This window comes from Megalops cyprinoides, chromosome 3, assembly GCF_013368585.1.
Source record: "Megalops cyprinoides isolate fMegCyp1 chromosome 3, fMegCyp1.pri, whole genome shotgun sequence".
NCBI lineage: Eukaryota > Metazoa > Chordata > Actinopteri > Elopiformes > Megalopidae > Megalops > Megalops cyprinoides.
Genome location: NC_050585.1, coordinates 39846518 through 39990696, shown reverse-complemented (window position 1 = coordinate 39990696; position 144179 = coordinate 39846518). Strand labels below are relative to the sequence as shown.

General features: G+C 43.4%; 5 protein-coding genes and 2 long non-coding RNA genes across 10 annotated transcripts in view; 3 read left to right on the top strand and 4 right to left on the bottom strand.

The window, feature by feature from the left end:
- Positions 1–27843: 27843 nt before the first annotated feature.
- LOC118774526 (sodium-dependent phosphate transport protein 2A-like) lies at positions 27844–38939 on the bottom strand. Its single transcript, XM_036523873.1, has 11 exons — positions 38885–38939; positions 38139–38273; positions 37306–37449; positions 35218–35329; positions 34641–34836; positions 33818–33913; positions 33568–33688; positions 32716–32883; positions 31174–31290; positions 29650–29774; positions 27844–28395 (listed from the first exon to the last, which is right to left on the bottom strand). Exons 1-11 carry the CDS (start codon positions 38937–38939, stop codon positions 27844–27846), a joined length of 1821 nt encoding a protein of 606 aa, XP_036379766.1.
- Positions 38940–47460: 8521 nt separating this feature from the next.
- Positions 47461–53443, bottom strand: LOC118773970. The gene is made up of 5 exons (XR_005004796.1): positions 53202–53443; positions 49157–49268; positions 48684–48761; positions 48307–48363; positions 47461–47722 (listed from the first exon to the last, which is right to left on the bottom strand). It is a non-coding gene; the product is annotated as an uncharacterized LOC118773970 (long non-coding RNA).
- A 671-nt stretch (positions 53444–54114) lies between these two features.
- Positions 54115–74423, bottom strand: LOC118775075 (regulator of G-protein signaling 14-like). 3 transcript variants are annotated; one of them, XM_036524784.1, is made up of 15 exons: positions 74317–74423; positions 69070–69091; positions 66758–66924; positions 65481–65573; positions 64893–65036; positions 63952–64131; positions 62901–63015; positions 61949–62049; positions 61077–61286; positions 60305–60381; positions 59466–59592; positions 58395–58476; positions 57089–57141; positions 56877–56928; positions 54115–54827 (listed from the first exon to the last, which is right to left on the bottom strand). In XM_036524784.1, exons 1-15 carry the CDS (start codon positions 74359–74361, stop codon positions 54472–54474), a joined length of 1824 nt encoding a protein of 607 aa, XP_036380677.1. In that variant the 5' UTR covers positions 74362–74423; the 3' UTR covers positions 54115–54471. The 3 variants fall into 3 exon arrangements, with proteins under 3 accessions (XP_036380677.1, XP_036380678.1, XP_036380679.1); XM_036524785.1 differs by having other exon boundaries at positions 61949–62046; XM_036524786.1 differs by lacking the exon at positions 69070–69091 and having other exon boundaries at positions 74317–74369.
- An 11088-nt stretch (positions 74424–85511) lies between these two features.
- LOC118775476 (ADP-ribosylation factor-like protein 3) lies at positions 85512–93999 on the top strand. The gene is made up of 6 exons (XM_036525417.1): positions 85512–85567; positions 86811–86954; positions 90513–90629; positions 90747–90797; positions 91206–91391; positions 93932–93999. Exons 1-6 carry the CDS (start codon positions 85550–85552, stop codon positions 93983–93985), a joined length of 570 nt encoding a protein of 189 aa, XP_036381310.1. The 5' UTR covers positions 85512–85549; the 3' UTR covers positions 93986–93999.
- Positions 94000–96289: 2290 nt separating this feature from the next.
- Positions 96290–105781, top strand: LOC118775560 (myozenin-2-like). Of its 2 annotated transcripts, none has more exons than XM_036525540.1 (6): positions 96290–96366; positions 98260–98356; positions 100510–100673; positions 101339–101495; positions 102992–103175; positions 105173–105781. In XM_036525540.1, exons 2-6 carry the CDS (start codon positions 98278–98280, stop codon positions 105354–105356), a joined length of 768 nt encoding a protein of 255 aa, XP_036381433.1. In that variant the 5' UTR covers positions 96290–96366; positions 98260–98277; the 3' UTR covers positions 105357–105781. The 2 variants fall into 2 exon arrangements, with proteins under 2 accessions (XP_036381433.1, XP_036381432.1); XM_036525539.1 differs by having other exon boundaries at positions 98257–98356.
- Positions 105782–106738: 957 nt separating this feature from the next.
- Positions 106739–118930, bottom strand: LOC118774862 (pre-mRNA-splicing factor RBM22-like). The gene is made up of 11 exons (XM_036524415.1): positions 118859–118930; positions 116663–116716; positions 116000–116029; positions 113628–113760; positions 112862–112962; positions 111360–111532; positions 108819–109019; positions 108239–108403; positions 107829–107917; positions 107567–107698; positions 106739–107361 (listed from the first exon to the last, which is right to left on the bottom strand). Exons 1-11 carry the CDS (start codon positions 118910–118912, stop codon positions 107213–107215), a joined length of 1281 nt encoding a protein of 426 aa, XP_036380308.1. The 5' UTR covers positions 118913–118930; the 3' UTR covers positions 106739–107212.
- A 7983-nt stretch (positions 118931–126913) lies between these two features.
- The window catches only part of LOC118774028, a 50253-nt gene continuing 32987 nt past the window's right edge, over positions 126914–144179 (top strand). Inside the window, exon 1 of the long non-coding RNA XR_005004801.1 lies at positions 126914–127060. This is a non-coding gene — a long non-coding RNA (uncharacterized LOC118774028). The remainder of the gene's footprint in view (positions 127061–144179) is intronic.

Genomic DNA, 144179 nt, shown 5'->3' with positions numbered 1-144179 from the left:
AATAGAAGTGACACTTCTATTTATTTGTGAGTCAAAGTTAGAGACAAACATTGATTTTATTAATGGAGTGAGAATCTTTCAAAATAACATGACTCAGTCTTGTCACTGTAAATCACACAGGTCTCACCTGCTGCAATCATCTCCTGAAGGATGAAGGAACTAGAGGATGAATCATTCACAGAAATATTAATTACCCATGAAAGCTGATTGAAAGAAGATTGAATGTATGGAAGTGCTAATTATCCCCCTGAAAGCTTAATTACCCTGTAGAATCTGGAGAGCCAATGGGGATTGTCCTCATCGACTAATCACAGCAGCCTCAGAGACAATCTGTGGGCAGAATGGGACAATGCCACATGATATTTGTGCTGAAAAAAACGTGCATACAAATAAAGGAACAATATCAATAAAATACAGCAACACATTAATATTAAATTGTGCTTTTAAATTTTGTCTCTTGTTGCCGCCTTTACCCCGACGCTCATTGTGCCGTTTGAAGTTGTTGAAGTTTGCCGTTCGAAAGTATATCATACTAGTTGCCCTTTAGGCTGTAATTGTAAAAATCTGATAGTACTGCGTCCTCAAACAGACCTTGCTCTCAGCTGAGAACTGTCTCATTGTGGAACTGTACACATCCTGTCCCCGTACTGTCGCTGTACCTACTGTATGCACTTTTGTAAGTCGCTTTGGATAAAAGCGTCTGCTAAATAAATAAATGTAAATGTAAATATAAATAATTTTAAAAATATGGCACAAATATGTTGCTGCATCATGTAAAAACACCTGAAATAGTTACAGTTTCTGATTCTTCCTTTATCTTTCACAAAGGTTGTAAATGTCATCCATAAGTTAATGTGTTTGTGCCACAAACAGCACCGTCTCTAAAGCCTCAGACTCACAGCAGGATGACACCCGCAGATCAGGACGGATGACTCTTCTAACCTTAATAATATTCCCACTCAGGCTCCGGTTTAAATTGATCTAATTAGCAATGATGTGAATTCCCATTTCCTTCCTATCAGTGCAGCCCCAGGGGTTCGTCCTGTGGATATTACATTGAATGGAGGCTGTTCATTTTGATCTGCTATCACCTGGGGCTGTCTTATCGTTTGGTGCCCGCTTTGGTTCTGAGGGAAATTAAAAATTCCCCACGCAGTCGAACCTGAAAAAGAACAAACTAGAATTAACACCGGAAATAATGATGAATGCTGAGAATTACTGGCACATAGTAACCCTTTTGATCTCAAGATACAGTTGGTTTGGAAGCCAACAGAGCTTAACATACAAGCAAGGTCCCTGGTGTACAGCTTCAGTACTGCAAAACACATTCTGTCTGAAGCGAATTGTCTGAGTATGGGTTAAGACATTGCCTTAATGATACTTTCTAGGTTAGGATGATGTGTAATCTTACCATCTGTAAATGTTAGGTGGACATCTACACAGAAAGAATGCCCTTGTTTCATCCACCCACATAAGTGACACAAGTTATGAAAAATGCAAACCTTATTTCTGTTGGTATATATCCCACTAAACCTCTATGGGTTTAATGTCAGAAAACATCCTTCCTGAAATTCTGATTGACTGGGAGGCATAACCTCGGGAGCCTGGATTTTTTTCTGTCTGTGTGTAAATATCGAATGAGCTGGGTTTTAGTTTCCATAACAACTTACCTTGTTATATTCACAGCACTTTTCATCATCAGATGTGTGAGAAACCCCTGTTGACTTATGGATTATGAAAACTCTGCACCAGGATCCTCTTTGATGCCATATGGAGGTGCAAACTTTGAGGTAATTATGTCTAATATATAGCATGTTATTCCACTTCAGGAGGTATTGTTGATTTTCCATATCATTTTTTTCATATCTTTAAAAAGTAATTTTATGAGGGAAGGAATATCACATGTATGGTAAAGTAGATTTAGAAAGTAGAAGTAGAATTAACAGTATCTGATGATTTTTCAAAATTCAATCAAATGGGTTTCAAAATTTTGTTATGCTTTTAGTAACATTAATTTTGTCACTGAGTTTTTATACAAATTCACTAGTAGCAGCTATCAGCTTGTGCAGAACACCACGGATCTTAAAACCTTGGCCCAACAGAACAAGCAAAAACAAATCAAATGGCAAAAGCAAACTTTATAGCCACTCAGCTCATCTGTGGGCTAATGATACTCTCTATATTAGGATCATCTGTCAGCTTATCATCTGCAGTTGTTAGAAGATATCTACACAGAAAGAATGGCCTTGTTTCATACACTCACATAAGTGACACAGTTTATAAAAAATGCAAGCCATATTTCTGTTTATATATATCTCACTTAACCTCTATGGGTTTGATGTAATAAACATGATTTCTGAAATTCTATACCCTAGATGTTCAGTTTTTTTGAGTTGTCAGTAGAGCAGATATGACTGAAGTGTTGAAAAAAAGGACACCAACAGCAACAAAAACAAAACAAATTTCTCTTAAAATGAAGTCATACCTCAGTGAAGATGACACTCATTCCCTCTTCATGAATTATTCAGTGTCATCTGATGACTCATGAACCCCAATAAAACCCAGAAAACACCCAATGCACACACACGCAAACATACACACACACACATGCACACACACACGCACGCATGCATGCACGCATGTACGTACGCACGCACACACATACGCACGCACACCCACTGTATTTTTATGATTTAGGTTTTTTGTGATATGCCTATGCTATGGTCAAAATTTTGACCCCAAATTGCTCTATTAAAACTTAATTTTCAAACAAAAAAAAAGAACATTCAACGTGATTGAACACATGATTGATTTGTGGAGTCCCTGAATATGTTACAGTCCCTCAACATGATGTATATGATTTATCCATAATGTATCTTCCTATAAAGTATATAAACCGGCACAACTTAATGAATATACTTATAGGAGAAAACCAGCAATAGTGCCAGCAATCACAGTTTGAGTGCTTTGTTATTTCCAAAAGAAATTTAAAAAGTCTTACAACAGAGGTTGGCCAATTTTGCTGTGTTATTGCAGAAATAGCATGGTATTTTTCCAGTGGCACCATAACTGTAATGAGCTGTAATTGGTTTATGCCTGTGTGATGAGCAACAGCTGTATGATGACTGATGTCTCCTTTCAGGGCTGATGAGAAATGCACTGCATTCATACCAAGATTGAAAGCAACACCACCCTGTATCTTTTCAATGGGGAACTAATACTGCACCATGCAGACACCAGGAACAACACGAGGAACTAATAATACACCATCCAGACATCAAGCAATTAACACGACACCATCCAGAAAACAGGGACAACACAGGGAACTAATACCATGCTATCCAGCAATCAGGAACATCACAAGGAAGTAATACTACACCATCTAAAATCAGGAACAACACAGGAAACGCATACCATAGCATCCAGATATCAGGAGCTACACAGGAAACTAATACTATACCATCCAAAAACCAGCAACTAGACAAGATACTAATACTGCACCATCCGGAAACCAGGAGCTGCACAGAGAACTAATACTAGAAACCAACCAGAAATCAGGAATAATGCAGGGTGCAATTCTAAAACAGCTATTCTAAAACAGCAGTTTTTTTGCCTTTTCCACTTGTTGTAAAGAGAGATTCTGAGCTTTCAAAAACAGCTCATCATTCCGCCTTCTCCTGTTTTCTCTCCCTTATCCTGTTACATCTGTCCCAGCTCTGTTTAGTCTTTGGCCACCTGAGTTGGACATTCACAAGTCTTCTGTTTATGCATGTCTTTTTGCCTTTTTGGTCTGTTCAGCCTCCAGACCAAAAAGGCAAAACGGGCAAAAAAAAGCCTTTGATGTACAAAAGGGAAGAGGAGTTGGGGTTTCTTCAGCCTATTTAAGGTTGGGATATCATGAGCTTTGGCACGCTCTCCCTAGTTATTTGATATGTAAACCATTTAAGTCCAGTAAAAGCTCATCTTGCCCTCAATACTGCATCAGATTCGCTTGTGATACACAGCCTGAACTTGTCCCCTGGGTTTCAAGCCTTACTTGGTACCTGTGCTGTCCCCATGTCACTGAATGATTAATGACATGGTGACTAATGTCTGATGAAACAAATACGTACAGTGTGCAAAATTAATTTCTCAGCATCAAGGAGCGTCCCTGGATTTTCAGACAGCTGTGAGTACATTAGCAAGTCTGTTCTGATTTTGAATAAGGTCCTTGTTTTAGGGAAGGGAAACATACACCTGACATTTCCTGAAATCAAAAACCTTAGCCTGATGAAGGCATGCGTTATGGCAAAATTTAGACCAAAATAAAAGCAAAAGGACAATGGAATATGACACTTTCTTTTATTACTTTGGCACCTGCAGTAATGCTAGCTACACTGACCTTTCATGTAATTATAGGTTATGTGTCAATGTGAAACTGCATAGCAGTAACATGTCCATTTCTTGTCATTACATAGTACTTATTTAGTACTAATTACAATGTAATAACAAGTGTATATTAAAATATTCACAGTTTGGGCAAGCAAGTATCATATATCATCAGGGTTGGGGAATAAAGGAATACATGTAATGGCATTACGTACTTAAAATACAAAATATGAATAACTGTATTCCATTTAAATTGATGGTAATCAAATTACAGTTACGTTTTAAAAATATTTAGATTACGGAAGGGATTACATTGGATATTTTTCATTTAATTTCATTTATTTTTTTCATTTAATGTTTATTCAGTTGGAAAATCTATCCAATGATAGGCGACTCCGGGGTGTATCTCCCATACGCCCCTCACAAAAAAAAAAAGAAGAAAAAAGTGCACACCCTGCCTGACTCACAAGACAGTAGAATGTAGAGTGAGACAGAAAGCAACCAGCACAACGCGCGTATGTCATGGAAAGACTGGGACCATTTTACTTTCAAATTTGCCAAAGGTCGCATCATAATAGTACAATGCAAGCTGTGTTTGCCAGCAACCAAACTGCTATCCGCTTCAAAAGAGTCGACTTCTAACCTGAAGAAGCATCTCGAAGTAAGTTCTCTTTTTCATTATTTAAGATAATATTGATCGCTAACTAGCTATCTTACATAGTTTGACTGCACTGGATTAGCTATTCAGCTAGCTAGTAGGCTAGTAGGTATAGTATTAAAGCTAACTAGCTAATGAGTAGATACAGTGACAAAAAAAGTGAAATTTCACATGTTCAAAGCTGCAATTACTCCAACAATTTTACGCTATGCATATTATACATTAAATTGTTAAGCTACTCCTTTCTCACTCACAGTGTATTTAGGGTGGCTCGCGCCTTTTCTAACTTATGGTTTCGTGTAAGTTTTTGAATTAACAATTACAATTCTGACGAAACTGCGATGAAATGCCCATAGACTTAATATGGGGGTGCCAAAATGTTAGCCATAACAATGCTAAGTGAACATTCTAAAAATAACCATTCAGAACCTTAGTTGGATAAACATTCTTTAAAAAACCGTTAAGAACGTTCTTCGGATTCCATCTTGTAATCCAAAGTATTTAGACTACGTTACTTACCTTCAGTAATCTAATACGTTACAAATTAAATTTTAGGGCAAGTTTCTGTAATCTGTAGTGGAATACATATTAAAAGTAACCCTCCCAACCCTGTATATCATTTATCATTAGCAGTATCAGTTATCATTTAGTATCATTTTCATCTGTGAGACTCTTACACTTGTGGGGGCCATTACTGTAGCTCTTAATAACCATACATCTTCCTGTTCTAATTCTCTCACTGAGCACAACGACAGTGAAACCCCATGTGAGTTGGGGGTTTCTGAGCTCCATCATCTCTATTAGAATTGCCATTCTTCCCATGTGGAGCAGTCAGGATGCAGAGGGGGCAAGGGGAGAGGATGGACCCATTGCTTCCTCTCAAACTGGCTACCCTCGGGTCCCTTTCCCCATGATTCTCTCTGACACCGGGACCCTACCCATCCAGTGGTTACACAGGGAGAGATCGTAACACTAGCCTCTGTGCTATTTGTGGCCTTTCTGTGATGTTATAATCAAATCCATTTCAATCACTTCTTTCATTGGACAGCAAATGTGCTTCAGGACTCAAACATAGTGGTTAACACAGAACACAGAATAGTGCACACACAGAACATTCAGCTGCTGTGTCTCAGCACGTAATGTGTAGAGTCGGGTTTGACTGGAATGCCAACATATCCGCGAGCTAGCACGAGAAGAGCTGCCACACACCAGACAGAATCGGGAAGGTACCGGAAAAACAAGCATCGCTTTCATTTAAGGGGTTTGCCTGGGAAAAATAAGAGGGGAAGCCAAGGGCTCAGGTCCAGGCCTTATTTGGTGGGCCATAACTATAAGCATGGGGAAAAGTCCTCTACAGGCTGACATTACCTTTTATGGAAATATTTCACCTTCTCTGAGCCATTACCTTGTTAAAAAAGCCCAGACTTAACTCCAAAGTACACTATATACAAGCTGTTATCATGTGCACGTTATAGCCCTGAGATGGAGCAATGATTCCTTTTTTTTTGCTTGTTTTTACAATGGAGAAAAGCTGGTGTCTCACATTTGACCTGACAAAGCTCTGTTTTTCCAAGTAAACGTGAGTCCCGTGTTAGAGTTGGATGCTCAGCACAGTAAAATTGGTGAACTCTGACCTCTGACCTTTATTCTGCTGCACATGCATTATGCAGTGTTTCTCAGATGGCTAATGTCCTCCCTTTCCCTCGGAACCCTGGTGTCCTGGCTCTGGGAAATGTGTGGGACTGGGAACAGAAAGCTCAACCAGTCACTCTCTCTCTCACAAAACAGCCTAGCCCTCTGAGAACCAGTGTCTGGCACCGTCGGTTGCAGCTCTTCGCTGTGAGCGGGTTGGGTTACACTGAAACAAATTTAGCTACATGTCATGCAACATCAAAAATTATTAAAACATATTCCATATATTTTTTTGTAAATAAATATTTCCATTTCTATTTTCTTCGAAAGTGCATGTGGTTTGGGGGGGTTAGAGGCTGTGGTATGTTTTTTTTTCCCATGTGAACCATTAGCAGGTTATTTCAGCAGTTGTTGAGATGACATTTACAAAGAAAATAAATCAATCACACATGATATATGCCAAATTCATATCATCAGCGCACATGACATTTATAGAGTGAGATGGTTTTAAGCAGGTCATTGATATAAACAGGTAACAGCTGAGGGCTGGTTATTGACCCTTGGGGGATGCCAATCTCTATCTGAAGGGAACTTGATTAGACAACATTCATCACCTTTCCCTGGGCTAATACTTGATCAACAACTCTACAATAGGAAGTCTTGCCAGGAAGTGCTAGGCTCACCATCCCGCCTGTGTCAGTGTTCTTCAACCAATATTTTGCGGCTACACCAAGGGCACATATTGGGCAGCAGTGTGGTTTAAGGGTAAAGAGCTAGGCTATGCAAAGGTTCAGTTTGTAAGTGGCCACTGCTGTTGTACCCATGAACAAGGTGCTTAACCCGAATTGCCCCATGCAGTAAATACGCAGCTGTGTAAATGGATAATGTAAAAATTCTCAGGGATCTTACAAGAATACCTGCTATGTTAGTGTAATGCATGACTGGAACTCCAGCAAAAGACTATTGTACGGGAGATATACATAACTGGTTATGGACAGAGTGATCCATTACTGTTACAGTTACCTACAAAAATGAATCTGGCCTATAATTGTTTGCTTCTTGCCTCTTGCCATTTCTACATTAGTTTTGCCACATTCACATTAACATCAGTGTTAGCAGAAAGGTTTATTATGTCTGCAGACACTTCCAGTCTCACACACTGAGCATCAGGCTTGTGCACAGAGACCGCACTCTGCTAAACACTCAGACCTCATAATCTCAATTCAAAATCAAACTGATCCAAAGAGACAACAGCTCAATACAGACACCAAGTGCTGTTCTTCCCACCCTCAAACCACATATCTCACCCTCTGCAACACCTCCAGGACCTTTGCATCTGAGTGGTTCTTCACAGGATGGCCAAGTGGTTCTAAGGTGCTGCAATCAGATGGCAGTCTCCTCTGGATGTGTGGGTTTGAATCCCACTCCTGACATTGCTTTCAAGCTTTCTCTTTGTAGACCTCCTGCCATTGTGTTTGGGTGGCAATGTGGCGTGGTGGTAACGAGCAGGGCTCGTAACCAAAAGGTTCCCTGTTCAATTGCCCACTGGGGCACTGCTGTTGCACCCTCAGGCAAAGTACTTAACCCACAATTGCCTTAGTAAATATCTAGCTGTATAAATGGATAACTTGTAAGAATTGTACACTATGTAAGTCACTCTGGATGAGAGCGTCTGCTAAATGACAGTACTGTAATGTAATGTAATGCGTTCTCATAGAATTCAGATCCATACTGTTCATTGCAAAGCAGCGACAGCATGGGATCTTCAATTAAACACAGGGATGATTGTACATAATTACACACACTTAATGCCACACCCCTACACCACTGAAACACCAACAACAGAACCCAACTACACGAAATATAAATTCCTCCCTAAAATGTCTCCACATAATTTATTGCTATATTGATTTATTGACACACATCGTAGGGTAGCAGTGAGTAAAGGTAAGGATTATATTTGTAAATCTGTTGCCTCCTGATATTTTTCGCTCTCTGCATTGATTAATGTGTGTAAACAGGGCACGTTTGGGCCTGACAGAGCGTAATGGATATCGCTGTGATCCTTTCGATTAATCTTGCGCTGCTCAAACCATGAAGTTCAGAGCATCTGGTGGCATTAAAAAATAATGAACGCAAGAAATGAAGTCATTTTTTAGTCTGAAGCAGGATATTTTTTTAATCAATGTCTCAGTTTGAAAGTTCACTGGTAGCCTGGTAGGGCGGCAGTGTAGAATAGTGGTAAGGAGCAGCGCTCATAACTGAAAGGTTGCTGGTTTGTTTCCTCAGTGTGGCACTGCCACTGTACGCTTGGACAGGGTACTTAACCCACAATTGCCTAAGTAAATATCCAGCTGAATAAATGGATAAAAACTGTAACCTGGGCAAGTTGCTAAATGACAATAATGTAATGTTATTTTTGGCATTTTGTCATATTTTGGAGAGATGAAACAGATTCCTAAATAGGTTGTAAGAGGCTCTGTTTGCATGCTGTACACCTTTTTGCAAACTTTCCTAAATGTGCATGTAAGAGGAGGAGGTGGAGATACTTCTAGCTTTATGAATATTGTATCATTAGCAATTTGGGGGATGCCAAAATAACGGAGCTGAATAACTGGGTTTTGATTAGACAGAGCACTCTAAGTGTACAGTGCTCTGCATGCTGATCGGAGCAGTTATCATCTCCCTTTATGTCTGCGATTTGGTTTGGGATTTTTCCTTAAAGATCGCTGACCACACCCTTGCAAAGCTGCTTTGGGACCATATTTCCATATCTTCAGCGGAATGAACCCTGCTGTGCCGCTCATAAAATTTGCATGTGTAAAGACAAGGCAGTCAGATATTTAGAGTCTCCTTTCAAAAACATCTTCAGTTGGGTGTGTGTTGGGGGATGGGGCGGGGGGGAGCATTCATTAAAGATTCAGTACATTTTGTCTCTCACACTCAGAGTTAGGTGGAGTTTGCAGTCACGACACATAACCATTACATCAAAGAACAGGTTGTAGCAGACGATTTGTTCTGTGTAAGAGGATAGTAATTTACCTGGTCCATCTGGACCGTTGCTCCTGTGTGTTTGAAGTAGCCTCTTCACTTGGAAGGACTATGCCGACACTAGGCAATGTGTTCCCTGTAGAGATAAAAACACAGAGGTTTGTCAGGACAAGGGGTAGGAAAGGACTACAAACAGGAAGACATGGGGAAGTAACACAGCACAGAAGCATAGTCCTGTTAGCAGGGGGAAAGAGATGTGTTCCCAAATAGCTCAGTGGCTAAAGCTCTCACTCTGAGTCCAAACTGGACTTTATGGCCCGGGTTCGATCTCAGCCATGGCTGCCAATGACCGGGAGCCCACAATGGCAGAACAAATTGTCTTTGATTCATTTGGGACTGGAGTGGGTAGGTTGGCCAGGTACCCTTTGACTCATAATGCACCAGGATGATGACATCAAAGGAGTAGAGTCTATCCGGCAATGAGCACCCACTCAACTGTGTGACTTGTAGTGTGAAAAATAGCCCTTGTGGCGGGCAAATGTATTGGAGGATTTTATTAGTCTTGCCTCAGCACTTTTGCATGAGTGCAGAAGTAGTTTGGTGAGATAAGCCTAGTAGACAACTAGTGATTCCAAAATAGGGTTGCATAGAGGGAAAAAAAAGCCAAAAAAGAGACGTGGGAAAGAGATGAGAGGTGGGATGAATTATTGTAATCAAACTCACATAAATCTAAACAATCAACACCTGACCCATGTGTGCAACTCATGAGCTGTGAAATTAGGTGTAACACGTGTGTACTCATAAGAAACTTCTACCCTTTGATCAATTGATAGACAGCACTGAAAACCGGATCCTCATTATGCTAAATATTTCCCTTAGAATTGTCCAGACTGTTTGTAAAAATAAAAGCTCTACTTTTGGGACCTGCTGGAGTATAAACTGAATTACATCAATGAGGCACAAGGGAGAGGGGACTGGAACCCAGAGATTTGAAGTTTGATTCCCAGGTCTGAGACCCTTCGGATTGCTCATGGAAGAGGTACTTAACCTGAAATCCATCAGCAGATTCCCAGGGGCTATGAAGTATACACATATGTCCAAATGTAGCTTTGTCAATCACCTCAGATCAGGGTATGTATGAAGGAAATAAGCATGTGTTATAATAACGTGCCAAGCCCTTAGTAAGTCATTGCTGTTCCCAGACACATTTTTCTTTACTTTTTTGTATAAAGTAGGTTATATCACATTTCTGCTGCATGATCAATGATCAGAGAGCAAATGCATGCTTATGGTTTATTACAATACATTGCGATTGGTTAGTACCTTCTTTATCTGGAGTGCCTTACATATAGTATATTTTTAAATGCTGTCTTTTTTATGCTGGATATTTATTTGGGGTAATTACCTTGTCCTAGAGCAGAACAGCATTACGCTACCTGGGAACTGAAAAGAAACCTTTATGAGTTACAAGTTATGAGTTACAGGTTGCGAGTCCTATTCTTTTGTGGACCATGACACCATAATGCTGGTTCGGGGAAGGAAGCCAGCTACTCATATTTTCAAGTCATATTTTTACTTTACAGATGATTGTCTTCATAACTGGCTATCACCTTGAACACAAAGCCAGCATATTTCCTAATGAACTGCATTTCCCTCCACAAGGAATGTGTCGAGTCATTACTGAGCTATGTTCTGAGCAATATGAAAGAATTCAACAAGAAAACAAGAGAAACAGTACAACTTTTGGTTTCCCTCATGGTAAGAAAAGCAGGTCGTTCAAAGTCAGTCATGCATATCAGGTCGTGATGTTTTAGGTGACGAGCAGCACAAACACATGACAAAAAAATTACATTTTGTTCTACATTAAAAGACATGTGCCATTCATGTTGATATCAGGCTACATTACACTCTAGGGGCCTTCAGCAAATTATTGCGTTCAATTGCTGATTTTAAGAGTCATCTGTTTGTGTTCACTTCGCATGAGGACTGCAGTTGTGTATTGATGTAACTGGAAAATCAAGGGTACAAACTGAAATTGTGAATTCTTTTTCATTCGTTTTTACTCTAATGCTGGTTTTTAGTCTTTGTATTTCTCCTTGGGTCATGCCATTTGGATGTTGACTTGTCTATGCATGTGTAAAGGTTTGCTGTGAGCTTAAACCCACGGTGCTCGCGACCCAAATGGGATGGCAGGACAGGTGATGTCACCTTCAGTAGCAGACATTCTTGCGCACTCACTCACATCTGAGCCTTTTACAGAGCTGACTCTCATTAAACTACGTCGCTTAGAGTGTCATTGCCTCTCCAACATTACTGTCATGCAGCTGAAAATCTTAATTATGGCAAAAGATTGATGTAAAGTTCAGATTGATCTACAGTCTCTCTCTTTTGATTATGCGATTTAATTGGGCCCATCCTCTTTGTTATAATTACAGTGATTTAATGTGCACTACACATTATGCTTCCATGTTACATGCAATCAGGAAATGACAAGCAAATTATTTATAGATGGCCAATGCTTTTTTAACTCTGGACACAGTTGTGCAAAATGAAGAAAGATTAGGCTGAAGATGGTAAGCAGTTCAATGGTGAGGTTTTAACCTCTGATAATGTTTGAGGTTACAATACTAGAGGCCCACAAGGCTCACTGGAGAGAAACAGGTCCACATGATTGAGCTGGCTTGGTCACGGGTGGTTTTCCAATGTAAATATTCTTCATCCAACAAATCTGAAATCAGAGAACAATATTATTTGAAGCTCATGCATTAAAGCATGCTAGTATGGCCTGGGTTAAATAATCAGGCTCAGGTTTGATTCCAGGTTCCTCTGAGCAAGGTGCTGATTTGCTTTATTGAAAAAGTCCAGCTGTATAAATGCATGCAATTTATACATCTGCAAAGCACATATGCAATACAGTGGGATGTACCAGAATGCTCATATAAATGAATGCAGAGGTGCATGGCCATAATTGAGAATATGTAGGCCTAAGTGGAGTACATATTGTACATATAGTGGATACATTAAAAACCACAGCAGAGGAATGTAGAAAAAAAAGATTCAAAGTTTAAAAATTCAGATTCAGACTACATCTATACTTTTCAGATTCATACTAAAGATTTGATTCAGACTCAGGATAATCAGCCATCTGAAGGTAGGTTTAAAGCCTTTAATGTTTCAAAATTGCACGCCTCCACCTCTTTAGTTTTGAGGAGACAGGAACAGTGGGCGTCCAGCTGCACTAGGCCTGATCCCGGTGCTGTTCACAAAATGACAAGGCCTCTTCTCACTTTTACACACCAACTGTGTGAGAACACACACTCAAGCACTGTCATGGATGCCGGGTAGAATGCCTACCTTAACTCGCAGTGTTTTTACGGCAGTGAAAGAGCAGAGAATTGCATAACCCCCGCCACATGTTTTATTGAAGACAATAATTGAATTGAGTTGTCTGTGTGGGAGTTGCTTTTTAGCAGGGCTGTTCATGTTTCTCTGAGATGTGACAAATGATAACATCATTTTTCATCTCTCACCAGACATATACTGGTGGAGGGTTTGGCCTTATCAGGTCTGCAAAGGGTTCTGCAGAGCAGAGAGTCCTTACATGCATTTAAAAGTTTTTGAGTAAATATTTACTTAATTTGATTCAATCCAGGATGCTCAGCCGCTGTTTGATAGCCAATCCTACTGCAGCAGGCTGCGTATTGATTCTGCTGTTACCACTGTATCACTTTTTTTCCTTCTTTGATTGCTATTCTTTTAGAACCACTATGTCTGTGCTTTTTTAGTTCGTTTAATACGTTCCATGAAAATTCCTTTGTCAAGCGCACCACATGACATGAAATTTCATTGATTGATTGATTGATTGACTAACTATTTATCATCTACTTGGCAGATGTGACATTCTGTGACATTTAAATAATTAATGAGTCACTCTGACATCACAGATGTGAATGTAAAACCTTATAGACTAAAATTCACAAATGCAATATTCATTTGATTTAAAATTTTTTTAAATATAATTTGGGACACATTAATACCAGAAGTTAATTCATAGCAGCCATGCTTATTGAAGATGAGGGCCTCTGGGTGTTTGTTGATGTTTTTTCTCCATATTTGTGTTGCCTCTGTCTGGTAAATTGACTATTTCATTCCTGTTCATTCCCTTGCCCACTCACGTTTTATGTGTACACTTGAAGCGCATTGCCGTGTCTCTGTCCCAAAGGTTGGAGTTAAACATGCGTCTGAGGGAAGAAAAGGGTGGGGTGCCTGCTTTTATCACAGTGTAAGCAGAGGATCTATTTGCAGGAGTAATTAGCTTAGTTCCTACAGAAGGCGGAATTAATTAGACTACATGCCATGCAAGACAGCTAATCTCCACATTTTTTTTTCTTTCTCGTGAAGACTGGTTGTTGATGGCATTTAGATTACATTTTTAAACTCTGCATTCTTTCAAAAACCACTGAAATGATTAACACTGTAAGCTAAATATCAATGTTCATCAGCCTACTGTGGCGTTTGTTTTTTTTATGTTTTTTTGTTTGTTCTTTTTTATGCTGAAATGAAGCATTGCTGCTGAAGATTGCACATACCAAGAGTGCCCCCTGGTCACATATATTAACTGCAGTGCATTTTGGGAAATGCCTCAGTGTAAATCATTGTAGCTAATTTCACCCAAGTGGTGGTGGTGTGGGGTGGTATGGTGGGCTTGTAGGTCCCACTGCTTCGACACTGTTCTCCTTCTGCCTGCAATGCATCCAGTTCGATGAAGGTCTTTAGAGCACTTAAGAGGTTTAACAAAGAATGCCTCCATTGTCCTGTCTATCGTCTCAATATAAATCCCACATCTGCCTTACGAAGAAAACTCCTGCCCACGCAAATATTCCATCTCCCTGTCAAACAAACATTTATGAACATCCAATCCTAGCTTACACAATACATGTTGTCCGTTTATACAGTTGGGTATCTTACCAAAAAGATTTAGGCTAAGTCTTTTGTTCCAAGGAACAAAAGCTATGTCACAGTTGGATTTGAACTGGCAAGCCTCCTAAATCATAATGCCACACAGCCCCGAGACAATGCAGAAATGCTGAGGCATGAATGAACTGGATTAAATCCAAAACAGCACACCTAGGAAATGGAACGCAGCAGCATAATCCTTGGAAATATGTAAATATGTTTCACCTGGGTGAATATGAACACCTGTTATCTTGGCAATGAGTCTGGTAATAGATACAACAGGAAATAATGAAAGTATATGGTCAGAAGATCTGTTTGTATGAATGTCAAATTCTCACATGCTGTCTCAAAGTAACCTCTGATCCCAAGTCTTTATTTTTGATACAATATGGTATTTCATGAATTTTTCCATTCACAAGGACATCTCCCAACGCATCTCCTGCAAATGCTGGAGGAGTCTCCTTTGGCTATTTGCAGTTTCCTTTAGCCCCACTCTCAGCTTGGCCAAGTAACTCACAGATAAGACAGTAATCGCAGCTCTGTTCAAATTCTGTGCACATAGAAGCAGGCCTGGGCAATTCTAGTCCTCCAGGCCCTGGCCTCTGTTGTTTCAGAAACACCTTCTACTGATTAAGACACATGGGGGAAACCGTAAAGATTCCGGTGACCAGACAAAATGAGATCATCATTATATCCGGTTGGGTGTAAGAATCTCAGCAGCACCTAAGGTCACTCTGCAGGTGACTAACTTTGACTAATGTGGTTTTTCATCAGGGGAAAACAAACACCATCACAACCCCAGCCGATGCCGATGGCTTAGGCGGCACAGTTGTAATTATTCAGCGAATAGCTCCAGTCAGCAATCCTTAAGCTGTGTTTTGTTTTTGTTTTTCCTTTTCTGAGACTGTGAAACGATTCTCTAATCAGCCAGGCCGAGGTGGAATTCGTGCTGTGATCTTGATTTGTGATTGGCAGAGGGGCCGCATGGTTCCCCCAAGGGAAGATGAATAATGTAATAAAGCAGAGCCTTCAGTATTGTGATTGCGTTGCATGAACACAGCATAGTATTACATCTTAACTTTAAGAGCAATGTAAAAAAAATAAAAATAAAAAATGATTTTGCTGAACATATTAGTCATACTTTTGTTTATGCAAATATTACCAGTTTAAAAAAGACTTGAGTTATGGAACTGCTCCGAACATATATTACATGATGTTTTCATTATAGTATATGTGAAACTGCAGGCCTAGGCACTGCATGTACTTTTCCCCTCTTTGCTCTTTGGTGTTACTGTTTCACACCTCCAGTCTCCCACACTGAGTAAAAGGTTGCATGCATAAAAGCTGTGCTTTCTATTAGGAACAGCAAGGCTATACAATCCTAGCTGTGCGGATGGCAGAACCATGGAAAAACCTCAGAATAGTGCTTCTGGTTATTGTTGTTTAGTTTTCAGAATCAAGACAGGAACAGTAACATACAACGAAAATCATACCCTCAAGAAAAAGATTTTTTTCAGAATAAGTTCTCCATAATGACAGTAAATCACACCATCAAAAGTGTAATTTCAACACAATCAAAAAGATTTATGGAATAATATTCAATGTCCATATGCATTTGCTCATGAAACCAAACCAATGCATTTTCTCAGTCTCTTAAAAAGGCATGGCCTATACAGATCGTAGCATTTTTAAAGAAAAACAGCTATAAAGAAGTGGAGTTAAAGCTTGTTTGGAGCAAAGCCAAAGTTTTTTTTTTTTAACTTGTTTTTTTTCGTAGGCCTTTTTACACCAGAAATAGACCCCTCAAGTATAATGTGTCTTTTATTTCAAATGCTCATTTTTATCAGTACTTCATTTTACAAAGTTTGTTTAGCAGACAATAATTATGGAATTGAGTAGTAACAGCTGCAAATTGCTCATGCCCTGATTCTGATGCTGTTACCTAACAATTACTTATAATTATATCAGAGTTATCCAGCAATAATAAAAAACTAATTGTGAACAATTGCTAATGACACTCGATGGAAACCAATTATGATGAATTTTTTTTAATCATCTTGTAAAATGCATGTGCACAGATCACGTGAAACTAGGCCTTCTTTGGTACTGCTAGTTGAACTTTCACTGCTGTGTTATCACATATGTCTACCATTCTGCACAATTCCTATCCATTTTTTTTACCTTTTCAGGTACAGGAAATCTACCCAGAAGAATATGACTATTTAAGGAAATCTGTTGAGCAGTGTGTAATTGCCTTGTGACATGACTGGGAACCTTTACAAATACATAGAAAAATCAAAGCATATACAGTTCATACATAGGGGAAAAGATGGCTTGGCCAGGCAGATTGGATGACACAGAGTTTGGATTGTGTGTGTGCAGACATTTGTTTGACAGAGTTGTTTTGGCTACCAGGTCAAGAGGATTCCATTCCATTCCTGCATCATATTACCATAGTTCTCTTTGAAGCACAACTGGAGTGGGAAAGATATTAGAGTGACCTACTTCTGTGATATGAGCACTACACTGTACATAAATAACTGCTGAATTAATCATAAAAATAACAACTCAAACACGGAGAGCAATAATTCATTGGAAGGCACCCAATTTTGCACTATGTTTGCTCTAGGGACAGCAGAATTCTGCTTTCAGTCTAGCTGCAGCTTCCATTTAGGAAAAAAGATTGAGTTAGTCAGACAATGAACAAATAACTGAGTCAGTCAGTCAGTCAGTCAGTAAGTCAATCGGTCAGTCAGAGAGTGAGTGAGTCAGACATTCAGTTCAAGAGTCAATGAGTGGGTGAATCAGTCAGTAAAGTTCTGCTTTGAGGCACAGTTCCTTTACCATAGCATAAAATAAAAACCAACAAGATACACTTAGAATTTGATAAAATAATAAAAGTGCAAAGGGAACATTTTTATTGAAGAAAAACATTTTTGGCAGCCCGTGCCATGTCCGATGCTTCGATTTAAGCTCTTTGCTAGTCTGATCCTGACGGCGACCCTGGCGGGAGTTCAGCAGAATTTGGGTAGAAGGTAGGGCTCTGATCTGACAGGCTTTTCAGTTCTGACATTTCACTACGTTCATTTAGCAGACAGTCTTACTCAGGGCAACTTCTAGCACAATAAGATTTACCAGAAGTGCCCCTTACCTGCACAGCTGAAAGGAGGTTCTTCACACGTTTGTTTGTTGCATAAGTGTTCACGTACTCTGCTGTTTGCTCCATACGTGTGTGTTCTAGTTCCAGCAGCCTCTGTATACATGCAGACAGAGAGCTGAATATGCAGTGATGTCAGGGGGGGCGGGGGGTAGGGGGGGTAGGGGGGCAGTATTGCTTATTACTGCTGAGTCGTGCTTTTATTAGTTACTTTGCTTTTCACGATAACATCTGTCAGTACAATAACAGACATTAAAAACCAGTTTGAAATTTGGTAGAAATGATAGAACTTAGTGAAACATAAACTTCACATTCACAATAGGAAGTATTTTTTTCCATGCAGGGGTATAGTATATAATATTAGGATTTGTAGTGAATTCATAGTGATGTTTAAGACCATGGTTCTCTCAGTCCTAGATACACTCTAGACTGTAGATAAAGTGACAGCCTAGAGGGACTGAATGTTTTCATCATTTTGGAGTTGTTATTTGTCAGATGCCTAAACAAAGACTGAAAAAACCTAGAAAAAAAGCACAGCGTTCTCAGCTTGCTTCTGCTCCACTGCCCTGCTGATCCAGGCTCAGCAGTAAAGCTAGCAGCATCTGACTCCCTCCCAGAATCCCTGAGTGGCACCAAAGCCTTGCTGATCCAGGCTCAGCAGCCAAGCTGACGGCGTCTGATTCCATCTTTGGAACCCTGCAATTGACCAAAGCCTCACTGATCCAGGGTCAGTACCCTAGCAGCGGCATCCAGCCCTGCTCCTTGAACCCTTCATGGGATTTTGTTACCGGACTGATCCTGGGTCGGCGGTAAACCAGCAGAAGTCTGGTACAGAATACAGACGAGCGAGCCAGGGTCCACAGTCTCAGTGCTTCTGCGCATCTATCATCAGACATCAGCTGAAGAGGGAGCTTGGGAGAAGAGTCTGTGCTGTTCTTTATTCATGTGTTCCGGCCGTGCGTCTGTCTACCTTCTCATTCCTTATTTATCTCCTCTTCGTAGTGCTCTCGGTGGACTGGGCTGGGAGACAGCCTGATAAAGTATTTCTCGATAAACTCAGCGTGTGACAGAGTGCTTATTTTTTGGACCTAGGAAAACTTTTTTTCTTTCTTTTCTTTTTCATTGTTGTTGTTGGAGAGGGATGTGCTTATCGGTAATTTACTGTGCTGTTGATTTATTACAGGGAGATGATGATGTGGTTTGACTGCGTTGATCAGCGTTTAGATAAAGCAACGAGCAATGTGTTCACGAGTGCTTTCAGTATATTCATAATCAGAGTGCTAACCAGACAGAGCAGGAGACATGGGAAAAACCAGGGATGGATGAAACTGGATGGAAGCTGATGCCATCGTAAGTCGTACAGTTAGGAAAGACTTTTCACCTTGTTGCCAGATGAGATAAAAATGATCGGTGAATATTTCATACCTTGTCAGTAGATGGTGCGTACGTGTATATGCTGTTTGTCATTTTTACACGTATTATTGTTATCACAGGCTGAGAAGTTGCCTGCTCTCTGTACAGCTCTGTTCAGGGTGGTTTGGCTGGCTTGAGAGGCCAGACCTGTGTGTATTCCAGCATGAGTGTGATTATGAGAACAGAGAACAGCACAGCAATGCAAACCTGCAGTTACAGTCATATTCACACAGACAGCAGGAAGTCTCTCAAAGAGCTCGATGTATGTATGAAAAGGCAGCTGTAGTTATATCTCATCACAAGGTCACAAAGATTGTTTTTCTTCCACCCGTCTTTGTTTCTCACTGATTTGATTTCATGGTGACTCTGGTCTGTAGTATATTCCAGGCATGAAGCATTTCCTTCAGTAAGCCTGCAGTTTAGCTTGCAGTATTTTACTTTATTTGTTTTTAAAAGGATTAGGGAGCAGGGGGCAAAAAGATGTGTTGGCTCAGGACATGGAATTGTGAGATACTGTGTTCAAAATGTGACAGTCATGGCATTCTGGAACTTAACTGCTTCACTGGCAATATAACTGCCTCAATAGCATAGCTGGCTCCCCAGCAAGTGCTTCACCAGCAGCATAATGCCTTCACTAGCAACCCAGCTAATTCATAGGTCAATGAACCCACAGCAGTGAGTGTCGATTCTCCATGTAATTACTGAAGCCTTTCTGCAGAATGTATGAAGAAACATGGTGCTGGCGTGCAGGAAAACACTGCAATATTGGACTTGGCCAATAGTGAGCGTGAACTCTTCTGACTCCAGACACCTGCCTGTACATCATGATTTTTTCCTGGGGGTTTTCCCGTGTTTCATTAAGATGCTATAAATATACTCATCGCAGTTTACTTGCCTCCATTCCTACAGGTGTTACTCCCGCCTTGTGTACCCGTTCTAAACCCCATAGCAGGGGCCCCTTTCCACTCGTCTAATTTGATTGGCAGACACTCTTTCACACTACATCTTGCATAGCTAATGCTCACAGGCACTTTCTATAGACAGAATTCAAGAAACACAGCACAGAAAAAGAAACAGAAATCACTAATGTGTTCCTGGTCATTGTGCTCCTTTGCTTCTGTAGCTGTATTGCTGGCTATTCCATCCCTAAGATCTTGCTGGGCTTTTTGATCTTGCTATGAATGCCTTGTAGGTAAGAACATAGACCAAATACTGTAAAATAATAATTATAATGATTTACCGAAACTGAGAAATATTAAAGTGATTCACTTTTAATAGCTCATCTTAGTTTTATTTCTCTGCATTTTTGATGATAGGTTTCACTTGATTTCACACTTTTTCTTTTGAAATCAATGGTGCACATTGAAATCCAGCTTAATAAGGAGGTGGATTATTGACTTAACGTGTAAGTGATGGCAACATTAATGTCAATTTGAGTCCCTGTAGTGATATAACTGACATCGTTATAATCCTGGCCTCCTACAGATAATTCCCTGACTGAAGGCCTCAGAGAGGCCAATATAGGTTCCTTGTAACTTGTTTCATTCAAGTTCTATTTTAATTAGGAGTCCTGTACTCATGAAATTCTGCTCTATGACAATGTTTCACACATTTATAGTGTGACATATACCACTCCACAGAAAGAGATGAGGATCCATGTGGAAAAGCATTCACTTACATCTTATTATCAATCAGATCAACTCCAAAGTCATACATATTATGTCAGGGCTCCGCCCCCTTAGCTGTGGTGTTTTTGTTTTTCCCGGTCCATGTGCTTTTTGTTTTCCCGGTGTTCCAGCCCCGCCCCGCTCCCCGCCTGGTCTCCGCCCGCCTGATTGCCCCATTACCTTCACCATGTCATATTTGTGTCCCACCATTTAATTTATTCTCTTCTCAGTAGTCAAGCAGACCCAGTTACTCTATCAGGACTGCTTTCAGGTTCATAATGAACACATGATGTGGAAGTGTTGGTAGCAGTGTTCTGTTAGTATGCAGAAAATGTTTACTTTTTTCAGCAATAGGAACATCATAAATAGCATCACACTATCTGCGCTTTCATGAATAAGCATTAATGAGGGAACAAAGACAGGCAGAAGCTGATGTTTCAGAGGGAGACAAGGCAGAAACTATCTGAATGGTAATGGACATGTCTGTATTTAAAATTTACATTAGTTTCTAATACTTTACATTAAGTGCACTATAAAAGTGTAGTTACACTGTAACTAATTTGGTAACAATACAACTGTACAATATCAATTGCAACTGCGCACAATCACACTTCAATTCCCATTCATCGAGTTCTACAAATTAGTTACAAACTGTAAACAATTATGTAATAAAAGTACATGTAATTGTAGTTACAGTGTAATTACATTGGTGTAATGCAACTTAATGTAAATTGCAACCATTTGTCTTGGCTATTTTGATAAACACATTTCTTTTAGGCTCAATACAGCAATGACACTAATAGCAAGATAGCTTTAATACTCTGATGTTAGTCCTCATGAATTTCACTGAACATAGCACCTGGCACCAGCTTATTCCACTCTAGAATACAATATCTGTATGATATGATGAAACTCATGTTGCTAGCTAGCTAGCAAGCAAACTAATGAGAACATGCATTATTTATGAAAGACTGAAAAATAAACTAGTTGCCAGGTAATTAGCATCCTATCTGTGCTGGGAGATGCCTGGATTGTTGTTGGTGGCCAGCTATTCATTGATTTCTTGGTTCAGAGAAAAGCACTCCTGTTTGCTCAGTGTGTTGCTTTGAGAGGGTAAAATGCAAACATCCAATTCCAAAATGTGAATCACTGATTTTATTTGGTGGAGGTGTGATGAGTTAGATAAACAATAAAAATAAAATGCTGTCTAAGCAAGTTATACAGTGTAAATTAAGAAGACAGCCATACCAGTGTTTGCTGAACACAAGATCACATTGTCATCACAATCATGTACAGGTTCTACACAATTTACAAACGTCCTTTAAAAATGTCAGGCCAAGTGTAACTGAACTTCAGATTATATGAAGTATGTGGATTGAAACCTACTGCATTTTTATGATTTGGAGAAATTCACATTTTAAGAGCTATTTGTTGTGCTAGAATGGCATCCCAATCGATGCACCAGTTTAGACTTGATTAATTGTCTTCAATAAAGGTAACAAAGTACTCATGATGTTTAACTTTTTTTGGGAAAAGGACTTCACTTTTAGCTACTACTCATGTAGTATTCTACGGCTGACACTGAGTCATTGCTCTAAAATCAGCTCCATTACACAGATTAACAAGCATAATTCCAGGACAGTGTGGGATTGTAAATCCAGGACAGTGTCTCAGCGTGTGTAATGTGAGAGTGTAAAGATAAGACAGTGTGTTAGATTGTAAAGGCAGGTCAGTGTGTGAGGATGTAAAGGAATGACAGTGTGTGACAATATAGAGAGTGTAGACAATGTAGAGAGTGTGTGAGAGTGTAAAGGCAGGACAGTGTGCTAGAGTGTTAAGCGTGAGGCTGTAAAAACAGGACCCAAATGAGACAGCTTCTGTCCTGCAAGCGAGGATTTTAGGTGGGTGGGTGGGGCTGTTCAAGTGAAAGTACAAATGTCTCCAAATGTCTATTTGGCCCTTGAAATCAGTGTGATCTGATACTCTGCATAATCCTGTTAATCCCACCCTCAGGATATAATCCTCCTGTTGTGCATTTTCACGTCCTCCGAAGGCTCATCCTCATTCTGGGAGGATTGGTACACTCTTTGTGGACATTTATAAATATTTCATTGCTGCCAGGTGGAGTGGGAAAGATGTAATAGATTCTTATTTAAAACTGTCATGCATTTAGATATTCCCAAATATCTGAACAGCCAGAATTCAAAAGGATGCTTCTGAACGTCGTGAGTGCCTTAGTTCTGCCTGACTGCATTTCGATAGCGAAGTAATTTGAACTGAATCAGTTCAACTGAGGGGGTTATCAATGAAGGAATGGCAAACTCTGTCTTGAGACAAAGAGTAAGAGGAGAGTTCAGAGCACAGAATAACCAATAAGGTATTAAAGTTTCGAATGCTAAGTGAGTTAGTTGGAATGATATTAGGAAAGATAAATAAATTCTGATTTGCTTGCAAATGCTAACACTGTACAGCCAGATGTAGTTAACAGCCAATTCTAATTTTAAAGAAACTAGAAGTATTCATCCAAGCACTGAGCTAGCTGCTAAATTATAGCTATGAAACTTGTAAACATCATCAGCACAGTGAATTCTAAGATGTGGAAGGATAACTAACAGCTGCGTGTTATTGTTAATGTTATTAACACTGGGGCTGCTGCAGCCTAATGACCAAGTAAAAGCATGTCATGGAAACAAGTAGTGTGACATCACTCAGTCAAGGCTAGCTAGAGGCATTGTTCACTATATGTATTTCATTCATTTTTGGGTCTGGCAAGGTCACGTGATTGAATCTGGGAGATAATAAGACAGAAATTAATCTATGAAGTTCATGAGTCTATGAGTCAGTTTTATTATTTTTGGACAATACAACAGTGTCTATCAGTGTGTGCCATCTGGACAAACAGACAGACAAGCACACATGTACACACACACATACACACACACACACACACACACACACAGAGAGAGAAAGAGAGAGAGAGAGAGAGAGAGAGAGAGATGGTTAAATATTGAAAAAAAAGAAGTTTCAAGGCATTTCATTTTAATTTTTGCATCGAAAATAATGGGAAACACTGTGTGTGGCCAAGCAAATATTTTCCATGGAATTGTTCCGTGAGGATAAAAGCTGGGAAATTGGTAACTGTTAAGATCACTTGCCCACAGGAAATGGGCTTTTAATAAATGACTGAAAATGCCACTGCTAGCTGATTGCTGTTTGGATGCATTCAATTCGCGTTGGCTTTTCAAATCTCCTCCAGTAATTAAGCAGACATTTATATGCATAACATGCGTTTGTTCTCAGAGACAGAGAACGATGATTATCAGCTGAGTGGTTATCAGTGCTGCTCATCGTGATTTCAGCAAGGGGAATCACAGCTAATGAAATGCATAGTGAGATATACTCTGTCCTTTAGACTGACAGAAAAGTTTTAGGACTCATCTTAACTGGGTTACATTTATGGATTCTCCCTCCACAAATATTGCTGCAGATGCATTTTGACACACATTTTGAATAAATAACAGAATAGAATAAACTAGAGCAGAATAAAACAAAAATGATAAAATGTGTAATGTATCATGCATGCATGCTGAAAATTAAATGGCAGTTTTTTTAATTGTTGTGCAATCATGTTTCTGGATGTTGCCTGTTGGACTGCTATAGGCATTTCAAGGTCAATTGTACAGTAGTATAGCCACTCCTCAGTGAATAGCACAGAGTATGTATTCGCATAGCAGATTTTTCCATCGTTATGATGTCACAGGCATTGGATGCATGTGTCAAGAGTGAGGAGCTTATCTGCAAGGGCACACAGACAGATAACAGTGTGCACCTGTGCTCTGTTTGGGTAAGCCTGAGAGAGGGGGAGGGCGTGAAGTGGATGAGATAGTGGTTAGTGGGCAGGTTGACTCGGTAGATGTGAGCTTGTGATGCCAAGGGAGCAGTAGGTTTTTATTGCTTTGTGGTGGGTTGAGAGTGTGTTGTTTAGTGTGTTGTGCTGGGGGCAGTAAAAAACTGAAGTGTGGTGAGGAATGCGGCCGGCGATCCTAAGGCTGGCAACCAGGAGCAGTGTTTCCCCTATGCACCAGGTGAGTTAGACCAGCAGGGGGAGCTGAGAGCTACAGGATGGCATCCCCACATGGTTGAATGGAGTTGAATGGAAACTCTACTCGGCAGTGATACCATACCCTCTTCTTTCTGTGTGTGTGTGTGTGTGCATGCTGGTGTGGGGGTTATTAGTTTGGGTGAGGAGAGGTGTGCAGTGAGGTGGGATGGTGGGTCACCATAGCGATGGGGGAGCTATGTTGGGTGGAGCTGTTATCCCATTTGGAGTGAAACGCCAAGCCTGCAGCATGGAGCCAAGTGCAGCAGGGACTGCACCAGTATCCCTATATGCGTGTGTGGGATGTTCTCAAGCGGGTGCCTCTGGACCTGGGAGGGATCCAGGGAGTATTTGGGAGCTGATCTGAGGGCTACAATTTTATATGGACTAAGACAGAGATGGGTGTGGGGTAACCCACAGTTTGGGAAAAGCCATTCGAAATTAGTGCAGACACACATTTCTAGCTGCTTAGAGCTCTGTACTCCAGCAAGCTCAGGGGGAATGAGCCTCTAAATTTGCCTCCTCCCACTAACCCATTTTTGTGACAGGCTACCCATGAATCTATGTTCATTTCATTGCTTATTTATGCATCTCTGTATTGATCACTTAAATATTCCCTGTAATAACCAAATGAAATTATGTTTGGTTAGGATGTCTGAACATTTGCAAGGGAACACCCCCCCCCCCCCCCCCAAATTACAATACCGCAGCCTATGACAGTCTAGACATGCCGTCATGCCTTGTTTGTGTCAAACAGTGGGTTGTATTGATTCCCTACATACATGTCTCATCCCCTAAATCTTGCAGATTCATTAGGTCCAAGGCAGTGTTAATTAAACCCTCTGAGACGTCTGGAGTGTCTAAGGATGCTCACAGAATCAAAAGGCCATGAAGGATCAAACAGCAACTTTTGTGATAACTCAACAAGCCGAAGATCAAAGATTCATGAATCTGCTCACAGTACAGCTCTCTCTCTCTCTCTCTCTCTCTCTCTCTCTCTCTCTCTCTCTCTCTCTCTCTCTCTCTCTCTTATCTTTGGCTGTGGAACAATACAGCCATCGGGATATGGTACACTTGCATTAGCATAAGTAGACAAACCTGGCTCTGTTTCTTTGTTCTGCCCAAACCCATGATCACTTAATTGCAGCGATGGGTGGGCTTCATCAGACTTTGTGGCCATGTACTGCAGGAGGCTGATATTCTGTCATTCATCAGTTATTTCAGGAAAATGAGAACAAAATGCAGAATTGTGGCAGCATATTATGAGTCAGAATTACCTGACATTTCAATTTTAGAGGGCAATGATTGGCTTGAAATAGATGATAGTAATCTTTGAATATTTTTGCCCCAGGCTGCAATTTTTTTTTTTTTTTTCAAAACTTTTTCAAATTTTTACTTCAAAGTAAAAAAAAATCTTCTTGGGCTGGAGAATGGAATCCACGTATGCAAGAAAACTACTTTTTATTTTTATTATACTAATTGTGTCAAAGGTGTCGGAGCTGGTTCACTAACATGTAAAACAACCACTGAAATCATTGGCCTTGTCAATTTTTGTGACTCATGACTCATCCTGCCCTAGGCAATGTTGCCATCACTTAGCATAAATGTGACGTGGCAGTGGGGCATTGTGGTAAAGAGCAGGATGGATGACCACGAAGATGCCAGTTTGATTCCCTGGTGGGGCACTGCTGTTGTATCCTTGGGCAAGGTACTTAGCCTGAATTGCTTTAGTGGATATCCAGCTGTATAAATGGATGACATGGGAGCATGTACATTTTTCTTGATGAGAGTGTCTGTTAAGCAAATGTAATAAAATGCAATGCACAGGGCTTTAAGTCCTAGATTCTTCTTCTCTGCCAAACCTACACGACAATCTTCTTACAAGTACACTGCATGTACTAACACTGCTATACCACGCACCAGCTAAAAAAAAGGACCCATTTCATGCTGAATTTGCCTTTTTTTCATTGGAGGGGGGGTTCACTCTAACTGAAATGATCCCACATTGGTTCACATTTGTCACATATTCCCATGAATGAATGAAGCCTTCTACAGACCAGAGGGCACTCTGCATTAAAGGGACTGAAACAGCTGTTTACCTGTGAGAGGGACCATGTGGCATTGTCTCACTTAAAATGAAATGAATAGATCAGAGGAATGTGTTTGTTTATGGCAAAGTGTACATTGACATGATTCGTGATTGATGTGATTCAGTCATCTGTCTCATTAGTCAAGAAGATTGACAGGCAGACAGGCCTGATATGCAATGCATTCATCTACTATTCTCCAGATATTTTAAATCCACTCTTCTGTACAGAGAGGACTGTATAAATAAACTCGTAGTTGCTGTGTGTGTGTGTGTGTGTGTGTGTGTGTGTGTGTGTGTGTGTGTGTGTGTGTGTGTGTGTGTGTGTGCGCGCATGTGTGTGTGCGTGTATGTGTGTGTGTGTGTGTGTGTGTGTGTGTGCGTGGTCATGATACTGTGCATTATCTTGCATGATGCAGTGCTTCTGTTAGAATTGGGTCTGATAAGGTCTCCCTTGAACGTCTGCATTTATCTTTCTGCCTATGCTCAAGTCTCAATAAAAATTGAAAAAGTGCTGTCACATAACATCATGATTTTTTTAAAAAATATTGTATATATTTCATATATTTTATTGCCTTACCATTTGAGTAGAAAGAACAGCCATTTGATGATACCTCTAACAGCAACTTTGTTCACTTAGCCTATGCAATGAATAAGGCAAAATAGTGCATAGAATTGTTTCAGCAGAGACGAACCAGTGAACAAACCTCTGTTCTTCTCTTTCATACAAACAGTAGTGCCCACACAAAATGGCAAGAGTCTAGCTAGGAAAGAAACCCATGTCCTCATAGTGGGACAGCGGCATGACCCAGCCCCTTACAGACGGGTGCTCTGCTCCTGTGGGACTGCAGTGGGGGTCTCATCCAGGTAAGCGAGGGTGGGGTTATCGTAGGCCATCCCGGCCTTGCTCTGGGGGATGGATGGCCCTGTTGTGAATTGGGACAGGGCAGGCGGAGAAGAGCAGGGGTTGCCTCGGCGGGCGTGGCACCCGAGCATGGCCCGGGTAATGACAGCGTCCAGCGGCTCGAGTGAGCGCATGCAGAGGGGCAGGAAGTCCCAGCTGCGCAGGGGCCGGGGCAGGAGCCGCGGGCTGCGCGACTGAAGCACGTTGACGAAGCAGACAAAGAGCAGGCCAGAGGCCAGGGGCGCAGCCACACCCGTCGCCACCCGCCAGCCCGCCAGTGAGAGCCCGAGCACGAGCGAGGGCAGCAGCAGGAAGCAGGTGATCAGGTAGAGCACGGCAAACCAGCGGTACCTGCAGGTGCGCTCGCCTAGGGCCTTCGCCATGGTGACTGGGAGCCGTGTGACAGGCACCGGGTACCACAGCAGGATCCCCAAAATGTTGAAGAAAAAGTGGCACAGTGCCACCTAGAGGCAGAAACAGAGAGCGAGCGAGAGAGTTGAATAAACATAATCACTCTGAAAATGCATTGTGCCTCTTGGTGAGCAACCTAAAAGGAGATAAACTCATCCAGTGTAAATGTAGTTTAAGGAGAAGGTATTGGATCTCAAAGGATGCTGCTTTGATTCCCAGGTGGGGTAACCGCTGTTGTACCCTTGAGCAAGGTACTTAACCCAAAGTGCTGCAATAAAATCAGACTGTATAATCGGATCTCTGATGGTCAAAAACGGATCTTATCTCTGCATGTCACTCTGGGTGAGGGTGTCTGCCAAGCGAATGAACAGGGTAACCAGCTGAAGAGGCATTGCTCCAATCCAGGTTCATTACCAGACAAACCAAGACAAAAAAGATAGAAAAAGATTTCAGCTTCAGGATCACTCTTACTGATACAGTACATCTACAATCTGGAATTGCTTTTTGTACTTTTATATTAGTAGCCTCTGTTGATTTGTCAGGTTCTGTTGGCTTCTGTTGCCTCAGTTAGGTTCTGCTCAAGTTTTCTTCCTTTTAGCTAGTTTTTCCTTGCCACTGTTGCCATAGGCTTGCGGCTGCCATTTCAATTGTACTGTTTACGTTTCCCCAGTGTACAATCAGATGAATCAGTCCTGCAGATGCTGGTTGCCGTCGGCAATGAAAGACGCCATCATAAGGCTTTAAATGAGTGGCAGAACAGAACACAACTTGTATTTACAGTACTGTTCAACATACTTCTTACCCTCAACAATTTATGAGACTACTTCTTCCCACTCAACAAAAAAAAAAAACATTAATTCTTCTTAAGATTTGTACACTCAGGTCAGGTTTTTATGTTCAGTGGTCAGCTGATCTATCGCCTTTGTGAGTATTATTTCCCAGATGTCATTACGATTTACATTTAGATTGCTTTGTGATTTTAATTTTGCTGAAACACTGTGTAAACAACATTTCGTATTTATACAGTTCCAATACTTTCCAATACTTACGAAAGCGATTTTGGCTACGCAACTTTTCACAACAGTATCATAGCATTGGCCCCCTGAGATTTGAACCTGCAATCCTCTACGCTGAGATCAGGTTTGAGAGGGAGAGTTTGAAAGGGCCAGGACCTTACTGAGGACTGATGTGTAGAGAGAGGGCCCGGTCTCTGTGATGTCATTAGCTGTGGCTGAAAACAGGAGGGCAGACGCGTGCACCTGGGGTATGGTAAAGCACCGTTTGGGTGTCGTGACTGGCTGAGGTACCTGAAAGGAAGCGGCCAACTTTTCCCCGGGGCTGGCCAGGGCAGCGAGGATGGCAGTGGTAGTGGTGCCAATGTTGGAACCCAGGGTCAGGGGGTAGGCCCTCTCAATGCTGATTACACCAATACCTGTAAGCGCCAGGAGAACAGCAGTCCCAGACAGGAAGTTTGAGGTCACTTTTGGATTAACTTGCTGTAGTGGCCAATAGGGGTGTAAATCTTAACCGTGGTGCGATACAATATTGATACCTAAGCAAAAATACAGTATCTTGTAATTTATCTTAGAATTCACTTCAATGCTATGTGATATGAATCGATACAATACATTTTAATACAATATGATTCAGCATAAACTTATAGAATTATTATATGCTTTTAAGCATTAGTTCATATATGTCGTGGATCAGTTCATCAACATAGCTATATCCTTTCTTTTGTGTCAATGGATCAATATGAATCCATGTATCGTTATACCACTAGTGGCCAACATCATTGTATCACTCACTGCAGAAGTGATTTCATAAATTAGCAGCAGTGGCTAATTGGTTGTGAAATACAAAGCAAACAAACAGACCTCATTAAACCTATAATGGTCCTGAACCTGTTCTTTGTGAGGAACCAGCTTACTAAGCAGTTGTTTTGAACATTGTTTTACATTACCACAGACGCATGCAGTACCCCGAAGAGCTGATGATACTTCAATTGAATTTTTGGCAAGAACAGATAAGAAAAGGCAGAACAGAGCAGCTTCACTCTGGGTCATGATAAAGAGTATGATTGTGAGAGTTAAGGGCCCAGCCTCACAGAAATTAGATCCTTAGCTGTTTCCTAAACATCTCATTCAGATTCAGGATAACACTGTGCCCTGTTAGGTCCCATTAGCAAGTTGAATGAAGTTGCTTCTCTAGTTCAGTTTCCACAGAGAACTTTGGACCAATGGTCCAATGGACTTTTGCTTAATTATTGTTAAGATGGGGTCACAAAGGGTGTCGCTAATGTAGTCCTTACAGGGTGGGTGAATGGAGGAAGATGAATTTGAAAATCAGATTAGTGATTTCACAGGTCCCCCTGTGTCTCTGGACTGGTTTCAATGCAGGGAAGCTATCCTGCATGTCCTCAGTTTAAATGAAGACTCCTCTCCTACCAGCTATTTGTTCAGTTTGCCCAGACACGTCAGCTTTGAATTAAGGGACATTGGAAAGTTTCCTGGGCTCTCTGATCACTGAGTCTTGATAATGGAAGTGTGGCTTCACTTGAGGTTTCCCTCTACAACAATCTATTTCATGAGTTAAACAGTACCCAACAGATCGTTAAGAAAAAAAAGTTAAAACACAACCATGTTTATCTCTCACAGATTTTTGATTGAAACTAGGCAGTTCCACCACACATGGCCTGTTCTCTTTTTGGTGACCGCTCAGACAGTTCACGTTGCAGTTCATCGCTGGCTTTTCTCAATGGCCACTATCAGCCATAAAACCACACAAATGTTGTCTGACAGTGACCGCACAATCACTTCTGGGTGACTCACCTATCAGAGGGGTGATAGCAGAGGTGAAGACCGAGCTGCTCTGGACCACGAAAGTCATACCGGCGCCAACGAGTATAGCCAAGTATCCTGTAAGCCATCCAAAAGGGTACGGGAAGTCTGGGGGTGATTCACGTTGTGAGTGTTACACAGAGCTCTGTCAGCAGCACTTAGAGTCGCTCCATAAGAAGACAAACATTGTGGGAAAAAAAAATCATCTTTCATCTTCCCTTGGACACACGGAGCGTGAATAACTCACTTTTGTAAGCTTGGTTTAGTAGTAGTCTTGCTATTGTGCAGCCAGCTAAACAACTGCCCTGTGGTTACTTTTTTTCAAAAATTAAGTCAGTCAGTTTTTTCTCTGAAATAATAAAATTAATCTCAACGTCCAGTTAGATTTACAAGCTCGCTGATCATTTTTAAAGTTAACTTATTTTTCAGATAATAGCCTTGTGTGCTCATTAAGCCTGTGCTGATACAGCACAGTAAAACCCCAGAGCAAAAAGGCCAAGTAGAATAGAGACACCATTCAAAATCAAAATCACCCTCTGTTCACTAACAGATCCATTTCTCCTGTAAGGTCACAGCAAGGAGTCATAATTGAGAATTGATAGATTAATCATACTTAATGTGTTCCAATAGAAGGGCTCACAGATTTGCTTCAACCAGCAGATTTTAGACATTTTAGCAGACTAATTGCATATATAATAAATGTATATACATAATGTAAAGGATTGTAAAGAAAGAAGATCATATCCTCCTTTTTGTTACTGTTGATATTATTACTAGTTATACTTTACAATATTAGAACTATTAATTTTAATTGGTTTATTTATTTATCAGTTGCTTTCTTGGAGGGCCTTTTTACCAACCAGTCATGGTAAGATAATCTCTGTAAATGTCATGAGAGTCCAGATAGTTGCAAACTGCAAATGTAATTGTATGCAATAATTTGGTGTTGTTTGTACAGTGTGTGCAGCTGCTGGAAGCCTCATGTTCCCATTGGGGCTGAGCCAGTTGTTCATGTTCTTCTGTGTTTTTGGACATGTTACTTTCAGGGCCTCTTTTTGATGTTAGTGTATTTATTCAAAAATGGATATGAATAAATATTCTATTATTAATTTTACTGCCATTAATTACTAATTTACTACTTTCTTATCATATGGTTACTAAGTAAAATAAAAAATATGGCACAGTTAAATAATAGCGAGCAATGTGTTTATTAACTGTTATCTAATAATATAATCCATTAAAGTCCTTAAAGAAAGTGTGACCTTCTGTTCTATTCCATACAGAGCAATGCTGAGAGAGCATTCATCAGCAGTATGGGTGATGGGGTTGCCCTGTGCTGTCATTCACTGACACCTTTGAACCAATCAAAACACTCATCCAAAGGAACTCGCTTACCATTTGTTAAAATCAGTGAGTCACTGTTAACACATGTAGCTGCCCCCATTCCACCCTCCTGTCATTGATACGGTGGTGCTGTTAAACTCTGAGCCCTTGCCAGTGTACATTGAGCCGTCCCCACCAATCAGCAATCACCTGTGTTGATGATCCTCTGAATGACCTTTGCCACCTGGCCCCTAAGGAGGGAGTTCAGCAGCTTCACCAGGAGCACCAGGCAGGTGCACAGCGTCACCAGGGAGGCGGCCAGCAGGAGGAGACCAATTGCTAGGTCTGACATCGAGGAGTCCACAAACAGATGGTTGCCTGAGGAGGTTAGAGACAGGGGCTTGGAACCAGCAGGTTGTAGGTTCAAGTCCCATGTGTGCATTCTGGGTAGAAAATATGCACTTCCCTTTTAAGCAAGGTGTTGAGAAGAGAAAATGTACACGCTTGGAAGGAGTAGCATTTGAATGCTACTCCTTACAATCAAATACTGGGTACAGACATTGTATCAGGTAACTATTCTCAAGTTCGATCCACAGCTGCACATTGAATTTTCAGCCGCACAAAAGGATGATTAGATGAGAGCTATGGAAGTTACCCTGGGTCAGGGTGTCTAAAAATATAAGTGCATGTTAAAACCAAATCTTTATGCCTTGATTTACATGCTTCCTAAGACCTGTGCAGGCTTTGAACATACCTCAGACAGAGGCATGAGAGTAGAGTAGTGATTTAGGGAACTGACTTCTACGACAGGTGGCTATAAGCTCCCAAATGGAGCTCATTCCCACCAGAAATTACATTTTTATAAGTGTGTAATACACAGGATTCAGGTTATGAGAGTTGCCCTTGATGGGTGTGTCTGCTAGGCACATAAATGGTATTGTAATCATCTCGCACATCTAAAAGGGTTATATTTTTCCGAGCAGCATATTTATCTTATTCCTCTCGGTTTCTCTAGCAATCACATTTCAAATTATTGAGATCGCAGATGCGAATTCGACCTACATTTTTCAATATTGACTTGCAAAGTGAGGTTCTGCGTGGTCCAGACAGCATCACCCTGCTGCCAGCAGGGGTAACCAGAGGTGCAGTTCTGAGGCCCGTCAACAGACACGTTCACTGAAGACTGTGGTGAAGGAGAGGAGAGGAGAGAAAAGGAGGGGAACTCTGTGTCAGTGTCCAGACCACACCAGCAACAGAAACACACATGTGCGAGTAGTCACGCACGCACGCACGCACCCACAGTCCACTTTACCGTGAGGAAATCGGTCCTGCACCACACCTTCACCAGGCTCCGGTTGCGCATGCTCTCGTCTCCCGTGGCAATCCCGGTGATGACAGATTTGTCCAGCTGGGAGAGAGATAGGACAATCAATCAATATCAATTTTGATAGGGCGGCTATAGAGGGGTCATGCATGACAGGTTCTTTGTGGTTTAATTTCACAGCAATAGACGCACAGTCATTTGTGCATGGAAATTTTTACAAAAAATATGGCATGTGCTGTAGACCACCGTGTGCATCATGATAGTTCCACATGAGTGACCACTCCTCAGCTGTTGCATAATTCATGAATCATCTTTGTTTTGTGCTCCAAAAAATGCCAACCAATACATGAGTAGCAGAAGAGGGAGAGCAGCAGACCTCTAGCTTGAGTGGAGTTGTAGAGGAGGCATAGGAGTCAAACAGCTGAAGAATTGGAGTGGCAGTGACATAGACCGTAGGGGGAGTAACAGCACTCATGTATCAAAGGGGGAGTAACAGTACTCATATATTTGAAGGGGAGTAACAGGACTCATGTAGCTGAAGGAGAGTACCAGCACTAATGTAGCTGAAGGGAAGTAACAGTATTCATGCAGCTGAAGGGGAGTAAGAGTACTCATGTAGCTGAGGGAAAGTAACAACACTAATGTATCTGAGAAGGGGAGTAACAGTACTGATGTAGCTGAGGGAGAGTAACAGAACTAAGTGGAGTCACAAGACTCATGCACATGAAGAGTGCTGACAGCTTCAGAGGAGGTCTTGTCTGGGTGTAATGTGACGATACGATGGGTGAGGAGCTCAGTAATGATCACTTGCCTGGATAATTAGGCTGGTGAGGGGCTCAGTGATGATCTTCAGCAGCTCAGGGGCGTCTTCCCCGCTCCGGATGTGGAAGCTCGTGACCACAGCCTGGGCCAGGCAGCCCAGCAGACCCGTGGCCACCTCCAGGGGCAGCAGCACGAGCACCGACAGCCAGTTGAAGCAGTCGTGCACCGTGGCTCCAGCGAAGGCCCTGCAGGATGTGGCACATCCAGTCCAGGAAGCTGTCAGCACGCAGCACCTCAGACAGCTGGAGCTTCTGCTTCACTGTACTCTTCAATCCTCGGTGATGATGTGAGTTTAAGCCTGGCTGTGCTCCATCTCCCCAAATTGCATAATTCATGTTATGCAGAGACACTCAGGGAAGCTTACTCAGCTTGCGTTGTTTTACATAAGATCCATTTATGCACATGAAGCAAGTTCAGGTTAAGTGCCTGGTTCAAAAGTGCAATAGCAGCCCCCCCCCCCCCCCCCCCCCCCCCCCACCACCACCACTTGTGGTTTCAACATGTAATCTCCTGCTTACTGTTACCATGTCATAGCCTTGAATCCTGACCCCTGACGGCACTCTTACCTTCTGAACTCATCCCTGTCTCCCGCTTGCATCAGGGCCACGATGGTGTTGGTGACAGAGGTGCCGATGTTGGAGCCCATGATGATGGGAATGGCAGAACTCACATCCAGCACTACAGGGGGAATCAGGCTGTTAGCGTCGTGCTAAGATGCAGCCTAACAGGGCTCCCAAAACAAAGCTCCCACCGCTGTGCCCAATCAGCACAGTAAAGCTGAATCAGTTTTGGGGCAGGCCAGTTTTAGGGGCAGACCATGAGTGCTGATGCATCTCTTTCCTTGGGGGATGTGAATTGCTTCATAACACATTAGAAATGCAAGCAAGCTGGCCAATCATATAGCAGGGAATAGGCCATGTGGTGACAGCAGGGATGGCATAGAAAACATATAAGGGTAGACTGTAATGTGTCTACCCTTTTATCCTGATTAGGGTGACTATTCATTGGTGTGGACGGCCTTTAACCCAGATAACCTTTACCCTTTCTCTCTGAATACCAAATTTAAGGCACCTGTTCTGTTTTTTTTTTTTCATTTGGCTTTTCATGACAACATTTTTCTTTAGTTGCAGCAAAAATCGCGGCATAGTTTAGCAGTGTATTTTTTCATTTTAAAAGTGACTCTCAATGACATCATCCAGGCTTAAGGAGATTGTGCCTTGAGGTCAAAGTGAATCTCAGCCACATTCTTAGATGGTGTATATCTACACACACACACACACACACACACACACACACATATATATATATATATATATATATATATATATATATATATATATATATATGAGAGAGAAGAGAGAGAGAGAGAGAGAGAGAGAGAGCGAGAGAGAGAGAGAGCTGAAGAGAGCAAATATGCTTTTATACCACTAACACAAACCATGAATCAGTGTTAGCAAAGCGATTTAATTTCTTATTCTTTTTACACAACACCAGTCTTTTTACTTCCAAGAATGCTTTTTTCACAGGTGAGAGGTGGTCCAGATGACACCCAGGGACCACAAAAAATGTGGACAAAGGAGGGGAAACGGCAATTGGCTCTAATTGGGCCCTCAGCTGCTTGGCAATTAGCCACTGGAAATGAGATGTCATTATCGTGGTATGCATAAAGGCCGAAAATAATGAGACCCTGGTACAGAGTCAGGCGCTTGCAGTTTGTATAATACTGCGGAGGCAAGAGAGATACAAATAGACCCACAATGGTTCTAAACCTGGTTTTCATCATTAGCAGATTGCCAATTAAAGTAAGCTTCACCTCTCAGCAGCCAATTCCTGTCTGTGTAAGCGCATCTAATGTGGTAGCATCACCTCGGCGCATGGTACATTAACCATTACACATATAAAATCATTTTTATTTCAAGTTATGTCTATAAAATTGATACATTTGTTTGTAAAATTGTTGTTTGTTTTTTGCTCATAAAAAATGGTTCCAGGAAAAGTGCTCTGAGGTTGAGCTTACAAATTAGATGCAGTCATGTGAAAAGGGGCCGGTTAAATTGGCACGCTTGTTAATGCTGCAAAACAATGAAAAACAGGTTCAGGATGGTTAGCAAATAAAGGGAACATGTCAGCCCACCCTGTTTGCAGCTCAGTGATCTAACAGAACAGAGCCTGAAAATGCACAACAAAGCAGCTGGTTGACTAAGATGAAAGCATATTGCAAAATATATATATATATATTACTCTGAAAGTCTTAGGAGCTCGAGTGAATCTCGAGAATCTAGGGGACTGAGGCTTCATGAGCCCCAGAATTGGTGGAATTACCATGCACTGCCAATCACTGACTATGTACCAATCAAAAGCAGCCTCCACAACCAAACTCTATAAATGGTTCAAATCAGAGTCATTGCTAGCAGATGTTAGCTCCATCCACAGTGTAGTGACGCTTCTCCCGTCACTATATTACACCCCCTACCCTCCACGTCACTGCAGATCATGGAATAATGTTTTCTGTGACGTCTTTTTTTTAACTCAAATGCAATGCCATCCATATATTCCTTTCTTGTGCAGGACCACCTTTCCTCTGTTCTTCTCTGAAAGCCTCACTCCCACCTACCCATCCCCAAGCATGCACAAGTAGACACATTCACACTCACACCCTGAAGACACCAGGCTGACCACAATAGAGGTGGAGGTGCTGGAGCTCTGGACCAGAACTGTCACCAGGATTCCCACCACCAGGCCTGCCACCGGGTTGGATAGGATGGCATTGTCCTTGAAGATGTCTCCAGCCACCTTACCTGCCAACAGGTAAACCACAGCATGTGAACATAACTAGAGCTAATCTAATACGGTAGGGACTTTCAGAAGTAGATTAGACCTTGAATGTAGCAAATTTTTTGTCTTGAGTTTATAACACTAGACCACATTTGACCTGGTGCAGCTGTTACTGTCTAAGATTAAGACCAGCCTGTTCATACAGTTCAGTATGTAGTGACGCTAGTGGTCTAAATTCAAGGTATAAACCTTTACCAAGGTTGTTGCAGTTGAACATTTATGATTTAATAAGTAACTCTGCTGTAATACAGTTATATAAACCAACTCAGTTTTCCCTTTCAGCAATTTATTGACAGGATTGAACGTTATGGAAGTTAATTTTATACAACAGCTTTTTACAACACAATTCTGAGTGCAGCAAACTACTCAGTGGGAAAATGCCTTTTTTTCAATTCAAAGAAAAGGATGGATTATGTAGCTCATGTTGCAACAGAATGAAACAATGTTAACTGACTGCAAATGGTTAAGCCATTTGGCCTCGAAACCATTGAAAGGACAATATTTGGTGGGCAGTTACAGGAACTGTAAATTACAGGAAAGTCAGCTGAAGGGATCAATGATGTACATTCCATGTTACAGTGTGGTTAGAGGTAACAGACGGGGAAGCGTGTCCTCATAATGGGCCAGTAGGAGATAGCGGTGGAAAAGCTACCTCCAGCCAATTGGAAGGCAGAACTCAAGATGTCCAGGGAGCAGACGAACATGTAGAGGAAGAGGAGGAGCAGTGGCATCTTGGAAACATTGATGAAGAGCAATATCACCCTGCTCCTGTTCCACCTCGAGGGCTCTGAAGAGATTGTACACAACACCCAAAGTAACACTTTAACACACTGCAGGTGGTGTTCAATCTATCCACCATAGCATTCATTTTTGCTTAACTTTGAATAACACATTTAAGAGTGCATTGCTTTCTTTCCAACATTTACACATCATGAAAAGTTCAGCAGTCAATAAAATAAATGACAACTATTTAGTGCAGTTTTTACATAGGTGTTATTCATGATTAAATGTGTTACTCTAAGTTAAGGACATAGCGCCATGGATGGATATAGGCTGGGTTCTCCTCAGAACACCAGCACATGCCCCTCACAGTGATCTACATGCTAAAACAAAGATATAGAACACTTCACAGCAGAACAACCACTGGGTAAATAATCTGGAAGAGCTGAGGGGTTTAATTACAGCGTAATTACACAAACCACAGACCTCTCTTCTATGTTAGTTACTTAAGTATGTGGCTTGGTTATATGACAAGGCATTCCTAAAGCAATTATGACATTGTTATACCAGTACACGTTCATCTTAATATAAAGGGCTTACTGCTGTGGGTGTGAACTAATAGCCTTTCTAAATCCATAATGCCCTAATTTCACTACCCTCATACATACCCTCACCTACCTGGCACCTTGGGTTCTCTCTGTGCCTCCCAGTGTTTCTTGGAGTGGACTTCCATCTTGTACCCTTCACAGCTGCTGATGAGATCCAGGGTGGATACAGAACCAAGACTTCCACCATCCCCTGTCCTGGGTCCTGGGAGCCAGAAGGGAGTGGGACTGTGGGAACCTGCACCTGAAAGCACAGGTGAAGTTGCAGGTAAATCCAAGCAGACCAAACAGGTCTAAGTGAACCTGGTGATATAACTAGGTTACACTGTAGGGCAGCTGTGCTGATGCTGTGCTTGATTGTGCCAGGATTCACTGGTTTTTATGTAATATGGATTGTCTGACAATAGAGTGCATAATGAATGGGATAAACAGTCCACATGACTCAAAGATCTGTGAATATGCACAGAATCTGTGCAGTCTGAATGCCCCAAGATAATGCCAATGTCTTCCTCCTGAAATGCAGCAAACACACCTCAGAGTGCAAATGCACCCAAATCCGGCCCCAGAGGTAGGCAAGTTTCACTGTCAGCTGCTACTTATTTTGAAGACGCTTCGGGCCAAAATAGAGTTCCTCAAAGATGACGGCTCAAGCCTGTTAACTCTCTGGAAAGCCCTGGATTATTGCAGAATCAATCCAAAGTAAGTCTTTTGCCCAAGGAAGACGCCTACAGAAAAGTCCCTTGATGGGGATTTGAACCACAAAGTAATGAAAGAAGAACTCTCCTATCCTTCCCAACCACATGCTACAGCATTTCAACAGGAACACTTCAACTAATACTTCTAGTTCCGATGGTTTTTTGTTTTATAATCTAAGAGTATGAATACCATTAACCATGCCCAGATTATGAATACCATACCACATCCATGCCCAGAGCCCCATACTCTGTATTGCAAGAGCAGATGCAACAGTGGTGGTTTGGTTAACATTACCCCTTGTCATTGGTTCTCCTCCAGTAATGCCAATTTCTGACTAGACAGGAGGATGTGACCTCTTCTGAATGATGCACTGCTGAAAAACAAAGGAATTCCACTGAGGCATGTTCACTTGGCATTCTTTAGAGCGCTAAATTCACTTAATTCTGCATCTTAGAATTCAACTAATGCCAGATTTTTCATGAAACACGTTCTTTTTTCTTCTTAAGCTTCAGATTTTATTCACCTTCAGACTGAGAGCACGATCTGAAGGAGGCGCCATAATATCTGTTCAAAAGCCATGACCTGGAGCAATTTCACCATTCACCAAGTGATCGTTCTGCTCCTGTCATGCCTCAAACTGAGAAATTTTGCCTGCAATGCTACACAGAGACGGCTCTTTCAAGTATCAAGTATTGGCATGGAGGGACCTCTGGAGGAAGAGAGCCTGATCATTTGTCACAGAGCACACAGCTTTGCAGTCAGCAATTAGGAAGGGCTGGTGCCAGACTTGTTTCTTTTCTTTTCCTTTGTAAGGGTCATTTGCTTTTGAAAAGCCGATCAATCCACTTTCCCCTCCTTTCCTGCTCATCACCCGCAAATGCTCAAAGAGCGCTTCACATGGCAAACTCTCGCTTCCTGCATTTCAGCCAGCAGGAGAGCACCAGCAGAATCAATGCTTTTCTTTTAACCTGCTTCCTCAGTTTAAATTACCGCACAGCGGTGGAATCTACTCCAAATAAACCTCTCAATAGATCGTAACACTCAGCCTCAAAACCCCATGTGGAATGAGGAAATTACCCTCGTATGCCATCAAAGGGGAAAGTTGTAGTGAATCATTGGTAGCATTACAGATTCCATTGCATCGATCAAACCAGCGCTCAGAACTCAGAGAAAGGGTGATTATTCCCAAAAAAAAAAGGAGTTGTTTCACCACGTTTTACCTGACACTGGCACGCTGTCACCTTGGAACCATATTTCCCAGCTCAAGTGTCACTTCTGCAGGGATGTTGAGGCTACTTTTATACCTGCTAGAGACTCTTCACTCTTTAACTAACCCAATTCACTAACCCATAACTGACATTCCAGCCTGTTAATCTGTAATAAATGGAACCTGAGATTCTCATAAACTGAGATTCTCTAAGAGGGAAAGTATTCAGAGGATGTCCACTGACTCATCAAACATGCATTTCCAATGAGATAAAGGTAGATATGTTGTAGTATAGGTATGCAATAGTTTGAATATATTGTAATTTACCTGATATCTCTGTCAAAAGAGTCACTGCAAACCTGCTGTCAGTTGATTTTGGGCTGGGTAGAGAATGGAAAACGTGACCCCTAGTGGTGACATTTTGTGTTAGTAGTTTATCTCATCCTCTTACTCTGAACCCAGCGTCTGAGGTGGCCTGGGTACAATGCTATTTATTCCAAAAAATTCCCTTGATTCAAATGAACGGACTAGTCATTATATACATGTACATCTGCGCCTTCCTCAACATGCAGTATATCATGGCAGTAGTTGTGATGTATCACTTCAGAACCTGAGTAGGGGCTGGACATATTTACTAATTCATTTCAGAGGTTTGTCCAAAAAAAAACAAGGCAAACATCCTCTACCCCCAACTTACAACATGCCCTAGCCCCCAACCCTTATGGGAAACACACACCCCCTGACCCCCCCTCAGTCTCAGTATTTTCAGCCTTTACCTCTGCCAGTGGTTCCATGCATGTGTACTGCACGCATCCATTCAGCTGACTCAAAGCAGGTCTAGAACACAGCAACAAGGCCTCACTGTGGCATTGGAACCATCCCCAAGTCCCCAAAACTGCTGTGCTTAGTTTTTCTGTTGATGTTTCATCTGTTATTTTGCTTATCAGAGTTGTGGTACAAGCTGAAATATCGTTTACTGGTTAGCAGATACCCTCCAGGTTAAGCACCGTCCTTGAGGGCACAACAGGAGTGACCCAACTGGGATTTTAACATGCAGTTTGGGGTATGCAGGGGAGTGCAGTTTGACATATGCATCCATGTGGAGAATGGCAAAATACCTAGGAGGTCAACTGACATTCATTTTCCTGTAAATTATCTCCATGCAGTCATCCATGACTATCTCACAGCTCCATATGTCAGGGCTCCGCCCCCCTAGCTGTGGTGTTTTTGTTTTTTTCCCTGTCCATGTGCTTTTTGTTTTTCCTTGTGTTCCAACCCCGCCCCGCTCCCCGCCTGGTCCCCGCCCTCCTGATTGCCCCATTACCTTCACCTGCCTGCCTGCCCACCTGCATCCCATCTCCTCATCAGCCCAGCCCTATTTCTACCCTGCTTGTTCCTGTCTTGTTTGCCAGTTCGTCTCAGCGTTTTCGTACCTGTTTCGTTCCTGCAGTTTTTTGGATTTCTGTATTCTCCGTGCCTGACTCTGCCTGCCCTTCGTCTTCGTTTTCTGCCTGCCGTTTTGTCCCTTTGCCTGATCGTTTGCCTGCCCGGTTCCTGATCCTGCCTGCTTCTGTTATTGAGCCTGTTTTTGTCCACGGACTGCCTTCCGGTTTTCGACCCTGCCTGCTTTTGGTTTCGCTACTTTCCTGCCGTCATTAATAAACCCGCCTGCAACCTGAAGCTCTCTTGGTCTGCGACTGAGTCCCTGCCTGAGTCCTTACACCATAAGCAAATTCCCATATGTGTCACACACGTGCATACATACACATGTGCATGTGCACACAAACACACACACACCCACACAAGCATGTGCCTTATGATTTAGCTACACCAGACCTCATTGTGTTTATTCCCATCATATGCTTTCATTTTAAAAGTTTCTTGTAAAACAGCAATTTCCTTGTGGCAAACATTGCTACTTTAGTTAATAGATAGGTCCATGAATTCATTTTAATGCAGACATGTTCATTCAACCCTTTGTTTTCTTGTACAGTTTCTAGGTTTAATTAAATCCTGGCATTAACTAATTTCTGGACAGTAATGTAATTAGTGCCCAACATGTTCACTTGTCTGGCTAACACTGTTGCTTGGGGGAGGGGTTTATAACATGGTATTGCAGTGATTTATTCTTTAAATTAAATGTTGTGAGCCACAGTAAGGAAATGCAGTGATGTGTAAACTTGCCAGTGTGCTGTATAAATCTCAACATTCCCCCGCCCCCACCCACAAAGTTTGAGAGGAGACTCTTTGAAGGTTTAACTTATTTGACCCCAGCAAGTTACATACATTTGCGGTAAGTTAATTTCAATTTCAATGCATGCACCAAAGCTTATTCTTTTTTCTTTCTCTCAAAAGCCAACTGGCTGCATCAGAGTGCCTCTTAAATTAGACTGTGGCTGCACTGACAGTGCTTCGGGGCACCCACACACTTCGGGGCACCCCCACACAGAGTCTCTTGAATGCTCATAAGGCATGCTGTGTTTGCATGCTGTGGGGATATCCTGATTGGTAGAGTTGGGTGGCTGGGGTAAATTGCCTGTATATTGTTTGATTGGTTTTGTTCAGACTGTCAGCTGATTGCTGTCTGGGTATAGGGTTTCTCTGGCATGTATTTCTGCAGGATAAGGTCTAGGCTCATGTAATTGGGCCAAGTGTTTGTGACATTTATGTGTGTCTGTCTCCTGAATCCTTTGCAGTCCTATCATACTTTTCAAGATGCCACAAGCAGGTCACAAGGGATGACCTGTTTTTGTCCTATTCAAGCAGCAGGGGCAGAACACAAACTATGTTCTAATTACAAAAAAAAAAATTAACAGCTTAATGAACCATGTCTCCCACTCAGCCTATCGACTGTTGCCGTCGGTACCCCAAGCCAACAAGGAATATCATTTTTAAAATGTAAATGTTTCATTCATTACATTACTGCCATTTAGCAGGCTCTCTTGCACATAGGTTACTGTTTTTACAGCTGAATATTCACAGAGGCAATTGTCGGTTAAGCGTACAGCAGCGAATCAAACCAGCAACCTTGCTACATTGCTGCTTTCAAATGTCATAAATTAGGTAAGAGTGAAATTCTAAGGTCTCGGCATGGGAGTCGAACGCATGATCCCAATGCCTGAGAGCTGGGGTAAGTCAATTTTCATCTGAATAAGAGCGTAGAGCCCTACAACTAAGGCCTACAATCACAAGTTTACAGGTTAAAATCCTGCTCCTTAGCAATATGCTACACTGCCACCCAGCACAGTGTTCAATCTTGAAAGGAGCCGCAGGAGACACGGACGAGCCGCATGCTGATAGCTGCCTCTTTCACACCCACGCTGGCCCTCGGTCTCGCAGCTCTGTGTTCACGAATGTGAAAGGAGCCACGTGACAGTGAGAGCGTATTCTCAATCAGACGTGCCGCACAGCTGCCCAGTCACCCTGTATTTACAAACATGTTCGTCCCCGGGCATGGGTCCAAACAAAACTGAGAAGAACATTCTGGAACCCATCCCAGACTTCCCTTTAAGCCTCGATGTGAGCTCCTGATTCCTCCCAGCTGTGCCGCGGCACCTGCCAGCTGCCGTCTGAGATGGAGAGCAAATCAAGAGCGGGCCCTCAAATCCCTGCGCCTGAGCGATAAGGAGCGCTACAGACATCTGGCCGACTGGAAGGACGCACTTAATCTCTAGCTGCTGTGGAAATGATTTACTTACTGTAGGAACAGATTTTTACAATCCCCTACTGTAACAACATTAGGGTTCCTTATCAAATAAGCCACTCAGATGCCAGCCCATGTGTTTGTATCATTTTTGTCTGTTGTCTATTGTGGTCTGTTACGGTATGATGTACAGTGGGTTTGACTGATGCCTGTGATTGCACTTGCGGAGTGCTGACAGGAGAGGGCACTGTGCTCCTGCTGGCAGCTCAGACATACAGTATGACCTCAGAGTCTTATACAGACCAAGCATCCAGCCTGTTTACAGCCACTAATAAAACAAACAGTCATATTGCATGCTGTTTCGTGCCATCTACAACTGTTGCAGATCCCTCACTGTGGGTTTTTTACAGAGAGAAATGAAATTAAACATTGCGACTAATGTAGGGGGCCAAAGGTAGTTAAAAATGTAATTGAGTCATAATCCTGGAGAACTACATTTGTACATCTACACTGAATTACAAAATTTATTATATTTAAGTTATACCCCTTTAAAAAATAACAATTTAATGAACAATATGCCTTGTCAGTCTACAGATTCCTACAGTCTACAGGTACCCCAGTTGGCCAAAAATAACATGTAAGAAAGGTAAAACACTCATATTTTATTGCTCCAGACGTTTCCTCTTTCGTACTCAGTTTGGAACTGCGCATTGATTTTCAGTAGATTCGCCTCTGTACCCCCCCCCCCCCCCCCAAAGCAACCCCCAGCCCCCCAAGCTCTCACACAGCAGCTCTGAAGTGAGATGAATGCAGTCCTCCAACACGCCCAAATGCAGCCTCCGGCTATTTTTCACACTACAAGTCCCACAGTGCTCAAGCATGCGGGGGTACTGAGGCAGGGCTAATGCAATTCTCCAGTACACTCAAATGCAGCCAGAGGCTATTTTTCCACACTGTGTCCCACACAAAGCGCACCACGGCGAGGCGAATGGCATTTGAAAGACTGAACTCAGCTCCACAGACATCTCGCAGGCACCCCTCCAGCCACTAGAGGGCGTCACATTGGCAGGGTGAGCAGACCTTGGGTGATGAAACCCACTCTATCCTATCACAACAAAGCCAATTGTGCTTTGCTACCTCGGACTCCTGCTGGTCATTGTTGGCAGGTCTGAGCTACAGAAAGGCTTATAGTTTTAACCATTAGAAATGCTTTTGAAGCTGTGATTAAAGCTTTAAAGAGCAGACACGTTAAATTTAAAGACTTGCCTCCCTGTTTTTAGCTCTAATTGAATGTCAATAGATATGATTATGAAGTCCTAACAATCTGAATTGCAACGATGTCTTATACATATGTTTCAACATACCTACAATGTACATATGGTTACCACTGCTAGACAGGGAGGATAAAAGCCACTATAATGCAACATTGGTCATGTATTGCTCTAAGGTACTGACTGACAATAACCAAAATAATGTGATGCTACTCATGTATTCCTGTTTGGCAGGGAGAGTATGTTAGTATTGTTATTGTCACTGTCATTGTGCCGATAGGATTATGTTGGTTATTGTCTGCGGGGCTGGATTGCATCTGAACGTCCTTCAGAAGGTTGTGAAGCTCTGCCGAGGGCATTGGACTGTAGCTCAGCAGTCCGATCACATCTCTGGTTGTGCCCTGTGGATGGTGAGGACTGTGGGTTCAAATCCACCGCAGACCTGCCCCCAGGCCATTAGCATGCTGCCCCATGCTTACCTGTTGAGTTCTGTTGCTCTTACCTCATCCTCTGCAGTGTGTTAGGTGTTCTTCCAGTGCCTTTGCATTCACTCTCATCTGTGTCGATCTCATGCTATTGTGACTCTCTGACTGTTTTGTGCAAACGCATGCATTTCCGCGTGAGGTAAGGTTGCTGCTGTCGATAAGGTTCCAGGTGTCAATGGGACTTCAGTCTGTTTTACTTTTTCAATGACAAAATTTCCCTTTTGATTTTGTCAATTGTCCTTCCAATGAAAGCCTGTGAGACAGCTGCAGTAAAATTTTATTTGACTTTGGTTACATTTTTTTTTAACGCAATCAATTTTGTTTATTCATGAGTCCAAAAGAAGAGTCATGTAAAATCCAATGTTTGTATCAGAAAGAAACTGTGCACAATACAGTTTCAGAATGTTTCCCTGAAACAGAACTAATGGCCAAGGTACCACTCCACAGTAATACAGTATTTCTTCCTATCCGTCATGTTGATGATCAGAATCGCTGGGCTGTTGGGACCAGTGAAACATTAACTGAGAACACAAAAAAGTCATGGCATACATATTCTGTACTGCACATTACTGGTACCGAGGAATGAAACTGCTTCTAGTAGCTGTATGATAACAGTGGTGATGTGGAGGGCAGTTTGCTGCACATTTAATCACTACTTTGTTCCTGAGGACAAAGGATAACCAGACTCTGTAAAAAAAAAAAAACCTTCATTGAGAAGCAGAGCAATGGTGACAGTCAAAAAATATCTTCCCTTCTAGATTGGGGTATTTGCATTCAGCTGGTTTGTACCTCTGGCTTTATATTATGATGACAGTGTGTCAGAAGTGTGTGTGTGTGTGTGTGTGTGTGTGTGTGTGTTGCCATGGTGTGGGCAGTGTTCTTGACTATGTATCACTTGGTTGATTGCAGGCTTGGTTCATTGAAATGGACTGGGGAGTTCTAGCCTATTGGTGAAGTTTTTGGCTTGAGTAGAATCCAATGTTCTGTCACATTTGACTCGTTCTTTGGGTATTAGTATGCCAACATCAGCACAATCCCACTTTCAGGCACATTAAAACAGAAGGGTCCAATTCCATTAGCATCCATTAGTATCCACTGCAAATGTATGTTTCTGTAATTAGCTTGGTGTAATTCATATGATCCACTCCTCTTTTATCTCTCTCTCTCTCTCTCTCTCTCTCTCTCTCTCTCTCTCTCTCTCTCACTCACTCACTCACTCACTTGTGTGCATGTTCAATTCCCTGCTGGGGCACTTTTGTTGTACCCTTGGGCAAGGTACTTAACCCACAATTGCCTTGTAAATATCCAGCTGTATAAATGGATAGCACTGTAAAAAAAAGCGTCTGGGTAAGAGCGTCTGTTAAATGATATAATATAATGTACTGGGTGGAACACAGTTTTGCTGGGGTGAAGTTTAGCTAATGTCACAGATAGGCAATATGTTCTTTTCTCCAACATAAAAGCAACAGCACAAATGGCTCCAACCACAATAAAATCCAGCGAGGAACCCTTAGATGATGGTCAGTGAGTCAGCTCGTCTTCCTCACAGCTTCCATCATTTCAGCTCCTCTGAGGGTGAGGATGCAGTCTCCAAAGCCTCTGAGGTTTCCTGTGAATCAGACACATCCAAACTTCAGAGGGAAGCTTGTGGCAGCGTTCATAACATACACATTTATGTTTGCTTAAGTGATACCTTTATTACATAAAATTACATTACATTCATTTAGCAGATGCTCTTATCCAGAGCAACTTCCAGCGCAAAAGAACAGTGAGTCTGAGCATTACACTATTCAAGACCTACCATAAGTTAACTTGCATTTACCTGACTAGAAAAGGGAAGCAAAGTATACTACCATAAGGTATACTACAATACCAAAGGTATACTACTTTCATCCAGGGTTTACATTCATACATATCCATTTACTCAACTCCATATTTTACTGAAAGGTCTCCGGGCGAGATTCATGCTGAAACACTCCACAGCAGTGCCCTCTGACCCACCAGCCCTCTGAACACCATCCCAGTACCTGCTGCCCTGCTTGCTGTTCTTGAACTGCATGCAGCTAATGTGTGTTGAGACAGGATGTGAGAGAGGCTGAGAGATGCTTGTGCTTGCGATCCCTCCAGCCCCTGATTCACTCCTCATTAAGAAAACAGGAGCTGTGTGTGCCAAGTGGAAATGCGGCCATGTACCTTCAGCTTCTCCAGGTCCGACCTCCCTGGCAAAGACTTCTGAGGCGTGTGAAAGGCCTGAAACATGAGAGCTGTTACTTGAGTCATTAATCAGTGTCTGTTTTTGCTGACAGACTGATGTACTTGGAATTAAATGAGTGAAAAGGACCCCTGATACTGGATAGGTGTCACCCTTATGCTATACCAAAGTCTAACACTGGGTGGAGGCAGATAATTAATGAGCATATGAGTGGGATTAATATGTGAGTTATCATGGTGAAACAAATTGGAACTTAAATGCAAAGAGCAAAATTTGAAATGTACTGGTCATCATAGAGACTGCTGATATGCTGCTTCACTGATTGTAATGTTGCTTCCCTTGACACATGGTCAGTTACCTTTTTGGCTTGCTGGATCTCCCCAGTCGACTTTGACCGGTTCTTCACCACCTGTTTCTGAGGAGAGATGGAAGAGCACTGAGGACAAAGGACACAAGAAGAGGTCAGTTTAAGGTTCAACACTTTGACATCACTGTCACATGGTACAGTCAGCAACCATATCACCCTGTGGCCTTCTCTTAGCTAGGTGGTTCTGGGTCTGGTGGGGCCTTTGGAGGTGGAGATGTTAAAACGAGGCCCTGTCTGACTGGTTATTAAGAATCCCATTGTATTCATCAAAAATGTAACATTGCTAACCCCAGGTCCTGGGATAATTCTCAGTCTGGCCACTTAATCATCCCTCCACAGGCTGGTTAAGCAATTTCTTCCATTTCCACCATTCTCCAGGCTGTCTCTATGAGGGAAGAAAGCCTGACCTCTTACAGTAAATAAAAAAGACATGCTGCTTTCACGGCATCAGCTGCCATACTTACCTTATCCATCTCTGGATCCATATCTACAGTGCAATCTGCAGTTCTAGTCCTCTCCGACAGACAGCAAGGCAGTAAGTCACCTCTCAAAGTATCACTGTTAATCTAAATTTCTCTGTGGAAACAGAGATAATCAATACATTAGCTCCCAAGGGCCTTTTCACATGGCCTAAACTACATCTGTAAGGATGATGATTATATTGACAATAATGATGATGCTTATTACTAATATCATTTTTACATTTACATTTACATTTATTCATTTAGCAGACGCTTTAGCTATAGCGACTTACATAGGTTACAGTTCTTTACAATGTCATCCATTTATACAGCTGGATATATGGAATTTTTATGCAGTTACTTAATTATTTTGCTTAATTAATTTAGCATGTGCTGAAAACCAGAGAGACTTACATGACCATTACGGCAAGACTAATATAATTGTAAGAGCCCATTGTAAGAGCTGCAAATCATGTTATTACTCTGTACAGTTACTCTCTCTGTCCCATACTTTAGTGAACAGTAATTCTCCGCTGTAACCAAAAACCATCTTACACTATGAGTTTAGAGATTGCTACAGTGTTTATCCAATTCATGTCAATGGGAAAAGGGGAGAAAAGGGAAAAAGTTTCATTTGGTAATGAAGTAATGGGTCTTCAGTGATGGTGAGATTAAAATGAATGCCCAGTGGTGCCTAGTTAAATGCACAGCAAAATCCTTTAAAAGCAGATCAGAAGATGGAGATTCAAAACGAGGAACAAAATTTCCCAAGACAAATAGAAATTAAATAAAAAAAAACAACAAAGCCTTTTCTGTAGTTGTTTTATTTTTATTTCTGCCAGCTGACAGCAATTACAAGACAAACGAAGCCAGACACAGTCAGAGAGCCCATGAGAGCCGCAGGACTTAGATGTCTGCTTTCCTGTCATTTGTATACTGCATGTCAATGAGGCAGAATGAGTTTAAATAGATGCATTCTTTCCTTTGGGATATTTTATGCAAATCTTCCATCGATTTGGCTTTTCAGTGTTAAATGGTTGTATAGTTAATGTGGGCACAGACTTTATGCGAGACTAATTCCTGAGGAGGCAATAATATTCTCCTGTATTCTATTCTTAAAGGCTACATCTCTGAGGCAGATAGAGTGGTTGCTGGAGGTGACTGAGATAATGCATTTTGTATGATTTTGAAAAGATGGCTTCATAGAACCAGGTTGCATGGAAACAGCTCAGATGTGCTGTCAAGGTGAGTGCTCACCGAAGCAGGAGCACAGCTGCTGAACAAATTAACACATTCCAGCACTGCTGAAGACAAGGGTCCTGTGATGACTCACACCACCTCAGTGTCTCTTATGGCACACAGGAGATTAGGGTGTGTGTGTGTGTGTGTGTGTGTGTGTGTGTTTCAATAAAAATATAAAAAAACTCACACAATGATAATGACAGGTTAGCCTCTCAAAAAGGTGAATTATCACAGATAAGAGGTACAGGGGAGAAGACTCCATTGCTTTCTGTTTAAAATGGCTAAGCACTTGCTTTCACTTTGTGTGACAATGGATACTTTGGGCAAAACTCATGTCCCACACTCCCATCATGCAGTGCATGACATGGCAGGGATGCTGCCCATCCATCCTCAGAGAAGTCGGTGCTGAGACAATGTTGCTATGGCAACTGCCAGACACGGGGCACCAGAGAGCTGAAGGAAGTTGACAGCTGCCTGGTTCCCACTACCGGGGGAACACATCTTAAGGGTCCCTGCCATGGCAACACAAGACAAGGGGTGACTCAACTCTCCAATTTGCAGCTCGACCGCAACTGAGGTGTCACAGCTTCCGACGTCCACAGGTAACTCAGGTGAAAATGACCGGGCGGAGAAAAGAGCCAGTGGAGCTGCCTCAAGACTTATGAATCTCTTCAGGTGTTTAAGGGTGAGATGAAAATACCACAGGAAGCCACCAGTTCCAGTGGGGGCCATCAGTTCAGAGGTCTGCATGCTCCTCAATGCCAGTGTTCTGACTCAGTGATTTATTTTATCTCTGAAATCGATTTCCTCACAAAGTACTTCAGCCTCTAAAATTAAATCACTTTTTTATGGTCTCATAAAAAAAAAAAAAAAAAAAAATTCATTAGTTGTGAAGGGATGTACTTCCAATCAATTCTTCCCCACGACACAGTGAACAGCAAGAGCTGGACATTCTTTTTAAACTTAGACACACTTCTCATGGATCACACAGCACCAAATTACATCCCCTGCATACACAGGACAAGAAACTCCGGAGACTGAAACCAGCTAAAACACTATATAATATAATATAATGTAACATAATACAATATAGCTGTGCATGAAATCATGTAAAGTGAGGCAGATCCTTTAGCTCATTCCACATTAGAAACACCCCTAATGCTGGTTCAAGGATGTAATTAACTCACTGTGTCAGAAGGATGTGCTGGTAACTGCTGTAAGTATATTCACTGCACTGAAGTACCATGAAAGGCTCAAATGGCCGTTACAAATGGTGTGTATATGGTAGTATATCTGGAAAATATAAAATTTTCTGCATTAAAGTTGGCTATAGAGTCAACCCTGTGTATATCTAAATACAAACTGCAGGATTTGTGTATTTCAAATCGTGTGAGACCTTTTGTGGTGGGTTGTTGCTCAGGTGTCCAGGAGAGGAGGCCCTAGCCATGATGAAGCAGAATCAAACACTTCAGTACACAGTATTACACTGAAGTCAAAGGAAGTGTTTACAGGTGACCCTTGCCATTTGTGCTGGACGTGTTCCTGAGTTCCCTGCAAACTGGAAAACCTGCAGATACTGAATTGTGTTGGAAACAAACCTGCATGCAAATAGGTTACAGGCACAAAAACACATTTATTGGGCATTTAATGAGCATGTTTAACATGTGAAAGTAAGAGTGCAGGTGTTGGTATGGCAATTCATAGCAAAAACATAAAAAAACGCCAATTGCAAATTCCATCCATGATGTCCAAGTATTATCAATAGGGTTTCAGCATGGGTGGTTTAGCCTCACTGCCATTTCAATATGTAGCGTACTGGCTCTGATTGGATGAGAACACAGGTTATGTCTGTAGAATGGATCCAACTGTGTCAGCGTCAGAAATTTGAAATGGGCGTGTCACTGAGTTATGTTTGATCACATGTATTGTGATATGCATTCCCATTGGATGCCTACAATGTCAACCAATCAGCTCTTCCAAATGGCCCTGCTGCATCTATAGAAGAAATAAGGCTTTATTGAAAAAAGCACTGACATTTTTCAACAATGAAACCGCTGTGTCCACTGTCTTCACTGAGCTGCTGAATTCTCTGCTAACAATGAGTAACCTTCAGCACAGCCAGCAATTACCAGTGAAAACTGGACTGTTAGTGCCCAGGGAAACATTTCAATCACAGGCTGTCGTCATATGTAACACAAAAGAACAAATAAATGAATGTATGAATTTATTATTTAATGCATTGATTGATGAATGAATGGATGAATGATTTTAAGTCAATAGATGAATCATTTCATCTTTTTCAACCCAAGTCACACATGTAAATGTCACACAGACTAACAGAAGCTGACTAATGGCCAGGAGATTCATAATTGCAAATATACTCAGGAGTATAAGGAGTGCCCCCTCTCTCACGTGCATTCCATTGTAAGATAATCTATTTGAGTTCTCACAGCTCTGAATATGAAGCGCTTTACACCATCACTCACACTACATAATTCAAGACAGAGTAAGCATATCAAAAGCAACATATTGCTGTGTCTAAGAGAGGCACCTGTGCATTGATTCTGTTCTACACTCACAGAAAGTTAATCTAGAGGAACACATTGATCCAAATGCTCAAATACACTGACAGCAGTATACCTAAACACAGAGAGAGATCTTCAACATACACAATATAGTAGTCACACACCTTCACAATAATAATAATAATAACAATAATAATAATAATAATAATCATCATCATCATCATCACCATCAACAGCATGATTGTGATCATCACTGCAAAACGAGCTATGCACAGTCTTACCTGGCTGCTCTGCTGGGTCTGCGAGCTTGCTCACGTGTGTCTCTGTGCGTGTGTGTGAATGTGCGTGTAAGAGAGAGAAAGATGCAAGGTAACGCTCGGTACGTTCTGTTAGCCGGTGGATGAAGAATCTTGCTGCTTTAGCAAGGCTGGTGAGTGGGTAAAGGTGTGTGAGAATCCTGATGCAGCCAAAGGCAGGGAGATCTCATTTCTGAATTCTCTCGCTCTCTCACTCTCTCTTGCTCTCTCTCGCTCTCTCTCTCTCTCTCTCTCTCTCTCTCTCTCTCTCTCTCTCTCTCTTTCTTTGTGGCTCACAGGTCCCTCTGATTCTGCCAGCCGGCCATTTCTCTGTGTCATGAGTCCACTCTTCACTTCCCATTCAAATTTTTGCAAAGCACCCCCCCACCACCACCCAGAGGGTATCATTCCATCCAGTCATAGCCCTCCTATATTCATTAAGTGTTGTGAGTGTATGTGTGTGTGTGTGTGTGTGTGTGTGTGTGTGTATGTATGTGTGTGTATGTTTACTTGTAGAATTAAACTAAGGTTTTGGACATGTTCCAGAATGTGCTTCTCAGCGTTTTGGGCCTGTTGCCAAAGAGGAACATGTTTGTAAACACAATGTGACCGGACACACTATGCAGTACATGAGACCAGGGGACTCTCATTCTCTTACATTGTGAGTGTGTGTATGTGTGTGTGTGTGTGTGTGTGTGTGTGTGCACTTGTAAGTCCTTTTGTGTGACCATGAGGGTTCATGCAAGTAATTTTTATATGCTGCACTCACAATATGTCACTTTCCCTCTGGCTTTATTGATAACAGCAGAAGAGCAGAAAAGGAACTAGAAAAGAACAGCCTTCCAAAACCAAGAATAATAATTTCAATCAGTGATCTTCATGTCAACATCACATATGTATTTTACATAATAAAAGCAAAATATAAATGCAAATTACATTTCTGTGTAACACTATGCGTGTGTGAAGAACATATACTGCGTACATGTTAGGTCATACTGAAGCACACAGATGTAGTGGCAGATACAAATCAGTTCTAAATAAATACAACAAAACAGGAATTAAGAATATTGCTTGTGTGCATAAGTCCAGTTTTACAGTCCTTAAGGTTTGCACTCATGTGATACACAGATTTGCTGGCGCTGAAGCAGGGAGCACACACGTTCAACTATACATGCACAGCACACACAGACACACAGACACACACACACACACACACACACACACAGATGGATTTGAGAGGGACACTTTCACGCCATCACACCACTGTCTCTCGAGAGTCTGTGCAAAAGAAGGAGCCATCAGCCCAGGGCAAAGAGTCGGAGCTCTCTGCTTCTGACTCCGCCCCGCTGGGCGTGGCCAATGCCCCTGACGCCTTGAGCCCTGTCTCCAAGGGAGACTCCGGGGTCGGTTTGGGGGCCGCGGTGGTTATGGGGGCGGGGCTAGGGTCCTGGTCCCTCCCTGTATCTGCCTGCCTCTCCCTCTTCTCCTCCTGCTTGCCCTCCCCTTCTGGCAGCTGCAGGAATTGAGGGAGCACCAAGTGCTCCTTCCTCAGTAACCCCCGCTGGTCATCCACACTGCACCACTGCGCCCGAGTGAGTAGGGACACGAACCCTGTCACAAAGAGAGAGAGGGAGAATCAGAGATAGAGAAGGAAAATCAGAGAGAGACAGGGAGACAAAGAAAAGAAAGGGAAAGAGAAAGAGGGTGAAAGATGCAGAGATATATATGAAGATAAAGAAAAGCGAGAGAGAGATACAGAGAGATTTGGGGAGATGAAGGAGAGAGGGAAAAGGGAGAGACGGAGAGAGAGAGATGCAGAGAGGTACAGGGTGATAAAAAAAACAGAGGGAAAAGGGAGAAAGAGAGATGCACAGATGTACAGGGACATACAAAATAGAGAGAGGGAAATGAAAATGGAGAGAGAGTGAAGGAGAGAGAGAAATATGGAGATAAGTCAGATGACTTAAGATAAGATAAGAGAGATAAGTCAGAGAAAGTAAGATGACCTTTTCAGCACATCTCACATTCAAACAGAGGAACTTCAAGCACTGACTGCCTATAAAGTATATACAGTTCAGCATTCTGTGATTGCCATGGTGATGTTTCTTTTCCACTATTCAGGGCACCAGTGTGGTTCAGTGGTGAAAGGAAAAGTAAGCCTTTTCCATTAGCCATGTTGACCTGTGGGTGGATACCCTGAACACATGGGCCTACAAAAGACACTGCCTTTTTCTTTCATTATTCTGAAGGACAGCTAGCTTTGCAAGGACATCACGCATCTACTCCTCATCCACCATTCTCATATGAAGGTAGCCAATGCAACACCTAACTAGTTAGCTAAAAAAACAGCATGTGATCACTTTCGAGTTGCTAGCTGGCATAGATGGAAAAAGTATCATTAGCTACCTTGATAGGTGAGAAACCTTTTGGCTTAGCTGACACTCTTATGTTTCATATTAGCAGTTCAGAATAAGTACCTTGCTAAAGAGTAAAACACTGATATCTCATACAAGATTTGAACCTGCAATCTCCTGGTTATTAGGCCAGATGCCTAATCATCAACACACATTGTGTCCGCTGTCAAAACAACCAACAGGTGGCAAGATATCTTTATTTAGACTGACAGTCAAAATACACATGTAGGACAATTGTTTTCAGCACTAGAACACTAACATGCTTTCTTTTAATTGGGTGAACACACACAAATGTTATTTGATACTCTTTGGCATGTGTTGTATTTAAAAATGAAGGAGCAAGCTAGGTTGCTAGCCTGATTTTATAATCCCAAACCAGCGTGACACCATCTGTCAGCCAAGAGAGCCAAAAGCATGATTTCACACAAACAAAATAAAGTCCAATCTCTCATCAATGTTCATGTTAGAAAAAGTTTTAAAAAAAAGGCCAAAATGCCAGTTGGTTGGTTACTAATGAAACACAAACATGCCTATTTCTGCTCAGCTATTTCTGGCTTTTCAGGCCCATAAATCAGTGCTTAAATCAGAAGATATTCAGCAGCTTTGGCTTAAAAGGCAAACTGGCAACCTGGATAGAACCCGTACAGTTGCTGATACAGTTCCCCATTACCTTGGAAAGGCAGACATTATGCCTCCAACAGAAAAAACGTGAGGATTACCTGTGCTGTTGTTCTGTCCAGTGAGTCTCTCACTTAGTTAAAGGCTATTGAAAACATACATCTAAATGCTTGTGTGATTTCATCTGGTGACAGACTAACAGCCTGCAGGTTTGACTCATTGCTATTTCTTTGTCTCTGAGCTCCTCTTGTACCACAGCCATGTGCTCAGTTTCAGTACCCAGGTGACCGCACTCGATGCTCAGCACTTTGAGCCCAACAGCGATCTTGTCTGCTGTTCCAGCAATTCATCCATTAGGGGAATATAACCTTGCGCTGAGCGCATTACAGAAAATGAAAGCATAAGGTGTCTGAGAAGAGATGTAATCGATAAACCAGTGCTAAATGAGCATAAGATGTTCCGTGTTTTTAGCACACACATCTATTCCTGACATAATAACAGCCTCATAGGGCGTGTATTCTTGGGTATGTAATCAGATCAATTCACAGCTCGTTATATTTGTGGGAATTGTAATTACAGGAAGCAGTATAAACAGAGAGGTCCCGGGATCGATTAGAATGTGACCTACCATCCATGTCATTGGTCTTCCGGTTTCTGGTACTGGTTGGTCCAGATTGCCCCTGCCAGGAAATATTTAAAACACAGGGAATCCAGGTTGAAAAAAAAGGCAGAGCCCTTCTCCAATAACACCTCTCGGAAAAGGGAATGGCACAGGCATGTCATGTTTAAATTGCCATGTAGCCGTGTATTTTGCTGTTCTCAGAACAGTGACTCACTCACCTGGTTGGAGGGAGTTTGGGCAGTGATCTGGGGCTTGCTGCTCTGTTCTTTGCCTGGAGGGAAATCCAGCATGGAAAAGGTTCAATAGAAAACCTTTCAAAGCAGGATGCATGGAAACTGTCTCATTAAAGACACACATCATTCACATTCCTGAGGTGCACAACAAGTATAGAGCAAAACATCCAAAAAAAGACCTTTACTTGCAGAAGAGTCAATACAGACTGAAACATTCTCCTTTTTATAAATCGCTATTTCTATAGTATGCAAGTGTGTGTGGGTGTTTTTCCAGATTTTCTTACAACGATCAGAACGATACAGATCAGAAGCTTATTGCTGTGAATACACCCATTATTCTTTCAGGTTTCCAAGGTGTCAAAGATTTCCAAGTCATGGTTTTGAATATTTGCCGCAGGCAGGAGATATTTAGCTTACACGTTTATTGCATTATCTTATAATTAAATATATGAATCTATTGAATATATTGTTTGCTGCACCATCATGTTGTTTTTGTCCCAAAATCTGGTTATTTGCGTCAGGAACCAATCTCCCTTTTCACTGAAGTCTTTATTATCAGTACAGTGCATTATTCTCAGATTTCTCTGAAGTGTAAAGATATCTACAACATGCCTCTCTTGAAAGGCTAGGGTGTCTTAATGTGCAGTTTTTGCTTTTTGAAAGCAGAAATGCAACAGTACGCAGCGCGTGATGACCAAGTGTCACACCATTGGACTTGGAAGAATTGAGCCCAAAAGCCAGTGCTGAGAGTGCAGCAGTGTATTGTCTGATCTGATGTGAAGGGTACTTGGTCACACCAGAGCAATCATGGTCAGTGATGGGGTGTGCTCTGACAGTGCTCGCAGTAACACAAACTAAAGGAGGCGTTTGTACTGGGAGACTCCCAGACTCTGTGCCTTCCTGATTGCAGCCAGGCAATACATATGAGCAAACAGGAATGCACTTTATCAGTGTCTGAGACAAATTTACTGGTGAGTGTGTGAATGAGTGAATTAGTCAGTCAGTCAGTCAGTGATGGAGTGAGGGAAAGAGTGAATCAGTGATTAAGCCGGTGATTGAGTGAGGGAATGAGTGAGTGAGTCAGATGGTGAATGAATGAATGAGTGAGCAAGTTGCTTCCTCAAATTGCAGTCAAAATTTAAAGAAAAAAAAAACAGAAAAAGAGGTATGACATTATTCAGACATTCAGGCAGGGACAGGACTTCCCTGTTGTTATTGGTCTGGTACAGAGTGAGACTTCTAACACACTGGATTGTACATGAAAGACAGACATCTTCCATTGCACACTTGCCTTTTACTCGGTCCAGGACCAGCTTCTTGTTGGCCAGGGAAAAAACCATCATGTTCATGTTTAACGTCTCCTTGCAGCCACTCTAAAAATGTGAAAAGAAGAACCACCATAAAAGCCCCTCAGTGGTTAGAGCAGTTATCTGCGGTTATGGGCATTCAGTTGGTAAAAACATGTGAGTAATATTTCAGCTTCCTGTCTGTAGAACAGATAAAGCCCATCCTGCAAGTGTATTTTCCACATCCATTTTCATTCTCAAATGCTATTTCTTTTTTCTGTTTGCCATGTCTTGGCGGCCTCTTGAACAAGAGCAATTTTGAGTTTCTATTATTCAGGAGGGGGACGGTAATTTCTGTGTCTCACCAGGGAAGCTATAAAACACCTCCTGGAAATGGTTTCCTTTCTATTTCTGGATATATGAGGTATTTAAGAGTGGGAAGACTGCTAGACACAGGGGCTGACATTCATCACTAACAATCAGACTCTCAGCTGCTGTGGGGAGCAGAGCTGATAGAGTCTTGTGGGTAACCAGAAGGTTACAAGTTCAAGTCTTCAGCGGGGCTCTTGTGCTGTTGTTCCGTAGAGCACCTGGATCTCCTCACCAATGTCCAGCTGTTTATAAAGATACCATATAGGATGTAAGCTGCAGTAGAACCCCCAAGACAGAGGTGTTTGGTAAGCCCGTAAATATTTGTAATAAAAATGTGTAAATTTGTCTGTACACTGTACATCATAGTTTATTGTGCCAAGATGTTGCAGTGGTTTCAGTTTAGCAGAAAGTGGTAATTTTCCCGATGATTATTCTGCAGTCAGAGCTGCCCAGAGAAACCAGCTCCCTGTGTCAGCTGCAGCGTGTGACAATATGAAGACTGTCTCTTTAGTGGGGACAGAAGTGTTGATTTCCAAAGGTCATAGGTTTGAAACTTATGCAGGACTCTGTTGTTGTGCTCTGAAACAAACCTAAATAAGGTCCAGCCTAGATCACTCCAGTACAAACCACACAACAGGCTAACATGAGCAAACTTTATCTTTTATATTTTATTTTATAAATAAAGAACAGCGTGGACCACTCACCTCTGTGATCACAGTGTCCTGTGGTTTTAGGCAGTATTTTTGTAGTAGGGTGGACAGCGCCTCCTGCAGGGTCTTGCTGGACTTTACCATAATTCCCACTGTCTTCCCTGTGAAGGCTATCTCTACCCTGAAACACACACCACCATCGTCAGTCACCTCTACTGTGCACTAAAGTCTACAATCTCCTGCCTATTTCCACCTGTAAAGACACTGCAGGAGAGAGGCCTGCCCGCATGAAGAAACACCTGCCCCAAGGTTCATGCATTAGGAACTTCCCACTCTGTGAACTGCTGTGCCTGTGAGCTCTGGTGGCAGTGTGGTGTAGCAGCAACGAGTGGAGCTTGTAACAAAAAGGTTGCCGGTTCGATACCCCACTGGGGCATTGCCATCCGACCCTTCAATAAGGATTTTAACCCAAAATTGTCTCAGTAAATATCCAACTGTAACCTTTGTAAGTTACTCTGGATAAGAGCATCTACTAAATGACAATAATGTAATGTAATGGTACTGGTTACACTTTACAAAATGGCCATTGCACATCATTTAGTTATGGAGGTCAGCTGTACCCCTGCCTTGCACTAACGTGGCTCCAGTACGTGGGTCACCATTGTGCCGTTAATACAAAGTCCCTCCACACATGACGACGATGTGGTTATATCAGTGTCACATTTTTAGGCTGAACTCCGCCTCCTCCGAGTGACAGTGTCACTCCGAGTGACATGCACCCGCAGTGCTGGGTCGCAGGACCCACAGTGAGGGTGACGGATTGACGTGAGACGGGAACAGTGACGGAGGCTCACAGAAACAGAGGGCAGGTACGGCGTGGCCCGGAGACTCACGTGAAGGTGACACGCAGCTCCAGAAAGATCTGCTGCTCTTTCAGCACGCTGCTGTCCTGATCCAGGCTGAGGGGTTGCTGTGGGGGGGGGGGGGGGGGGGGGGAGCGAGAGACGTCGTCAGAGTGAGAGAGTGAAGGAATGAAAATTTACAGGGGAACGATGAGGGGATGAGGGAAGAAAGGGGAAGAGATGGAGCTGGGGAGAGACAAGAAGCACGGTCGGAATGAAAGAGTGAAGAATGAAAGAGCACAGAGATGAGACGAGATGAGATCAGTGCTGTAGAGACACGCAAGAGAGGAAGTGAAAGAGAAAGAGTGCAGAATGAGGAAGGAACGGTCAGAGGAATGAGGGGGTGGTGGTGGGGTGGAGGGGGGGGGGGGGTGAGAAGGCTGCTAATGTCACCCCTCCCCCACCCCCCCAACCCCGTCATCTCATAGAATCAGGCCAGACGAGACACCTCCCCACATTTAAGCAATGGAAAGATGAAGAAAAATTACAAATTGTTCTGGGAGAAGGAATCCCTGCACCTTTAGCAGTACGGTACCTATCAGAGTTCCACAGCCTGTGAGATAGTGGGCGGGAAGCATCTGCACAGTAACTATAAATGTAAATAAATATATGTATGTGTGTCTCTGTTTGCTTGTATGTGTGTGTGTGTGTGTGTGTGTATTTTTTGGTTAATTGTCATTTTGTTTGCATATTTATGTCAAAATTTCTTTGGCAATACTGTACATCTGTGTGATGATGCCAATAAAGCTTGAATTTGACCCACCTTCTCCTTGCCTTGCAGGTAGATGATGACGTCGCGCAGAGCGAACCTCCTCTTCTCGCAGAGTCCCATCAGCATGTCCCGGATGGTGAGGCCGGGGCGCGTGGGAGCCAGTGAGGCCGTCCCATCCGGCAAGAACACGCAGCAGTACTTATCCACCCGTCCCACTGCCGAACGCCCCTGCTCTGCATCCCGCTGGCCCGAGCGCCCATTCTAGAAGCACACAGAGAGAGGAGAGAGAGAGAGAGGGGAGAGAGAGAGAGAGAGAGAGAGAGAGAGAGGCAGAGAGGGAGGGGGAGAAAGAGAGGGAGAGAGAGGCAGAGAGGGAGGGGGGAGAGAAGGGGAGAGAGAGAGGCAGAGAGAGGAGAGAGGCAGAAATAGAAAGAGAGTCAGGAGAGGAGGGAGAGAGAGAGAGATGGAGAGATGGAGAGAGGGAGGGGGAAAGAGAGGCGGGAGAGGGGGGAGAGACAGACAGAGAGGAAAAAAGAAAGAGAGAGAGACATAGTTGCCATTATTCTTGCCAATGTCATTAATATTAGTGTCAGTGTTTTGAATGTCACTGTTAAGGAACCACAGAGAAGGGTAACAGATCCAGTCCAATCATAAAATGTATGATAAGGTGGTAAGTAGACAGATATAAGGCTTTTATGATGGAGGATCAGAGTCCAACCAATGACGTAACTCAATAAAGAGCATCTACTTCATGTTTTATTCAGTAGCCTGCTGCTTAGCCTGCTACCTTAGGGATTGCACTTTAGAAACTCTCCTTTATCAAAATAGCATCCTGCCACCTCAAGGGGGTGCTGAGTCTGGAGAGTGGGCACCGTCCTGTCCCAATGGCTCCCTCACCCATGCCCAAACCCGGAAGGACGCACCTCAGATTTGTTGTAGGCAGCAGCTATCTCCACGACACCCATCGTCTTGACAGTGCAGTCGGACTGCGAGCGTAAGACAGCGCGGTGGTCAGACAGCTCTGCTGCAGGGAGAGAACACACACAAAACCGGTGAGAGGGGAGTATGGCTAACAGTACGCACTTCTGCTTATTCTAGGATTTAAACACATATTGTACCGTTTTGACTTACTACACTCGATCAGTTAATCAGCTTTTATTTGGGACAGCAGTGTGGCGTAGCGGTAAGGCGCTCGCAACCCCGAAAGGTTGCTGGTTCGATTCCCGGGGCACTGCTGTTGTACCCTTAGGCAAAGTACTTAACCTACAATTGCCGCAGTAATTATCCAGATGTATGAATGGATAACGTGTAAAAATTGTAAAATCTATAAATTGCTCTGGATATGAGTGTCTGCTAAATGACAATAATGTACTGTAATAATGTAATTTGGTATAAAGGCCTTTACAGTAAGATTGCCATAGAGTCTGTCAGAGTGCACCATTTGCAGGGGGAATTAAAAAATAAATAAATAAAACAACTGAGACTGAATGTGATAAAGAGGGAAGTGATACCCTGACCACTTGCAAAAGGAGATCAAGATAAGCTCCAGGAAAATATGAGAAACAACATGCTACACTACATGTGGCTGAGTCATTAATGAGTCAGTAAATGGTAGTCAGCATGCCATAGACTCCTAACCTACAAGCACCAAGCTCTCTTCCCATGGGCTTTCATTGGTTAACAGCAGAATTTTTAATGATGCATGTCATAACATGCAGTCCAGAGTACTGTAGCATAGTCTTCAGGTGAAGTGAAGGTTTTATGTACATGATTCAGCTAAGCAAGGAGTTAAAGACAAAGCTTGCAGCAAACTCCAGCAAACAGAAGGGTCCCCTGATGAGTAAGTGTGACACTGGTGCTGTGGCCCAGCCTCACCTCCCCATGATCCTCTCTGTTCACGCCGTTTGTCACGTGACCCCTTGCTCTCCTTCAGTGCTGCGGCATCCTCCATCTCTAAGGCCTGAGATTTCCCTGCCCTGGCCTTCTTCTTCTGCTGAAACACACGCACACACATGCATATAACTTACTTTCAGAGCGGTGTGGTACACACACATACACACACTAGCACAGACGCACACACACCCTCACATAGACACAGACACAGACACAGAAACACTCACACACACACACACACACACACACACCTTACATTCAGAGCTGTGTGGTGCACACACACACACGCATGTGCGCATGCATACAGATCTTTCAATCATTGCACTTGTCAGGGCTCCGCCCTCCTAGCTGTGGTGTTTTTGTTTTTCCCTGTCCATGTGCTTTTGTTTTTCCTTGTGTTCCAGCCCCGCCCCGCTCCCCGCCTGGTCCCCGCCCACCTGATTGCCCCATTACCTTCACCTGCCTGCCTGCTCACCTGCATCCCATCTCCTCATCAGCCCAGCCCTATTTCTACCCTGCTTGTTCCTGTCTTGTTTGCCAGTTCGTCTCAGCGTTTTCGTACCTGTTTCGTTCCCGCAGTTTTTTGGATTTCTGTATTCTCCGTGCCTGACTCTGCCTGCCCTTCGTCTTCGTTTCCTGCCTGCCGTTTTGTCCCTTTGCCTGATTGTTTGCCTGCCCGGTTCCTGATCCTGCCTGCTTCTGTTACTGACCCTGTTTTTGTCCACGGACTGCCTTCCGGTTTTCGACCCTGCCTGCTTTTGGTTTCGCTACTTTCCTGCCGTCATTAATAAACCCACCTGCAACCTGAAGCTCTCTTGGTCTGCGACTGAGTCCCTGCCTGAGTCCTTACAGCACTATTGCACACACAGACGCACATACACACAGGTACACACACATGCCATGCTTGCAGAAACCATCTGCCACATTATTCAGTCCGGCATCTAACTGTACTGCAGTTTCAAAGAGCGCACCAGCAGGAGCAATCTCATGGGCTCATCTTTAAACTCAGATCTTAATGTCAATAAAGCTCCACCTTCTTTACATCAGCAACAGCAGGGCAGCCGGGGACCGTGGCCTTCCCCATGGCTGGGCTCCTGGAGCCGGCCCCAAGCTCGGAGAGCGGGCGGCCCTCCACATCGGCAAGCATGCAGTTCTGAAAGAGCTGCGAGCGGATGAAACGCGTGTAGCTGTCGAACTTCATCAGCTTGAAGATCTGCGGGAGGAAGTCAGGACAGCCATTCACACCAACACCAAGTATCACTTCGCGCAGATACACTATCACAGACATGGAGGGGTTTAGCTGGTTTCTACATGGTACTGTATTTTTAGTAAATCATATTCCGATAAAGAAGTGAGAGTGCTCATCTTTCATATCTGTCCGTCTCTGTCCATCTCCTGCTTGACTCCCTGCAACATGTCTGTTTATCATACATATCAGTCCAGGCACACACTTGTGATGTCAGCACCTTGTTTGGCACTGACGCTTGCTCATGTGTGGTTACTTGGCATCCTGTTTCTGAAACTTTTCATGCCACTTCATCAGATTCACTGTATAAATTGCTCTGATTAAGCCCGTCTCCTGGATGACAATAATGTAAACTAGAGTCTGTCTGTCTTTTGTTTTGTCTGCACATGATGGAGTACCAGTGGAAGGGTAATCTGTTTCCTACCCTTTGCAGGCCCTGTAGAACACTGTCCTTCATCTCTTTTACTGTCTAACTGCCTGCATGCCTGTCTGTCTGTCTGCGCTGCAGTACCTGCTGTCTGCCTGCCTGTCTCTCTCCCTTCCTGTTTGTTTGTGCTGTGATACCTGCTGTCCACTTGTCTGTCTGTGCTGTAGTACATTCTGTTTGTCCATCTGTATATACTGTATGCCTGTCTACCTCTCTGCCCGTCTGTCTGTCTGTCTGTCTATCTGTCTGTCTGTCTCTGCTGTGCTACCTGCTGTTTGTCTGTCTGTCTGCACTGCTGTACCTGCTGTTGTGCCCTCTGGAACATGTCCGGTGTGGGGGACTGTAGGTCGCTCTCGTTCACGCGGGCAGTGTCGTCGATGTTGATGGCATGGCTGGCGCTGTGTGAGAGGTAGCTGTCGTAGATGGAGCGGGCTTCTTGGATCAGCTTTAGGGAGAGAGACGGGTCATTCCACAACAGCCACCAGTGAAATTAGGCAAGAGCTTTATGAATCAATGAGATGCACAAGCCGTCTGAACACTGATCAATGCACTCAAATTACATTACATTGAATTACATTACATTACACTACATTCATTTAGCAGATGTTCTTATCCAGAGCTACTTCCAGCATAAAAGATCAGAAGAGAAGTGTATCCATTCAAGCTGAATGAGCAACAGTGTCAGACCAGTCTTACAACACTCCCAAACCAGTAAGTATGAGCATAACACTGTTCAAGCCCTACCACAAGTTAACTTGTGCAACCTGATTTGACAAGGGAAGCCATTGTATATCATCATCAACATCATTGTCATCATTTACAGTATCATAGTTATCTTCATTAACATCATCAACACTGTCAGCAACATCATCATCGTTGAGAGGCACACCTCCTCTTTCTGATTGGCCTTTATCTGCCGAAACTTCTCACAGGCCTGCCAGAAAAAGATGTTCTCCGCGCTGACCTCTGACTTCAGGAAAGCCTGTAGGATGAGAAATCTAGACAATCACCAGGGTTGACCACCATGAACCTCACCCTCAACAGAGGAACAGCTTCCAAAATTAATCCACACCCTCCATTGCAAATGCAATGTGGAAAAGCTATTTCCCAGCTCATCATCTGTCTGTCTGTCTATCTATCTATCTATCTACCTATCTATCTATCAAATGAAAGAGACAGAAGAGTGGTGGTTATTGCATAGATCCCTGAACCAGTCATATTATAACTTATTATACAACAATAGGTTGATAGATATCAGATTAAGATGAGGGAGGATCAGAGAAATTAAATCTCCACCTGTCTAATTTCAGATGCTCTGAAGGCCTTTAGGTGGCAGCTGTGAGCAGTGGGTGCAGTCAGGAAAGAGTTAATAAGTTCAGTCACCCACAGCCTGACAGATCGTAACTGCTTTCCCACCAAGATCAATGACTGCTATTTCCTCCAGCTCCTCACAGGAATATCTGCAGCACCCAGGAAATCCGTCGCAATCTGCGTGACTCGCATGTCACCAGCCTGCCTCTTGCATTCACTAAGAGCTCATTTAACGAGCCATTCAGAAAGGAGCGTTGCACTTTGTAAACATGGTAAACACATTAATAAGCACCAAAAAGGCCAAAGCTTCAGAAGTGTTTAGCTATAAAAGGATAAAGTAAAAGATGAATGTATTTTTCTGGCTAAAGTCATTTTTGTCTCATGTTTCATGTTCGCCTTAACAGTCCAATAGCTCAATGGAAGGTGTAGGTTTCAGGTTTCACATTCAATTCTCTAGTGGGGAATGTTGAAAACTTTAGAGTACATAATTATTCTTGTTATAATCATAATCACCATCATCATCATTGTAATCTTTGTCATCATCATCATCATGATCATCATCATCATCGTTGCCATTGTTATCAAAATAACATTGAACAAGGCACTTAAGATGAGTCAAATATCAAGCTGCATAAATGGATAACATATAATATTTCCAAAGTAAATAGAGTATTTCATGAAAATCACAGCAGACACATTTAAAACAAGCAATGCACATAAACAGACCATCAAAATGCTTTAAGTAGCATAGTTTAATGTTAAAAATGTTTGTTAGAAGTAATTGTATCAGTGTTTTCCCTCCCTGGCCTCATTGCCGGCCCATCATGCAGGGTCAGAGGTCAGAGGTCAGCTCACCGTGAAGTAGTGCACGCCGGTGGGGTCCTGCAGCAGCCTTTCGAAGCTGACCGCCCAGCTGGCCACCCTGCCGACATTGCAGCGCGCGGCCGGAGAGCTTGGCGGGCCATGCTCACTGTCCAGACTGCGGCAGCTACCGTGGCCATCCAGATCCATCATGTTCAGCTCTGAGGAACAGAGAAACACATGCTCAGACAAGTTCACACACTCATACATGCTCAGACACTCAGACACACTCAGACACACTCACACACTCATATACACTCAGATGCTTACACACACTCAGACACACTCACACACTCAGGAACACTCACACACTCTCACACACACTCACACACGCTCAGACACACTCACGCATGCTTAGACACACTGATACCCTCACATGCATTCAGACATGCTCAGACACACTCGTATACGCGCAGACACACTGGCGCCTGCAGCTGTACGGTTGTACGCACAGTGCATACCAAGAGATTCCTGATTTGTGAGAACTCCACGAGAGATAGGGAAGTGTGTATGTGCATATTTGTCATGCCAATAAAACAATAACTTAAATTTGAAATTTAAAATTGAGAGAGAGAGAGAGAGAGAGAGAGAGAGAGAGAGAGAGAGGGGGGGGGTTGGCAGAGACATTAAAAACCACTCGTTGAAATATGAATGGCATTGGCCGTAACGCTCAATGTGGCGGTTGCATTGAGGGAAGTCCCGCTTTTACACCAAACGGCCAATCGCTTTGTTGGCGAAAAATGAACTCCCACAGCCCACAGCACACTCTACACAATTATAGCTACGCAGCACACAAACGGGGCAAATCTACACTATTGTGCATTATTGTGCCAGCTTTTCCGCCTACTATTACATGTAAAAGACAATGGAATTGTGTCTTACAGAATTTAAGTATTGACCATTTTTGGATTGTATGATCGTAATAGCATGAGAATTTATTAATATTTGGCAATTATCGTGCTTTTTGCAATTTCTAACAAAGCAGAAATTAGCTTGCTTAACTAGGTGTATCAATTAGCTAGCTAGCTTGCAAGCTAAAGTTAGCTTGCTAGTCAACTGCAGCTAGCTCTCGGCACACTGAGGAAAGTAGCTATAAAACAAACAACTGTGATACACCAACTTTATTAGTACCGGGCATGACATGGTGACCACCTCTGAGTGTTTACTGATATTCACAGATCATGTGCAAGTCCACTTCATATTTCTCCTCCGGCTAACCGCTCTTCAGTTAGGCTATGTGATCAATGTCTGGTCTGTGATGAAGTGCTCAAGCAATTTGATGCAACCGGTATAAGGAGGGTAAACTTCAATAGGTAGGCCACATTTAATCAGTAATCAGTCAGTGGCATTTCTCTCTCTCAGCTCTCTCTCGGTGTGTGTGCATCCGTGCTTGCGGGTACGCCCGCGTGCGTGTTCAGGTTTCTGTGCGTACCCTAAGATGAAATCTTGCAGGCACCCCTGCGCAGACACACTTGGACACACTCACACACATTCAGACACGCTGTTCCACTATACACAATTTCTGCAGATGACATGTTTTATACACGCAGATCTAAGACCAGGCTGTCGCGATTGTGCTATCCCAGAATGCCTCGGGGACTTCAGACTTCAGAGAACTACAGCAGAGAGGAAGTTGTCACTATAAGGGGGAAGCTAACTCTCCTTCAGCCAATGGTAGGCAAGGAATATTGTCTGCACATAGGAAGAACAGAACACCATACTTCTCAGTAAAGTTCGGGTTTACCTAGTTGTGTAAACTACCGGTGGCAGTTTTTTTATCATTCATACAAAACAATAAAAAGAGCTACAGCCATACGCTGTTTTTTTATTTTTTATTTCAACTGACAGAGCAAGCATGAGACAATCCCACATTTTATTTACTGTTCTGGTGTGCTGAGAACTCTATCAAGAGGAAGTCGCCCTGATAACATCTGTGCGTTAACGCTCAGGACGACCAGCAGCGGGTTAACCACATCCTAAAATGTTTTGGGTCGACACGCATCTTAAAACAGCGCTAACGTGCAAAGGTGAGAATCAGTGTGACACAAATCTATAGGGGAGGAGGTCTCCCCAAAACTCAGCACCATTTTCACTTTCATCCTCTTTTCAGCTTTCCCGCTCGGCTCCGAGAGGGCGGGGTTCTCACCCACAGTGCCGAAAAACCTGAAGGGCGCTGTGGTGGCGTGCCTCAGAACCTGCACAAAGAACGAATGCCTGTTCCTCCACCACCCCCAAAGCCTGGCACCCCAAAACCCTAGCAGAGCACAACAGAACACCATAGCAGAGCGGAGAAATGGCAGCCTTACCCCCATCCGAGACTGCCAGGGTCTGTCAGAACAAAGAGAAAGAAGAGAAATTCAGTGATCAATGAAATAAGGATGACATCACTGACTGGCCATGCCTGTCTATTGGAACAACACAGGTGTTCTGCTTGTTAAAGCTGGTAATGAAGGGACTATGAGTACAGGGAGCAGAGGTCAGAGGTCAGGGGTCAGTGTCCAGAACTCTAGGCTTTTATGTCCTCAGTGACTAGGAGAGCATACTTCCCCAGTGTAAAAATGGTAAAACTGAAACGTTACCGAAAGCATACTTCATACATTTTGCTAATTGTCTTATTTTATGCAAATTAGAACGCCATTGGGTTGTCTGGATAGTGAGTGAACAGGAGAATGGGTATAAAAATAGTGGAAAACAGTCAATTTACAAAATAGAGGCAAAATCAAGGAAATTATATAAAAATGTTTATATCTATATATATATATATATATATATATACATATATTCTGTCTTTCACACAACATCCACTGAAGCCCTGAAACATATATGCTTATATATGTTTTTACATTTTCAGGGCTTCAGCGGATGTTGTCTTGCGAAAGATTTCTCAAGCAGGAAAACGTTTACATGTTCCTGCTTCATTGCACCGCTGTGCAGTTTCTGTTTTTGAAGCGTGCGTTTAACCTACTTTCACTTTGCTGAGCTTCGTGGAGCATTCGGCGTTCGGCAAGTGTCAAGTGCCTTAAACACAGATGGCTCCTCTCTGTCCCACTTAGCAGGAGCCTCAATCAAACACGTTCCACTGTGCAAGATTAATGCAGACCTCCAGTCAGACAGGCTTAATCCACTCAAAGCTGTCTTCAATAACAGCATACCCATCCTTTCTATTTAATCCTACTCTCCCTGATTAATAAAAGAGCAAGACTTAAGTCCCACAACAGCCATTTTATTTGATTACTAATTGAATGAAACAAAATGCCTAAATATACCACACATCTTTGTATAGAAACAGTAGGAAATAAATAAAATCAAATGATGTGTGTGTGATGAACATGAATACTTAAACACAGCATAATCCCTGCAGGGTTACGGTTAGGGCTGACTTCCATCAGTCTTAAAAGTGAAATTAACTCATCTTCCAGGAGGGATTAACAAAAATCACCCTGAATTTTAAGGAAAATAGGAGATGGGCAAAAAGGCTGATGGCTGACTGCCTCAAGAAATCCTGTGTTGAGGATATTAACCCTAGTCTGCATGCCCAGAGTATCCAGGTGATCTTTAGACATGATCTAGTCCATCTCTCTGATAAAAAGGGGAGCCTTCTTTATTGATAATAATTATAGTAATTACTATTATTGATACATAATAACAACACAATAATCATAATTGAAGTGTGATTGACATTACCGATATAGGCCTCAGTAATAATAATGAGAAGACATAATATTATTTCTTGACATGCTTTAATTATCTTAGACACTGCATGTTAAGCAATAAGACTTCTTTTAAGCAAACATACCTGTAGGTAGCTCTGTCTTTTTTTCCTTTAATATGATTGCCCTTTTCCTTTACCAGTGACAGATGGAGTGTCCTTAAATTAGAATTGTGACTTTCCAAAACAGAAGTCTAGACAGGCAAACACCTCCAACTTCTGGGTTCTGTCATGCCGGGAATGGTGCCCAGAAATCTGTCAGCAATATCTGAGTCACAAACCAACAGGAACCCCTCCCCACCGCCCACACACACAAACACACACAAACACACAAACACACACACACACACACATACACACAAACACACCTCAGACCCATGTATCCCTATCTCACCAACAGGAAGCTGCTTTCATGACCAGAATAACAGAGGAAAGAAAGCTCATTTTTTAGAATGCGAGAGAAAATGCTTCCTCGCTTTATTATTAAATTATGTTTCCATACACCACATGTCCATGTTATCTCAAGAAGACAAATGTCATTCAAGGCTGTCATATAGTGTGCTGGGAAGGAATACAAAAGATTGTAGGTTTAAGTTCCGAGGTGGTGCATTGCCGTTGTAGTCTTGAGAAAAATACATGACCTGCATAAATTGAGTATCTAGGTGGGGACTATATACTGAACAACCTAACACTGTGACCTTGGTAGCAAGGTCAACAAGGTCAACCAGGATCTGGGTACCATGATGACCGGCATGAACCCTTGCCTTATAGAACGAGCCTAAAAAAGAAAATGTAATTGCCCAAATTAAACAGCTATGAAGGAAGACTGGTTGTGTTAACAGTACTGACTCACTTCCTGCCTCATTAGTCAAGGCACTGTTTGACCGAACTTCAGCAATTCTCAAACTTTGTGACAAGAACACAGCCGTAGCACTACACAGAAATAACAACAATTTAGCAATCCTGTGGGACTGACATAGTAAGCAGGCAACTGTCCAGTTCACCCATTCCACAGCTTCCTCCATGACCACAACACCAATGCGCCTTGCTAATGACCATGGATAAGTCAGTGTCAGCCAATCACAAGACAGACCATAGAGATATAGCACCAATGGATCATGAGACTGACCATACAGATGCAGCACCAAGGAATCACAACACTGACCACAGATTCATACACTGTCAACACATTACAAGCCATCACCTAGAGACACACACAGTGGGAATATTCTGACAGTATGCTGTTTTTGCTCAGAGTGTGGATGCTAGGGCTAATGTTTAACATGGCCACATAGGAGGCTAGCCCATTTGCTAGCCCTCTCCCATGGAGCTGGATTAGCAAACAAAGCAAGCAGAAAACACTCACTGGGGAGAAAGTAGTCTGTTGCCATTTGCTAACCAATATGTAACTGCAACAATTATGAAGGAAACAGATAAAGTGTTGGGTTGCTATTCTTCGTCAATTCATCAATAAGGATAAAAAGCATTTATCTCTGCACAATTACTAGCTTTCAATTCCTCAGATTTTGCATTGCAGGTTATAACATGAACCAACCTAAGCACACAGAGTAGAGCTTGAACAACACACCCAGTTCATCTGTTTCTCAGGGCTGTGACTGCCTCGTTTTTCAGCAAAACAAGCGGCTCACCTCGGGCAATCAGCTCGCTTGCAGAATTCACACGACACCAACCAACGAGTTTACATGCAGGGAGCGTGCTCTGAGGCGGAAGCTGCATCAGAAATGTCGAGGGCCTCGTGTCGTCTTTTTTTTTTAAACCCCAAAGCAAACAAAATTCTCACCTCAGTTCACACAGCAAGGTGTTAAATCCAAAGGCAAGCATGCTGACGCAGGCTGCGGACGGACCCCGCGTGAATGGCCCGACCGCAGAGACGTGCTCTATCAATGAAGCCTGAGATCATCAATGTGGGCCGGGCAGACAGTTCCATTTGTGCAAACCGAAACTCCTGAGAGGCGACTGCAGAGATGTACACGACAAGACCATAAAGAGGAACCTCAAAGACAGCATCACAGCGCCCATTACGGTGACATGAGGACCCACGTGCCCCACTCTGGAATAGTCTTCTTTCTTCTTAGAAATAGAGGAATAAACAAATATCCTGAATTAACAAATGGTTCCTGTTTTTATAATTTAATATTTGGTACATGCCCCCTCAGAGCAGAGTGGGCCACCAGCAAGGGGAATCACGGGAACAGGAAGAAGATGGCGGATGTTGTTCTAACTTCTAGCTCCGCTTCGTCTTTTCCAAGCACCCCCCCCCCCCCCCCCCACCAAAGGGCGTGCAACTCATGTCGTATCTCACAGGTTCCTTCATTGCCCTCTGACCTTTCTGAACCCTTCCTGCTTTCAATCCTTTTATTTCGGGTCTGAGGGACTCTCAAGGTTAAGGGAGAAGTTGACTGTCAAAACTACACCGGAAAAAATGACTCTGGCACAACTCTGTGGCTTTGAATAAGCGTGATAAAGATCGCAACCGTCCATTTCAAGAACGCACCCTTCTCAGTCTTTCACTGCAACTTCTGCTGAGGTTGATTCTTCATGATGGCTGCCCCGTCTGCAACTTCAGACAGCTGTGTCCTGCTCAGTAACTAACATGGTGTGGGTCTCTCCCACTGCAGCCAATGCATGCCTTTCCACAGTAACTTTCTCATACTTGCCACAATGAAGCAGCTTTGAATTTCAATATTACAGTAATTAGGTTCTATATTATTTATAAAGATTTACTAAATGTTAGATTTTTACATTTTTAGTTTTTTTTTTTTTTACAAGGTACTGCATACTGTATGCTGTATATCTTAAAATTACTCATTTGTCTTTACAGGTACCCACCTGCAGTTGTTTGATTTTGCTGAAATCATATGACTGCTTAAGTCTGTGTGAGTGACCCCTGCTCTGAGGACAGACTGTCATGGCTGACCGGCTCATGTTGGACCCAAGCACATTTTCCCCTTTTTTAAACTATGTGAGAAAAAATGTTTCTATGTGGAGGATTGGCTATGTTTGCTCTTTGCAGCATGTGACATGCAGTCCTTGGATAGTGTTTTTTTTTCATTTGGTTCCATGCACCTGCAGGAAGTAACACTGTCAAAACTGATAGACTGAGAGACACAAACATCCTCTGATCATCCCTCGATCACACCCACTTTCAGTTGAATTATTCACTTTACATTGCACTAATAACCAAAAATGATCGAACGATCTCTTAAATCAAGCTAATTCACATCTCTGATTTTGTCTACAAATAACTGTAATTACCATAACGTTGATTGATGGTTGCTGCCCCTGTTGTCCCTCTGATTGTATGTATTTGCTAGTGAGCCAGAGTAGTGAATCTGATACCACTGGCGGTGGTTACAGAGCAACCTAGGTGTTCACCGCAGTGGAAGTGATGCTGAAGTCTGAATCATTTGAAATTTATGTAACTAGTTGAGCTCCAAGACAGCAGTTAACACATTCTATAAATTACACATTATAAAATATTCTAAATGCTCATTATGCATTTCTGTAGTGTTACATTGTAGATGAGTCAAATGAATGAATTATAATGAATTGGTTAAATGTTACTCATAAATGTCACATGATCTAAATAGATTTGCTTACAATATGTTTATCTTTCAGTGCCCTCAAAGTAGTATTAAACTGTAATTAATTGTAAGAGTACGGTGTAAGTTGTATTACAGACATCATTATGACAGAACTGCTTTTGGGTAAATGGCAGGATGAGCAAGCTTGGTGTCTTAACCTCCTGTAATCACCTGTTTTTCCTTCTGTGGAGAATGGTACTAATTAGATGATAAGCAGTACAGTCCCACCCAAAACTCACCCTGTTGCTGTTCGGAACTCCAAGGGTTTGAATTTTCCTGGACATGTTAACACCATCGGTAAAATCCCGAATTCCAAACAGCCCGAGGACTGCGCATTTAAGTGTTGCTAAAGAATGACGCACTGCACCATACTACAACTTGTGTTCGCTGGCACTTCCTGTCTGAGAAGGAAGTCTCGCCATAGCAACATACCACAAGAGGAACTTGTGTGGGGAGTACAGTGTAACCCACCCTTTTCTTCTTTTTTTTTTGCTTTCGCAAACAGATATCATTTCCCAGATTGTTTTGCCCATGTATAATTACTGGAAGGTGTTACATGTACAAGAACTTTTATTTATTTTGACACAGTGTGCTCCAAAATAACTACTGTAGTACCACAGTCCTACTATTGTGAGTAGCTGATTAACTTAACATTTGGACATCTACTTTAATAACAACCACCAGCTACATGTAAGATAAAGATGATGAAATAGTGTTAATTTCTTTATTCAGTGTCAGACTATGTGTGACCAGCATGTCCTGTTTTTTCCCTTGGTCTTGATTCAAAGGACATTACATTATTGTCATTTTGCTGACACTCTTTTCCAGAGCAGCTTACATAGGTTACAATTTTTACATATTATCCATTTATACAGCTGAATACTTACTGAGGCAAGTTTGGGGTGAGTACCTTGCCCAAGGGTACAACAGCAGTGCCCCAGTGGGAAGTTGAATCAAACCTACTGGTTTCAAGCCCTGCTCATTACCACTGCGTCACACGGCCACTGATGTTCAAAGGAATAGAAGAAAATATGGTTTGTTGCAGAGGTGAATCAGCTTCTGTGAGGCACTCACTGCTGTGGAGCAGAATGTGCTTTCTGTGGTGTAAACTTTTCTCACCTCAACTCACTCAAGTGATATTAATTTAGAGCAAGAAGGCACCAGATCAACGTTAAGACATTAAAGCTGCACACACGTCGCAATGATGTACATTACAATGTGAAAACATGTACACCATGATCCATCCATGCATAAATAGTTTAAGTAATGTACACTTATGCAACGTAAACAAAGGTGTGATGCACAGGTATAATGCAGTGAGAGAACTTAGACATTTTCTGTCATTTTTGTGACATTACTTTGCAAAATATCTTTAATCATTACAGAATAAAGAAGGTGCTGATGGAATCCATATATCTGCTTTATCTAAGAATGAAAGTGCAATGTTGGCACTGCTGATGTGGCAGGATGTTCAACGGTGATGCATATGACTTCATGAGTAAAGAGGAGTACAGATGAAGGCAATGTAGCTCAGACACAGCTACATTGGGCCGTGTTTAATACTGTTATCACTTTTGAAATAATTACATTATTGTCATTTTGCAGATGCTTTTATCCAGAGTGACTTACAGGTTACAGTCATATCCATTTATACAGCTGGATGTTTAGTGAGGCAATTCTGAGACCGAGACATGCTCACCTTTGAGCGACTCAGGTGGCGGGTCCCGGACTTCCTGCGGAGAGATCTACGAGGGCTGAAGTGCGTCAGGCCCCTGGTGAACTCCTGGAAGGTCGCCATCCTCTGTCCAACAGGCAAGGGATGGTCAGGACAGGTTAGGCATGATACTTCAATTACAATGGTGACCACCTCACTGGACAAAATAAACATTGTTACTGTGCGAGGTGATGATCTGTTATTAATTGTCTCCATTGTGACAGTTAGTTTGCAAAAATATAATCTGTTTGAAATTAAAAAAACATTCATCCGAGTGGCACAAACATGAAAACTCACCCAGTCATTCAGTAACACAATCTAATGGCAGTTCATTTAGATCCAGTATAACTTTATGATAGGTTCTGCATTTCAACAGAAAATTCCCTGACCTACTGTTCACTCCAGTTTGGACAAATATATAACAGTGTTAATACAGCCAATCACAGCATTAATATAGCCAATCACATGATGTTAAGTTGTTTTTACAAAACAAACATACTCTTTGAAATGTGCCACCTATGGTCTGTCTTCATTTAAATCACAACCCCCAGACAGAGCAACTTTATATTACCCAATTTTACATTGTTAAAAATAATCAGCATTTTGGCTTGTGCTCTACAGCTATATGAAAGACAATGAAATTCTACATGTTTCAGCTGCTATGGAAGAAAACCACAGTGAGTACGGTGTTTCTGTGGAGACAAAATGCTCCCATATGAACGTTGTGTTCATGTGATTGTAAAGTAATGCAATTCCATTACTTTGTTTGCTCAGCAGATGCTGTCACCAGGAGAAACTTACACATCATTCATTTAGCTCGATATTTACAAAAGCAATTAAGCACTTTGCTCAAGGGTAAACCCAAAACAGTGGCCTTAGGGGTACAACCCCTGCTTCCTACTACCACATGACATGCCTGCCTAATTCAGGGATAGCTGTTTTCGCTCTGTGGCCATTAAAGCATCTTGTCTCTTTACACACGCTTCAAGCAAGCTCTTCTGTTTCAGAAGCGTTGTGCTGTTGGTCAACTTTACCTCTGTTGTTCTCTCAGCTACCAGAGAGGGCAGTGTTGGCAGGAATGGAGTTCAGGGCTGCACAAATTGTTACAGAGCATGGTTTCTCAATGCTTTTGTCTGCAGGTTTTTGTTTCCACTTCTCTCCCTAATAAACCTCGCTTGAGATTATTATAGATTGGTTATGCATGGATTTTACATTTATTGACAGTGGTTGGCTTTATATCCTTTGGGAAAGAAATTACTTGTCTGAGGTGTTTGGTATCTGTACACTTAGAGAGCAACCTTCTAGAGTGCAGGGTATGGTCTAACCCCAGCTGATTCTTGACTTGAAGATTCTTACGCACCTCATAACAGAACAAATATCAACAAGGTACTTATGACACATTTCCTGCCTGAGGACACTAATTTTACTTTAACTCCTCTGGTGACGGGCAAAGATGAAGTCTGTTGCTCTGTAAATGACATCAGCATTTGTTACTGTACAGAAACTGTCTCATGACTCACACTATTTACATGGGAGCGGGCTGCGCCAGTAAACCCCCTCTTTAGTTGCCCTCTTTTGCTACACATCACTTTGGGCACTGCTGCTGTCGCAAGCCAACCTCTGAGCTCCAAGCAAAGTCAAACACATTTCAAAAATTAGGGCGCAAGACTGTTTTTTGATTCTTGTGGCAAACATGTGCAAGTGGACAACAAAGCTTAAGCAGTGACTTTTCAGTGTAGTAATGCTCCTCGCATGAGCAAAAAAGACAGCAGCATTCTTTAGCTCACACTGTCTGGAGAGTGTTGTGCCCTTAATTTCTTAAACTATTTATACATCATATCTCAAAGTCAGTAACCTTCAGTCTACATGTCTACATGCCTGCTCAGAGGCATCAAGTGCTCTCAGCTTCTCTGAAAACAGGTATCCCCAACATCTGTCCACTCAAGGCCACCATCTGTGCAAGGGTTTCTGTAAACAACCTCAGCCCACCAGCCAACAGGAGCCAGATGAGAATAAGCAGGCAAATCAAAACGTATTTTCAACGGATGGAATACCTTTTCTCTGAATCCTCCTGTCCTTTTGAGAGGGGGCGCACGGGGCTGTGAGGAGAGCCGGATGTCCAAGGCGGAGGCGAGGCTTGGGACGAACGGGCGCTGCATTTTTCAGAGAGTGGAGATGGAATACAGAGAGGGGAATGTGAGTGCGGGGGACCCGACGGACGCAGCGATGTTCCCATCTCTGAGCAAACACCGCCATCCCCCATAAAACCAGGTCCTCCTGGAGAGGAAGGTATGGGGAGGGCAAACACCGAGCCATCTAGGAGGCGGGGACAGGAGACCTCAACAAATGAGACAAGAATGCTTTTTTTTTTTCATTTTGAGGATTGCCAGTGTCCTACTGAACAGGATAGAGAGCTGGGCCCTCTCTCTTGTCCCAGCTCTCGCACCTTCAGCTTGCCTGAGAGTCGAGCTGTATGATGGGTAATTACGGTCAAAGGAGCTGGTTTAGAGGTCTAATAAAGGATCTATGAAGGAATTTTGACTCAAAGACGACTTTGATGAACATTGTTAATTCACTGAGCAGTTTATCATTTATTTAATGGACACCCTCATTTATCAGTCAGAAGTTTTTGCACACGACACACTGGTGCAGACTGAAATATGATGCTACTGAGCTATTCCAGCTTCACTATAAACTGCTTATTACACTGGGGCCAATACGCTTTCTTTCTTTTCTATTCTGCTATTCTTCCATACAAGAGGTACCCTACTGCCTGTAATTTGTTCATTTCAACACCTACCTTTCTCTGGATCCACAGAAGCCAGCTAAACCCCTGATTAGCACAATGGAACCTGCTGTTCTTTTTATCTGTTCCAGCTGTTAATGACTGAAAATACTATGAATTTTCCGCTTCTTTCCTTTTCAATGTGTCTTTTGTGTCCTCTCAGAAATAAATGCAAAAAAAAACAATATATGCACCTATATATATCACCATGTACTGTTATATAAATGTCAGCTGTTCCACTGGGTCTTTCTGTCCACAGAACTGAACACATCTCATTGCTTAAAATGCAATCAGACAAGCCACCTACTTCACGTTACATCTGCTGTAACTGGTGTTGCTTCCATGCAATTTCCTGCAGTGTGGTACTCCATGGCAATTCCTTTAGGAGTGCTATATAAAACACAGTTTGATTGAAAAAATGACCCAGGGTTGCTCAAAGAGCATTTGAAAAGTCAAGTGCAGAATTAAAAAAAATGAAATAGCCAGGTGGAATGCAATCAGCAGCAAAGCGCATAATTACACAAAAGGCAACAGAGATCTGCCCATGCAATTTTGTGTTCAAAACCCTCACATCAGTTGTGCAGTTGTCATTTATACACACGGCAGCAGTATTTTCTCTGAACTTCACAACCCCTCAGAACAAGCTGACCTTGATAAATCAGCCCCTGTACATCTAATTATGAATGCATTTTATTTTCTCTGCATGTCCAGCAGTCTTGCAGGGTTTGTGAGGCATTCTCTCTGAAAGACTGGGTGTTAGTAAGTGTGGTGCTCATTCTGAGGGAGTCATTGTGTGATTCAGCCTGCTCATAAGTGTGGCTGTGAAAATGCAGGACACTAACACAGGACAGATGAAGCGAGGAGTGCCACTCCTGACTGAGGGAGTTTGTGTGGAGTCTGTGTGTGTGTGTGTGTGTGTGTGTGTGTGTGTGTGTGTGTGCGTGTGTGTGCGTGTGTTTGTGTGTGTGTGTGTGTGCGTGTGCGTGTTTGTGTGTGTGTATACTTGGAGTGTCCATGTGTGTGTATGCATGTCGCTACAGTATGACTCAGAGATAATCACTCAAGTGATTGCAACAGAATAATGGCTCAATCAAGCTAAAACGATCTGATAAAAGATTTCCACGGCAAAAAGAGTCCATTCTAAACATGTTGCTCCATTGTTTCTCTACCCAACCTTTGGTAGCAACATTTACATCCTGTGAGAGAGGGCTTGAAAAATGAAGGTCTTTCTTTGTTTAACAGAAACATCATGCAAAGCAACTGCCATAGCAAGCATTTTATGGGTGACCCTTGAAACTACAGCTGAAGCTAAAGCAACCTGACATTATGGAATGAATTATCATGTGAAAGAATCAGAGGATGCCACGACAATTAAACACAGATGGTCCAGATATGTATCCCGTATATAGCAGGACATGGTTCAGAAGAAACCATTGAAAGACTAGATTTCAGACCAAAAATATCACCACCACTTTATTGCATGGCCATGTAACATACACAAGTATGTAAAACAGTCTTTTACAACACAGACAAGGACAGATGAGTGACATTGCACCACACTCATCTGCTCCACAGTGGGGAACACTAAACACATATCCAGCCTGCCCCAGACACAACAGGAAGACTAATGAGGAGGGAACAACCAATCATGACGTAGACAGGACAAAATACAGGAGTACAAAACAGAACACTTATCCACCGCTGTAATACATATGGGCTTAAATCTGCAGAGTCACTGAGGCTGCCTTACTGCTAGGACCGCAGGGCATTCTGTCAACAGGAAATGCCTCATCGACGCAGGAGCAAGGTGAGAGGGCAGCTAACCGAACACACACTGATACGTGACTATGCATTGCAAGACCTTTTTCAGATTTATGCAGATTATTTGCAATGTTAAAAAAGGAGATCTGAGCTGGCTTAAGGACCTTAAAATTCTTTTTTTGTTGTTGTTTTGCTTCTGTTTCTTGTTGCAGAAGTAGAGAAATCATTTTCTTGTCACTAAGAAAAACATCTCCCTTTCTGCAGAAGCTGACAGTAGGCAGCGCCCCCTCTGTAACATGCAATATGCAAAGCTATGTGATGTGGGTTAGTTTCACATTCTGCTACCCCTCAGTTTTTCATGAGTTTGCAAAGAGCAGATGTGCTTTGAGTTCAGTAAGCAGTCTGAGTTTATTGAAACCCCCAGTTTTACCACCTACATAGAAACAGAGACTCACCCCTACTTTCCTCATTTCACTGGAACACCCGTCAACATAAATTGCAGCAAGGTTTCTGGGGGAAACCCGTTCACTCTCTAAGTTCCTTGTTAATGATGAAATTTCGTCTTCCATATAAAAACAGAGTCAGTGCAGAGGTAGTGTATGACCTTTTGGGTACATGGCATTTCCTCTGTGGCAAGAGTTTCCAAACAGATAAAAAACACCTAAGAGACACAGTATTGGCAATGCTTTAAAATGAAACTGGCAATGCAGTAATGATGTTGATGCAAAAGAAGAAGATGATGAGATGATGACAATGATAAAGAAGAAGATGATGAAGATTATTATTATTATTATTATTATTATTATTATTATTATTATTATTATTATTGTAATAAATGGCTGACCCAAATCCTAAACCCATGTAAGTATCACTTTAATGACCTGCCCTGTGCCGCTCAGCCTCCTGTTTCATCCAGTGGGAATTTTCCAAAAATCCTCTGACGTCCCGAGTATGTTAACAGCTCTCAAGCAGCAAGTCCAGTTCGGCGTGCGTAGGCAGGGATTCCAGCTGGAACCGGTTCCACTCTGGATCGCGAGCCCTCCCACCACAAGCTCTGACACCTGTTTGCCCTGATGTCATCACCGCGCACAACGGGGCCGAACGACAGCATTTATGACGGCTGTAACGGGCTGTGCAGATGCATTAGTGGCGTTAGTGGGCCATACTAGCAGCGCAGCTATTTGTTTTCCTACAATTTAGCCAAATGGAATAGCAGATATATATGAAGAGGAGAGCTGCTTAGGCAGTGAAAGCCCCCTGTCCACAGACAGACAGATCATCCCTTTTTCAGAACAGCTAATAAACGCAAAATTCAATTTCTCTTTTTTTTTTGCATCAGCAGGGCTTGATGGAAAGCCTCGACAAAGGCCTGTTCGAGGAAATAAGCACCGACATCATGGGTGTCATTTATGAAGGCCCTAAGCTGTCGGAAATGTGGACAGCTGTAAAATCAGCATGATTTGCTCTCCTAACGTCCTCTACGTCAGAGTCCTGCTGGAAGCTGGGCTTTCAAATGGCGTTCTGTCACAGACAGGGCTGGAATGCTAAAGCAGTGCGTTCGCCGGGAAGCGGTCCACGGGGAGGGGGGTATTGTCGCGCCCCTCTCAGCCCACCCTCCCAAGGCGGACAGGGTTTGGGGTGTATGTGAGAGAGGGCTGTGCAGAAGAACCTCAGAGATGCCTGTCTGATTTGATATTCAGGTCGCTTCTCTAGTAAGCATGTGGCTGCGTTGGGTACTGTCAAAAGCAGCCAGACTGAAATGGATTTTTATTTGTGCAATTTTTGTCATTTAGAAACCAAAAAGAAGAGGGCTGCGGTTGCTCTCCCAGCTCAGACTGGCGGGGGGGGGGGGGGGGGGGGGGGTGGAAACAGCAGACTCATTATTCTTTACTCAGACAATATTATTCACTTTCAGAGAAGATGGCTTTCACTTATCAGACACCCTCTTCCAGAGAAACTCACAGAGCTCACAATTTTTAAATCTTCTTCTTCATTTATACAGTTGGATATTGGTTTTGAACATGTATGTTGTATGTCCAATCTGAACAAAAATTTATTTCATACGGTAACTGCTTACAGAGGTTTAGCAGGTGCTTTTTATCAAGAGAAACTTACGTACACTTGTAGTTTGATACATTGGCACCTTGTGAGAAGCAGTCTCCACTCATCTCAGAACCTCAGGCCTGTGATATCAGGAGTTAAGTGGGAGGAGCCTTAAAAGCAGCCAGTGTCAGCTCAATGTATTTGTTCCACCCATGCACTACACCAGCTGAATTTAATTAGCACAACTCTTCAGCCAGGTAGAGGAGCTAATTAGTGTAATTTCTAATTACTAATAACTAATTAGTTACTTTCTGAAGCCGGGTGTCCAGCTCTGCCCAGAAGGTTGTGGGTTTCATTCCCGGCATGGCCACTGTGTTCTTGAGTGAGACTGCATAAATTGCGAGAGAGAAAAGGATGTCTACCAAACTAAATAATCGTGCCTCTTCTCATAGGCTGTGTGTAGGTGGAGTGTGCTCTGTCATTCCATGCCATTCAAGCTGCATTTACATTGAAGTTTTGTGGGTATGACTGACTCTTATATCATTCTAGAGGTCTACTGCAGCTTGCTGTGTCTCTACGTGTCCATTGTTAAGTGCAAAAGACCAGCGTTTGCTAGTGCTATCAGAGCTATCCGGGCTTGAGGGATAATGAATGCACATTTTCACGATAGTCCCATGGAAGCTGGCCTGTAAAGAAAGGAAACATGAGATCTGATGGGCAGTAAATGATCATCCTACAGCTTATCCAACGTAGAGGCAGAAATCTCCTACGTCTCCGCACTGGCAAAGAGAAGCTTTTATAAGTATTTATCTTTTTGTTGTCCAAATGAAATCATCCCAATTTGTCACACCACAGTCTCAGCATAAACCCGCCCACTTCTTCTCCAGCTTATGGCCACATTCAGAAACCGGTCTAAAACGGAGCCAAAAGAGGCCAGTCTCATCCCAGGAACGTAAGTAATCTGGTGTCTGTACCTTGTACGCAGTAGTGTGACATGGTGTTGAGGAGCAGGGCTCATAACCCCCAGAGCTTGCCATTTCAGCTCCCAGGCAGGGCACTGCTGTTGTGGCCTTGTGTAGAGTACTTCCCCACCCCAGCTGCTTTAGTAAATATCCACCTGTTAAATATAAAAATATGAAAGCCATGTCAGCCACTCTGAATAAAGGCGTGTGCAAAGCAAATAACAAAAATGTAAGCCCCATAAATCTCCAGTCTTTTTGGTGAGGCTAAGTCCATACCTTCCCCAATACACGGTGAGAGGTTGCACACTGCTACCACCATGTGGTCATATATGTTCATATGTTCACTTATACATTTCTCAGTGGCTTTTACAGTTTTTCCCAGTTGATCTGGTACATTTCTGCAAACTGTCCATGCCCTCAAATCAGTGATTCCTGTGTGTATATAGGTGAATACATAATCTCCTCAATGTGTGATGTGCATCTATAGTTTTGATGCAGATATTGTATTTTTAATAAGCTCTTTATCAGAAATGTTAACAATATTCCATTTTGCAGTGGAATTTCACTTGCTTCGCAAAGTAGGAATTCTGCTCAGATGATTGTGTTAACTGTTTTAAGAACATGAACCTTAGTTTGCAAGAATGTGCTAAATCAATTGAGAAATAACTGTAATAAGGTCATTAAGTGACAAGGAAAAAATACTTTTGACATAATCCCCCCACCCTGGAAATAATCAATAAACCTTCCAAGAAAATTACTGCTGCTGTTTAGCAAGCCGTGCATGCTCCGCATTGTGGTTCTAGGATATCACAGCTGCTTTACTGATGTACTGGATATGTGACAGGTAAGAAAATAAACCCATTCACTGTGAGAAGGAAAATGAGCTGTGTTCATATCCAGTGATGGAAGAGAGAGAGAGACACTGCTTCATGATGCAGGTGATAAGCAGAGACAATGTGGATTTGATGTGAGGGAGGATGTCAGTGTGCAGATTCACTCACCTCAGAAAACTGTTTGTTCACCGTGCAGTATCATATGGGCTGAGCAGGGGGCAGCACAGGGGGCAGAGAGAGTCAGTGCAGGTTTGGGAGAAGTTTCACTTTATCCTCATTTCAGAGTACAGTTTGGAAAGCTGGGTAATGAAATATGAGCGTAAAGTCTCCCATCTCTTTCTCCAGCAGATATCTTCCAGGTGAGAAGCGTTCTCGAGCCACTAACAAATGTTCAGCTGTGGTCAGGTAAGAGGAATGTGTAGTTACAGGGATAACTTTCTGCGGTCAGAGTGCAGATGAGAGAGGTGTCCAAGTACATGTGACAGGCAGGGGAGATGGATGTACAGATGTACCTCTCTGCATAGGTAAGAGGTTTGAAATGAGATGCATAGATATGCAAGAAATGTGACGACAGCAACGTGGTGTCCTGGTAAGACACTGTACTTGTAACCCAAAGGTGGCTGGTTTGAATCCTAAGTGGGTCACTGTTGTTGAGCCATAATGCAAGGTACTCACCCTCAATAAATATCCAGTTATGTGTCGAACTTTAAGCTATATTAGTTTCTCTGGATAAGGCCATAAAGGCTGAATTTTCATTCAGATTGAATATACAGCAGACATGTTCAAAATAGAAGCAACCACATGACAATACTTTACACCTTTAATACAGAAGTTTTAAAATCGTTTTTAAATTTTTGCTCAGTATACATGTAAGCGCTCCAAGCAACTGTGGCATAAACCCACTGAGGAGATGGAGAGGATGAGGGTGAAAAGGAAGGAGAGGTGACAAGAAAAGGAAAAAGAAAGAAAGAAAGAAGGAGCTCCTCTCGCATGGCCGTTCAGCAGAGTGTCAGCTGGCCCCGGGTGTTTCCCCTGTAGCAGGTGGCATGAGGATTATCCAGGTAAGACTTTAATAAGGAGGGGGGAGGAGGGGGTGGGGGGGAGCAGGGCCAGAGGACGGCTAATTGTGGCCTCCTAATCCTGACCCAACCTGCCCCACCCCCATCTCCAGGGAGGCCAGAGAGGAGATGACTCCTCCTTGTTCGGTGTATGGTGCAGGGAGGGGAGGGGGGTAGGTGAGGGTGCTGGGGAGAAGGAGAGAGAGGTGTCTCTGTGCTGGGGTCCGGCTAGCCCAAGGAACACACTCACCTGCAGGGCTCACCAGAGAATGTAGCTACATCTCTCTTCCTGGTCCCTGTAAGAAAGCAGTTCGCGATGGGAGAAGTCCAAAAGGTAGGTGCTGAGGTGTTTTCCACATTCTTCAGGAGCAGGAGGTGTCAGGGAGATGAAGCAAAAGGGTTTTAGATGGACCTAATCCATCCCAAAGCCAGTAGTTTTAAGGAATAGCCTCGAAGGTTTTGTATTTTAAACCTTCTCTGTTTTGAGACGGTCTCTGTTTTGGGATAGTACAGATACAGAGAAGTAAATGGCTGTCAAAGCTATTTCTGAAATTCAATCCTTCATTCAATAGTTTACCAGCCTTTTTTAACAATCACACTGAGGGCCTCACTGAGGATCGGATCAACATGGTGATAACAACCTCTCCTTAGAGAGAAAATAAAACACCTCTTTCTTTTGCATTTTCCAGTTAAAGAATGTGTGAATGTGTGGTTACAGTATTTTGAAACCTGCTGTTTTCGTTTGTGGCTTTTATCTACCTCATAGTCCTCATGTAATAGTTTCTCAGGCTTCACTCCTATTAATCTCATTACTTTCATAAGTTACCACTTACATGAATGGCCTTAACTAAATTCTGTGAATGTGTAAACCTTAGTAGACGAAGAGTTGCTTAGGTGGGACTATTATTACAACTTATATTAAAATGGCTGTGTTCCATCTTTATAAACATTTACTGCATTTAAATTACGGATTTAAATTAAAACAAATAGGCTCCAGGAAAGTTACAGCAACTCTTGGAATTGGCTGGAAGGAAGTTGTGTTTCTATTTCCTGTCATCCATCTCTGACTTCATGAAGTAGCCAAGCCTCTCAAATATTAATGAGAATTTTGATATAATTTCTATCACAGTAGATTACTAAAAGCTTGTTGTGCATTTGTATGAGACAGAGAGAAAATGTGTATTTACGGCTGCACGATAAGTGTGAATTATAGCCATTTGCATATATAATTCACGCATTATTTATAATGATAGTGTATGTTGTACCACAGACAAATAAAAACACATTTGACAATGGCAACAGCCATTATGTTTTCTGATATATACAGCATATTTTCACACATACTGAAATAGAGTTCTTACACTCTGCATTTCGTGTTTTAATATATGGTAAAATAACATTGTAAAAATTTGTAAAAATACTAATTAAAAAGTACTACGCATAAGGAGACATTGAGAAACACTGAGAGATTGTCAGAGCGAGAATGCAGTGCTGAAGTCCCCCTGTCTGTCACAGATCTGGCAATACCAGTATGAGTGGTGTTGTTGATGCTGCATTTTGCCTATGTGTTTCCTCAGGGTTTGCTTTCAGTCATTCAGAAGCTGAAGGGAACCACAGAACAGGAGTTAAGAATAGTGCTGCTGGGCCTGGACAATGCTGGCAAAACTACTCTGCTGAAAAAGCTGGCCTCTGAAGATGTTAGCACCATCACTCCAACACAGGTGAGGCCCAACAATTTCAAATTACAGTACGGGTTGGCATCAGAGATGGAGCAATTTACGCATTTTATCTTACACTTTACACCATCCATTTGTACAGGTGGATAATGGCTAAAGCAATTCAAGCTAAGTACCTTGTTAAAGGGCAGAATGGCAGGATCACACCAAGGAGTTGAACTTGCAGCCTACCAAAACTGCTGTGCCACAAAGCTGCCCTGAACAAGGCAGTCGGACAGCCAAACCACCTGAGAAGGATGCAGCCTAGCCTAGCCTAGTCAAAGCCCTGATTACGGCCAGCAGTGTGTGTCCTGCTGGATAATGCTTTGTACCAACTTACATAAGCAGGCCACTTTGTGTCGCTTATGGAAACACTGTGGCCCACAAAGAAGTCAGAGCCATATTGTAGACCACGGTGGCCCTCAATGACTCACGTATTCACTGACTCACTGAGCGTGCAGCTCCTGCAGCAGGTGATTTACATTAAATTACATTACATGCATTTAGCAGGCACTCTTACCCAAAGTGACTTCCAACACAAGAGAACATAGGTGTATCCATCTAATTCATACCTCTAGAGTACTACTGCTTAGCTGTTAAGCTTGGACTTAAGACATTTATAAAGATCAATACAGAGAAATGAACTGCCTCATATCCAGTCCAGTTTCCAGGAGCTTTGAAGCCTGAAAGTAGATACTAATGTAGATGCAATGCAGATGCTGCTATTGAATAGGCCCAGTTGAGACTGTGTTGAGTGTGTGTGTAGATGCACTGCATTCTGGCCGCAAATGTCATAAATTAGTTAAAAGTGACATTCTGAGGTCTCAGCATGACAGCCAAAGACATGGTCCCAATGCCTGATACTTAGGGTGTGCTAATTTTCAACTTAATGAGAGCTTTCAAACAAGCAGGGCCTACGACCACAGGGTTGCAAGTTCAAATCCATGTTGCAGGGAGTGCACTGTGGTCATATCCTCAACCAAGGAGGGAAATTTATATGAATTGCTTCAGTGAAATATCTAACTCTATACAATACAATAAATACATAGTCCTTGATAAGGCTGTCCAATAAGAGAATGAATATATATAAAACGCAATGATATTTATTTATCTGCCTATCATGATCCTGCTGGAAGGCTCAAAGGATACGTTGAGGAAGAACCTTTCTGATTGTACAGGAGGCCTCTGTGGCAGCTGAAGAGATTTATGTCTAGTAGCTAGTGGGTTAGGTGGCACTCTAACAGACGTAAAGACGCTCAACATTCAAAAATCAAATATTTTATAAATTTCATAACACATATGGAACAATGCCTTACCTTACAATGACTGATCCCGGAGCCACACCAACAAGTGATGATGTCACTGGAACTGAGGCCGCTCTGTGCTGGTGCTGCACCATACAGCAGTAGGAGGATGTAGGAAGTTATCTGTGGGAAGAGATATTGCAGAACAACAAACATTGATCAGACACAAAGTGCACATCTGTCCGCTCCGATGAAGTAAACCCCTGCCTGTTTTGTGTCTTGAAGAAATCAGAGACCTACATGTGAATAAAAAAAAAAGGACCATCACAATAGGACCATCACATAGGAACTCAGAGCTCCCTTAGTTCCAGTGATATCATCAACTCTCAGGGGGGAGGTGTGGCTCTGGCCAAAATGTGCTTTGGAAGCATAGCTCTTTGATGTTGACCGGGGGTCCACAGCCCTAGAATGCACTGGCTTCATTCCACCAGAGATAGGGGTGGGCATGTTGGTAGGGGTTGATCGGCTCACAGCTGTGAGGCACCCTCCAATTTACCAGACATCTGCGAGTTGCACTGATTACATCGGCATAGTCTACCTATTATCCAATGAGCGCCACTCCACTGTCCATTGACTTAGAGTTTGAAAAACAGGCGTTGGCTGCATGCAGGTTTCGTACAAGTAAAGAAACAGGGCTGCAATAAAAGGAGAAACGCTTAAACAATATCCAAGTTTACCACTGTGAGGTGTTCCAAGGTATGTGCAGGGCTGGGAAAAGACTGCTCTTTTTGCCGGTCAGTGTTGTTATTTTTGCTCACAGGGGGTTCTGGAGTCATTCTGTGGGCTTACAACCTATCCTCAGTCAGAACCCCACCCACCAAATCATTAGACACAAACACAATATAATAAAAATATTTGTTTTTATTGGAACTGTGATGTGACCATATTAAGCACATGTCTGGTCATCTCAGACATCCACATAGCATTCAGTCATTATGTGATACTACTGTACCCGCAGAAAGCACTAGATTCCTCCCTCTGGATGGTCTAATATAGGCGCTCTCTGTATGCTAAGCTATCCTGCAGTGACCCCCTGAGGTTAGCATTGGCAGCTTTTGCCACTGTACGATCACTACAAGCAGAACCAGACTAATGAACACTAAATTTAGGTGCAGAGGATTTGTCACTCCCAAGGAAAGTGAACAGGGAACCGAGCAAACTCCAGGGTGACACCAGGTCGAGCACGGCCCATTCAGTGCCATGCCGGGCCAGTGGACACAGGCACGGACATCACTTTGAATATACAGCACACTCTGCGTAGTATGAGCACTGATCAATCGTATATAGTTGTCAAAAAGGCTGGGACAGAACTGTTCTTATTGTTCTGGTGCTCCTTGTTTCACTCATAAAACATATCTTACTTACTGTACCTTGCTAGTGGGACGTTCTTCTCTCACGGCTTGGAAATGCATTGCTGCGTGTCTATGCCATGCAGCAACTCTACACACAATGTAAATGCAATGTCTCAGCATGTTGCAGACAGTGTATGTTGTACCCATGCACTGGCTTTGTCATTTAAGTTGGCTGTATAATATTCCTCAATCTCTTTTTAAATGTGTGTATCAACAGCAGTGGGGGTTATTATTATTTATTTAACTTTTTTAAACTGGTAAACTTTAAACTTTACACACAGTGACTTATTAAGCTAATATGGCACACTATATTAAATACACATCATCACAGTGTCAATAACATTAATGCATTGCAGAACAGACAGATTTACTCTAAGTAGGTATTAAAATGAATAGTGCCAAAAACAGCATTAAAACAAAGGCCTGTAACAGTGAAAACCTGGTACCCGTCAGCTCATTCTTAAATGAGCAATATCACCTCACCTCGTGCTGAAGTGAGCGCAGGGCTCAACAATGATCTATAAAAGCAGCACTACATTAAATCATATCAGCAGGAGTGTTTGAGTGTAAGACGTTGTGGATAGTCCATGTAATACAGAACCTGGATAACACTCAGTTCTTTGGTGTGAGGGGTCTACTCTAGCCATCGAGGGGGGTGGGGGACTCTAATCCCTTGGTTGAAGATTACTTTAACATTAAGGTCAGAGAAGTGCAAGGCCTCTTGCAAGCCAACTAAAAATAGAGGAAGATTTAAAATGAGAAACCGTTCTCTGGACATGCTAAGATTCTTGCCTGTTTAATGACCCTGCTGGTTACGAAATGAGGAGATGGCAGATTATACCTGTTGAATAACAAAATGAACCACATGTGATTTGTTTTTTTTAATTTTTTACCACTCGGTTTTTCAGGGCTTCAACATTAAAAGTGTGGCCTCAAACGGCATGAAATTGAACGTGTGGGACATTGGGGGACAGAGAAAGATCCGCTCATTCTGGAAGAAGTACTTAGAGAACACAGATCTGTTGGTGAGTTCTGTCACTTTTGTTTAAATCAATGAAAACAGTAAGCAAATTCCTGAGATTCAGGAAAACGTGTGATTGATATCCTTTATGAAAACTGAAGTCAAATGCTCTGCTTTTCAGATCTACGTGATAGACAGTGCAGACAAAAAACGGTTTGAGGAGACGGGGATGGTAAGGATGTGTTTTTCAATAACACCTGAGTTTCATTCCAAGTCTATTTTGGTCTTGACATTTGTCATGTCGACTCACTTCGACACCCTTGAAATCAGTAAAAATGTCCATATTCAGACACAATACAACAGAGACACAATCTCCTTCATTTTGAAGTATGACATGAAAATGACAAAGCTTTGCAGAGACAGCTCACTCCTTATCACAGCTGAGGAGTATTCAGCCACCTTTTTCCATTAGCTTTCCCTTCACAAAACATATGAAAGTCTGAGGAACATGGAGGGAAATCATTCTTATTGTACACAAATACACTGATGCCTCCTTCAGACTGTATTTCCATAGTAACTTTAGCCACTCTCCTGGACCTTAGGCCATGATTATCGTATTTTTTCCTTTTTTTTTCCCCAGGAGCTCTCTGAGCTCATCGATGAGGAGAACATGAAGGGTGTACCTGTGCTCATCTTCGCCAACAAGCAGGACCTGGCCACGGCTTCGCCCGCCAGCGAGATCGCCGAGGGACTCAACCTGCACACATACCGGGACCGCCTGTGGCAGATCCAGGCCTGCTCCGCACTGTCGGGGGAGGGCGTGCAGGTGGGCGCCATCATGGGGGAGAATGTCTACTGCAGTTATTGTTAATTATAGTAATAAGCCATAATGATGGTTTCCTCTAGCTACGGCTTACATTTTTTTACATGTATTTATCCTTGTATTAAGCTGATGATGTGGGACATCATGGCAGTGGCGGCAGTGTTGCGTAACGGTAAGGAGCACGGCTCATAACTGAAAGGTTGCTGGTTCAGTTCCATGCTGGGTCACTGCTGTTATACCCTTGGGCAAGGTACTTACCCCACAGTTGCCTCAGTAAATATCCAGCTGTATAAACGGGCAACATTGTAAGTTGCTGTGAATAAGACTGTCTGATAAATGACAATAATGTTGCATGTATGTGATGCATGGCTGTGTTGTGCAGTGGTTGATCAGGTCAATCTGCAACACAAAGGTTGTTAGTATGATCCCCAGGTAGGCAGCTGCTGTTTTACCTTTGGGAAAGGCACTTAACCTGGATTGGACTGTCAGTTAGCAGGTGCAAACTCAGTGGCCTGCACCAGTTCTCCTCTCCTCCCTATCGGGGGCTATAATATGAGTACAACGGGTCAGACATCATCCTCGTCAAACTCTGAATGGCATGTTATTTCAAAAATATAAGTTGTCCTGGAAAGTGGTGTCTGTGAAGCATTTAAATAATAAAATAGCGTTGCTATTACTAATGATGCTGACTGCAAAACCAGTTCCCCAACCATGGTACCACTGACGCTAGCAGTGAAAAGCGGGGTGCTGAGGTGTGTTTTATGAGAGGAGAGGTCAGCTGAATGGGGGTCTGGCAGTGAGGGTGAGAGTCAATGGCTCTGATGTGAGTGGAATGGATCAGACGTCACCCTAACTTTGACTTGTGACTCCTCTGTGCTATGGCCCATCCATTATTATACATGCAGTCCTCAGAATTCCAAGGAGAGCTTTCCAAACCTCCCCTCCAAATTATTATTGAATTACTCTTCTGCTTCTGCACGTCAATCGAATGATTTATGTGACACGTACTGCTGATTTTATCTGTGGCAGATAAAACATCCGTTACATGTGATGCTGAGGGCAGTCTCACACATTAGGCAAGTGTAAAATATTACACTTCCATCATCATGAAAAATATACTGGGCAAAATATTTGAGAATAAATGAGACTGAGTTGGAATTGATGTGCAATAGATAAAAACAACAGGACTGATGAAGAATGTAGCATGAGCTTCAGCAAAGGATCTGCCACTGGTTCTCTCCAGCTTTTTCACAATAGCACCACTTCAGTGCTTTTATGACTAGGATCTGACATAGAGATTCCAAGGTAACAAGTGGTCAGGGTGACCAAGGGACCCTCAGTGTCTTTTTTTTACAGCCTCTTGGTATTCCTGATTAATGGCCACTACTCAATAAGACCATGACGCGAAAATGGTGGGACACATTGTGCCATGAAGACAATCTGTTTAGATCGAATATGAAAACACAGAGCAAGGCAAGAGATGGAGAGACTGAGGAGGTGAATTCAGCAAGAGGAAGTGGTGGCTTGTGATTTTGAAATTTTACATTGAAACCGATCATTGCTCTTAGCCCATGCTCACCTGTTTTGCTTTATTGACAAGTGTGCCAGTTAGCTGCATAATTTATATCCTTCGGCAGGTAATTCTCTCTTAACTCTGCCTCATTTTTTCTTCACATCCATTGAGTAAAGTACAAGTAATGACTGCAAAAACATTAACTAAAAAGGTAAATTGTCTGGCAAATACTAATCATCACAAAAACTTTTTGGAAGAATTTCAGATTTTAAATCCAATAACTTGGAAAATCATTGCATTTGCACATGCATTTGAACTGTGCAGCTTGTGCAGAGATTAAAAATCTTTCCTTTGTCAGCATTCTCTGGCTTGGACAGTGAAGAGTAAATCTGTCCAGTCCAGTTACCAGGTCTATCCTGGTCAAACAATCAGTGGAAACCGTGTGCAAATGATGACACATATCTTGGTGACATCATGGTGACAGGCCCTTATCCTTAATTAATATACCACAATGCCACCTAGTATTAGATTCCAGTACTGCTGTGTAGTGACTGAGGTTACCACCAAATAGTACCAGTCAAATGCAACAGAAGATCCCACTTTAATTTTTCAAAAAGCGCAAAGTGCCTCCTTATTTAATGTCAGGATTTATTGAACTGGTATGTCTGTCTGCTTACAGATGACATGTCTTAAATCAGCTTTGTAATTCAATCCTAAGTCGTATTTTTAAATCCTGTATTTAAAGCCTCATAAGAACTGGTAGGCTGTTTATGCCGGGATACAGACATTCTTATGTTTAACAATCAGAAGAGGATTTACAGCAGTTCCTCCCTCTGTTTAACTGCAAATCAATCAGCTCACCCTCCTTGGTATTAGGCAGTGTCATTCTCTATGTTCTTTACTAACAGGTAAAATCAGTGATATGTTTGATTAGAGTCCCACTTGGGTCTAAGCAGTTCAGAGGGAATAGGCTTGTACTATATAAGGATTTTCAAATGAATATGGTGTTCATGTTTTTTTTTTTTTACAGGATGGCATGAACTGGATCTGCAGCAACATAGGAAGTGCAAAAAAAGCGACCTAAATTTCATCCTCCAGCTCTATATTGGTCTGCAAAACAGTCCCTAATGGATTTTTTTAAACACATTCTGGTCATGTTTTATTACTATGCTGTAAATATATGAATCACAAAAAAATGATTTTTTGTTTGACTCAAAAGCTTCCACTCCAAAGCAGCCCCCATTTGTTGCACATTCTGTAAAACTGAGAGTAATGATGGTGAGGAGTTCTGTGGAGCCCCTGTGGAGCAAACGCCTGAGTTACGATGCTGCCAGATGTGTGGCATCCAGCCCCCTGGAAGCTGAAGAGAAGGACAGGGAAACCCCAGAGCGCTGCAGCGTCTTTGAGACTGGGGTATCTTAGCATAGTGTGTCTGATGTAACTCTGTGCAATGTGTCTGTTCCTTCTTGTGGATTGAGATCATAACATTAAATTTCCGTAGATCTTTAAAATCTTTGGATGTTTCTCTCTTTTTTTGCATCCCTCTGAAGGTGAGCGGTAACAGTCCGCATGGGGTAAAAGATGGTATTGGTTCAGTATTACAATGGCAACTGAGAATGTGAATGCACAATTTCAGAGTTATGCCCTGGATGTGTTTGTGCTGCCACCAGGTAGCAGTCTAAAGTCTTACCTGCAGCTGAGCACTGCTGAAGGTGATACATCTGAAACAAATAAAGGGGTTATACAACACAGGTACATATCAGAAATGACCTATAGCACCCCAAGCACTTGAAAATCCAATCGAAGATATTGAGCAGCATCATTCTGATTAGAAAGTGCCAATAATAATAAACAGCACTGAAAAAAAATCTGTGCTTACTCACATTACCTCTTTTGCAGATCTCCTTAGCTGCCATTAGATGCAAATAGATATTTGTGAATGACCTCAGGAGTCACAGTGGCCTTGTGAATTGTAGTGAATAACCCTCTAGGACAAAATTTCCAGATCTTTTCAAGCCTGTGACCCTGATCATGAGTGAATGCATTCTCAGGGGGCCGTACCCTCTAAAAATGTAGCCATGTTTATGTTCAAATATGGAATAAAAATGTAAAATGTACAAGTAGGGTTTTTGGTTTGAATAGTGTAATTATCAATGGAAAGGGTGAAATATGCATTTTTTAAATGTATGGTGCTCCCCATCTCCCACCCCACAGCTCAAGCTCCCCTGTTCTTAGACTAAAGAAACTGTAACCTAAGAAACCTTAGATTACACTCTCCTCTCTCCTTTTAAAGGTCCGCTGGAGATGACCTCACTAAACACAGAGAACAAAAACAGGTCTTAACTGCACTCCACACCCCCCTCTTGTGGAGAAATCCTGAAGTGTGACATGGGTTCCACTTTGAGGAGAGACTGGTAATGATCATATAAACAGTTTGAGGAATGTGGAAAAAGCCCTTGTAACATGTAAAGAAAGAGGGAAAGTTCATTTCACTAAGCTGTGATTCCAGTGTCCTCTAAGATGTGACAACAAACCCTCAGTTATTTGCCAGAGATTCACTGTTGAACTCACCATATTCCACATAATCTTAACAAGAGAGCACACGCTCTCTCACAGCTATCATTTTAGACGTATGCAATCAGTGAGTTCCCCTGATGTCTGTCATTTGCATTAATGCATGACCCCACCCTGACTCCTAATCTTTAACCCTGGCCATGACTGCTTCCCTAAACCCTAATGTGATCCCTTCGCTAAGCCCTTAACTGACCCCCTGACCTTTAACCCTGGCCATGACCCATCTTCAGATCCCTAACTTGACCCCTGTTCTCTAACTTTGTTCATGACCCCTTCCCTAAGACCATCACTGATCCCTAATGTTGAAATCTGGCCCCTTGTCCTTGACCCCTAACCATTAATCCATTCATTAACTGGATGTGCATTAGTGCCTAACCCTAACCTAACCCCTGACCTTTATGTGTGGCTACAGCCACTCTTTTAAACATTAACCTGACACCTTTAACCCCAATTGTGACACCCTACAGTGCTGATGTTGTGCTACGTTTCTGCACAGCAGAAACACGCAGTGAGTGATGTAAGCAGATGTCATGGCTTCTTTCCTCTGTCATTAGGAACGTGAGGCCATAATATATGTGACAGAATGTCATATCTTGATGCCTGGAAGCTGTCAGCTCCCTGAGACCGCACAAGTGCAGGGCTAACAGATCATATTTTCACTATCCTCCCTTTGGAGGCTGAGGGTGTAAATTCCTTCCCATTAACCTAAAGTAGAGCAGAGTCCAACCCTGACTAAAATAAGCCTGTGATCTAACTCAGAGATGCCCAAGCTCCCTCACTTAATCTCAGCTAAGTCACCGGTCTGTGAGTAGGATAAGGGCACAAGGAAGCATCACGCACCCAGACTGGGAAACCGTACGATCCGATACACAACCCTCTCTGATCTCCAAGGTAAGTACACGCTTTAATGTTTTATCATTATTATTTTACTCAAGTACACGCTTGCTTTTGTTATAGAGCCCTGCCCTTTCTCAGTATCATAAATGGCTCTTTTTTTGGCTCCTGGTTTACGTCAATTGGTTGGGTGTAGGTTCTTTGCTTGGTTGAGTCCCAGCCATGCGAGTCACCATACGGGAGTCAGGGTTGAATGGGCATGAGGTGAATCTGTATAACCAAAACTCTCTGATGGGAAAAACGGAATTTTTCACAGCAACACTGTGAGCACAGGGCTTAAAGTGTATTTCCCTTTGGCTGTCACCGTCACGGCTGAATGAGTGAACTATCAGCTAGAATGAATGTATTTCGTCACATTTGCGTAAAGCACACAAGCGTCTTTTATTGAAGCAAAACAATAAGGACTTGCTGCGCTCACCACAGTTTAGAGACTCCCTGAAGTAAATGAGGAACAAACAATATGAGTGTGTGTCTTATAATACACAGCAACACTGTTCTCTGTGTTGCTACGTGCAGATGTAATTGTCTTGTTCTTTCATAAACGTGGGAATTTAATTCAACATGGAAGGCGCCCCTATGCAGAGATTCTAACAAGATCATGATGTTCAGATACGTTAAATACACACAGCAGGAGGAACAACAGCACATCTGAAGTGACATCCAGAACTAACACAATCAATGAGTATCAGGTTGAAAAAAACAGTGCTGAAATATAAGAAGACAATAATTGCTGTTTTAATGCACATGTAATGGTGAGTCTGCCTTAGGAACACACTGCTAACGCAATATACTACCTTTAATACAGAGCTTGATAATGATCACAAGGAGCACCATTACCTGATATCACAGTGTTGGTCATACTGGGCCTAACAGTGACCCATAAGAGTAAAGTTAATCTACGTCATACTGTACGTCATACTGACACACTGGGGGCGTCCAACAACAATATGTAAGAGCAGCACTATGTCAAATTTCACTTAGCATTCGGTGTGACCAGGAGCTGGACGCTAAGGGCACATGTTATAATTAAAATATGAGCCTTTAAAAGGCGTTTTTCATGGGTCAGGTCTGGGGGGGGGTCTGAATGGCATAGTGCTGGTCCTTACATAACCTGCTGTTCCATTCATTGGGTTTTATTTTGTCAGCACTTCCCTGTTCCTCCCGTCATGGTTATCTCATGCACGTACACCAGGCTGTCTAAACACACCTTTTAGCACGTCCTCACAGCATATTTTTAAAACTTCTCCTGTCGCTCTGACAGAGAACTATTCACCCAGGGGGTCACACACAGGTCCCACTCCTCTCAGTGACTCAGACACCTGCAGTCAGGCAAGACGGCAGACAGCCCAGGAGTTGTGCGTCACAGAGGAGGAAGGCTAATTGTTTCTGCTTTACTGCAGGGGGGGGGGGCAAATTTCAATTCTATATAATAAAGTCTGTTCACTGTATGAATGAAAGGAAGGTGGCTCCCACATTCACAGGGGAATCTGAAGTTATATCATGGTACCATATCAGCAATTTATCAATACTGTTTATTCTATGTGGAGTTTCTGAGAGCAGCTGTCTCTTTTTGATTAATCATTTGAGTTATGCATTAAGGGAACAGGGTTTCTTTTTTTATTCTGGATTTTGTTGGGTTTTTTTTTTGTTTCAATGAAGAAAACTATGTTTGGTCACACTTAACATAATAGTGAGTGTTCACCTGTATAATGAAATGACTAATTAATTTTTAAACAATACAGAAATACAACTTGATACTCAGCATTTACTTATGGAAAATCTCCATCACGTGATGCAATCACACATTTGCACACAGCCTTACTTAGTACTCACAATCAGGTAACGGTAATGCTGAGTGTGAACTTTCTGTTGTATGCTCTCAATCAGCAGGAATACTGAGGCAGAAAGATGATACAGGTAACATACCGTGACCTGGGAAAGAAAAGGCAGCAGCAAGCCATGGACCTGAGCAGAGAGCTTCAGGGAGGTAAGGCTCACCTGTGATCACCTGCTCTGAGCAGATAACTTTGGGGAGGTAAGATTAATCTGTATTAACCTGCTATGAGCAAGGCTAGAGAGGTAGGCCTCACCTGTGTTCAGCCACTGTGAGCAGAGAGGTTGGAAAGGTAAAGCTCACCTGTGTTCACCTGCTCCAAGTAGAGAGGTTAGAGAGGTGAAGCTCACCTGTGATTGCCTGCTCTGAGTGGAGAGCTTCAGGGAAGTCAGACTCACCTGTGTTCACCTTCTCTGAGCAGAGAGGTTAAATAGAACAGGCTCACCCATGTTCAGCCATCTGTGAGTGGAGAGGTTAAAAAAGTAAGGCTCACCTGTGTTCAGTCACTCTGAGCAGACAGCATTGATATTCACTGTTCTTATCTGATACAGTCTAATGATATTAATGGAATATCGATCTGTGTCTTGTATCTTCTGGCCTCCATGAGAGACACATGCTCCTGCTATTTGGTAAGATTATTCATTTTTTATTAGCACTACTTAATTACCATTAAGTTAAATTCAGCACTAATTTGTCTGTCTTACAGAAGATAAGTGTAAAGATGCCAAGTGGAGATAAGACAAGAATTTAGTCAACAAGTCAGTGAAACCCAATTAACTTAGAGCTCATTTGGAACTAAAAGCATACACAGCCAAAAGCAAGAGAGAAAACAATACTTCATTGCAGCTTCTGCAATGCTGGCTTATTGAATGGAGGTAAGCAACTCATGTCTTAAATGCTTATTGGCGGTCAGAAATAGACAGCAAATGCCTCGCAGTTTGATCATAACAAGTGCCATTTTGGGCACTTGTTGAAACTTTAGGTTTATTTGTTTGTTCTCTGGTGACGATCAGAGAACAGACTCTCCCCCCTCCCTCTGACTCAGCCTCCTAATTTCGATAGCAGGAAGCTGAACTCAGCAGAAACGCGACCCTGCTCTTAATTTTATGGAGGCATAGAAATGATTCCTGTCAAAATTCCTGGAGTGGCTGTGGGAATATGTCACCATCACCAATCAGGCCAGCCCACAAAAAGCTACTCACAAACGGCCTATTTATAACCTGTCACCCACGCAAACCAGTCCCATGACAGAAAGAATCCCTCTGATCCTTGATACTATTTCAGAATTTGTACTTCAGACTACCATATTTCAACATCCCTGTGGCGTATGGTTACATCTGATGAAACCTACGCAAACTTTGAAGTGCATGCGCAAAAAGTTGTAATGTGACATGATGTCAGGTGGTCATACTCTTCTTTAACATGATGACTAACAGGACTGCCATTTGGCCAATGAGGTGTACCTTTGGACATGACATCATACAAAGAAAAGTATCCACCTGACCAATCCCTATGTGACCATAGAGCTTAGTGACTAAACCAAGTTTGAACAAATTTCCTTCAGACTGTGAGGGCACAATCACACCATGAGCAGTAGATGTAGATTAGATGTCATGTGGAAGTCATTCCTTTTTCATATTCATATGTTAATCCAGACCTGTGCTGCCTATGTGTGGTAGGTAATCAGACTATCTTAACAGTACTGTGATGTTCAATGATTGAACACATTCCTCTCACACTGAGAGGGCTTGATCACCGCAAGAGGTGTCAAAATGGATTTCAGTTCTTATATGGAAGTCATTATGCTTCACATTGATATGCTAATTTAGAGCTGCACTACCAACTTGAGGTATCAGTGTTGGCGTGTGTTTATGCGCATGCGTGCATACATTGCATTACATTACATTCATTTAGCAGATGCCTTAATCCAGAGCTACTTACATTTACATTTACATTTATTCATTTGGCAGACGCTTTTATCCAAAGCGACTTACATAGTTTACAGTTGTTTTACAATGTTATCCATTTATACAGCTGGATATTGTTGTACTCTGTTGTACTTCCAGCACAACAGAGTATAAGTGTATTCAATCAAGCTGAATGAGCAACAGTGTCAGACCAGGCTAACAACACTCCCAGACCAGGGAATGTGAGCACAACACCAATCAGCACTACCATAAGTTAACCTGAGCTAACCTGAAACTAGACAGCCTAGAAACAAAGGGAAGCCAAGTACACAAGCTACCATAAATCACAGTCAGTAGATCACAGTATCCATAACATGCATGCATGTGTGTGCCCCTCAGAGCGTCTGAACCTGGGGAAGAAGATCAGTGTTCCCCAGGATGTGATGATGGAGGAGCTGAAGCTGCAGTCTAACAGGGGCTCCCGCATGTTCCAGGAGAGGCTGAAGAGAGTGGAGAGGTTTACCCTGGAGAACGCAGCCAACAGAGCGCACGCTGCCGGAGCTGTGAGACACTCAGCTTTTACACTGCACAGTCACCTCCTACACTACACGCCCCTCTCTTACATTACACACTCACCCTGGAGAACACAGCCAACAGAATATATGCTGCCGGGGCTATGAGGCACTCAACCCTTACATTACACGCTCACCCTGGAGTACACACTCAGCTCTTTCACTACACACTCACCCTGAAAAACATACTCACCTCTGACATTACACACTGACAGTGGGTGACAGTTTACATTAATGCATGCTGTTTCCACAGCTTGTAATTCAGAACTTCACTCCATGAACCTGCAACATTCTGCTTAACAGCCTTGCTCCACTGCACACTTCACCACATCACTGCTACTGTGCAGCATAGCAGTAAGGAGTAGGCCTCTTGACACAGAAGGTTGTTGGTTCAGCTTCCTGGTTTAACACTGCTATGGTCCCCCCCCCCCCCCCCCCCCCAGGTGCACCTGAATTGCCTCAGTTAAAATATCTTGTATACTGTATATAGCTGTACAGATGGATATGAACTATGTAAGTCACTTGATACGACCGTCTTCTAAATGCATGTAATGTAATTTCAGCCTCAGCCATTTCAACCAGTGTGCAATGCTGGTGTGTGCAGCGATCTATTGTAAAGGAGCTTTTTAACCAGGACTGTTTCTCCCTTTCCACAGCCCGGCCAGGGTGAGGCGCACGGTGGGCAGAGCACGCAGGAGGGGAAGGAGAATTTCCGCACTGAGCTGATCATTGGCCCATCGGGGAAACACGGCCTGATGTCCGCTCTGAAGCACACCGTGGCCAGCAAGGGCAGCCCTGACGTCCTCGCCCCAGGTACGCACACAGGTAGAAGAGAGAGAGCCTCTGATGGCAGGCCAGTGACAGTCAGCAGCATACCAGCATCAGCAAGTAAACCCATAAACCCATAACAGGCCACAGTGTGTTATCACTGTGATTTAAATTACAGTTACATTACAGTTAATTACAGTTAAATTACTGTAAAGAACCGTGATTTTATGAAAAACAAGTTATGTATGAACACGTGTACAAATACATTTAGTCATTTAACAGACCCTCTTCTCCACAGCGTACTACAAAAGTACATATAAGAAGGTTGGGGTAAGAGCAGAGATGATACTAATTCAAGTGTCTCTAACCAGCAGCAGGAGTCATTACACAATGTTCATGTTACACCCCTCTTAGTCTCACTCCACTGGCTCCCTGTAGCTGCCCGCATCATGTTCAAGCTCTTGACCAACAAAACTGCACCTAAGTACCTGAACTCACTCTTGCAACCCTTGCAATGTTCCCTCCTAACTGCTACGCTCTACCACCGAACGGCGACTGGTGGTCCCGTCACATCGTGGCATTAAATCACTGTCCAGGACTTTTTCTGCCATTGTCCCCTGTTGGTGGAATGAACTTCCACACCTCATCCATTCTGCTGAGCCCCTCTCTGTCTTCAAGAGACATCTGAAGACACAGCTCTTCTGCTCTCACCTGTGCACCTGAAACACCTCCCACTATCTCCTATTAAACTATATTAAAATGTAAATGTTAAAAATGGTTTGGCTGTTACAGTCTAACGAATTGATTTGGTGTAATGGTTTGGCTGTAATAGTTTAATGTATTGATTTGGTGTAATGGTTTGGTTCTAATGGTTTAAACGTAAAGGTTTGGTTGTAATGGTTTGGCTGCAATGGCTTAACGCACGCTCTAGCTTTACCTGCTAGTGGTACCTCGCCTGCCCAACGTTTGGAACTTTGTCATGCAGTACTTCGAATATTGTGACTCTGTATGGTTTTCGCTTGTGTTGTATTGTACCTCACTTGTAAGTTGCTTTGGATAAAAGCGTCTACCAAATGAAAAAATGTAATGTAAATGTAAATCGTGTTCAAGGATATAACATGAATGTTTAGAGTTCAGTGTTAGTTGAACCAAGGTGCAGTTTGAACAGATGAGCTTTCAGTCTGTGGCAGAAGAGGGATAGTGATTCAGCAGTTCTGACTGTGGCGGGGAGCTCATCCTACCACTAGGGGGTCACAGTAGAGAATAGATGTGACTGAGAAGAAGGACAGACAACTTTGACGTAGAAGTCATCTTCAATACATTATTGTCGTTTAACAAACACTCTTATCCAGAGCAACATACATATGCTACGATTTTTTTCCATTCATTCAGCTGGATTTTTCCTGAGGGAATTGTGGGTTAAGAACCTTGCCCAATAGCAGCGGGGAATCGAACCGGCAACTTCCCGTTACAAGCCCTTTGCCTAACCACCAGGCTACACTGCTGCCATGTTACACATTCCTCTCGCTCCCCTCTCTCAGGCTACTCAGGCCCTCTGAAGGAGATCCCTCACGAGAAGTTCAATGTCACCGTGATCCCAAAGTCCTACCGCAACCCCTGGCGGGAGGACCTGAGTGACAGCGAGAAGCTGCTGGCCGCCCTCAACGTCCGCCTCCCTGAGCCACCCCAGAAACTCACTCCACCCAATTACAAATGCTTCAACAGGTGGGCCCCTCCCCCTAGGAACATGGCCAACCCTTAGCCCCACCCCAGACCTTCCTCATTCTCAGATTACAAACTCAGTATCAAATGATGGATGAGTGATCTGTAGGACAGTGATTATAATAGTAATAGTAATAGAAGTAGTAGCACCAATACTACTACTACTAATATTAATAATGATAATAATAACAATAAAAGTTGTTATCATCATCATCTAAGTGGTTCAGACTGACTTATGAGTCACTTCTATATCACTGGAGAGACTACAATGCAGTCTGTGAGGCATTTTGCGACACAAAACTATTAAGATATATTCAGTCTGACATTATTTAACCAGGAGGGTCATCTGAGAACTCATTTGTCATCCAGGGAGGTAGGAGGTGCAAGAGTCTGTGCAGCCAACTGTCAACTGTCAGTACTGTAGAAGTGTTCATAGTCAACAACTTTCCCTAGTAAGACATTTACTAATATTGTGAGATATTCCTTGGAAACACAGAAGGAAATACAAAGAGAAGAGAAAAGCTGTATACATAAGCATAAGTCATTTATGTTATGAGCTGAAATATACAACCATAATAAATACAATTATTACAGTACTACAAACGAATGACCCAGGACAGAGCAGACCCACTCTATGTTATTCTCAAGACACTCTGTGACGTTAAGGTGATACTCTGGCTGCACGGGTCCGGATCGCCCAGCATGTTTAGCACTGACCCGAGCAGCCCTAATCCCTTTCATTTAAAACCAATGAGCTCTTCATTAAAGACGGGTCCGTGACCTTGCCCGAGCGGTGGCTCACATTACCAGCCCACCCTGCTTCTGAAAGCTTGCAGGAGCTCTGGCACAGGCCTCCCCCTGCCCTGAGAGTCCAGCATCTAATTTAAACCACGAGCACTGGAAAGGAGATACCAGTGCACCCAGCACGCCAAATGGGCAGCCAGACTGACAGCGCATGCAGGGCATGTCCCCATCACAGAGAGCGCCACATCACCCTCTGATTTACGCAGGCTCTGGTTTGGGGGGGGGGGGTCAGCACTGTCTTCCCACTCACACATTATGTCAACACGAAATAGCACTGTGCGCGCTGAGAAAATTTTGGTCCCCAACAGGACCAGCGATGGCAGGAGGAGGCTCAATGAGCCCCAATATAGGTGCAGCAGTCGATGCAGTTTTATTTCCGATTGAAAACAATAACCATGCTTCTTCATCAGATCATAAAAGTGAGTGAGTGACAGAAAGTGGAAGCTCCACTCATTATGGGGTTCATGAAGACAGTACTGGTAACTATGCCCACACACCACTGTCATATGTCCTGTGTTCATACACCATGTCCTAACTGTGACTATCCACCTGTACAATATACCCTAATTGTATCCATACACTTATATACTTTGTCCATATACTTGTATAATATGCACTGTGTCTGTGAATGTACAATAACTGTGCCCATACACCTACACTGTTCAAAAACATGAAACATGAAAAACTGGTTTTTAATCTCTCAGCCACAATACTTTGTTTTCTATCATGGTAAACTGAACTGATATACTGCCAAAACTTCACTATGAACAGTCTGTATTCTGAAAACTTCAATCGTATGGATCGTTGTCAGGCACTTTACTATGAACATGAGAATGTCATGATTACTTATGAGAATGTTATGATCATTATGACAGGCAAGGTGAACACACTTAACAGCTCTGGTTGCATTCTTGTTTTCTCAGAAGTGTTTTAGGCTATGTTATCACTAATGTCACCATTCAGGACAGATTTCTTCAGTGCATCCTTGCTCTTTTCAGCTCTTTAAACATGTGAGGTTTGTTGCCATGACAGCCTTGCATGTAGAGTAGTGGTTTATCAACCAGTGTGGCAGTAGAGGTGCAATTAACCAGGTGCCCTTATACGTAGGTATAAGTACAAAGGTGTGTGAAATACAGCACTTTGTTCAGTGGCAGTCTATCAATCGTTTTGTAACCCCAACTGCTTCTGTCCTCCAGAGTGCCGATACCGTTTGGCGGAACAGCGGGAAGCATGAGGATATTCCCGCTGCCCGGGTTCGAGCTCCTGGAGGCCTACACAGAACCAGGCCTGACCTGGGAGCGCATGTGCCAACGGCCCAACTTCAACCGCGTCCCCCGTGGATGGGGCGCCCACTACACCGCCGAATCCACGGAGCTCTGAGGAGGAGGGGGGCGGGGACAGGAACAAACCACAGTGCACTTGCTCCCTCTCCTCTTCATTCAGAGTGTTCTCATGAAAATAGCCCTACTGGAGACCGAGCAAAAATCAGATACTGAGCTGTAGAAAACATGAACTGATGCTATGCAAGGGCTGGCTGGAAATCTTCAATGGTACTCTCACTTCAGATCGCTTTGCTGCTTTAAAGTGAAGCTTTGGCAGTTCCTGGGACAAGTGATGCTTTCAGCGGTGATGCTTAAATGCCGATGTAAGAGCTTCCATGCAGCTTTGGAAATCTCCTGCATCAGTACACTTATTCAGCGTAAAGATAAGGCAATGCAAACCTTCACAACAAACTTCTACCTACTGTTCTGCAACTGCTTTGCACATCCTATGCTGTTCCTCCAACATTCATAACCAGAATTATATCTTCAGTCTGCCTAGGCATATGCTTTAAGGGATGCAAACACATGACTCAGCAACCAAGACCCATCATTCATCACCATTTAGGAAAACAAAGAAAAGATTAGCGGAAGTGGGCTGCATGTTCCACAGAAAGAAGATGGAGAGTGAACACACACCTTAGAGGAGAAATTCAATTCAACAATTCATCTCAATGATATGTCTCATCGGTTGTGGGATCTACCTGAAGAACTGTTACAGGATGCCTGCTTAGTGATGTTTATAACCCAGGACACAGGCCTGGAAGTGAGCAATGCAACCCAGCTTGGATTAAAGTCAAACTAAATTTCACAGTTTCAGATTTAAAACCAAAACCCCAGACAAAATAGTCAAAAACTCACTCAGAACACATCAAAAGTAAAGATGGATACTAATTTTAATGTGGGAGACATATACAAAATATTTCATAAAAAAGAAATATATGGTATGCATTTCCGCAACAATGCATGTAACAAAAACATGACACACTAGCTTGTGCAGAGAGAATGTTCTTGAAAACAGCTACACAGAATGCTTTGCCAGCATAAAAAAAAATAAACCACATCTTTCTGATCCTCCCCTTGTGAACATGTGGAATTTCTGGTGGAGCCTCTTCTAACCGGTAGCACTGTCCCAGGTCAGAGAAACAGTGCTGAGACACAGAGACATAGTGTGTGTATCTACAGAACTCTGCATAAGGAGGCATACCCTGGGGTGCCTATCCCCACAGTAGCAGTGACAGACCACTCCAGTGTCATTCCTATAGTCAGGTGTAAGAAAAATGCTTATTAGATTATCAGACGAGAGCACTCCCATATGGGGCTCAACATGCACAGTCCTTTGGGTTGTTCACATGAGCCTCCTGAAGCAGCCTGCAGCAAATGGATGCTGTGTTCACACAAAAGGACAGAATTCACAGAACTGTTTGGATAAATAATTGTTGATTCCTGCACTTGTAGTACAGCTTAAATCACACTTTACCCACCCAACACCCCCCAGAAAAATTAAATGTTCTCAACAAATGTCCTTAGCAATGTACTACTCGTTTTCAACCTCAATACAAAAATACACGGGGAAGTCCTTTCTGTCAAACACAGAAAAGGGTGAGTTCGCCACTGTCTGTACAGACCCATTTCCTCAGGATCTTTCCTAGTGTGGGCTCAGACATGCCACGCTTCAAGAGAAGTCGCTTTTTTATGGTTTCCATGACAAACACAAATGCAATTCAGCGGTTTTCAAAGACGTATACATCAACATAACAAATGGGAAAATTCTCTTCTGCTTACAATAATAGGTTTAATTTTGCATTCAGTTGTCCTACAAAAGAGTTAAAATTGTAATATTAAAAAAAATGGAAATTTCGGCAGTTAACTGACAAAGCCCTGCACTCAAATACAGCTCCCCAATCAGCTGCCTGACTAGGAGCCACCATGGCGACTGGCATGCGCGCCCATGCGCTGAGGATCCTGGGAAGGATAGTGGATGTGGCCTGGGGGCCTCATGGACATGGGAGGGGGCGGGACCGTACCCATGGGACCCATGGAGTGGAACATAGGTGGTCCGAAACCTGCCCGAACAAAAATCACACAATCAATGCACTTCCAACTAAATTTCCTATGGTTGTTTGCCAATTCCCTCACAGTGACAAAACAAGTGTAAAAACAAGCTGCAGCAGATAGATTTTGGAGCCATTTCAGGAGAGGTACAGGGTGTTCTTCTGTGCGACTGAAGGCAGAGGGTTTCTGTGTGATTTGGGGAGGTGGTGCGCTTACCTGGAGGGGGAGGGGGAGCGACACCGGGCGGAGGGGGCAGGGCAATGTTCATCACTGCAGGGGACGTGTTGGGCCCCAGGTTGAAGTAGTTGGCTGGGGCCTCCTCCTCTGACACAGGGGGCGGGGGCAGGGCTGTGGGACAGAGGGAAGAGGAGTCAGTGCAGAGCTGCCGTGTGCCACCTATGGGGCACAGGAAACTATTACATGAGCCAGCCCACACACACACACACACACACACACACACACACACACACACACACACCACCTGGTAGTCCAGGCACAGGGTCCAATGTGAGGCCCATGTCGTTCCCCCCCTCCCTGTCTCTCTCCTTCCCCCGAGCCGCCTGGGATCTGCAACACACACACAGACAGACCACAATACTTCAGCATCACAGGGAATCAACAAAGAGCTACAGCACACTGAGCCAAAAAGGCCGACTTGGCATTACACTGTGAACTACTGAACACGGAGCCAAACTAAGTGACTCAGCACTTTACAAAGAGCTACAACACACTGAGCTGGGGAAAGTGACTGAGCACTTTACAAAGATACAGCACACTGAGCCACTGACTGACTCAGACAGACAGAAGGCTGTTCTACTGCAGGTTCAGGTATATCACGGCCTGATGAAGATGGGGGAGCGCACGCTCTGTCCCGCCCAGGTGCCTTACCTTCCCCATTTGACGGTGAGCCTGCGCCCGCAGATGATCAGCTTGTTGAAGGACTTCTCTGCGGCCAGCTCTGCCGCCTGCCTTGTGGCAAACTGGATGAAGGCGCACTGCTGCCTCTGCACGATGGTGGTGGTGCGGATCTCCCCAAACTGGTAGAAGTGATTCCTGTGGAGGGGGAAGGGTATGGATTAGCATCTTACACATGGCAACCAAACCAATTCAAACATGGGAACCAACCCTGTCTCACTCACGGCACCCCCTGCTCACTTATTTCAGGACTCAATATCTTCTTTGGAAACTAGACTGGATGTAACATTAACCCAGAAGCTTGTCTTCTACAACCTTTGGTTCAAAGCCCATGTGTCCCTAAGTATAACCAATCAGTCACACAATGAATACACAAAGCCATCCGTTTCAGGAAAGGAAAAGGCCAGTGAGAGAGGCGGGCTCTTGTACTGAGAGCTGCCTGTTGGAGGTTCGCCCTCAATGCACTCTCCTGCCTGCAGCAAGACATGGAGAGGTTCAGAGTGCTGACTGCTGGGAGTGCCACCTCCACCCCGGCGCCTCCCGCTCCGCTCACCTGAGATCGGACTCCGTGATGGTGTCTCCCAGCCCTCCCACATACAGCGTGGTGATGGACTTGTCCTCGGGCGGGTCCAGGCGAGGCATGGTGGAGGCCCGTTTCAGCAGCTTGTCGGCAACCGGGTCGTTTATGCCATAGTAACGGTCTTTGATGTTCTGGTCTGCCAGGGGGTCGTCCGGGTCGGTGGGTTTCTCATGCCTGTGGAGATCAGGGACACAATGATGACGTCACCGAGGTGAAGGTCTCTGCAAAGCACTGTTTCAGAATCAACAGACCAGTCACCAGGCTCACTATCTGCAAGAGAGTGCTAGAATTACACTTGAGCAGTCCAACAGTGGCCAATTAAAACCGCAGAAACACCAGCTGACCAATAATAAGCATGTTTCTTCTGTAAGAATTGGTACTGCACTTCTTGAACAAACAAAAATATTTGCTCTTTCTCCATCAATCTGCACCATATTTTGTCCAGAATGACCAGGCAATATATGACTTCTTGTACAACAGCACCCTCTAGAGGAAGCATTTAAAAACAAGCAAACTGCACAGTGACAGACTGGAGCACATTTAATCAAACTTGCCTTTGAGCAAGAGCTTAACTGTCATCCATTTACTTGTACACTGTTCAAGGTAACATCCATGTAAATATTCCAAGATGTTGTAAGAATTCAAGACGGACAGACATGGATATTTACTGAAAACTAATTATCAAATAAGGGTTGATAAGAAACTTGGGGCTGTAAGATTTCTCAGGAGTCTCTATGACCTTAAAAAATGACCTTTGAACCTATGATAAAGTGATATCTACATTGAGTTTAATCAAAATCCAAATGCAAATGGTCCAGCAAAGAGACCAGAAACTGTTTTTGTGATAGAAAGACAGACAGAACACAGACCGCAAAAATCAGTCCCTTTTGGGATCCACAAAGGGTGTAGATACCTCCTGAAGTTAGAGAATCTCATACGCACCATGCAACAGCAGCAGCAATTTTTGTAATCAAAGTCTGTTATTCTGTTAGAACAAACAGCTTCTTACAACCAGAGTTCTGTGCTCATCTGAAAGCATAGTTAACATTTTGTATTCTTGTGTTGTAAAGCAATAAAACAATGTTCTCTCTTCTGGGAACAATAAAGATTCCCATTTTCCTCTGATCAATGCTACCATCGTTTGGTTTCCCACTTTGCAAAGCAACAATGAGGAAATACAAATTTAACAATAACATCTAAACAGCTTTTCCATCTCACTGACGATGCAAATGTAAGTCATTACCATCTCCCAGGACTAATTTTGCCTCCATCGCCCGGTCTAATTCACCAAAACATTCAGTGGTTTGGTGCTTAAAGCACCTTATCACCATAACCGAGCTCAAACAGAAAGCTAACGAGCCAGATTCTTAGAAGCCCCGAGACCATCAATCCTGGGGTGTCACATTCAATTTCTGTGCAGCAGTTATGTTGCTTATTCCTTCTGACCCGAATTTCTTCATTATGGCAGGCACTTACTCTGTTTGGCATTTTTAATGAAATGATGAACTGCATCCGAGGATGTGCTAAAACTGTTTACCTATGAGCATTCTGGGAAACATGGTACTTTGACCCTACACAGCTCATTAACGTAATACATAATGGATAATGGTGTGGTCTGTTCCAAAAGTACAGGCACTGGCCCTGAAGGTCCCCGACCCTCACAATCATGCATTAATCAGGGAATAAGCCACACCCACACAACCAGGCGATGCAGGAAACCTGGCAAAGGCCCAAATGACAGCCACAAAACATCTGCTTTTTCCTTCTGTGAGACACACAAGAAAAAGTGGACCAGTAGCTTTGGAGCCTTTCTGAATTAAAAAAAAATGACAAAATTGATTTAATGCAACCCATTTCATTAAAGTTACACCAGTCAGCACCACAAGAAGGGCTCAGACCAAGAAAACAGCCATTTGATTTTGACCTTCCAAAGTGAGTGTCTGTTCCCTTGTTAAAGGAATCCTAAATCACGGTTGCATTAAGGGCTCAGAACAGAGGGCTCCCAATCACGCTTGATTTAAATTTCCCCTGACTCTTTCAATGACATTTTAAGGACATGTGCATGATTTTACAAGATCATTTTTACTGCTGCAGTCAACAGCCAGACTCCCTGGAAACTGAACAGCTTTGAAGACCCAGCTGCAGGCAGAAAAACTTTCCGAGACACACTACTGTCAAAATATTGCGTGTCAGCAAGCACGCACTTGAAGATGTTCTTGACAGAAAGCAGAAGCGACCACTGCCTGATGGTACCAGGCTTAGCCAACAAGTCAGTAATAGACTTAATAGTAAATGACATATAGCTACTGAGATGGGGAAAGAGATGGACATATTTAATTTGCTGTGAATAAAGAAGAAAGAACTTTTTTTCCAAAGCATCTGGGCAACTTTCCATGACTGTTCAAGGATGGCAGGATATTTGACCTCAATCCAACTTTTAACCAGTGGCTGTGCAGGACTGCAGAGGACGGTCTGAAAAGCAGTAACCTGATCACTGGCTCCGCCCCAGCTCACCTGTAAGGACACTCCTCGCCTCTCTTGCACTCGCCCTTCACCCAGAAGGAGCAGATGTGGGGGCGGTTCCTCTTGTAGTAGGGCGTGGTGCGGGCCAGTTTCAGCAGCATGTCGCTGGAGCTGGGCGCCTTTCCCAGCATCCCCACGGGCCGCGTCCCGTCCGAGTTCTGGATCTGCAGCGAAACGTCAGGAGGGTGAGACACAGGGCTACAGCTGCCATGGAAATGTTCCCCACATGCAGACATGGTAACAAGACTGACGAGCACTTGCACATAACGACACTGCCACCATACTGGTTAATGTTGTTAGCCAAGGAGCCCGGACCTCTGAACATTGAACGAACAAATTTTGTCTCGTTGCCGCCTTAACCCTGACGCTCATTGTGCCGTTTGAAGTTGTTGAAGTTTGCCGTTCGAAAGTATATCGTACTAGTTGCCCTTTAGGCTGTAATTGTAAAAATCTGATAGTACTGCGTCCTCAAACAGACCTTGCTCTCAGCTGAGAACTGTCTCATTGTGGAACTGTACACATCCTGTCCCCGTACTGTCGCTGTACCTACTGTATGCACTTTTGTAAGTCGCTTTGGATAAAAGCGTCTGCTAAATAAATAAATGTAAATGTAAAAAATGTAAAATTGCCATTCCACTGACAATAGACAGAGACGGTCCCGCTGCCCTAATTACAAGGCCACACAAATATGTTAAACTAGAATCCAAAACCTTACATAAACTATGGGGTATGCAGGATATTTTTTTGCCAATGACTCAGAGCCTTTAAAGTCAATTAGACACATTTTGTTTTTTCCACTTCTTATTTTTTCACTTTTCACTTCACAAGCCATTTTTATCACAGAAATGAACTGCTCATTTGACAGGAAACAGGAGAAATAAATCCTTTCTCCCCGTCACTCCTCAATGTGGCTACCGTGGGTCCCATCAGGAGGTTTTCCATTAAAAGATGGGAACTGAGAATCACTTATGTCCTCAAGATATACCAGTCAACTGGTTGGCCACCACCCCGATAGCAATTACAAATAACAATGTGATAAAACTAATCTAACTCCTAATAATGCAGCCACCACCAGACTGCACAGCTGGGTAACACTGCAGTTCCCACTGTGCTGGACAGTGACTGTTCCTCCCCTGGCCGACCCCTTCTGCCCCCCCCCCCCCCCCAAGCAGATCGTCTGGGCACGCAGGGTGCAGGCCTGGACAGACGGCACGGCTATTTTTAGCAGACCCCCAGCAGCTGTCGCTTTACTGACAGGCGCTGTGTAAACTCTCATCTGAGCTTTCCGAAAAACAGGGGGGGGGGGGCAAGGACAGCAGGAAAAACAAACAGGTGACACCCACACCAGAGCTGGCACAGAATAACCATTTGGATATCCGTTAACAAAGCGCTGCTAGGTGGGGTGATCAAGCACTGATCCACCTGCTGTGGACACATCCACACCTCCGCGTCCCAGAGACCCCCCCCTCCTCAAGGCAGGGGGGAAACACTACCTCTCTCTCCATATTCTGGGTGTAGTACTCCTTGTTCACGTCTGATTTGGGCATGTCATCCTTGATTGACAGTCCAGTGTCACGGACCTGGATTGGCAGACCTGTTGTCGACAACAGAGAAAGGATTAGCACAGACACTCGCGGGATGTATCACCCACACAAAGGCTGACAGAAAGGAATGAGAATGCGGGCATGCAGAATGGTCCGCGTTTGACAGCCTGTCACTGGTAAAACTAGTCCTGGGAAGTCAGAGACATTTCTGGGCTTCCGCAAGCACACAAACTACAGACAATCTGCGGCGTTTCACGAGCATAATCATTTATTCTAATTACGCGATTGGTGTCGACGATTCTGTGAATTATTTGTTTTATTGTTAATCAAGGAGGATAAAGGGGAACAGGCTGAAAGTAATGATAGATTTAAAGGTAGTGTTTGGATTTCCCCTGTTTCCAGCTCACCCGCCGCCACTGATCTATTTTTAGTTGCACATGCGAGTGAAACGCTCGCACTGTCGAGCCCTGTGTAGCACAGTGGTGTAGGGGCACTACTGCTGTACCCTTGGGCAGGGCACTTAACCCAGAATTGGCTCAGTAAGTACCCAGCAGAATAAACGCCTAACATGTAGAAACTGTAGCCTAGCATCCGCTAAATGTCAGTTATGTTGTGCGATGTAAGAAGGACAGCAGAGCAGCGGCGTGGCAGAGCCCCTCGGCGACGCAGGCCGGTTTAACGCTCTGCTCGGGGACGTCGCCCCAGCATGACGCACCGTACTCCAGGTCCAGCAGGCACGTCTGGCAGACGTTCTTCATCTTGCTGCAGGTCTGGCACACCTCCGTCTTCTTAAAGCGCATGCGGACCCCCGGGCACCAGCGGAACACGGTGAAGGGGCGCGCGCAGATCTGCAGGGGAGCGCAGCATCGTTAGGGAACGTGACATCGCACAGGCCTGCCCTGTGTCTACCCCACTGCGCCCCAGCCTGCATGAAACTCCCCCTCTTCTGCAGACTGCATACTCATCCTTCTTTCTTATTATCATTACTAAGCCAACGCAGAACAACAAGCATCTCATCAGATCAGATAAGATAACAGGGTTTTCCCTACCATAGGAAGGCTTAGGCGCTGCGCCTAAGTGTTTTTGTGGAGCGCCTTAAGCCGAATGAACGTAAAAAGGCATTTAGGCGACATATCAGAATGAATGTAAAAACAACAGTGAGAGTTCTATGCGCTGACAAAAAAAAAACGGAAAAGTGGCTTGATCTCAAATGGACAGGTAAGCTGGCAACAGGAATGACCTGCCAATAAACAATCAATGTTTGGATGAATGTTTGTGTGATTGGTGTGTGACAGATGCTCATCGCCAAGCTACTCAAACTGCTTATTGGATATTTCTCTGTACCGTCAACTCGGGATGGTAGTTACAACCATCGACTCAGATAAGCAAGGTGCAAGCCATCGATAAAGTAAGCCTCAACAAATAAAGGAAGTATAAACTTTTTCTGTTAGGGATTCTTGTGGATGTTAACAATAGCGATAGCAGATAAAAAGATTTAACTAATGTAGCCTATTTTACAACTAAAGAAATTGCTAACCTAGCTAACTTACATAGATATCCATGTACTAAATTAAGTTACATTAGCCAGCGAAGCTAGTTAGCTGACGTTACATAAAGATACCTCGACTGAACTAACGTTAGTATCTAACGTGGCTTGGTACCTAAACAAAGTTAGGCTGTGTTCACACGTAATGTCTTAGAGTTAATGCTAGGTAACAGGCTAGTTTTGCTAGTGACTGAAATACACACACAAACACCAACCAGAATCTCTTAGGACCCGTCCAGTTTTACTCCACAAATGAATATTGGTGATATAGTTTAACGGTCATGTCATATATTTCACCCTGCTCTGATTCAAACATAATAGGTTTCTCCACCAATACCATCTCCAAAGGTACCACAGGGCCAACAAAGCTAGGAAAGTGAAGTGTTCCAAAGAGCTGCGATATTTGCAGTTGAAATAAATCAAGAAATTCTCTGTCTGTGTCCTTTATGTCCTTTGGTTGCATTTTCAAAATATTATATATGTATTTCAACACGTTTAATCTTCCTATGAACCCAAGTTAAGGTAATCCACATATATTTTCATTAAATCTGAAACATGTTATTTGGTGAAATGAATAGGCTTATAACTATAAGTACAGTAAGTGTTGCCAGCTTTCTTTCACAATGGTATGGATAAGGACAATGGTAATGGATAATGGATAATGGTAATGGTAAGGATAATGGTCGAAAACAACATGAAAAACAAAATTTAACTTAAAAATTCCTTCGAATAATTTCAGCCCCCCCCCAGACAGCATCTAAGCCTAATACACAAACCTCACAAACAGGAGACGAGATTGTGCTACCTGCACCCTCTTTAACTTTCAGTGATTCAACAGTGCAACAAGGAGACCCATGGAACATTCTCATGAAATATTTAAAGAACTGCTGTAAGGGTTTTCACCATGCATGCAATATTAATTTCTTTATATGTCCTTTATGCTTTTCTGCACATCAAATTATAAGCAATAATGAATTATTCTGGTGAAAAATTCTGCTGTACTAGCAAGAAGAAAACCATGGTCATCTCATTCAGACCTAACAAGTTTAAACTTTGAGACTTAAAAGAGTTCAAACAGGGGCACATATATCCAAACAGCAGTCACAGAAATAAAGCTGCACGATGACATTTGCAATGAATGACTCTGACACAGCACAGACTGGCTGCACAGAACACAGGGGCCAGACACAAAGGCAAGAGACCAAGACTGGCGCCAAACATAAAGTCACCAGATTACCACAAGGGACCAAACACAAGCAGACCAACACAGGGGCCAAACACACACAGACCAACACAGGGGCCAAACACACACAGACCAACACAGGGGCCAGACAAGAAGGCAGAGGCCATACGAAAAGGGAACAGACCAAGACAAAGGTCAAAAAAGCAACAGAACGCCAAAGTCCAAACTAAACAGAACAACAAATAGAAGTTTGCTTTTCAGTTGTTTGCACTGTGTACCATTACAAAGGGCCAGTACAGGTTTTAGCCAAAGGAACCATCACAAAATCTAAATGAGCTTTCAGACAGCCTTTCCTTACCTTGCACTCCTTGCCATATTTTTCTTTGGTCTACAGAGAGAGAAACAAACAAGAGCACCATAATGAGTTTTGACAGGTTCATCTAAAATACACCAGACACAGAGAAAATTAAATGCGTATCAGTTCGGAGGTCAATGAAACAGACAGGGAAAGAAAGACAGTGCATTGTGGGAAGCTACTTTGTAATGTTACAAAATAACACAACTATTACCATTTGTTACATGACACTTTGTCCAGTTTAGCCATCTCCAAAGTGATAGTATTTTATGACAAACTAAAATTCTGACAATTATTTAACATTATTAAATATTACAGGGATAGTGCACAGCAGTCATATAGACAAAGTAACAATAATAATTGCTAGTTTTAAAAATGAATTTACACAGCCACAGTCATACTGATAATGATAACTATAACCCATAATTTTTACAGCACCTGTATATCATTTGTTAAAACAGAGCTAGTATTTTTGTGTGACCAGTTGTATTCAGTTGACATTCTAGGATTTACAGATCTGTGTTATCAGTTGCTGTGATTTAGTTTTTTGGAGTGATGGCACCATCACAATTTGAACTTTAGCAATATAAGTATTCTTATTGCCGGGGTAAGTGTTGTCACCCTGACCAGGGTGTAAGGGCTACACAGTAACGTTCACTCTCTTACCATGCGAATGTAGGGATTCTCCCCCAGACAGGTCTGGCAGAGGATGGGAAAGTCCTAGCGAGAGGAAGAGAACAGATTCCACTGTTAAAACACTGTGCACCAGACCTCCTACAGTTAAAACCACCACAAACCCACAGGGATCAACAATTCAATAATATCATATTCCAGTACTCTGCAGAACCCAAGATGGAATCATCAAATAGCCACTTACAGCTATATTTAGCAGATCCTCTTATCTAGAGCTACATCCGAGGTGTGTTTAACAAAAGAGCAAGAAATGTACAAAACAAGGACACAACCAGGCATATTAAAATATGTGTCAGGGTCAAACAGTGTTGGGATCACAAAAAAGGTAAATTACTCACTACATGAGTAAAATGCCCCATCTCCATTATGAGAATGAAAAACTACAAAACCTCAAAAACTACAAAAAAGCTACAATATATAAAAATTACACAGAAGGGGAACAAGAAACCACACTAGGGCAGGGGAAATGAGGTACGGTCTGAGGTACCCTTGTCACACTGAACATCACGGAGATATATTAATTTTGTGCTAATAAGCAAGCACTGGGGGCTCCGCAGCAGTAGGAGGTGGAGACAGTGATGTTTACTGAGACCACAAAAAAGGCTGGAGCTGTTGTGTTTTATCAACGACATGCCAACTTAAACCAATCATAATGTCATGCTGAATGGAAAAAAGTCTTTTGATTGATTCAAACAAGTCAGTGATTGACAGCCCATGGCAGCCCCAGCCATTGTGAAGTTCTTAAAGCCTCACTCCCTTATCACTACTCACTACCACCTGAATGTCAGGTTTGGCCTTGTTTGCTTGTGTCTGCACATATATTGGTATATTATGTGTTGCAGATGTCCCCAGTCTAAGGGGGCAAATCCCCACACAAGTCCAAGAGTAAATCATTGCAAGCTGGATTTTGTGCAACACTTAAGATGAATCTGGTTCTTGTGCATACTATCTTGCAGGATCTGCATCGAGGCAGTTTGCTTACGTTAAGCTTATGTTACATTCTGAGAGCCATCCTTGTAAAATTAACGTTCCCTAGTACTAATGCTGAAACTGTTTTGCAACATTGCAATCATTCAAGGTGAACTCAAACAAAGCACCTCTACTTTGTTTTCTATATATCGTAATGACATGATAAACTTCTGACCAACGCTACACTGACCGTTGCAGAATGTGTTTATATGCAATATCTCCTTCGCAGCACAGTCTACTGCGCACAAAACAAAGAGCACGAGGTTAGCCGACGTGAAGGAAACGCTGCAGCCGGCCAAAGGTCTCTGATCCGGTCACCTTGACCCCGAATATATGTACCCCTGGCATCCTGCATCGGAGGACCACCTGTCGTAACTATTTTGACAATCCTATTCAGTGTCGCTGGCATCGAGTAATTTATTCTTTTTTCATCCCAGTGTGAGGCAAACCATGTTCGCGATTTCTTTCTGCTCTGGCCTTTATTTAGCTGACGGGCGGGCTACCTAGCAAATCAGCTGCTTATCACGAACAAGTTAGTAGTTCCAAGTGTACCACATAACTATTTTATTTAAGTATTTATTAGGGACGTTTTGGCCACTTCAGCTAGCTAACGTCACATCCTGAATACTAGCAAGCTAAGTATCCTGGAAAGGATCCACACTGAATGATAGATAAGGAGCTAGCAAAAAAAATAAAAGATATCCCATCAACTACATAATTATCTAAGGTTAGGCTGACAGAGCAACGTGGTTTAAATTCACGCTAATACGGACATTAGCATAGTAGTGGCACAAGCAAAAAGGCTAACGCTATTTAGCTCCATTCTTTAGCTAGGGGCTAACAGGCTACAGCAGCTAGCTTTGCTAATATCGGCCAAGCAGTCAATCGCGGATATTTCATACGATCACAGAAGCAGAGCGACAGTGTGTTTTATTCTTTTAAATATCTAACGAATATTGTCCACCGGCTTTCGAGGCTCAACTTGCTCCCTAACCACCTAACGTTTAACGAGGTGCCGCTTTCGGTGCATGTTAGCTAGGTTAGCTACCTAGCTATCTCCAAACCGACACAACCAGACGCGTAGCAAAATAGTTAAGGTGCGGATTATGTTTGATGTTTCATGTAAGCACATACTTCAGTAATAACATCACAGATATACCGTGTCCTCTATTCAAGACAAATGTTTAATTTCAAACGTACCGCGTCTTCCCAATTCTGCCTGTTGTACGTGTTAGCTCCCAGAGACGTCGCCATCTTCAATTAAGTCCTCCCAGACTGCACCGCGACCAGGAAGACCTGCTTGTATCCCAGAATGCAATACCAAGCACTACACGATAGTTTTATATCCCAGAATGCAATACCAAGCATAACATAGTAGCTTTAAATGTAAATCATGGGGTTTGCTGATTTTGGTATGTTTATCCACAGAACGGGTTCTTCTCGATTTTATAGTCAAATGCATGCATCTGGGTCACACAATATTAAATTTAGGTGAAAAGACATAGCTATGTATGCACAATTGAAGTTACAAATAAAACGGAATACTATAAAAAAACGGGACATGCAGCTACAAATCATAGATTATCGATATTTAGAAATGTTTAAATCCAGTGCTGGGGCACCTTTAGTTTTAATCTGCATGGTACCCACAACATACTTTGTCATATAATTTCATGAATTTGGCACCACATTTCAGCACATAGTTTGAATCCAATTTATTTTGGTGGAGAACATGAAAGAGAGCAAATGTGGAAATCAATGCTGTACCACTGTAGTGCTTGGAGTACATTGACTGTTGGGATGTGGAGGGGTTGACCCTTTGGGGTCTCTGCAGTGTAATTCAGTTTATGGCAAAAAGTCTCTTTCATTGTAGTGGATTTTTAAATTATTTATTAAAGAACAGAGAGACAGACATGGGGAGAATATAACATCCTAGTAGCCGGTATCTGGAGTCCCCACAGACCTGGTGTCAGGACTCAGGCAGGGACTCAAGCGCAGATGGGAAAAACTGGTAATCAATGGGTTTATTAAGTCCAAAGCAAATCCAAAAACAGGGTCAAACAGGCAAAGTCCAAAACCAGAAAAACACAGCAATTAATACCAAAAATCAGATCCAAGAATATGAAGTCAAGTGAAACAGGCAAGGCAAACAGAACCAGCAGGCAGAACTGGAACAGACAGCTAGTAGCAAATCAGAAGACTGGTAACAAGACAAGTGACAAGCAGGGAAGATATAGGGCTGGGCTGATGAGGAGATGGGAGGCAGGTGCGTGGGCAGGTAGATGGAGACGATCAGGTAATCAGATGGGCGGCAACAGAGCAGAGAGAGCAGGGCAGGGCTGGAACACAGGGAAACAGTAAACAAGAGCACATGGACAGGGAAAACAAAAACAAACCGGCTAAGATGCCGCAGTACTGACACCTGGTTTACATGCAAAGGAAAGTCTTAGATTCATTGTCAAGTTTTTGAGGTGAAAGATCAGTGGGAGAGAAGAGCAAAAGCTATGTTTGCTTATTGGAGCATTACTATGTGCCTGCAAACAGTGATAACTCTGTTTTACCACTGACCTTAAAAAAGATGTCCTTTCAAAAAAAAAAAAAACATTAAGTTTGCTAGTCAGTGGGTGTGGTGTGTGTTAGAGAGAATGTGTGTGTGTGTGTGTGTCTGTGTGTGTGTGGATAGTTGAATGTTCATGCCAGTGAAAACAAAAACCCTTGAATTATGTGACAGTTTGACAACACATTAGAACTGGAATCCTGCAGTGAAATGGGTCAGGCTTTACTTAGTTTGCACACATGTAGTAGAGCTGGCATGTATTAGAATCTGAATATAGCAAACACTGAGAATCAATACTAAATAAACAACACCTGTGCAGTATGACATGTACAAGTGATGTCACAGAAGGACAAGGTCAAGTTCTGTGTATGTATGATCACTGTATTGCAGAGGGTTGAGGTGTTTGCCCCATGTGAGGGGTACTGCTGCAGGAGTGTGGCCACAGCTCAGATTGGATAAAGACACGGAAATGCTACAGAAATCTCACACGCACATGCTGTTGGATATATTTCACACTGTCAGCCTGTCTTCCTGTCCTACAGTTGCTTCCAGACCTCAGTCAGTGTATGTTTTTAATTTTCCTCTCATCACAGTGTGTTGGTTATGGATTGCTTCCTTCTCTTTGGTTTCTGTGGTGCAGGGAGATGGGCAGGATTGCAGATGAGCCAAAGATAAGGGATTAAATCTCATGCTCTCTAACTTCCCTGCAGGGAACATCGAGCAAAACATATCCCCAGGCAGAGTAAATATAACCCTGACACCGCAGCTCAGGGAAGTCAATCAATCACAGAGTGTGTGATTGAGCATGGCATTGTCACATGGCTTGTTGACAAGAATATGTTAATGAGCTATCCTGTTGTGCTGCAAGTTGGGAACATTTTAAAAGTTGTTTGCAATACTTTACTTGCTTGAAAAAAAAGAGTGAAACATTTATCCTACCATGAAGCTTTGTGTGTCAAAAAACAGTTTTAGGCCCAACACCTTGCTGATAGTTATATCTGTCTTAGGCTCCTCCATCATCAGTATGCCCAACATGCATAAATGCAGACATTCAAACATATTTTAATGTTCTTTAAACTGAGCACGAATGACACACAATCATTTAATCAATCAAATGTGACTTAGTATAGGATTTGGAGAAAAAGCAAATGTCTCACAGCGCATTACAGAGAAGCAATTTTATAAAATTGCAATCATTAACATAGCAAATACAACAACAAAATTTATAATGCAGTGGCAAACAGGGCAAGGAATGTACTGCAAGCCCAGAGTGACAGTCTTGAAAAAGGAAAGCTAAACATGCAGTTTTGGGCAAACATGTTTCAAAAAGATATGCTCTGATGCAGTATTTTTCAGGATTTGTTCCAGTCTTTTACCATTAACTAACATATTAACACTCCAGGGGACATTTTGTCCTGTTTTCCTTCTTCCCCTGAGGTCACATAACAGTGATGGACAGTTCTACTATTTATTACCAATAAGGGTGCGCTATACTGCTTTATATGCAACCAGACGCCATTCTTTTGAACGAGAGCTCTGCAAACTTTAACACAGCCGTCTATTTTGATGCAAGATCTTGCATTGTGCCAAAACAGACCTCCGCTCTATTTTTAATGCGCTCCCGTCTGCTGAGAAACATCCGAACAGGTAGTGAGGGGGATTTAATCAGTGTCAGTCAAACTGGTGATCACGTTGCATCTATCCTGCCTGTCAGCATGGAGAACATATTAATTTTAGTCTCAGAATATGACAAACTTTTTGACAGTAGCCTTGCAGGTGATATTTTGTTTCCTTCAGCTTAACTCCTCCCACTTCAAGCAACAACTTACTTCACTTAAACTCAGTGTGAGTGTATTCCTCCATTTGAGCTGGTGGGCTTAATGTATGGAGGGATGCAAATTAAAAACTGTTAGGAATAAATAAAGGAGACTCTTGTCTACCTTTATTTCCTTTCGAATATGCTAATGTGAGCGGACTGTGTGGAGTTACCAGAGGATGAATTAACTAGGCTGTGGTAAGAGCTGCAACAGTGACTCAGATCTGAACATCTGTAAGTAGTCAGGATACGGGGGCTAGTGATTGCATATGGAAAATCTATTCATGAGTACCATTTCCTGTCCTCACTGATGTCTGTCTCATTATTCTTTCGACACATATATGTACATTAATAGCCCCTTGATAAATCTACTTTCAAATGTCAATAGAGTCCACCATTTCATTTTTTTCCTGTTGGTGATATCATTCAATGCTCAAATACACTCTCGGTTCCCTTTTTTCTTAGTGAAGAGAATTGATGCTTTAGCTGTTTGGGGGGCTTCAGATCTTCAAAGGCTGTGAATCAGATCTCCCAAATCTCTGGCAGGAAGTGTTCCCCCGACCCCCTCTTTCCCAGCTCAGGTCCCGGGGTCACACTGTGTATGACAGAATCATATCTTGCTGAACAAAAAAACTGAAAGTTAAAATAAAAAAACTGAAATTAAAATAATATATCAGGAAATATCTTTTATTAGATTTTGCTGTCAGCGCTACCACGCCTCAGACATGAAACGTCTCTCTTTTTAAGTGAAGTGGATAATTGTCAGGTAATGATAAAACAAGACAGGTATTCAATCAGCAGCTCAGACAGATGAATCTAGTTTGAAAGCAGCAGTTGAAACTGAAACCAGTGTGCAGAGTGAGCCCTCAGGACCCAGGATAGGGAATACCATCATCACCCCAGGCTGTGAAGGCTCCAGACCCAAGCCTCAGCTCAGCTCTGTCTGTCCTGGCCCGAAGGATGAGCCTAATGTAAGACACATAAAAGTCAGAAAAAGATCATCTGCCAAGCAGACGCCACTACAAATGGCACTTATATGGTCTGTAACAAAGAAGGTGGTGTTGACTCACATTGGCTGGGTGCGCACTGAGCCGTGGGGTTTGGACCGGAGTGCTGGATTCATTCCTGAAGGGCACACAGGCAGTGGCCTGTCTGAGCCCACAGCGCTCCTTGTCCCAGGGCTGTAACCGCAGAGTTACATGCGATATGCACTCGCCTCATTTCACAGAGAGCTGCATGAGAATCCAGATCCCACAAACCTGTCCACCTACCCGTCTCTCCTCTTTGCCTTTTCACCAGCTCCCGCCTCTGCCTGGGTGTCGTTTTACCAGAACAAAAATACCGCAAGTGGGAAACTTTACCGTAAACTGTTCCCCACCTTTTCCTCCCTCCTCAAACCCCCACCCCTACCCCTACCTCATTCTTCTCTCACCATAGATGACCTTGTAGGACACATAGACTAGAAAATTGCTGCCATCCTCCCTCAAGCAACCAATATCCCAGTCACCTAACCTCCTGACTGCTAAATCCCAGTTTACCAGCTCTCTGTCTCTGCACTCTCTCCCCTTACAGATTCTGACACCTCACAGAGAGGAACCGTCCCCCCTGCTGGACAGCGATAAACTTTTCTCACATGGACGGGGTCATCCCAGTACCGCCTTATAACAACATCATGTGACCGCGCACCATGTGACCCAGGGCGTAGTGACAGTGCCGTGTGTGTTTGCTGTCTAAAGGCTGCCATTGTTTGACACAGGCCCTCTCTCACTTTCCTAATCCAATCAAAGACATTAAGAGTCACAGGGTCACACAAGGCTTGAGGGCCAAGGTTCCCTGAAGAAGAAGAAAAAGACAAAAAATTCTCCTTTTATGAGTAAGATTCTCTGTCTAATTCACAACTTCAGGGCCTCAATTTTCACAAGCACTCTGCTGCAGAGTTATTAGTTCTTTCTGGCAGTGTGGTTTAGAGACGATGTCAGGTTGCAGGCTAATGGCTTTGAAGGTGCCAATGATCAATCAGGAAAAATCCATTTGCAGCGCTGGGCTGTTGGTCAGAGCTGCTATGCTTGTTACTCCTGAGATGGGCAGATAATGCAGTTTAAGTCATCATGCAGTGAGTCAATACCGATTATGTATTTCTCATTAAAATTAAAAATTCTCCCCTTGCTCTTTGGTAAAAGCATTTCATAAAAATAGCCTGTCTATGTGAGTGACTCATCCCATTTGCCAGCTCCAAGAAAATGTTTTTGGAGAATCTGGGCAGTAAAATTGGAGGCATGTTTTAAAATCCATCAGGATATTAAATTAAAAGTGTAAAGAATATCTCTTACACAGTGTATCAGTATATGTTTGAATGTTTTATACTGTAGATTAAAAACATTGAAATTAGTGTTTTCAGTCAATAATTATACAGTATATCATTGAATTGTATTGTTTTACACACCTTTCCCGCAGCTTGTATGTGACTATACCTGTGGACAAATAACTTGATGAAAATATGTATACCTCCTGCATGCCTGTATTACAAGATGTATTACCTCTGTTTATTCCATATTTAAACTACATGTGTTTCCTGTGGGAAGTAGCCTCGTAGACAGCCTGTAGAGGGAACCCTATTACTTGCAGAGGGGACATATGTCTGAGTAGATTTCTTACAGCTGATGTCATGCCCAGATTTCCAAGGAGGGCCAGCAGAGATGTATGCTTTATATGGACACATGCCTTTCCACAGAAGAAGGAACGCAATGAAAAAGAGAAGCTTTTGTGTTGGAAAGTCTTATTTTGTATGAATGCATTCTTACAAGGTCAGCGCTGCATTGAAACGTCACATCACAACAAAATAAAGTATTGTCTTTAGCGTACTTTCCACTCCTTTCAAAACCAAAGCAGCCAAAGTGCGTCTCGCAAACAAATACGCATTGCGTAATCAGGCAGACGAGAACAGTCAGCTGCTGTCTTGTCGAGGGACTTTCCAGCCTCCTGATTGACTCCACCTGGAATGCCTGAAGATGTTGGGTGAAGGGTTGGCAAAATGCAAGCATGCAGTCAGGACGGCTGGCATCGACGTCTGGTCAAAGGTCACCGTAGGGGTGATGGTTTGGAGGAGCTGGGAGCTCACGAAGAACAACACTGCTCTCTGCACAAGAACCTGCACTGTCCCTGTGAGACATGGAGGATCGTCACAGGCTGCACGGCCTCTTCCTGACTCCGTTCTGATTCAGACTCATTAATGCCATGTGAAATGCACCCTTTCTGCATTGAGTTTCTACACAGTCATACTACTGCAGCACACTGCCTTTAAGTGCCATTTGTTTGTTTTTTTCCTGTTTTGGGGAAATTCATGATATTGCACTGTATATGTAACCTTCCTGTGAATTTCGACAATCAATAAATGCAGTTATTATCTTTGCAGGCATCCTAATCCAGGGCAATGTGTGTTCTTAGAAGTGACTCATCTGTAAAGATGGGTATTTGCTGAAGCATCTCTGAGTAAGCACCCTTCTCAAGGGTCAAGAGGTATGCCCCACCTTGGATGCAAATTTTCAGCCCTCTGGTACCAACCCAGAGACGTGCACACCTTTGTGCTATTGTTGCCTGGGCAACAGCCCATTTGCCCTCTTTTGGCAAAGCTGACCCTCTGAAACATTTTGATAGCTGGGATTAGCCATTAGTAGCACTAGCACGTCATTGCTGAAGTTAGGCCAAATTAAATTGTCATTATTTTAGTTAAAGCTATTAGTTATGTGCACACAGGACCAGCAGTACATATGCGTGAGTTTCATCATAGTTGTTATCACAAGAGTGATATATTATTAAGGTAGTTCCTGACTGGCTGGGAGGGACTCCGTGGCTTATGTGCTTATGCAGCCTACTTAGTTCAGTGTATCGGCAGTACATGGCAGCCACGCTTCTCACCGTGTCATCATTGTCATGCATGGGGAAAATCATACTCAATTAGTGAGATGATTAGCCTGTAGCACGATGTGTTCTGTATTCTGTGTTTCCTTTTTTTCACATTTGTTCACGTGTGATTGTATATTTGCTCTTTTCTTAAGGGTTTCAGTGTGTGTGTGTGTATTGGGGGGGGGGGGGGGTGCACCCCCCTTTTTGGTAGGGGCGCACCCCCTACCAAAAACAGGACAGCTGGTCTCTTCCCAGCTGTCCTGACACTCACATGAACAAATCTGAGCCCACCCTGTGTTGCAAATAAGCAAGTGGCTGGGAAGATGAGAGGGAGTACAGACACATAGATATCTCCTGCGTGCAAATGAATTTAATGTTTGATAAGGACTGGAAATTATGCTGGGAAAGGAATAAAAAACCCAAACTCCGGAGGCTCAGGAGAGTGCTGAAAAATTCTCTGACCTGTAAGTGTCAGAATGCATCGAGGTCCGCCAACCCCCTGATACTGAGGCACACAAACACTTGGCTGACTGGAATCGCAGGGCCCACATTCTGTGAGACAAGAGAGTAAATTCCTGTATTTCACTTTTTTTTTTTTATTTCACAAGTCGTGAGAACATGGTAATAAATGCAACATCCTCCCGTACCCCACTCTTCATGAGTTATTTACTCGGGCATGAATGATGAATTATTCAAAAAACTAAACGAGTCATTAGATTTACACGGGCACAACCAGAAGACATACACTTTATACAGTTAACATTAGTTAAGCTATCCGCAAATTATTTGTACCACTGACTCGGAAAGACAGAGGCGTGTGGAGAGGGCGGTGTCAATAGCTTCTCTTGTATGGCGACGCGCACAAATGGTTAATCTTAGGGGTGTGGTGCCCTCTACTGGTCATTGCGATTTTTTCTTTGATAGCGCTGCAGAGATAAGCAAGCGCGAAACAAACCTCTTCACATTTCTCCCAGCAGACCAGTCCGCGCATCACATAACAGGGAGGCTCCGGGTCGATAGTGGAACACGGAGCCGGAGTAAAGCCCGTGGACGTTGCAGCAAACAAGCCCCACTTAGATGAAGAAGCATCTGTGTCTGTTTTTGTTTGAAAATAGCAATAAAGTGGGTGAGTAGCCAAATTGCTTTCGTCTTTGAGTGGGTGTGAATGCAGCTCGTTTGCAAGGCAGCTTGATTTGTTTAGCGAGAAGGAACTCGGAATGCACGCGCTCCACGGCGCTAAAGCCCCAACGCGTCCTGTCCTATGGATCGAGACGAGCGTGTGCAGGGGGAGAATGCACGGTCCGGCCTGACACAGCTAGCTAGCCACATTTCCAGCACAAAACGAAACCTGCAATTGAATTTGGGGCTTTCCCGTCTCGAGACAAGCCTCCTTAAGAGGTTAGGTCTACTTTGGGAAAAAAAAAACGTCTAGTAGGGAATGTGCAGGGGGTGACGGCAAAGATTGTGTTGTTGAAATGGTCGTTTTAATTTTCACAGCCACCTATCTATCGATTGCTGCCCATGCTTTGTTTTGGAGAACATTAACCGAATGCACGAGACAACCGGGTCTTTCAGCGAAGCTAGGTCGCGTGCTAACTGGCTTATAAATGGGGATAAGACGTTTGGCACGCTCCGTAGCTTTACAGCTATGTAACGAGCAAGCCACGTAATTGATAAAAACGCGTCAATTAAGTCGTGTTTACTTGGGTGTGTGTCGTGTTTGCAAATGAACCTGCAAAGAAAAAAAAAAGATTAGCGCTCTAGTGCTGGCAGAACTTCTCAGTTTATTGCTTGCTAGTTTAGTGTCATAGTACCTTAACTAACGTTAGGTGTTCTGGCAGAGACCTAACAAACAGGAGGAGACGAACTCGGGAGAAGCTGTAACTTGACTGCAATTAACTCATCAAGGCACCGGCGTAAAGCCTCACGTGCCATTAAAGCTGGCTGGACTTCTTGTCAAAATGTACATCATCTAACCTGTCAGTTAATTATCGTGTCTGATAATGTCATTTAAATCGTTTTGGATTGCTGCTGCAGAGGTTACCAGAAGTACACATCTGCAGTATGTATTGTTAAAATTCGCTTTGAAGTTGACGTTTTATTGCGGGATGAAGGTATCCGACTGGATGATTAGAGCGTCTTTGCTACTCATGAGCAGTGTTACAGTTGGACACTGTTAGAAATGACTCGTATTTGTCCGCGTTTTTGGGATAGCGCAAAAAATGTGATGCCGGTGGTGTTGTGTACAGGTGTACATTTTCGAGCTGTCGTGTATGTCCCGGCTGCACACCTGTCATTCGCAGTGTACAGCATGCAATTTGTATAGCGATCCAGCCAGATACAGGAAGCAGATCAGAGAGCTGCACAATACTGCTTAAGGGTGGAGTTGTTTCGTTGTAACTTGTTTACGCTTGTCATTGAATGTGCTTTTGAACACCCTTGTTAATAACTTGGATGCGTGCAAAATTGTATTTGGTAAGGATTAATGTCCGTATTTGTAATGAGGTAGAGGCTCTTGAATTGTTTCTTTCACGATTACCCTCCCCCCCCCCCCCCCCCCCCATGCCCCAACAGTCACTGACAGAGCTCTGAAGCCAGTGTGTGATTGATGAGTATTCAACATTGATGGAAAAGTCCACTTCATCCAAGCACTTCAGTGTATTCAGTCTTACACTTGGCTGTTGCATGACAGACATTTTGGGTCAGACCACTTATCACACATTGGCTCTGGTGGAAAGACATTCTAAAACCCAGCCTCAGGGTGAGATTAGATGTCCAGATTCGAAATGCTATGCTCTTTTGCTTCATATTCAGAGGTCACCAGATTTTATTTATGATTATGATGTGATCTGGAATACAACACCTAGTAAGGCATAGTGTCCCCCATAACTGTGTAGGGTGCTGGTGTCATGGCATGGTCCAGGGGAAGAATACCACTAATGGTCTACCAGCAGGGCTCTTACTAGCCTGGTTTCTTCCAAAGCCTTCCCGTGCAGTTTTGATCAGGCACAAACAAGGTCAGCCCCTGAAATTTGTCTGCTGGTGTGGCAGAGCTGAAGTGGTTAGCTCATGTGAGTCCTGCCTAAAGCCTTAGTGGGTAGCAGGTAGACGAGCGGGTTGCAGCGGTTATGTCACTCCCTGAGACCTGGTTAACTAGTGTTGTTGCTGACAGGCTAGGGGCAATTTGCCTTTAGCTCAGCTGGCAACAACGCTGGCCATAAGGGGTTGGCAGTGAGCAGTGAGAACCCAGGTTCGAAACTCGCTCGCTCACTGACCCAAACCTGTTACATTGGTGCCGTGACCTGGATCACTGGCTAAAGCGCAGCTTGGCCACCAGTGGTTGCTGAGGAGTAAGAGGAGGTCAAAGGGGGGTGAGTGTGGCAGAGCTGAAGTGAGTAGCTCATGTGAGCCCTGTGTAAAGCGTTAAGTAGCGGGTAGCAGGTAGCTGAGCGGGTTGCAGCGGTTACGTCACTCCCTGAGACCTGGTTAACTAGCGTTGTTGCCGACAGGCAATTTGCCTTTAGCTCAACTGGCAACGATGCTGGCCATAAGAAGTTGGCAGTGAGCAGTGAGAACCCAGGTTCGAAACTCGCTCGCTCGCTGACCCACGTAACATCTACACCCGTTACACTGGCTTCATCTGCATAGAATGTCAGAATGATCACGCCTGTGGTTTCAAAACCCACTTGCCACAGATGTTCTAAATTACGGCCAGATAAGTGGCTCCTGGGTTCCTTCTGTCCTGTGTACTCTCTTTCTTTGGAGGATCTGGTGCGTTTCTATGGTAGCTGTGGGTGCTCCATTTCAGACCACAGCTCCTCATTAAGATTCTGAAGGAACTGGCAAATCAGAACACTTTCGCCTTCAGCTTCAACAGTGGCAGAGAACCGTCATTGTGAAATAAACTGGGCTGACAGTCTGTTGCATACATAAAATATCTGTGCAGTTGCTTAATAGAATTCATACACTAACTCCGTCTTGACCACAGGGGCTTGTCATTGAGCCACTTGGTTTGCCGAAGGAGTAGGATGAATTTTGTATTCTCGCATTGGATCAGTTGCATGTCTGGTTCAGGGTGGAGCAGATTCAGTTCCTGGAGGGCCAGTATGCATGTTGCCTTTCATTTCATACTCACTCTTCAGCCCTGTTTCTGGAATTGAGTTTGACACCCCTGCCCAAGCAGATTCTGTTTGATTTGAGCTTTTCCCACGGCTTCTCTAATCAATATGACAGAGACCAAAGGAGACCAAAACCAATGATATCAAGGCTGAATCCAAATCAAAGCCTGTGTTGTGATGATTTTTTCATTGTCTGTGGTGCAAATAAGTAATTATTTGTAAGGCCTGTCAAATACCAGTTCAAAAATGTTTTTTTTTTCTCATGATTGGAAGATCATTCTAATTATGTTTCAATCTTATGCTTAAATGGTAGGGATGTGAAATGTGGCCAGAGACCTGAGGGGAAATACACTTTTAAATGGTGGTGGTTGAAATGGCTCCCGCCCAACATGCCACAAAAATCTTATGATTACTGTTTTGCTTTGACAGCAAAAATTAGCGCAAAACCTGTCTTGCAAACATTTGTGGACCTTCTTGAATGTAATTAAGCTCTTGAGTAGGGTTAGCAGTTGGTGCTAGGCATCGAGGTGAACGCAACCTCCTGATGACACAAACCGTGTCAAGGGTTTGACCTGTGCTTGAGTGGGTTTTAGTATGGGGTACTTTTCCAGCTAAAAGAGCCTGCATGCCTATTGTCCAGCTGAAGGTGAATCTTTTACTTAACTAAACAAAAAATGAGCTGGAGGCTGGAATCAAATTAAATGCATTATATTGCTATTGTAGTGCCACATTGGGTTCTGTCAAGGGTGGGCATGAACTTGAGATAGCCTTCGATATTTACTTCATAGTGTCTAATCTCCAAATTTCAGGTGACATCATCCAGCACCACCTTTTTGAAGTAAAAAGTGTGACCTGGAAGCCAACATGTCCACTAACTAATGCAAGTGCCCTAGTTGCACTTTGGCAGGTGACAGATCGCTGTGCCAACAGAAGTTTCAACTGTAAAAAAATTGTTGTTTGGCTCCTGGTAGCAACTGTGTATGTGCAAACGCATGTACACTGAAAAGTATTAAATGTTACTTCTCTTCCGTGGGAGGGGATTACTCGGACTGCCTGGGTGAAATATTTTAAACTCCAGGTGAGGTTTTCTGCAGTTCAAACATGCTTCTGCACAGCTGTCCCTCAAATGCCTTTGTGTGAAATTCTTCAGGCGTTCAGTCAGTCACAAAATGGGCCAGTGCTGAAACTGCAGCACACTGAAGCTTTAGGAGACGGGTGCCTCAGATTCATCGTGCAAAATGTAATGCTTGTTAGCGTGACGTGTGGAACTCTTCTTGACGGTGGTGTGTTGCTGCCCAGACAGTATTTAGAGGACACAATGCTAGAGCTCGTGCTTCTCATTTTGTTTTCCTGCCCTCAGTAGTGGAATGTTGCCAACACCACATGCTCCTGTTCCAGCACAAAGAATCTGTCAAATAGGCCTACTTCATATTTCTATATTCATGCCTCAGAGACAAGCAAGAAAATAGGATCTTTTGGATGCTGAATTTCGGAGACACAGTAAAGATATTAAATTGGTTCTGCTCGGTTGATTTCCACCCACTTACCTAAACTTCACGACTTAAATGATTCAGTCAAGTTCGGCCAGCCTGCATGTTAAAAGCTCTTTGTTGCCCAGCAGTGGATGAAAAGACAGTGCTTTCGAAGGTTTTTCATGTCTTTTTCATAGTTTTTCCTTTGTTGTTTGCATGAGTCAGTTGTGCAGGAATGTTTTTTCAGATGCACTGCAGCATGTAGGTTGGTTTTTGCTGGGAATGAGATGGTTCGCGGTGTTTTCAGGGCTGCGTTTGTTGAAAAACACGTCATTAATAAGAGCACGGATTTAGTGGTAGCTTTTGCCAGCTGTAGCGCACCCTCCAGCTATACACAGATTTCCTCCTTTTAGGCTGAGATTTGAGCTGTTGAAAAGGAGGAATCACTGACTGCTGTTGGCAGATAAGTATCAAATTTAATTTTCCAATGAAAGGGGCTACAGAGGGCTGTTCTGCTTGAGTGAGGTGCAGGGAAACCTGAAGACGACCCCTCGCACCCACAGAACTCCCAGGCCTGGGGCTAAAGGAGCCTTTTAGGCCTGACTTCAGCCAGCCTTTTCTCTCTTCCTTCCACGTGAGCGCTGAGGCAGTGAGCTGGCCTCAGCAGCTTGCCTTTATTTGCTCATATTTTCCTGTCCCTCGGTCTCCCGCAGATTGATTTTGCAGAGCATTGGAGGGGATGGCCGCACTGGCCCACATCAGGAATATTCCATCTGTGAGGGGATTCTGGAGGTTAGAGCAAAGTCGGGAGATTGAGCCGGAAGAATGGGGTCCGCTCGACCACTGTGCCATTTCTCCGGCTCCACTCCGTGTGTCCAGCAGCGTTTGGCAGCTTTTCTTGTGGGGTCCCGCATGGCTCCCCCGGCCCCCTGCTTGGTTTTTTAAGAAGCAAGGGCGACCAGTCCCCCAGTTTGCTCCTTTCTTAGTACTTTTCCATGCCAGGGCCACGCAGCTCGACGCTGACTCACTGTGTCAGGTTAAGCCTCTCTTTAGAATGGGATTGGACCCAGACAACCTTCCATTCCACAGACCCTAAAACCTCCCACAGAGTCCGGAGAGGTTGTCCTGTCCCTGTGGCGGATGAGGCTGAGTTCTGTCACCACCGCTGGGGAAAATGGAATGCCAGGAGCAGAATCCCAATGCGTTTAGGGTTCCACCTGACCCACACTTCCCTTTAATATCGTGTTGAAAATGGACATATTTCTCTCAATTTGCAGATGTGTAGCATGTTGGAATGGAAGACACTCTGAGATCAAGTGGCCTTGATTAAATAGATTAGAGTTCTGCACAAGATTGGTTTGGGTGGAAGCATTTAAGACAGCTTTGAGTTTTGCAAGGAAGGGTCTATTGGTTAAATGTGGTTATTTAATGTTCTTAAAATGTATTGTACAGTGGTATAATTGTTACATTTATTGAAGTGAAGTTCCTGTTGCTTGACGATTGCTCACATAGTGTCCATTCCAGATTACAAGAAGTAGAAATCAAAGTCAGAATCATTATTAAGAAGCTCACTGCATTGTGTGCAGTACGGTATACACAGCTGATTCCCCACAATTTCCCACATTTGACAACAGTCAAATGGCCCCATCAGAGCTCTCTTCCTAGGGAATTGACATGTGGCTGGCATGACCCTGGCAGGGAAGGACTGCTCCTCTCAGACTCCCGTAATTCTATGTTTGTGAAGCCGCTCAAGGTCTGGCATTAATTCCTACAGTAAACCCTGTAAGCATGTTTAAGTGAGAGAGACAGGGCAGGTTAGCCCTGTTCAGGTTTAAGTGTAGCATAATCAGATATATGCTGGTAGGGTTCCATGTGAAGTGGATTGGTGATTAAAGTATGGCAGGACATGGCATGAAAAACCAAGACCACAATGCTGGGGCAAGAGGCTGTGTGTCTCCAGGACCACAGAGGGGCAGCACTGTGCAGTAAGGGTTAATAGAGGTGGGCTTTTAATATGATGGCTGCAAGTTTGATTCCCAGGTGGGGCACAGCCATTGTATCTGTGACTTGAACTTCTTCAGTAAAATAAGGCCTTTTGCTTAGTAAATAATGCATAATTAATGAGCAAGCAAGTAAATAAGTTAATTAATTCCTTCATTAATTAAAAAATGTGCAAGGATGTGGATGGGAATGCTGCTCGGTAGTTTTCTCCTCCTCTCTCTTTCTGTGAAGTCTCTTGTGGTGCACGGCCCTGCTGCAGGTTAGGTCCCAGTGCATCTGACCTGGGCAGAGACGTGGAGGCAGCACCATTCTGAACTGAATAATGAGCAGGAAAATAATGAGCAGGAACCCTCCTGCCCTGTTAGAGGGGAGTGCTGGAGGAGGCTCAGAGAAATAAGAGCGAGTGAGCGTGTGTGCGTGTGTGCATGTACATGTGTGTGCACGCCTGTGTGCATACCTGTGTGTGTGTGCCCACATGCCCGTGTGTGTGTGTGTGTTTATTTGTGTGTGTTTAGATGCAGTGAAATTTTATGCAGGCCAATGGTATACTCCAGGGCTCTGACCGCAGAGTTCTCCCTTATGAATGTGATTTAGTGGAGCATTTCTCTGCTGAGAATTTGGAGACTGTTCGGTCTGCTTAGTGCACAGTGGCCTACAAATTGAATGGGGAGTCTGACAAATATTTAGCAGGAAAAAGCAGGCAGTGTGGCCAGCGTGTCAGATCTGTCTGACACCAAGCGAGCTCGCTTCCAGTTCTCCTGTCATGTCTGTGGCACGGAGGAAACCAGCCTCAGGCCAACACGCGTTCAGTCTTCTTTTTTTTTTTAATCGGCATGTCAATGCTCAACAGCAGGAGAACTGTACTGCGGTCTGTCATGTGATGTTAGAGGAGACACGGAGCCCTGAAGATGACCTGAATCCCCACCCCCATTCACTCCTCAGAGGTCAGGGGAAGGCCAACTCTTCCTGAGCAAACCATGGGACATAGTTTAGGTCCTCCTCTACTGCTGTGGCCCTGAAAATTCACTCCGAGTGCAACCTAGATGAAGGAGCTCAGGGTTTCCTGCAGAATCGCCCATGTAGAAAGGGGGCATGGTGCTGTAGGGCTGACTCGGGGACCCCCCTTCTGCTGAGAGAAGCATAACAAGCCACGTTCATGAACTGCCAACAGACACAGCCCCACTGAAAGCAATGTTTAGAAAATATTCATAATCATTTCCTGAAAATATGTAAAAAAAAATCATATTAAAATGCTATAACTAGACTCCAGGGAATAACCCATAGCACAGTAAGTGACATTTCTTGTATTTGTTTGTTGAGAGAGGTTGCAGGGACAAGGCATTCTGGGATTTGCTGAAAAAAGAGGGACGGGCGGAGAGAGAGAGTAGATTCGATGCCCTGTATTTCTCTAAGCATTTTAACGTTGCACAAGACTGTCAGATGTTTTGTCTGACAGGTGTTGTTTTTCCACTCTGTGTGGTTTTAAATCAGTTTTTCCAAAATGGAATCAACTAGAAAAGAATGTAACAGTTTGTGTGACTTTTGGCCTCGAGTTCCAGCAGAAGACTTGAACTCATTCAGAGTGAGTTACTCCACCTGTCTGACGGATAGCTTGGGGTATAGGGGCTTCAATTCACCCTGTCATTTTTCGTGTGGAATGAAACCTGCACTTGTCCCGGTAGCGGGCGTCTGGCTCTGTCAGGATCTGGAGAGTGTCAGTGAGAGGGCCTCCGCCCGACTGAAGATCTCTCTCTCTGCAGAGAGGAGGCTCGTATCCCCCAGCGTCCTCTGCTGTTCCTCTGGCCGCCTGGCTGTCAGCGCGCACTGCTTCTCGCGTCTCGGCGAGCGAGATAAGATTGATTGTGTGCTAATAAGGTTGGAGAGACGAGAGAAAACACATCCCTCTGTGATGATTGCAGCTGTAGCAGACTGACTGTAGACGTTTTAGTAAAAGGAGTGCGAGTTGTATTATCTCTCCAGCTGTTTTGGGCTGATACCTGTAAAGATTACCTGTGTTGTAGCCTCGTTAATGTGGGCAGTCTGTTCGGTGGGGTGCAGAGTATCTCGTGTTGTGCTCCAAATCCCCTGGACTACTTCTTGATTCATGCTTTCTGTGTGCAGGCCTCTCTAGTTGTCCTACATAAAGGGATGGTACACAGTAATCACTCTTCTTTTATGTAGCAATGTTAGCATTAGCATCAACAGCATTATCACACACATTAATGGTGACAGTAACATTAGTAACCTATCTGTGTAACCTGCTAGCACCCAGAACTTAACCTATCCAAACCATAGCTGAGATTAGGGAGTTTTATGTTGATCACACTTAGGCGAGTTTATCGGATGTCTGCCTTCGACTTTTGTTGCACACGCCTGGTGAATTAGGGCACCGCAAAATCCCCTGGCAGAAATGCCTGTGGGCGTTTACAGATTCCATGCTGTAAGCCTGTTTACTGGAGTCTGCAGTTTGGGGTGAAAAAGTGTGTGAGAGTAAGTGGCTTTATAAAGTGGAGTGGAAAGATATCCCGTGGTGGATAATGAACTCTATTTACCCTTATGGGGATTAGGCAGCAGTGTGACGTCACGGTGAAGGAACTGGGCTTGTAAGCGCCAGATTGCAGGGTCCCAAGTGGGCCACTGCTGTTGTACCCATGGGCCATACTCAAGCTATGTTGCTTCATTAAATATATAGCTGTGTAAACTGATAGTGACGTCTGTGGTAAGCTATATGCTGTCCTGTAGAAGGGTCTTCCTTACTTTCGGTGGACAGATGAGTAAGAGTGTGAACTCAAAAAAAAAAAAATAAATAAAAAAATACTGTAGTATTCTATCCACTGTACGTTAGTGAAGCAGAGGTCCCCTAATGGATCTCAATGGACTGTAAGCAGCTGAAAATCATCATTAAAGCCAACTTTAGTATCTCTCAGACATGAGTAATTAAGTTCCACTTGCTGTTACTGTATGGTATCCTTTTGCATTTAATGTCTTCACCACTAAATGAAAGGCAGCTGTTTTGTGCCCAGTGATCTTGTAATATGTTTCATGGCTCAGGACTTCAGGACTTTCTGGTGTAGTTGAACATTATCTTTTGCAAGTGTGGCGCGGTTATATTAAGCACACATCATTCGGGTTTATTAAAAGCATGCTTCTCCTCATGCAATATCCATTTAGCTCCTTTAAGGCCACAAGCGTGTGATCTTCCCTTATCTTCTCCTACTGTGGCTTGCTGCTACACCCCGTAGCTCTATCCCCTCTTCCCCCTATGAACGTTCATGTAATAAAAGTCTGGGGTTGTAAACTGTGGACTAATGTAATGGATAAGTTCACCCTGATTACGGTACTGCTATGCATTTGCGTCAGCGGCAGGCGGAGTGAGGTTTTGGGGTCATGTCTGAACAGAGGTTTTGTACGTGCCCATTTCTCTGGGGCTTTCGGGGCACTCCTGTGGGCACTGGTGAGCACCCAGAGGGAGAGGTGGGTGCGGAGAAGGCGGCACAGGTTCAGATTCATTTTGCTGCCTATTCTGTGCCAGCACCTGGGGGGCAGACCTGGATAGAAAGCCTGGCCCCACCACTCCTTTGCAACTTAATTACACTGTCTGTCTTGCAGTCTCTCTCTCTCTCTCTCTCTCTCTCTCTCTTCATAGCTCTCTCCCTCTGCCTCCTCACTCTCTCCTTCTCTCTCTCTCTTTGTCTCCATCTCTCCCTCCTTCTTGCTCTTCCCTCCCTCTCCCTTCTCAGTCACGCTCTCTCTCTTTCTGTTATATTCTGCTCCCCTCTCTCCTCTATCTCATTCCCTCTCTCGTTCTAATGTCTCTCTCTGCTGCATATCTGTCTGTCTAATTTTTCCTTCTCTCTCCTTCCTCTCTCTCCTTTCTCTCTCTCTCTCTCTGTTCCCTCTCTTCCCCTTGTTCTCATTCCTGCACACATGGAGCGGAGAGATTAATCTGTGGGAGCTGTGTGTGCCAGATTCATGGACTGCATAGCCATTTGTCTTCTTCACGGGGGCCGCTGCCAAAATGCTGCCTGGCCGCGTCTTTCGCGTCTCCCTGGAACCGGCAGCCAGCGAGAGGTCTCATGTCGTCTCTGTGTCAGCATGCGGCCTCTCCTGTTCAGAGCACCCAAGTATCTCTCTCCCCCTCACTCCTTCCCTCTCTCTCTCTCCCCTTCCCTCTCCCTCTCTCTCAATTACAGTTTCAATTCAGAACTGCTTGATGGTGTGTTATTGGCAGAAGAAACACACAGTAATGAGCAATATTAAATATGTAAGCACAACTATATAGAGTAAAAGAAAGCATACATGCATAAATGATATAAGCATAATCATACATCATATCTCTCTATCTCTCCACCTCGTTTGTTCTTTCTTGGGTGAGCCAGAGAGTAGCTGCAGCTAGGTTCTTGCTGTGGCTCCTGTTGTAGCAGAAGCAGTAGATTTGCCTTGTGGTAGTCTAGCTACAGATGATGTTTGTGTGTGTGCATCTGACTGGGTTCCATTTGTCTTATTGCCAAGGTGATGAAGCCTGCTGTATATGTATATGTTTGTGTGTTTCTGTCTGTTCGTGTGCACGTGTGCACGTGTGCGTGTGCGCGCGCGTGTGTGTGTGTGTGTGCACGGGCACGCGCATGCCCATGCATACCTGCACCTGTGTGTTTCCGTGTGTGCGCGCACACAGGCATATGTGCAGCCTTGTGTTTCTGTATGTGCGTGTGTTCGTTTCTGTATTTATGCGTTTGTGTGTTTGTGTTTGTGTTTGTGTGAAGTTACAGCAGTGAGTGTGTATGCTTGTCTCCTGACCCCTGCTTGTTTTTGAGAATCTGATCGTAGGGTTGGATCTGCAGGGCAGGTTGGGTAGGTCTGCATTGGAACTGGTACTGCATTCTAATAGATTTGCATATGTGAGCCTGCGCAAGTTATGTGCTGCCCTGTGTCGATTCATATAATTACCAAAACTGAACTTTAAAAACTTTCTTGGAAAAATGGTTTATGCATATACATATTTAGTAATTTCTACTAGGTGTACACCAACTAAACACTTTCGCTCTTATCTCGGTAAAGCTGTTTGGCATTAATTTCTATCTCCAGTAGGAAGTAAATGTTAAATGATAATCTTACTGCAAAACGCTGGTCATTTTTCAAAGGGCAGGCCCGCTCACCCTTCAAAGTACTGGATGTGACAGAGTGGAAACTGGTCCTCCTGTGAAGTTGGAGTGATGCCTTTGGAATCCCCAGAGTGATTACAAAGACTGTCTGCTCCTCCATCTGAGCCTGGAAAGCTCCCTCTCCCAGTGCTCACCCCCAGGACTCTGCGCCGGAGTCTGTTAGAGCACCCCAGAGGTGGCCTCCAGCAGTAGAACGGAGCCAACTCTCCGTGCCTCAGAGAAACTCTGCTGTGGTGTGATTTCATTAGGAAGGCCCTGTGTGATCTGTGTGCTGGAGGGTGCGTATTTTTCCTGGCAGGAGGGTGATTTTAGGAGCACAGGGCCCAGTGCACTCCCCTGGCCCTGGATGCACCCCCTGCGGCTGAAGCAAGGGGGGGTGGCACCCTGCAGCCCTTAGGCTCAGCACGGGGCTGAGGTTCCAGGTGACGCCAGGTTCCAGGTGACACGGGCACGACCTTCCATTTGTTCCCCCAGCGGGGGGCCTTTGCCTGAGCCGCGCTGGGCTTGCATTTTTCCTGCCGCCGCAGCCCCTGGTGTCACCCGCAACCCCTGCCGGGCCTGTCCGATTCCCCCAGGGCCCAACAGATCCTTTGGTGCCGGGTTTGAGCACCTGTGCGGGAGTGTGACAGCCAAAGGCACACGCCAGGCCATTTGCGCAAATTAGACCACAGATGTTCCAGGAAAATCCCACTGATACAGAAATGCTGCCGGCTGCGTTTGGTTTCTCTCTGATGCCTTTTTTTCTTTTTTAAAGATCCCTTAACTAAAACGGTCCTGCAGTTACACAAAGCGATTACACGCATGCAGAGTTTTTATGCGAAATGACTGCATCTCTGCAGGGCTGTAAACTATTATGGTGCATCATCTTTACTCCATCAAGATCAACTGGCACAGCTGCAGTAAAGTGCCTGGCACTAAAGTCGCATGCAGCAATGTATGCTCAGGTACGAGCTGATTGAGGAGAAACACCCTGTGGAGAGCAAGCAGGGAATTCCTCTGGGGAGAAAAGCAGGCCCTAAAGTGACTCAGTTTCAGCGGATCAGAGCGGGGCTTGTTTGGCTGGCAGAATGGGACAGAGAGGGAAGGAGAGGTGGCTAGAATTTGATAAATTTTAAGTCAGTGTCTCCACCTGTGTTCTTCTTTAGACCAGTTAACACAGTGAATGTTCTGCTAATTATAAGCTCCGGTGATGTTAGCCACAGTGTTGCAGAGAGCTTTCATTGGTGGCCTGAGGAGGCCTTCCCTGCTCATGTTGGATAAGACAGCATTGTCTGGAAATGGTGACGCTGTCTCCCTCACCGAGAGATTGCGTCCCACACGCAGGGACTGACTGTCCTTTCCATCAGACATGCTTCTGGGAAAGAGCGGGGAAAAGCATAAACGCAGAAATGTAGGCCTTGTGATTGGACAGTAGCTCAGAATGTTCATCCTGTTATGATCAAGAAATTCCCTGAGGCTCAACCAATATGACATGGTGTCTCCAACCGAAATCAGGTGGCCATTTCCGTACTGAGTATGTCAGTCCTGTACTACATATCCTTGCACTAGGGAGGCTACGTTTGGGGGGGGGGGGGGGGTTCTTTGAAGAAACTCTGACTTGGAGAGGCAGGGACACTAGAAGCACTGACAGCCATGTGCTGGGAGGACTCTGTGGTTCTGCTGCAGAGGGGCATTACACAGATGGATGACTTTATCTCTGTGTGATACTGTAATCCAGCTGATTTGAGCTCCATGCATCACAGCACCCTGGCAGGTTCCCTCCAAAGCAGATATTTGCCTAAGCTGTGCATCTGTAATCACCTGTGGAGCTCGCTAAACAAATGAACATAGTGTGTTGGAGCCAGACCACTGCTCAGTTTAACCCTGTGCTCACTGCCTGTGTTACTGCTGCACAGGTTAACCCTCCCGTAAAAAAAAAAAAAAAAAAAAAACTCTATGGGGGACTGCCTCAGTGAGTCACTGTCCATGGGGGAATGTTTCTGTGGGTCTCTTGTCAGTGAGAGAATGATGCTGAATCATTCTCCAATTGTTAGATGAGTCACTGCTGTCAGTAAAAGTCTGTTAAGGTGATGCTTGTCTCAGTGAGGGTGAGTACCACTGAGAGAATGCTGATAAATGGAGTCAGTGTCTGGCTGATGGCGCATGGAGAAAGGCTGAGCTATGGTACTGGTGTTAGCTGGGGGAGGTAGAGCCGGGAGTTCTCCAGTCCTTTAAAACCCACTCCACCCATCTCACCCTCTCAATTTCAGTTCAATTCAGTTTTCTTTATTGGCTTGAGATACGCTATGCCAGTATTTCCAAAACATTCAGAATCTGAGGATTGAGGATTCCAGTCTTCAGCTCACAGGACCCTCACTCCTTCATTGTTTTCCATGACAAATGAATCATTCCTTGTTTGATCAAATTTGTTGAAAAACATTTTGATATTTCAGAATACTTTCCACAATGGAAGCGCATCTCTCTTTCCCCACATATCCCTCTCCTCCTCCTATCACTTCCCCTCTCTATTCCCCCTCTCTCTCCCTCTCACTCTCTCTCTGTCCCTCTCTCTCCCTTTGCCTCTCTCTGCCTGTCTCCCTCCCTCTGTCCATCACTGTCTCTTTTCTCTATTGTCTGGTCCCTGTTTGAGCTCTGCCACTCGTGCATTCTCAACTTAAGATCAGAAGAAAGTATAATAACAAGAACAGACCATTCAACCTCTCAGCTTGCTTTCCCTGTACTCTAGAGAGAATGTAGAGCTGTGTCGAGTTTGCTATTGAAAGGTCCCGGAGTCTCTGTTGCCACTTCAAATCCCAGCAAATTATTCCATGCATTTGTAACTCTGTGTGGCGAAACGCTTTCTAGTGCCGGTGTGAAATTCGGCCGGAACGCGCTGCCACCTGTGTCCTCTGCCTCTGTTGACTGAACTTAAAAATCTCGAAGTCGCTCCGGCAGTGGTCCTGGTTGGTATGCACCGTCCCCCATGCCAGCAAATGAAATTTCAATCAAAATGGAAATTGAAATTTATCACGCACTGAATGCGCAAGGTGCGCCCAGGTAGGAGTTTTAAAGATCGGCTTGGCTCGGGGGGGGGGGAGGGGGGGAGAGATGAGCTTTACATACCTAATATGTGGTTTATAAAGTGAGAAGGAGTCCACCCAGCCAACACTGACCGCCTCTGGTGCTTGGCTGTACAGTTAAGAATCCATTTGGACCTCCATGCTCTGGTGTTGTGGAGGGTCTGTTGTGCTGAGGAGAATTGTTTCTGTTAGACGCATGAGCACTGAGCGCACTCTGTTTCATCTTGCTGAGGGGAGAGGGGGTGGATTGACTGAGCACAGTGAGTCAAAGGGCACCAGATCGCTTTATCGATCGCCAGCTGGCACGCTCGACGTGGAGACGAAGCTGACTCGAAACGCCACCCTTTGTGTGGAAGTACGCGCTTCCAGTTGGGCCCCAGGGGAAGAGTTGAGTCGGTGGGTGTCAAATCCATGCTTTTCTGCGTGGATATTTAAGGTGGGGGATAAAGCGCTATGAAGCGATTCCATCGATTGTGACCGATTCGGCACTCACTGGGCTGTGGGTGCCTGCTCCCCTGTGGAGAGTGGTGGGGGTGGCGGGGGGGAGGACTTGCAGCAGTAGTTTCAGAAGAATGGTGCCACAGTGGAAACGGCTGTGGTTTTCTGTTCAGCTCTGAGAGTAGAGGCTTCCCAGATGCCCATGGTCGAAAGAACACAACAAATCACAAGTTGATGTGCTTTCATGTGCGGTTGGAGTAATGGCATAATGGAAAGCAGTGGAAACATAGCCAAAGCGTTGCCCCCCCAAAGGTGTGGAAAAATCTGTCACTTTGTGACAGTGGTGTCAGACAATGGTGTTAATATAAAGCCTTTTAAAATGTAAAAGTGGTGTGTTAAAAAAAAAAAAAAAAAAAAGCCATAGGCTTGTTTTTCTTTGTTCTCTTTGTCCTGTGAGAGCGTGAAGTGACACCAGTGTTGCCATGGCAAGCACTGCTGAAATGAGGTATGGGGGGATTTAAAGAGGGAGGTGTTTCAGTTGAAGTGCCTCGGCATCTGGGTCTCAGGCGTGATGATGTCATTGTCCACCCGGGTGTCGAGTTACAAGCGCTTACCCTGAAATGCACCTTCCCTGGTGGGGATGGGGGTGAAGTAATGGGTCCTGGATACGCCCAGCCGAAAACGCCCGAGTGTTCCCTGACACATCAGCACTGCCAGCAGGCACCTTAGTCAGTGTGAAGAAATCCATTTGTGCGGTTTTCTTTTTTTGATTCCTTTGTAATTGAAGCTCATGGTGATAATTCATTGCCACAGGAGTTGGTTCTTTTTGTTGAATCATGTGAGTTTCCGTGTAAGAGCTGGATTATGGCGGACACTTACACCAAGGTTGGAGGCCCCCTCCCAGGGAGTAAGTCAGTAAGGGTTTAGGGCTCTTCCCTCGACCCCCACATCACCAATTAAGCCCTGTGTTCTTCTCTGAATTCCATTGCTCTGCTGTTACAGAATAGCTTCACGTTGTGCAGTAAATGCTGGTTTTCCAACAGACCCTGAACCAGCTGGGTATTCAGGAAGGGGCGGGGGGGAGAAAGGAGTGAGAGAGTGAGAGGAGAGAAAGGAGTGGGAGCAAAAGAGAGGAGAGAAAGGAGTGGGAGAGGAGACAGTGAGAGGTAGAGGTAGAAAGACAAATACTGGTCAGAGGGAAAGGGAGACAGAGAAATGAGGAGATGGAGACAGAGGAAGAGGTAGGGAGACAGGGCTAGAGAGGAGAGGGGGTATAGAGAAAGAGTGATAGGGAGAGAGGGAGAGAAGGAGAGTGACAGGGTAAGAGAGAAATGGGTGTTGAAAGAGAGCTCAGTATTTGCTTTTAAAACCCTCTGCCCCAGGGGGTTTGAGGTTACAGTCGAAGATCCAGGAAGGCGTCGCATACAAGGGTGTCACTGGTAAGCTCAGTTCTCACGCAGTAGCTTGGGTCAGCCTAAACAAGCTCCTTTTCACCATCTGCACCTTCGGCACGGTGCAGAGCAGCCAACGATATGCTAATGAGAATGAGGGTCATTTGAATAGGACTGCCTGTTCGTTATATCACTTATTCCCAGGGACCTGAATGTTAACCTCCAATTCAGGAGACCAGCTAGCAAGATAAGCTTGGTTAGGGCCTGTGTGTGCATGTGTATGCACACTCGTTTGTCTGTGTATCTGTGTATGTGGTTGCATGTGTGTGTGCGTGTGTGCGCGTGTGTGCGTGTGTGCGTGTGTGCGCGTGTGTGCGTGTGCGTGTGCGTGTGCGTGTGCGTGTGCGTGTGCGTGTGCGTGTGCGTGTGCGTGTGCGTGTGTGTGTGTGTGTGTGTGTGTGTGTGTGTGTGTGTGTGCGCGCGCGTGTGTGCGTGTGTGCGTGTGTGCGCGCGTGTGTGTGTGTGTGGGTGTGTGTTGTGTATGAAAGATCATTCACACATCTGGAAGATGGTTAAAGATGGTCCCCAGCCTGTTATGCTACAG

Coding starts and splice junctions, on each gene's coding strand:
- LOC118775476 (XM_036525417.1), top strand. Junction 90,630..90,746: donor TAGAGAACACAGATCTGTTG/GTGAGTTCTGTC, acceptor TCTGCTTTTCAG/ATCTACGTGATAGACAGTGC. Junction 91,392..93,931: donor TGTCGGGGGAGGGCGTGCAG/GTGGGCGCCATC, acceptor TTTTTTTTACAG/GATGGCATGAACTGGATCTG.
- LOC118775075 (XM_036524784.1), bottom strand. CDS start 74,361: ATGTCCAGGAAAATTCAAACCCTTGGAGTTCCGAACAGCAACAGG. Junction 64,132..64,892: donor TCCAGAGGGCACAACAGCAG/GTACAGCAGTGC, acceptor TTCCTCCCGCAG/ATCTTCAAGCTGATGAAGTT. Junction 61,287..61,948: donor CTGCCTACAACAAATCTGAG/GTGCGTCCTTCC, acceptor GTGTGCTTCTAG/AATGGGCGCTCGGGCCAGCG.
- LOC118774862 (XM_036524415.1), bottom strand. CDS start 118,912: ATGGCGACGTCTCTGGGAGCTAACACGTACAACAGGCAGAATTGGGAA. Junction 111,533..112,861: donor CCCAGAATATGGAGAGAGAG/GTAGTGTTTCCC, acceptor GTTTCGCTGCAG/ATCCAGAACTCGGACGGGAC. Junction 107,699..107,828: donor TGTGCCTGGACTACCAGGTG/GTGTGTGTGTGT, acceptor TCTGTCCCACAG/CCCTGCCCCCGCCCCCTGTG.
- LOC118775560 (XM_036525540.1), top strand. CDS start 98,278: ATGATACAGGTAACATACCGTGACCTGGGAAAGAAAAGGCAGCAGCAA. Junction 100,674..101,338: donor GAGCGCACGCTGCCGGAGCT/GTGAGACACTCA, acceptor CCCTTTCCACAG/CCCGGCCAGGGTGAGGCGCA. Junction 101,496..102,991: donor CCCTGACGTCCTCGCCCCAG/GTACGCACACAG, acceptor CCCCTCTCTCAG/GCTACTCAGGCCCTCTGAAG.
- LOC118774526 (XM_036523873.1), bottom strand. CDS start 38,939: ATGGAAGTCCACTCCAAGAAACACTGGGAGGCACAGAGAGAACCCAAG. Junction 38,274..38,884: donor GAGAGAACCCAAGGTGCCAG/GTAGGTGAGGGT, acceptor CAATCTCTTCAG/AGCCCTCGAGGTGGAACAGG. Junction 31,291..32,715: donor TCAGAGGATCATCAACACAG/GTGATTGCTGAT, acceptor AATCACCCCCAG/ACTTCCCGTACCCTTTTGGA.